The sequence below is a fragment of the Pyxicephalus adspersus genome, chromosome 11 (assembly GCF_032062135.1).
Source record: "Pyxicephalus adspersus chromosome 11, UCB_Pads_2.0, whole genome shotgun sequence".
Classification (NCBI taxonomy): domain Eukaryota; kingdom Metazoa; phylum Chordata; class Amphibia; order Anura; family Pyxicephalidae; genus Pyxicephalus; species Pyxicephalus adspersus.
In genome coordinates, this window is record NC_092868.1 from 37,318,225 (window position 1) to 37,462,403 (window position 144,179).

Genomic DNA, 144,179 nt, shown 5'->3' on the forward strand with positions numbered 1-144,179 from the left:
TTGCCTAGCTCAATGTGTTCGTAAAGTAGAAATATAACTGGTAACTGAGCATCTCACTGTTTATAACAAACATATCTGTTTAGTACACATTCGGGGGCAAGGATCACATTGCCTGCAGGACGTTATTGGGAAGTAAAATTACTTTTATATATAAATATATATATATATATATATATATTCACATTGGAACGCTCAAACATGTAAGAATAGAGAGAAGAGGTTAACAGAGTAAACAATAACATTTTATGTGTACTAGGTGTTTACAGTGTGGCATCTATCTTTTTTGCACATGTGGATGTAGAAGCTATAAGGAACTGGCTAAGGGTATCACCTCTTCCTGCACTCTGGGTTTGTTCTGCACATGGAGAAAGTCTGGAATGAAGCATTTCTTATAGTTAGCATGAATGGTGTGGAGTCTCCAAATCTGCATGTTTCATTATAATAATATATGGTGACTCTGCCATGAAGGTCTTTCTGCTTTAGAGTGACAGGGCTCTGTTCTTGCTGTCTTGTTGAGTTGCATTGTGACATGCGCATCTGAGAGTGACTGCAAATGGTTGGGATAACTCAGATTGGGCCTGATTCATTAACATTCCTCAAGATTGGAGAAGACAGACTATCATGGAAAAACCTGGGTAAACCTCGAATGGATTTTTTAAAACATATTTGCTATTAGCTGGCAAATGTTTCCAGTATTAAATCAGATCTAATCCAGGTCCTCTCATGATTGTCTGTCTTCTATAAATTTTGGAGAACTTTAATAAATCAGACCCATTGTGCAATCATGGCAATCATGGTTTAATTTTAAAAATTAGTCTGCTCACAGATCAGCTATAGAGGTGAATTATCACAAAGACTAAATCACTTAGTTTAGTGAATGTGAGAATAGTTTACTTATAATAATATAAAATACAAATAATACTCAATAGGGGCAAAGATATCTGAAAATCAGGATTTTCTATGCAACTGATTAGATGATTGAAGTCAGCAGAGCTTCATCTCAATAATTACCTAAGTGAAAAAACCCACAAGGTAATAATTCACTTTGCTATGTGAACAACCTACATTTCTTTAATGAATGAACTCCTATGGGTAAACTGGTGTAAAGCAAATATGTGTAACAAGCACTGGCTATTTATGTAGACAAGAAGTGGTAACAAGGCTTGAAGATCAGTAAAAACATTAGCATCCAAAAAAACAATTAAATAAGGTTTAAAACAGTTATTTGAGGATAAAAAATACAACAGGAACAATGATTTATTATCCACATTTTTACCAAGGTCATCTAACTTGAATTTTTAATACAGTTTTACCTCTATATATTGCTACACATTCTTCTAATTTCCCCTTTATTTATTAGATTGTATTCTTTTTATTTTTTTATTTTTTATTTTTTTTCAATCTTTACCTAGCCATATTGTAAAACATACTCTGCTTCCCTCAAGACCCCTTTCACACCATTCTTTCTCACTTCTTTCTTTTGCCTGATCAAGGTCACATGTGTAAAAAAGTATCCATCCACAAAGCAGTGGGTACATACAAGCATAGGTAGAATAAAAAATAAATAAAATGGGTAATGTAAGGTAGTTCTTTAAACCCTAAAGGTGGGGTCATTACCATAATAAACCTGTTTCTGTCGAACTGCAATGCTCACTGGATACTAGACACATTTCAAAGCAGATCCAAAGTTCCAAAAATACAATAAAAAACTTTACTGCCTGTCCACAAATTTTAAATCACACCAATCCAGCCTTAGTCATTGGTGCTGTCATCTTCATTTGGTCTGCTTCCCTTTTGATTCAGCTATTTTGATTGGCCAGGCAGGAATGTCAACCCAGGCAGTAACTCCTGCCCATGTGTGAAAGGATTTATTAATTCCCAGCAGCCAGGAGCATTCCAGGATACCCAGAAAAGATTGCAGGCAGGTAAGCATGTGTTATTGGGGAGGAGTAACACCTGTCCATTCCACAATAAACAACCTGTCTGCTCACAATTGTTCTATTTTAGGTTCAGTTTGACTCGAAAAACTTCTGCTGGATTACTCGGGAGATCTCTATGCCCTTCAACTTTCCAATAGGCTCTTATGACTCAATAATAGTTTTGAGTGTGGTAAAGTTCAGGTCTGGTGTCATTAGGAACATTTTATTGCATGCTGACCTTGTTCATATTTTATCCTTGACATATTCCACCCCCAATTTACACTTGAAATAAACTGTTTTAATGGATACACTATGCCAGTGATACATTTTGCTGAACTACACTTTCTGTTTCTCTATGAACCAGCTTAGCATCTAATAGCCTAAAGAGATTTTATCCATATTTCATCTATAGATGACATTGAAAACATGTTCCTGTAAACAGCACCTATCCAAAGGGTCACCATAGAGTACAATTTGAAACTTTGCTTCAGCTTTTGACTACTCTTGTCAGGTATGTACTATAAGGACACATTTAAATAATCCACATCATTTGTACTCAATGTAGACAATACTTGCACTCCATAGTAAATACTACAGATTGTACAATCACATTCTATAGTGTTTGGTCAGTTTTTTTACACTTAACCTAAATGTACATGTCATTTGAGAAAAAAACATTGATATGGACATGAGAAACGGAAAATAAATTTTACATCTACAAGTTACAGCATCTTAAAATGTTGAACTGATGTCTTACTTTATTTTTATGGTTTCATCGCTGAGAAAAAAATTGCCTTTTTTAAATTGGTAAAAATATTCCATCCTATCTTCCATTCATGACCTGTAGTGGAGGCCACAAGGCATCAGGTCTACTTTCCATTGCCAAGCAGTTGTCGAGAATTCCAGGAAATTCTTAAATCATCTAATTGATATAACCCCTCTGGCATGTTCGGGGCCCCCCTGGGGTAGCCTAACAATTGAACATATAAATGTCAAATTTATAGGTGGCAAGACACTTCTCTTGAATTCATTTCAAAATTTAAGACATCTCCTAAACTCCTGAATATTACGTGTTTTAACACCCGAGAAATCTAATAAACTATTACTGAAAGCTAAACTGTAGACGGGTATAACTTAGCACAATGAAGGAATTTCAGATTTCAAATTAAAATAAGCAAATGCACATTAAAGTTGTTTGCCATCAGTCCCCTGTGAACTAATAAAGAGCAGTATTCAAACTAAAGATGGATGGTCAGCACACAGTACTTTGAACAGCGTTGTTTGTGCACAAATTTTAATCCAGTACAGTAGAACAGAAGTATAAACTCACTGGTGTGCTGGTTCTTGATTAACCACCTGAGCGTTTCACTGATGTCTAGATTTCTGTACCAAAAGCGGTACACTGTTTTTCATGAAAATTTTTTTTTAAATTGTAGACCTGTAACTTACAGAAATATGTCCGAACAAGGGTCTAGTAGATATCATGAATATAAAAAAAGTTTGAAACACACAATCATGTTAAAAAAAAAATACTTTTAATAAAAATTAATAAAAAACACAAAAATCAGCTTAAACAAGAATACATAAATAAATCAAAAATACTGAAAATGCAATAATTCGGTATACTATATAGTAATATATTTTTCTAAAACACCTCCCTAGTGTGGTATGTGAGTCCAACGTCACATACCTATAGACAAAACCACATAAATATATTTTAGTATTATTTTGTATTGGGTTGGATACAGGACTTTGTATTGAATCCAATAAAAAATATTTGAATTTCCCACTACGACCCCCATCGACGGGCGCATGCACTGACATCATCAGGAATCGCTGAGGGACGCGTACACGAACGCTGGGTGCTCTAATTCTTTCCAAACTTCCATGCAAAAAGTGTTAAATCTTTTGCATGGAAATTTATTTTAGATTGTAGGCTATAATTCACCGAATTACTCAATAATTGCTTATAATTCAGAGAATTACCGCATAACTCACCGAAATATGTCCAAAATTTTATAAATGTACCGTATTTTTTGCCATATAAGACGCACTTTTTCTTCCCCAAAACTGGGGGGGAAAAGTTAGTGCGTCCTATACGACAAATGTGTTAAAAAAAATAATTAAAATATTATACTCACCCGATACCCGATCCTGCGTGTGTCTCTGCAGCAGCGTGTCTCTCTTCTCTCCTCTGCCAGCATCGTGTTTTCTCCTGTCTGTAAAGCAAAGCGAAAGAAGCCGGCACAGCGCCACCTGCTGTTCCCTGTCCTAACTGCCGTACAATAGAAAAAAAGCACAGAGTGATCAGAAGGGGAATTTGAATGACAGAGTGATCAGAAGGGGAGTTTGAATGACAGAGTGATCAGAAAGGGAATTTGAATGGCACATGAGTGATCAGAAGGGGAATACCGGTATGAATGGCACATGAGTGATCAGAAGGGGAATAATCTTTCAGAATCTTTTTTTCTAGATTTTCCTCCTTTAAAATTGGGTGCGTCTTATATTCCGGAGCGTCTTATACGGCGAAAAATACGGTAACAATAAAAATTTTTTTTATAAAACATCAAAGAAAATCTTTTAAAAAAAAATAGTGTATAATGTAATGTAATTGTACAATAGCTTATATAATACAATATATATATATTATATAAAGATTTCTTTGTATTGGACTCAATACAGCTTTTTTGTATTGAGTTCAATACAAAGTTATTTAAATTTCCCGCCCCGCCTCCGGCCCGCACAGACGCATGCAGTGATGTCACTGCACACTGAAACCCCGGAGATCGTCACTGCACACGCCGGGAGAAGACTGAAGAGGACAGACGTGTCCGGAGGAGCTGCGGGGACAGGGTAAGTATTTTTTTCAGTTGTAATCCGATTCTCATACAATGTTGTATGACAATCAGACTGCAATATCACGCTTGTTTACATTTTTAGCCACCTTGACTTTAGTTCGGGGTAAACGATGGTAGCAAGTTCGCTTACCCCGAACCAAGGTCGGGTTGACAACCCAGGTGGTTAAGGGAGACCAGATGCCCAGCTCCAATTGCTAGCTGACCAGCCACCCTCATTATCACCACCCTTACCATCCCGCAGCCCCAATAATGAACACAGACCCATTGCCGCTTTATTAGGTGTACAATTAATATATATACATACATATAAATATATATATATATATATATATATGCATAACCCTCAACAACCACAACATCTTTTCATGTAAACATACATTTTTTCACAAAAGTATCTCCAAAAACTTCTAACAGTCTTTACCTAAATCCAAAAGAACCCCAGTACCCTACAACCATCCTAACCCCTAGGTTCTCAAGGGGTCTATTATTACCATGTTACCATGTTACCATCTATTACCATGTTCAAATGGGGTCTGCCAATTCCTAGTTCTTATGTCCCCACCCGTTCCACACTGACCTAGGGATGCTACCCACCACAATGCAGCCCCTTCACCAGCATCAATACTGTAGGTACACCTTCGTGTAATGACTCAAACTTCCGAGGACCCCACACCTAAGGTGGTTCCCCACCACCCAGGGAATGCTCGGATACCACCCTCGAGGACCTGCCAACTGCCCCTACAAAAAGAAACACCCTCTAACCCCAGCCATCCACTCCTGGGAACTTTTGCTGAGCTGCACATTTGGCTTCTTCTGCACATAATGGGAATGAATAAACTTCTGTGCACCTGCACTGGGGTTCCGTTACCCCGGCAAAACCAAGATGGCCAAAGATTGTAAGGGGGGTGAAAGAAAGGAAGGTAGATGGCAGCACCCTGAGATGGGAAGGGGATAGGTGAGTAGAGTGGATTTAATTCCACTTTAAGTTTTCTTTTGCCAGTGAGGACTAGTCCCGGACTCCACTTATGATTTGCCTCTTACCAGTCTTCTCACCATACCTATTATCAAAACCTTCATATTCAGTTCAGGGTCATCAGACACTACATTGCCAAAGTGTCTACATGCTGACACTGAAGAAAGGACTAGTTTGCTATATTGGTGGTTGTTGCTTCCTTGTATATACCTAATTACAAGCAATACATAGAGGAAAGTTTTTAAAGGATGCAAAAGAAGAAAATACCAACCACATACCTGACTTCAGTGGAGGCACTGGTGATGTCACTAGCCGGGTGTTCTAAAATGGTGGTCGCCAACCTTTTCAGACCCACGGACCACTAAATTTACCATCCCTGAACGGCACATGTGCAGGGTGCCAGGTTTTACTCAAAGGGAAAGAAACTTCCCCCATACTGACGTCATAATGCCAGAAACTGCCACCCCGAACCACCAGTTGATGACCACTGCTCTAAAACCTACCAGAATGTACTTCTGCACTGTTCTGGTTTTGTGATTATGGTCCTTTTTGCTGGAAAACAGACAGTTTTGGGACATCTCTGTAGATTTTAATGTGGCTAAACTTGAAGGCCAATCCTAGTCTGTGAGTAGCTAATAAATGAAACATTCTACCAGGTCAATGTGTTTTAATGGTGGTAATTTATTCTCCATCAGGGAATGTTTTAGTGAATATCAGATTCACTGCCTTGTAAATAGGCTCCATTTACCTGCAAAACATCTGCTATTGCTGCAAATACTATATTGCTGTATTTCTTTCAGTATTTCTCTAAATTGTGCAATATTTTAGCACATGTTAACATAAAAATGTAAAGGTCAGTTCATAAAGATTCCATGCAGATTATCCCCTGTCCTTCGATAATTCGAAGATCCTTTTGATGTCTATTAAACAGAGCTATCAGAAGTTGAATATGCATTTCATGTGAAAACACACACTTATAGGATATGTATATTTATGAACAAAAATTATCATAAACTTAAATAAACCTTTTAGGTAAACTCATTCATCAAAGTAAACTGACTCCTAAGTCTGCCTGTATAAATTTTCAGTTTTCCAATAAACTGGAAAATCTCTTTACTATAATGAGCTTTACCTTTGGTTCACTAGGGAACTGCAGCATAGCACAGTCATTGACTGATCATTATAAGCAATACTTGAATGCATCATCTAAAGTCCCACTAAACCCAACATCTATGGCAATCTCTAATAGCAATCAGATTATTAAATTACCAAAAAATAAAAGAAATTGTGCTTAAAAACAACCAAAGTGGGTTTATTAGTCCCACAACATAACAAGGTAAATAAAGTAGCGCTAAAATGAAACAATCTAAAACTAGTCCAATAATGCTTAAAGTCCATAACTCAGAAAAATAAAATGAAAAACTTTATGGGCAATTATCTTGTAGAATATTAGCTTCATCCCTAATGAAACCACTTGTGGTGAAATGCGTAGGCTCAAGCTTAACTTGCTAACATCACAAGTGGATTGCAACTTTTATTGGATGTTTTTGGTGCATGCTGTGTTTTTGTTTTTGTAGTAGTATTGTTTTTGAACCTCTATGGTATTTAAAAATACTTACCAGTCTTTACTATCACTGGGTATTTCCCTTTTTTGGAGGAACATATTGATTTTTCATCCTTGGGAGTAACAGCAATCATTGTAATGACTCACTGAGGTATAAGCACAGGAGATCTGGAGTAGATTGAATGGAGCAAGATTATTCGGTGTTCCAGGAGAAGGGGCTATACGTAGGTGAGCACATTAGAATGTTGGATAAAGATTACTGTGTAAAAAGATTATATATTGTAAAGAAAGATATTTGTTGAAAAACTATTATTTATTTATTCATTTAACTGTTTTGGACTTCTTTAGTTTGTTAATAAACAGATTAATAAATAGATACACATTGTGTATAGATGCAAGTGGGCCAGTTGTACCTGAACACTGCGCTACAACTATTGCCTATCATCTCTGAATTCAGCAAAAGGTCAATCAACATGGTTGGTTTAGGGCTTTGCCATGTTTAATTCAGTCTTTGGTTGAACTTTAAACATTTATTGAGGCATAGGAACACCTCAAACAATCCATTTCAAACAATCCAGGTACAGAGTCAGGAACAGTGCATGATTATTCAAATACACAGAATTAAATTATCCAGAAATGTCATATTTATATTATGCTACTAATGTTTCAATTCAAGAAACAGTGACACATTTTTAATGCAGACTTATTACTTTATTCATACAGGTGAATGGAATTTTCTTCCAAGGTTTTCACATGCTCGTTGTCTAAACTGACATAAGACAGAAGCTTCCTAAAAGTTTCCAACTTTACAGAAGTAGCAACAATTAAATGTGTCCATGTGAGGGTAATCTATTTTCTGAACAGTTAAACATTTCAGGTTTTTAATTTATTACTGTAACTGACCTAACCTGTTTAAATCTGAACTCTACCCATCTATTAACTACACTGATTACTGTAGCCCTGGAACTATTATCCAATTTTAAAAGTGAACGGAATGTATTGCAGAAGGCACATGTGATATCCCTTCTGCAAATAATCTTACCTGCCTGTTCACAATCTTTTCTTCAATGCATACTGATCTGTGCATGCGTAGCTCAGTGTACGATGCTGGGTATCCTAGCATAACCCTGACATGATACAAAGAAGTTGAGGTCTGCAGTTTATTGTGCTGTCAGCAGAGAACTGATAGCAAAGGTTAGTAAAAAAAACAGTTTGAGAAAGGAGCTCACAAGAGATGGAGATATTTAGTAGGTTTAGGTTTGCCCAAAGTTTAGTGTTAAAGCAAAACTTTTAGTACACTGGGTGCAATCATCTTCTTCCTTTTCTTCTGGGTTGCTCCTCTTACATCACCTGATTTTGCACTGTGTACATGCGAGATTAGGTGACACGTCTTCTTGTAAATGTAAAAACAAATGTGTCAATCTCAGGCATGCGCAGATGGAACAACTCACAGCCTCCTGGAATATGTGATGTATGCATCTCAGGAGGTTGCGGGTTTTCCATTCAGTCTTTACCGCTGAGACAATAAAGGCAGGAGAGTAGGGGCCCTGCCCTTCAAATTAATAAAACCATAGTATTAAAAAATCATTAAATAAAAGGGTTAGCCACCCTTTTATATAGTGTAAAAAATGTGGTTATAGGTCCTCTTTAACAAAGGAGTTGTTCTGATTTAAGTAAATAAACGAGATAAACATATAAATGTTTATAATGTACAGCATGCCTGCGGAGTGAGAACCATATATGGCACTATAGACGAGCAGGGTGACTGCAGACCCTGTTTTCCCTGCACTGTCATACAACTTAAGGTGCGTACACACTTCCAATTTTTATCGTTCAAAACGAACGATGAACGATCGATTGGGCAAAAAATCGTTCGTAAAAAAGTAACCAACGACGCCGACGAACGAGGAAAGTCGTTGGAAACGAACGACCGGAGCGGCGGATCGGATTGGACGACGATCGTTGAACATCGTTCGTGTGTACGGTCGTTCGTTGATCGTCCATGGTCTGAGCATGCGTAATGAACGAACGTTCGTTCACTTTCCTGTCGTGCACATACTTCCTCTATCGCTCAAACGATCGTATCTATTGTGTGTACAATATCTACGAACGATCGTGTCGTTATCTCTATGTGCAGGATCGGTGCTATACGATCGTTCGTAGATATCGTGCAGGATCGTTCGTCGTTCGTTTTCCAACGATAATAATTGGAAGTGTGTACGTAGCTTAACTCATATTGGTTACTGGTCACAGAGACTGGCAGAAACTGTGGACTCCTCCCCCTGGCTGGCTCCCAATTTTACAGCCCCTGTAATTATGTCAAAGGGGAAATGAATAGGGATTACACAATATAGGGTTAGGGTAATTAAAAAAGGACTATTGTATTTTGAATCTAATTAGGCAAGCTACAGTATTTTCCATATTCCATCCAAGAATCACAAGGAAGACAGCAATGTTGACTGAAATATAACAAATAGGTATTGTGCTCAGGTTTTGGTTTAGTTTCAGCTTTAGTTTAAAAGACAACATGACTGTGATAATAAAGTACAGTATATGCAACAGTTCATTGCCATTGTTTATGTCTCAGTATGCATTTACCAAAGTATTTGGAAATACAGTGAGCTTTTCATTCATTGTAATTCACTTTATAGGCAGATTAAGGGCAATGTGACTTGAAAGACAACCTTCTGTCCCAGCTATACTTACCTTTACAGTCCCCAGCTGCTCATTTATTCCATATGATTTTTTGTGAAATACCCAGTGTTTCTATGCATGAACAGGAAGCAGTGTTCATTCTAGTTCAGATTTCGCAGCTGTATAGGCCTTATGTAACAAAGAAATTCTTACATTTCTGCTTAGAAAAACAATAAACAAAAGGAATTATTCACTTTGGTAACTGATATGAAAAAAAAGTGTTAATGTGAAAAAAAAATTAGGTGTTGCTGATTAGATTTATACTTATTATAAACTCTTTCTGAATTTCCCACGTTCAGTTTGGTCCTAATAAAATAGAACAAATCTGTTGTTCACGTTACCTGAAGTTAGCTTGTTCAGTGTGCACAGGGGTCACCCACTGTATACATTAATACATTGCCCAGGCTTAAAGTTGTATACTTGCATTGATTACAAGTTTGTAACTAATGGAAATATCAGGCTTGCAAACTTGTTCTCAAGGTAAATAGTGGTAAATGCTGTCATTTACCGATGGTTGTATAATAGTTTTGTATGTATAGTGTCCCTATTCTGGATTATGTGACATAGAACCTTTATTAGAACAGTAGTAGTTATGTGTAACCTTGAAACTACCAATAGCTATAAGAACATTGGGGGTTAATGGCCAAGCATATCATTTTGTTCTCAGATTGATGGTTACAGAGCAGCCTGCTAGTTTGCCAGGGTAGGTGGCCTGATACACCGTTATCTACAGATCAGCAGTTCCCACTAAAATAACTGCCTTTTCAAAATGGGAAATTGGCATCTTCCCGAGTTTGAAATAGATTTCGTCTCTGAACAGCTTTAGGTTTGAATGAATCAAGCTTTTTATAACTTCTGATTTTCAGTTCTTTATGTCAAGGCCAATTCCAAGTCAATTTATGCTGCTACCAAGAATTGATTTCACAAATATACTAGTTCTAAGGTATTACAGTTATGGAAGATTTGAATTAAGTATTAACATAATTAGTAATTATGCTTTTCTTACATCTATACATCTATTACTACATATTTTATCTAGGTGTCCTTGATTTTGTAAGAATGAGTATGAATAACTATTTTAAAAAAGTATTAATGGTCTGTTTTTTGTGACCACATGTTGTGATTGTTCCAGGCCAAATTTACAAATACAGTGCAAACTTCAGAAGCACAAAATATTATCTCCTCCAAGGTATTTAACACATTGAATGTTTGGTCTAGGAGTTACCAAAATCTACTCTAATTAAATTGCCACGTAAATTTATATTTTTTTTTTTCAGAAATCAAGCAGAAATACTGCTTGAAAGGCAAAATAGCTGGGCACTGCAATGGAGAACATGTGCCAAAGAAAACTTTTCTCAAAGAATATAATTTAGTCTTTTCATGTGGCTTCTACAATAACATTGGTAAAAAACATTCTTGGGGGATGTCCTAAAGTTGTACATGATGGTAATTTTCTTTTCTTTACAGGTTCCCCTTAAATTTTATTAAGACCCTTAAATAACATATACCATGTGCTGGAATAATAGTATGAAACAGGGTTCCGAGAAAACAAGGTCATTGCATTGCTCAGGATTCCCTGAACTTTTATTGCAGTGAAGGTGGATCGGTTATTTAGTGATGGGAATGTGGCAGGTTAACTTTGCTGGTTGTTGAGTCATTGTGATTAATGCACGTCTTAAGACATGTGTTGTGACTTACAACAATACAACCTATCAAGTGAATGACCATGATGGTGCAAGATGAAATTCAATATAATGATGTTTCCAGGTCACAGCATGCAAGTGTACATTAAAATAGTGAAAGGAGATGCAGACTAATGAGCACTGCAACACAACTGAAGGGCTGCTTGTGATGTATCTATCCCTCCGAGTCTGAGGTGTGCTGTACAGAGTAATAAAAGAGACTGATATCAGGTCAAGTTTGGGTACCTACACTCCAACTACCAATATTAAGAAATTAATTGATTGATTATAGAGCTGCATTAATTTGGGTATTTTGTTTCTGAGTTCAGATTTATTATTCTTTTAAATTTCAAAAGAAATGGGCACCCATGGCCATCGTAGCCAACAGTGGGCCCCTGTGCAAAACTAACTTCAGGCCCCCCTGCCAAACTGACTGGAGTCCTGTGGGGTCCCGTGTTGCCTGAAGTTGGCAGTGGCACATTTTACACCTCCCTATGTCCGCCCCCGAGGACCACAAACAGTTTCATACAAACAACAGCTTTGTAAAACAGTTGCTTGATTTTAGAATCTTTCCCATGTTGTTACAGTTCATTTTCAATTTTTCTAAAATGCTCTCCTGCACTGTACTTTCCTCCCTATTGCTAGTACACATGGCTCTACATGAGGTCTCAGAGAAAGGCAGCACACAAGTGAGAACCTAATGGTCTGTCTTATTAAACCACTGGCGTTAAAGAGTTTGTGCAATTTGCATATGATTTGAATAAAAGTCAAAATTTCTGCATTTCATTGACCATCTCTACAGACCAATAAAATGATCATTAAATACTGTGCCATTGTAGCATGCAGTTTTATTTTTTCAGAGCCATTCATTGTGACTCAGACAGCAACATTCTAGTTTGTACTGTGCTGTGCTTAAAAAAAATGCTGAGATCTGGTCTAGCCATTACCGAGATCTCCAACTTATTTATAACTAAGATTACGTAACCAAAGCACTTTTCCAATGGATGAACAGTGTCTGTATACCTGACCGTCATCTGAAGTTTAAAGCCATCCATGGGCACAGCTAATGGATTCATAGAATTTATGCAGAAAAACAAACAGAAAAAAGTTATCTTAAAAGCAATATGTACGCATTAAAATCACATTATATACTATACATGGGTTTAAGCAAGGGGCAAAGCCGAGTGATGTGTGTTTAATGATGAGAAATTATGTACAGTCTAATGATCCAATTCCAAGGTCTTTGCGGTCACCCTCGCTTTTCTTACACCATCATTAGCTATATATGTGATGTTGGTTTTAGTTAGATGGATACAACGGAAACAATTTGCATAACAAGATAAAAACGGTAAAGCCTCTAAATATGTATCAACTAATGTTATTCCATACAAATAGTGCAGAGTTTACAGAATCAGACAAGAACTGGCTATTTAAATTTCATATAATTAACTAATTTTCACACTAATTAAGAAAATTTGCTGAGTTACAGTTTATGAATACAATTTTCTGTTGGCTGGAAGTCAGCATTTTATTTGCGTGTTGTCTGATACATAAAAAAATGAAAAAAGAGAGCTACAGCCAGTGTAAAATCCAAAATAAAATGATACATTACACCGTGGATTTTTTTATTCTTTTGCTGAGCTTGTGAACCTGCATTGAAGATTAGAAATCACTTTCTAAACTACGGGAATGGAAATATGGTTATGGTTATTCTGTTATGAACCTAAAAACCTAAATGGTATTTTTTTAAACAGGACATCCAAAAACAGATGTAGGCATTGGGCCTGACTTAATAAACCTCCTTAAGTAGATAGACTATCATGGGAGAATCCAGGTGATCCAGCAAACCTGGAAGAGAGTTTTTAAAAATCAATTGCTATGTTTTCAATCCTGGTCCACATCTATTCCAGGTTTGGTGGATGAGCCAAGTTGAACCATGATAGTCTTTCCTCTAGGAGAGTCTTGGAGAGCTTTGATAAATTGGGCCCAATGTGTTTTATTACTTTACATAGAATAGGAGTATTACAAGACTCCTATTCCTGGACTTGGTAGGCTCAGTCAGCTCTATAATAGTAAAGTAGTGTAATGAAATGCCATCCATACACTTGCTGCACTTTGCCCCATTTACTGCACTGTCATCAACAACGGACCACTAAAGAAAGTATTGCTTCTTTGCTGGTTTTAAAATGCGCATACATATCAGAAAGATTATCTTAAAAGCCTCTGTTTTGCATTGATTGTGTTCTTGCTTTGTCTGTGGAATATTTGCCTGTAACTGCAACAATTCAAAAACATGCTAATATGTTTTTTTTCTTTCACTCCATTTGGTCTATGTATATAGTGGGGACATTATATGATAGAGAAAAAACACAATGAGAATGTGTACATAATAGAAATAAGGGGTTAATTCACAGAACAATACATAATAGAGCCAGAGCATTTACCTGCCAGTCAGCAGAAGAACAAAGGCAAAACTTTGTCAATGGAGATTCTATTGCATACATTTGTGTTTATTTGTGATTACCACCTTGCATTTCAAAGAAATGCAAAGGCACCAATGAATAAGGCTATGTACACACGTACAATCATTGTCGTTGGAAAGGATCTTTCACAATCCTTTCCAAAGACTAACAACTGCACGATGCATGAACGAGTGCTGTACATACAGCACCGTTCTGCTCTATGGAGAGGGGAGGAGGAGAATGATGGAGCGGCACCCCGCTGCGCTCTCTCTCCTTCACTTTCATTACAATCGTTGGTCATCCAGCGTCTGTGGATCCGACAAGACAGTTGTTCGGATGATGGACAACGATCGCTGTACACACACAAGATTCTTGTCCGATATCGGCCCTGAGACGATTATCAGACAAGAACTATTGCACGTGTGTACCCAGCCCAAATTGAGGTTGGTATAACTTAAAGTAGAACTAAACTTTGGAAATAAAAAAAATGTGGCCAAGGAGGTCCCCTATTGCAAAAATCCCCTACCTGCCTGATTACATTTTTTTAAAATAAACCCACCTGTTACAGCAAAATTAAAGGAAGATACTGTCCAGTACCATTTCTATACCATTATGCAACATCACAGAAGAAATAAATATCAATTTTGCTATTCATACAGAGAAAATTGGGACTTTTATCACCCTACTCATATTGTCTATTGTGTATCTGTAGCCATACATATCAACTACCCATCCACCAAAACGTAAATCTGCTCAAAATAAAACACCCACCTGTTCCTTTTCCATCATGGCCACCGCCATCTTCTTTCTTCTCCACTTCCTGATTTCAATATTCTACCATCTTTATTGGCCAGGCTGGGATGACATAACTCCCATGCAGGCGAGTGAGAGTTCATTTAGTCCCAGCAGCCCCAGGGATGATGGGATGCACCAGGTTTCAAAAATGTTCAAAGCTAAACTTTAGATGGCCAGTTAACAACCACTTAGATAACCACTTCCGAGCAATCACAGGTATGTAGTCAGGAGCAGTAAGTGGTAGTGTAGTATTGACATGAGTGTTAAAACACTCTAGAATGGAGTTGCAGTACAGTTGTTGTTCTCTTGGCGCATGTGTCAAAGGATCGCGGGTCATCTGCTATTCTTTATAATATTTCAACCTTGCAACTGTTTGCAAATGTGTTCAAAAGCATTACCATTCAAATGTATAGATGCCGTTGAGATGCAAAAGTTGCATTAATCTTCTCAAAAAACACACACCACCACCTTCAAACACCTCCAAAAAAGTGTTTTAAGCTGCATGATCATTGGGTCTTTAGGGTTACTAAGTACTGGTAGAAATGTTATTGTACCAATTTACATAACTGCCTTTCCTAATCCAAGCACAGCTCAGAATTCCAGCACATGAAGACATCTAAAGTCAATTTGCAAAAATACAACCCAAACAAAAATGTCACACATGCCCAGGTCATTCTATACTTAGTGTACAGTATGTAGGGTAAGCATGGACACATAGCAATGCAAATAACAATTGGTGACCACACTTGACAGTCAGAAACATTTTTTAAAAATAGCTTAGACTTTGTTTTTCTGTTTTGTTCAATTTAAGATTTCAACATGGAAAGGAATGATGGGAATTTCTTGATAATCTATACATACTTAAAAGTCCAACTTTGTCAGCACTATATAATTAGAAAGAGAGACATAAAAATTGGAACAGTCAAAAGAAAAGCAGTACACTGCCTGTCTTTTGTTCCTGTTCTTGCCTTATTCTCCCATTTTATAAACAGCACCTTTTGCTGCTTCTCACTTATCCTTCCTAAGATTTGTTGCACAGTGGACTGTAAAAGCTATTACAAAGTCAAATTGAAGTACTTGAGTTACTGCATGCATTGCTATAAAATATAATAACTTATTAATGAATGCAAAACTGCTTTATTTTTTGTATGTTAGATTTGCTTGCACTTTTCGTTAGCCCGTTACTAGCAACAAGCAAATGAGTTTGCAATATGATTGGTTGGGGCCCCAAGGTAAAGAGGTTATAAGAATACCCTGTCCTTAATTGACATATAGAACATTTTAAACAAGAGAAATTCAAACACAGTAGGACTTTGAGGGGCAGAGTTTGCAATATGAAACTTAATTTGTCTAAATATATACCTGAAAATTAATTCAGTTTGTTTATAATCATAGTGGATAATGATTATTGCTTATTTCCTGAATATTAAAATCCTCCGGAGGTTTGCCAGATCTGCAAGCAAACCAAAATCTAGCGAATCAGTTCACCTCCTAATCGGATCATCGCTGATAGTAGCTGGTAAAGATTTAATCACCTGTGAAGTGACATGGAATGTGTACTCATGGAGGACTTTTATCATCTCTGCCTTACTGCAAGGCAGACTCAGACAGGTTTGACAGATTATGATACAGATATACAAGTTCAGCTCCATTCCTAAATTCCTCCTTCTGCTGGTTTAATTAGCACTGTGACCAAATAAAACTGGCCTCTAAAATTTGCTTAAAGCAGCCCTGAGCAAGATGAAAATACTTCTTCTGGAGGATTTGCCTTCTTCTGGACCAACTGTGCATAACTGCTTTTAGCTGAAATATTCAGGTTTTCTAGTTTGTTAATTTCCCCAGTGGTTGCACTTGATGGACTAGATGTGTCTTTTTCAACCCATCTAACTTTGTAACTATGTGACTTGACAGCTTAGTGTTCTGATTCTCTGACTCTAAATCTGGACATCAGTCTTTTCCACACTTGTAGATGGTCCTGTGCTGATTAGTCACATTTCCCTGAATTCTGTGACTTCCACATGACAAACATTAGAAGCTGCAGCAGGTATCATGAACCCACCTCATTTCTTTACAAATACCAACCAGCCCACTCCTTACTATCTGTACTGTTCTGGTTCTCTGCTTCCACTGCACTTTGTTCTCTAACCTGACAGTCATTTATGCTTAGCTTCATGTCTGAATATTTCCTAGGTTGATCTGCCGTGTTCATGCAAAGGCACAACTCCTATGTCTAAAAGCCTTAAAGAGGACCCTTAACTGAAGGATTACGTAAATTGTCCTACAGACCTGAGTTTAAACAACACAGCTTGCCTGGTTGGTGTTCTCGTTTGCTGCTTTTAACATTTTCAGAATCACTGACCCAGAAATACACATCTCACGTGTTCAGTTACTGGCACACAACTTGGCACAGTCATCTGGCTGATTGCTTCGGAGGTGTGACTGATGACACATCTATTTTTGGAGACATAATTAAACTTTATTTATAAACAATGTTAAGTATGTGTTTTAATTTACAGTTCAACCCTTTATGGAAATGGGTAAGGGGCACTTAACTCATTCTCATGGGACACCTAAGCTAACAAACATGTACATCATTTTTGGGGACCAGGTGTAGAGAAAAAGTTTTGCCCCACCAACATTTCCAGGTCCTGTCACTTTCACCTGCACAACATTTCCAAAATACACCTTTAACCAGAGACCACCAAACTCCTTGTACATGCCCCTATTATCTCTCATCTGGACTACTGTAACCTCCTCTCTGGTATTTCACTAACCCGACTCTCTCCTCTACAATGTATTATGAATTCTGCATGGATATGTAGATGTAATAGTGGAATGGTGTTCAAATACTAAGAAATAAAATTCCCTCACAGGAGATATTGCCAACCCCAGATACACATAAATAGCAAAAAAACAGAACAGCAGGGTTTTTTGGCAAACATTCAACTATATTCAGTGATTTTATCTCATGGAATACAAAGTACATCAACACATGATACAAATCTTTCGATTGATCTAGTTATCGACCAGTCAGATTGGCACTGGACATACATTAAACCTACTTAGTACACACACAATGTAGGTGTGTATATACTGCAGGTCAAGTAGTGGTCACAGTGCCCTCCGAGCAGCTTGTGACTTCGACGCGTTTCGCCCAGTAGGGGCTTCCTCAGGGATTACTGCACAATAGGATATTTTATGTATTTTAAGTGCTGGATGTGGTCTAGATATTTATAAAACATAAATCAGCAGTTACATAGAACATAAATCAACAATTATACATAAATAAATAATAAATACATAATAAATCATTTTGAGTGAAAAACACAATTTTCTTCTATAGTAATTATAAAGGTATTGGCTGTTACCAAACCATAACTGTTAAAATTATGCACTGGTACTATTGAGATCTATATATAGTGAATTATTACAGAATTGAGTAGAATAATACCAATATTTGTATTGCAATTCTAATATATATTACATGCGAAAATAAATTCAATTGTAACAAAATTAATACCACTAAAGAATAAATGTTGATAAAACTGCCAATATGTAGACATTATTTATTTGATTACATCTGAGGAAGATCCTATGTAGGTAAAACAAAAAGAACATTTAGGCAAATGAAATATCAACATATATATTCAATCAACAATGGCAAAAGGGTCACGCCCATCAGTTTCCAGGTGGGCAACGAACATAATTTTTTTTTTTAAAAATTAAATTTGAAGACTTAGAAAAAAACTCCCCCAGCCCCAGAGGAGGAGACTTTGATAAAAAAAAATACTCCAGTGTGCAATGAAATGGATATTTCTACTCAAAGCTAACCATCACCCAGGGCTGAATGAAGTTTTCAGCTTCAAATCCTTGTAATCCCATACGGGCACCATTTTACCCATCATACAGACTTGTATGACAAATATGGTAACCATAAGTACAGTTACTATATGGTAATCTGCCTGCATACCCATCAATAAATATTGGTACCAACAGATGAGAGCACCATCATCAATAATATTCCTAGTCGCTTTATTAGGAATACTTTACATGTGTATGTTCTGTATGTGATTTATGTGTACATACGTGTATATGTGTGCATTTATATGTGCATATGTACATATGTGTGCATATGGCTGTATAACATTATTTGCATAAATTATCACTCTGTATGTCCATATATGCATTCATACAATGAAATATATGTATCATTACTATACTGTTTGTTTAGTGTAATTATTGTCAAAATTACAGTTACATTGTTGCATTAATCACATTTATACTGTTGTAATAATCATCACTATCAGTATACTGGGGGGCAATTATTGGCAAATTTTGGCCACAATATAGTAGTATGTAACTTTGTAACTTTGTAACTAAACTGCTGCACTAACAATGGTTAAATTGCAAAGGATAAGGGTAATCTGCCCTTGGTATTGTTTTATTTGATATTGTTGATAGTGATAGTGTGATATGTCACACTTTTTGACCATTCATTCCCTTTCCGTCCACCCCCCAGCTCCCCCCGCCCCCACTCTTTGTTCTTCCCCACCGGTCGGCTTACGGGGAAAGGAGCATCGGAGCTATTGCTCCAATGCAGCTTGAACTGATCAATAGATCCCTGTTCTCCCATTCTCCATAGGTGAGGCATCCACCGATGCTCCCACACTGCCTTCTTTGACATCATCTCAGGGGATGCCATGGATCAGCAGTCCAGCAGATCCAGTGAGAGGACACATCAGTTAGCCACAAGAGCCAGGGGGTGTGACTTACACGCCCCCGGGCTGACGAGGGCCACTCCCACGGTGACGTTCGGTAACGCGTGACGTTGATGTACTTTGTATTCTTTGGGATAATATCACTGAATACAGTTAAATGTTTGCCAGAAAACCCTGATGTTCTTTGTTTTTCCTATTTATGAATGCTGCAGCCAGACTCATCCATCCTTCCCTCCGCTCCTCTTCCGCTACATCTCTTTGTAGTTCTCTTCATTGGCTTCCATTTCACCTTAGAATCAAATTTAAGCTCCTGTGCTTTGCCTTCAAATCCCTCCACAGTTCTTGTCCCATTACCGTTCTGACCTGGTAAAAAAAATACTCCCCTAGCCACTCCCTTTTCTCCTCCAATCACTTGTGACTTCCTTTCTTATAACCTCATCAAATGCCGACTCTCTGGAATGGTCTTCCTTGTCCTTTTGGCTTGCTCCTACTTTCTGCACATTTAAAAGTGCACTCAACACTCAACTTTTGAAACTTCCCTACCCGTCTTCTTTTGTCACTTAAACCCTTACCTATTACCTGCCAATCCATACCCTCGCCCATTGTGTGCTACTTCCACCTCCTCTTATATTGTAGGATCCTCAGGGCAGGGTCCTCTCCTCCTCTGTGGCTGTCATTTGTTACCCTTCACCAGAGCACACAGTAAGGGATAATGAGCCAGCAACCCTAGTGGCCTCTGGACTACTTTGCTACAAGGATGTCACTAGGTCGCCCACAGTATTTCCTCACCAGTAGCGATCAGACAGTGTAGTAATGGCCAATTGGGCAGATCAGAAAGACTGGGACCATGGCTTGCAGGAGGGGTGGTCGTAAATAGGCAAAAATCGGGACAGACTGCAAACAGGAAGCAGATTCAAGGTTAGGTAAGGTCAGAATCCAGGAAATCAGACAGTAAGTAGTAACATCTGCCGAAATTTAGTAACTGTTGAGATTTAGTATCTGTTGAGATTTAGTAACATCTGCTGAAACTGAGGAAACTCAAAAAGCCCTCCTAATTCAGTACCCTGCCCATCAAATAAGCACACATTTGGTGCATGTGTACACGTGTTCAAGTGCATGGCCATGCGCATACTCTTTCGCGCATGTACATATGACAGCCTATTTACATAAAGTCTTGTACATGTTCATGTGCACACGTACCGAAACATTCTTGTGAGTAACAGCACAGGGGGGTGCATAGTGGCCAAGGAGGGGGAGTCGTGAGCAGAATGGTAACAAGCATGTGGTGAAATAAAAGGCACTGAAGTTCTGTATAGATTAAAATATTTTACTTTCTGCTGCAGAAATGTGCTGCTCATTTCTGCCCATACTGCTAATATGCTTAATAAATGTCCTTCAGAAAGCCTTGTGAATTGATGTACAAGAAAAGTGTAAGATATTCCTTGCACAATACATAATAATGTAGCTGAGTGAATAATGTCAAGCAAAGGAAGTTTGGAAAAACAGGATGTTTGTGTGTACATAATTCAAAGATTCACTCATTTATTAAAACTGGTTAATTCTAGTTAACATTCATTTGACAAAGCAGACATTTTTTATCTTAATAGTTCATTGACAAAAAAATGCATAATTTACTATATTTTGTGTACATTGTATTTTATATACAGGTACAGGTAGTCCCTGGGTTAACTTTTCTAAAGTTAAGAGTGTTTATGGTGCATATCTTGTTTTCCGGCTCTGGACAACAAAGAAGGTACAGTCCCAAAGAGATAAGTATCCTTGAGACATTCCACACGAGCAATGTCAAGTCTTCTCCTATACTATACCATTTAGGAACCAGTTTTAAAGGAACGAGAACTGTTATCAAACTATACTAATGAATTGTTCTCTACCAACACCACTTAATTAACATTTGCTGGACTATGGATCGACTTTGGATTATGATTGGGGAATCCCTTTGTAAAGGAGAGGAAGCTTGGTGCATTCAGGGAAATCCATCAACCTATATTAGATACATGTATGATGTTAGTTAGAAAGAGCTAGCTGTATACTACTACCTTTGTATACTACTATCCCAGGGCCGCAATATATGTAACTTAACTTGGAAAACAACCTTATAGCTGTTGGTCATTCTTGAGATTCCTGAACCTATTCATACATATATGACATTGATTTGGAACCATATTGTGTATGTGCCTGCAATCGGTTACATTTGCTAAGTTCCTGGACACAACATGTTGCCTCTGGCCGCTTTGAGCTGCCAGCAGCTTCCATTGACTTGAATAGGGATACATCACAACTGTGGTGAACTGTTGCATACCATTGTTGCATTGTGGTTATTTCTAGAGGGCTGGAAATGGCCCATAATACCTTGCAACACAATACAGTAAATCACATTTGCACTCAGATGTACAACACAGCATACGTCAAATATTGCAGTTAACTCTAAAAACTGCTAACTGTGGCTAAAAGCGGCTAACCATGCAACAAATGTCTGAAACTTTTTGTTGAGTCTTAGGGTCCTACACACCTTTCTTTGTGTGTTGGCACTCCAGATCATTTATATTACAAGCATGCAATGCCATTTTTTAAGACTCAGCAAGATAACATTATCATAATTTAGCAAAGATGAAAAAGACATCTGGCAGTAAATGTACACTCTAAAGAACTTGTGTTATCTCCTAACTCACAGGCACTCTCATTAATTTATAATAAATGGTTTCCATTACCATGCCTAATTTAAATAACAAAAATAAGAAATATTAAAATTAAAGTAACTAGATCTAAAATAGGACTTCGTTAAAAATATCGAACAGAGTCACAATAAAAAACAAAAAAAAAACATGAAGGTTATTTATTGTGCACAATTTAAGAGGTGTTAAGAGGGATGTGTCAATGACGTATGTGTACCAAGGAAAGTGAAATGTGTGTGTCATTCTAATAGCGGGTCTCTGTGTTAAAGGTAAAGAATTCTAATAGCAGGTCTGAGTGTTAAAGAAAAAGCAAGTTCATCGAGTTTATATATCAGGAGCAGAGGACATATGTCATTCATAACACGCAACCCTTACAAGAAGTTTGAAGCATGCAACCTATGACAAATTAATTATTATTGGAAAGCGCGTCTAATAGCATATTGCATGAAATGGTGATACAAATTATTAACCATCACAATAATTGAGGAGCCCAGCAATCTGCACAGCTATGGGGGCTCTGTGTAACATCTGTGCCATCTACTGGTAGGAAATCATGACCAATCATGTATTTCAGCATCAGCACTTTATTCTTAGGTTTTACTTTATGTGCTGCAGTTTGTGAATTGTTTGAAATACAGTTCAGTATCTGTCTAGTGAAAAAAATGTCTCAAAACCTAGACAGGCATTTTAATAAACCTGCGTCACAAAGCTATATCCCAATTGAAGTGACGATGATCATTACTTAAGAGAAGAACAGAGAAGGTGGGGAAATAAACCTTGGTCTATTTATCCTTGGGACAATCAAAGGTTAACCTAATGCTCAGATCAATAATAATTGTAGAAAGAGTATAAATACTCTATAGTAGCCTTAAAGTGGACTAAAGTGAAAACACGAAAAAGCCACTTACCTTTACCTCTGTTGATCCCTCAATTCCTGTGGAGCTATCTTCTATACGGTCCTGCGTTGTCCTGGTTTCTTGCTCTGTCGCGGTGCGGATGAAGTGCTAGGCACCACCATCTTTTTCCTTCTTCTACTGTCTCCTGGCTATGTCACCCAATCTGCACAGATATACCATTGCATGCTGCTACTCACATGCATGAGATTGGCACCTTTTATTTTCAATGGCTGAAAAGCTCCTTCTGCGTATGATCTGTCTTTGAGCATGCTCAGAAGAAGCAGTCGGAAGCTTTCTGGGATTCGTAACGTATGTATCCCAGGAGGCTCTGAGTTCTCATTCAGTCTCCCATCAAGGCATTTAATGAAAAAAAAAATAATTTTTACAATATATAGATAATTTATCTACCTTTCTATATAACGTAAGAATTGTGGTGATAGGTCCACTTCAAGCAGCGATGTCCCTTCTGCAATAAAATCTACTTGCCATGTCAGGATATGCAAGGTATCTCAGCATTCCCTGCTGCTGCCAGAACTAAATAAAGTCACACCATTCTGACCCGTCCAATCAGGTTGGCTGCAGGAAAACCAGGAAAAGGAGATAAAAGAAGATGGCGGCATCCACAATGGAAATAGTAGTCAAATATTAGCAAATAATAGTCAAGTACAGGGTATCCCAGTGTGATTTATCAAACATTGGTAATTCAAATCATAAGGACCACCTTGGGCTGCAGTTATATTACTGCAAGTATCATTGAATAGTACACTGGATGAATAAAAAATGGATGAATATATCATTCATCAGAAAACTCCAGCACGTTGTTGTTTACACAAACTGCATTCAGATCCTTGGATATAAATCTGCAAATTGACTTCAGATATAAATGTAGATGCCGCTTCCAATATGCATTGATTCAAGTGTAAGGAATATTGTATCACGCATTCCAGTTGTAGTCTCCTCGGTTTTTTACATCGGCCCTGTTTTCAATTTACAACTCCTATCCGCATGAGTAGTGGAGTCATTTATCGCGTTTGGAACAAGATATGTACAGCTTTTTGCAAGCACAATATGGAGACTGAACTGTGGTGAACAATACAAGAAGGCATCTGTGTGTACCCACAGAGAGTTAAGCAGAAATTACATTTAGGAAAAGGGATGAACAGCATGTCTCTGCTGCCAGTCAAAATATTTCTGGATAAATCCCAGCAAATCCTCGAATGGTGAATAGCCAATTGTATCTGCTGTACAGCTCTTAATAAAAGGAGCAATATAAAAGTTACCATATCTCTTTTTTACACCAAATACAAAAATGCTTATTGATTATAAAAACTGATCTGGGATAGCAAATGGCTAAATATCAACTAATAATGAGAAAGAACAGGCAGTGAACTGGAACTTTTGTGACTTTTATTAAGAATCACATTGCCAGCCTGGTGTGCATACACCTTTAAGTGAAACTACAGTTCCATTTTTAAACATTGTGGATCAGACAGAGCATTATTGCAGGGGACAAGTGTTCTATAAAGTATTCTTACCTGCCTGTTCACTCCGGTGAATGTCAAAAACGCTGAACTGAGCACTATAGTTACAGATTGCAACTTATATAAGATTTTTTACCTTTCCAGGATCAGTCCTGTTGGTGTTGGTGGACTTCTGCCGTATTATGCATAGCATACTTATTGATTATGGCACACACCTGCATGGCGTATGAATCGTGTAAGAACAAAGCCAACAAGAAAGACTTGGGATCTGTCTTAAGTAAATATTTAAAAGGAATTAAACCCCTGAGTGGTAATCCCGAGTGTGTCTTGGGGTAAAAAAAACATGCTGAAAGCGGTAACCCCAAGCTAAAAACATAAATATAATGTAGCTAAAAACATAAAAAATAAACACTTACATGGTCCCGTCGGCGTCCTCTTGTGTCCTGGCCATCTGATCCCATCCTCTGGCCATGTCCTCTTCCTCCGATCAGTGCCCGGTGGGTGCGCTGACGTTCACCAGGAGTTCCCGGTGACGTTGGTGCGTGCGCCCGTGCTTGCGAGGGAGCGTAGTGGGTATTTCAAATTATTTTGTATTGGATTCAATACAAAATAACTATATTTAATCCAATACAAAGTAATCATTATATTATATTATATGTTACAGGTTTCAGTATTTTTGATTCATTTATGCACCTTCTCCAAGTTTATTATTACATTTATTAAATATTGGACATATTTCGGTGAGTTATGCCTAAGAATTACAAGCCTACAATGTAAAATAAATTTTCATGAAAACAATTTACCACTTTTATACATATAAATCCAGACAGAAATGAACCGCCAACAAGGTTAAAGAACATTCATCAAGCAGGAGGGGGTTCTAAAACTTTGAAAGTTTTGCCTTGTACTGAGTTGCTGGCATTCACAAAGCAGTGGCCATTTAAGTTCTTATTATCGCTTTGTTCATTTTTATTGAATCTGGGGGATTATGTTAAAACAGACTAAATTAAATATTTTGTGAGGAAGAAACAGCATTTACTGAAAGTATGAGTAAGGATGTTCAGAGAGCAAGAAGAAGAATTGCACATAAATCAGCTAGGCTGAGTAATTCTTATTGAAGTTATGTAAAACTATGACTATATAAAACTATAACTACGTTCACAATAGGAATTAGTATGTGCAGCGATGCAGCAGGGTTTCCACCCTTCAGAAAGTGGTCGGCAAAGTAAATAACCAGCTGGGAGACAGTTGTTACCTTGGCAACCACTTTAAAGTTAAGTACTTAGTGAATGGCAAACACCTAAGGATTGTATTAAACTCAAGTTGCTTCAAACATAAACCTCATCCCTATATAATACCTGAATTTCTTTTTAGTTATTATGGCCCATCAATGCTTCTATATATCCTCCTCATTTTACTACTCAATAGATGTGCAAGAAGTTAACCCATGCAGTGTAGAAATAACCCACATCACAGGAATGGTTGTAAGGAAGGGATAGCCCCATTGCAAGGGTAGGCGTGGTGTTGGATAGCCCCCATTGCAAGGGTAGTTGTAGTGTAGGGACAAAAACCCCATTGCTAGGGTAGTTGAATTGTGGGAATAGCCCCACTGCAAGGGTGGATGTAGTGTGGGGATAGCCCTATTGCAAGGGTAGTTGTAGTGTAGGGATAAACCCCATTGCTAAGGTAGTTGAATTGCGGGAATAGCCCCACTGCTAGGGTAGTTGTAATGTGGGGATATCTCTATTGCTATGATAGTTGTAGTGTAGGAATAGCCCCATTGCAAGGGTAGTTGTATGGTAGGGATAAGCCCCACTGCTAGGGTATTTGTGGTGTGGGAATAGCCCCATTGCAGAGGTAGTTGTAGTGTGGGGACAGCCCCCATACACCAACACAAATGCATATGCACCTCTAGATTTTCTTTAGACAGAAATTACATCATCTGTGCCATCAGTTCAATTGCTTAAGACAAACCTATCAGGAAATTCTCTACATCAGTGTTTATCAACCAGTGTTTCTTCAGAGGTTGCTATGGGTTCCTCAATCAATTTGTGTCTCTCACGTCAGTTTACTGACGCCAATGATCTTTTTGGCCATCTGTAAAGGAGTAGTAGAAAGGTAAAAAGGGGTCTACTTATCCTCTAATATTGTGACACGTCATAGTTAGCCAACCCCACTAGCAGGAATACTTGAAAATAAAGATGAAGAAAAGATTGGGGTTTTTTTTGCCAAACAAAGGTAAGTTGTATTCAACATCATATAAAGCACATTAGTTTGTTCATATTACAAGTGAACAACTTAAGTAAATCTGTATCTGTAAGGGTGACATTCTTCCCACTAACCATCAAATGTAAGATGCATTCCTCCCACTGACCACCACACTTATGTACTGTCAGTTGTGTATATAGTTATTATAGCAGGAGTTTTCTGAAGACCTGAAACTTATTTGAAGGATTCCTCCATGTTAAAAAGGTTGAGAAACACTGCTCTATATCTTTAACAATTCTATACCTTTTTATATATTCTCACATAAAAACTTTTCCAATTATAACACAGAAGTTCAGTTCACTTTTTGGACAGAAAAATGCAAACTTTTCCTTCCTTTTTGTACAATCGCATTTTCTCAGCTGAGCATTTTCCATATATATTACATGCTCACTGGTTTGAATTATCCAAAATGCACATTTGATTGAATGCGAAAATCCCTGCACACAGATCTCTTTAAGCGGAAGTTCTTGAATCTTGAATCCTAGGTGTAATAGCTGTGTATTGTTGGTTGTGTGTCGTGCCCCGAATGGTAATATACTGATGTATTATGTTACAGTGCTCAAAACTACTGAAACATGATTATGATAAAGGAAGGAATGCAAAGATCTATTATAATAATTCCACGAGAACAAAGGTTGCATGGCAACAATACAGAAGCCCTCAAAGAAGAGAATTATCTGATAAGAAGCCAGTGTGGAAAATAACACAAAAAAAAAGCAAGACAAAAAAACACGAGTGTTATCTCATAAAATGTGAGCCATCCTACAGTCAATTTTTTACTGAAATATAATAAGGAATAATATTCAAAGTGGTTTGAGACTAATAAGCTGGACATTTTTTCTATATTAGGAATTAGCATTGGATTCTTAGCAGCTTTTAGTCAAAAGAAAATGCCACAACTATTGTTCCACAACTATTCGAAACATTTGTCAAAGTACGATCTCTGTAACTTTACACAAGGAGAGCACTGCATATTGTGTTTAGGCTGTACTGCAGGGATGCTTAAAAAAAAGCAATGTTTTCCATTTGTTATTGTCAACCAATGACATATTCATTAAATCATGTTTTTTAACAGATAGATCCATTTGAGAGGGAACATTATCAAAACATTGGATTACCCTAAAGAAAATGAACTAAATGGTAGAAATAAATACACTAGAGAAAATTAGATTTTATTGGGAGGTACACAAAATAACCAAACATGATATGTTGTGTTGTACACACTTTATTATTGAAAATATAAAAAGCTCATAAGCAACTGGACTGATTTATAATACTGAAATTATTTACTGGGTGTAATAAAAAACTGATACCATTTAGATATAATAATTACCAAGCTTTTATTATATACCCTATGTCTGATATAAGGGGCCTGATTTTTTAAAGCTACAAGGCTGAAGAGGATACACTTTCATCAGTGAATCTGGGTTCTCCAGCAAATCTGGAATAGATTTTATCAAAGTAATTTGCTATTTACTAGCAAATGTTTTGAATCCTGGACCAGATCCATTCCGGTTTTGCTGGATCACCCAGCTTCACTGGATGAAAGTATATCCTCTCCAGCCTTGGAGAGCTTTAATACATCAGGCACAAGGTCTTATATAAGGAGTATATCAGCTTTTATAATTTCTCAATTAATTTATGTTCAATACATTAATTGTATCAGACAACAGCAGTCCTTAACAGTGGCATACTGATATCTAAAGGTTGCAGTGGCTGTTTGCAAGTTGAAATAGTTTTTTTGCGAAGGAAGACTTTAGATTGTATATGACCAATCATAGCTGATGTAGAAATCCTATGATCCCGAACTGCTCTATCCTAATCATTAGTGGGGAACACAGGTTTCAATAAAATCTTTAGATCATAGTCAAATATTTTTATTTTATTTATTTAACTGTTTGGCATATTATATTTGATATTCCAGAATAACACCACTTTGATGGTTTACGTTCTATTAATACACATATACTAAAAGTTCCTCAATACCATGGTATGGGTAGAAAACAAAGAATGAGTCTGCCTAAGGTAAAAGACCACAGACATTTTTTTTTATCACATAGTCTATTATTTTTTGAAGTCTGTAGAAATAACTCCGTAGTATAGAACATTGCTTACACCATGTACTTTACAGGGAAAAAAAATTCATATAAACCACAAGAGAGGGCGGCTGTCCACATTTTTATTTTCGTACTTTATAAAAAATGTACTGCTGGCCTTACAGATGGTAAATTGCCACCGCCCTGCATTCCCTGTTGCACAGCTTGTCTTGCTGTTGGAATGATTAAACCGATGTTCTAAATTCAGAGGACTAATTTACGGAATTCTATAAGTCCTGCAGAACTTTTAATGTACTGTTGTTTTACTTATTCCCCCTGAGTGTTTTTCTTTCTAGGCATATTCCCAGGTAGAATTTTTTATTTTGATGCCCTGGCATACATAATAAAGGTAACCTATGACTTATTTGTATCCCGTTCACAAAATACAGCCTAGATGTATCACATTCCAGGGTAGCAAATGATTCTGTAAGAAACTGAAAAAAAGAGAATGGAATATTGTGCTAGCTGCTTCTCCTGTACAAAATATTTCCTTTTATGATGATAGTGATATGTTAGGGTAGATTGGAGGGTATTTGGGTTGTGGTAAATCAGGACCACTTGATTGACTATCCTAGTAAAATATTATTGGTCATCCTGAGAAGAGCACTGCAAAGGAGAAGAGTAAATTGACTGGAGCAGACTGGTGAGGAGGGGGGTTGTTGGGAAATGGAGCTATGGCAGTGAGTGAATGATCAGAGAAAGGAAGCAATATCAATAGGCATACAGGTTCTTCGTATGAGAAAGAAGACACATTTCAGATGAAGGTGTAGGAGTAGAAAATCCCACTGCCCAATTTAGTGTGTCTGATTTATTAAAGCTATCCAAGGCTGGAGAGGATATACTTTTATTAGTGAAGCTGAGTGATTCAGCAAACCTGAAATGAATCTGGCCCAGGATTGAAAACATTTGCTGGCAAAAAGCAAGTGACTTTTAAGAAATCCATTCCAGTTTTGCTGAATCACCCAGCTTCACTGATAAAAGTGTATACTTTCCTGCTTTGGAGAGCTTAAATAAATCAAGCACAATGGGCCTGATTTATAAAAGCTCGTCAAGGCTGGAGAGGATTCACTTTTGTCAGTGAAGTTAAATTATCCAGCAAACCTGGAATGGATCTAGTCAGGATTAAAACATTTACTAACAAATACAGTAGCAACTGCCTTTTAGGAAATCAAGCCTACCTGTGGAAAGTGTATCCTCTCCGGCTTTGGAGAGCTTTAACAAATCAGGCACAATGTGTTTTTATTGTCAGTATGCTGTATTCTGGTGTGGTTATTATCCTTCCTTTGCTGTTTTATAGTTGTTTTATATTAATGTTTCTTTGTTTTAATACATTTTATCACAGTGAAAGTTGGTTCATCACAGTGCCAAAATGAAAGCAAGACGGTAAATGCCTGATTGTTTGGACCTAGTTGAGTAATAAAAACGTGTACAGATTTAGTTTGGTAATTATAATGTTGGTCTCTTATTGCTGCTGTGCAAACAAAATTGTCATACAAAAAAAATGTGAAACATTTGCAAGTGTAAACAGGTAAGACTGCCATAATCATCAAGTATGTTGTGCATATGTGCCAATTATGGCAAAAGTCACCCTCCACTGAGTGCAGTTTCACTTCAATATGTTAAATTTAAACATCCAAACAACTTTGCCATCAGGAACTGTAAAAAATATTTTGGCTATATATTTTGTTTAAATATTATTGGAAGTCTAATGTTACTGGCTATGTAAAACAAAAAAAAAAAAATCAGAAAACACCTGCCTTGTTCTCTAGATTATACTACAAAACTAGAAGCACACCACTCGTATTTAAAGACAATAGTGGGCATCCTTTATACCAGCGGTCGCCAACGGGTGGTCCGCGGCTCTGGCCGGTGCACCCTCGAGCAGGGTCAGAAGTACCCCGCTGGCAGGGCATACGGGTCAGAGCCGCAGACCACGTCCCTGTACAAATCCCAGGGTCAGGGTAGTGGGCCATTTGTGTCCCTGGACACAACCAGCCCACTCTTCCATCGCAGGCTCAGATCTTCGATCGGAGAGTGGGCGGGGTTATGACATCATGATGTCACTATGAGGGAGGTTTCTCCCCTTTGAGTGACAACCGAATCTCCGCTCATGCGCCGTCAGGAGTCGGTAATTTTAGTGGTCCACGGGACCGAAAAGGTTGGCGATCACTGCTTTATACCACTGACCCCATTGGCCCCATAACAGTTGTATTCACTAAAGATGCAACACAATGCAACACGCAACAAAAAAAAACTTGCAAAAATATACTTTATTTGTACATATTTTTGTACAGGCTTTAACATATTTTATCATATTAGCATAGTAAATATTGTAGATAACATCTACTGAAAAAAAAATTCTGCAAACCCTGGAAAATTAAATAATAAATACTGAAAACTGATATCTACTACAAGAGAGACATTAACAACTCAGCCAAGTTTTCAATTTTACGATATAAGGTTTTAAGGTAAAAGAGCCTGTCTACTAATACTTTCTAGGTATCTGGTACAGAAGTTTAATCATTTTATGTATTTCATACAAGAGTTGAGAATTTCAATTCCATGAAGTTCGCGAAGTTGTATCATGAACCTAAAAAAAATAAGAAAACTATTACTAAAATGCTTTTTCTGATTCATATTAGCCATATTTTAGCTTGAAGCATACTAGACTGGTCCCATATAAAAAAATCTATACAAAAAATTTATAGTAAAAGACACAAAATGTGCAATTTCAGAATTACATCATTTGCCCTTGAAAATTGTTGCTGTGTGGTTTGTTAAAGGTACATATTTGAGTCTTAAAATAAAGTATTAAAATACTGATAGTCAACTGAGCACATGTAGAGGTGAACTATCAGACATTTTGTGTGTTTAAAGCTATTGCCTCAACTGTACTTTATATGCATTTGTTGATTTTAAGCAAAACCACAGGTATTCAGTGACAAAGAAGGATCCAAACGCTGTTGTACAATCACAAGCGTTTTATTTCTTGCTTTAGGACTGTGAAGAATGGGCCTGATTTTTTAAAGCTCTCCAAGGCTGGAGAGGATGCACTTTCATCAGTGAAGCTGGGTGATCCAGCAAACTTGGAAAGGATCTGGTTCAGAATTGAAAACATTTGCTCACAAATAGCAAATGACTTTTAAGAAATTCATTCCAGATTTGCTGCATCACTCAGCTTCACTGATGAAAGTGCATCCTCCCCAGTCTTAAAGAGTTTTATTTAGTCAGGCCCATTGAGTTTGACCTGGAAACCATCTATCCAGCTGTAGCAGACTTGATTGTACAAACATATGGTATCATCATTTAGATATCTGTCCAATGACATGTATGACTCAGTGGCTACCACTCTGTCCTCTGCAGGGCTGGATCCTTGGTTTGAATCCTAACCAGGACGCTATCCCAGTCCAATCACTTAAAAGTTATGCCATGCATGGAGGGACAGAGCCTCTAGGGGGGAATATTGCTTGCACAATAGTGGTGTGAGCCCCAAGAAAGGCTAAGGTGCAAAATCTAAGCACCAGGCTTCTCTTCTCTAGTGTCTTTAGTGGTGAGAATGTTGAGCTGAAGGCTGCTGCCCTTAGGCACACCAAGGTTGGCAGAACAAAGTGTGATACAGAATCACTAGGCAGGAGATTAGTCAAGGAAGGCCGGAGTTGAGGCAAGCATCAAGCAAGAGAGGTCAGGAACCAAGCCAGGGGTCAGGAACCAGATAACCAAAAAAAAGACACTGGTGACGCAGGGTCACGGCAAACACGGGAACACAGGAGACACAGGAAGCGACAGGAGCCACAGGTGACACAAGAGTCACCAGAGACACAGAGGAACACATGAGACAAAAGAGGCATTGGAGACGAGGGTTCACTTAAGACATGGGAACATTTGAACAGCATAAGGGAACAGGCAGGAAAACAAAAGACTGGGAGACAATGAGTAGCAAAGGAGCTGAACTAGGGGAATCGGCACTAGTGGAGACAAATTGCACGAATGCTGAGTGCTGTATGAGAGCCAGCTAAGCCGCTAAGGGCAATTTATAGGCTATTTCCTGATTGGCCGGCGGGTGGGGATTTAATTTGGTAAAGCTCTAGAAAGGAAGCAGTAGGTGTGACAACCCATTGGCACATCAGTTATCTGGTATTTACCCATATGACCCATATCTGCATTTTGGACCCTTTGTATGTGGAATTGTTATACAATAACCACTACCCAGATCATGTTTAATACTTTGACATCCCTAAATATTAAAGCAAATATATAAGGAATGAAATTACAGTGTAATAATACCCTGATAAACCCTCCTGTTTGCTACATTAGTTTGGTTTACAAAACAGAAGAGTTCATTAAACACAAGCAGGCATATCCTTATCCAGACATGCAGCCTAGATGACTAGAAAATGAAGGGCAGCAGAAGTACAGTGTTCCTTGTTGTACCACATCAGACCACATAATGTTCAACATTTAACTTGAGAAACAGCCCATAATAGTCTATGGGGCTGCATGGAGAGAAAACCCGCACCAGCGGAAACAAATGCAGGAGTGTGGCTCTTTGAAAAGCAGTAAGTAAGTAACTGTGGAGGGAGAGTTAGGTTTGGTCAGTTTGGAGTGTGGGGGGGGGGGGATAAATAAAAGTGCATTTATTCTTTAAATCAAATACATGATTGCTCTTAAATCTGTATGAGCCCCCACTGCAAGGCTTTTTTTTTTTGCATGTCCCTGCATGACAGTGCCCAACTCCACATACCCTGTTCAACAATAGCTTGCCTATTGTTATTAACCTTGAACACTGTCAAAATTTTGTATCCAGATTCAGACTTCTAGACTTTGGGCTTGACAAACATCTGAACAATTTGACAAACTTCACTTAAACTGAATTGTAGCAGCTTTGCTTTTCATCACTAGCCAGGGCCAAACATGAAACCATTTATTTCAAGTGTTCAAATAAAGAGAAGCTGATACTCCAGTGTCAAAAATCAGTGCTGTAAAGTAATTAGTGTATAGTGTGTACAGAACACTTTGCACCTCACTGTTGCATTGTTTTACTTACATTTTTACAAAGTTTTACATTTTACCTGAAGATCAAAAGTAAGCGTTTTACAGTTCTTTTTATTCGAATAAACTAACCTGAAACAACCTGTCATTGTAATTCAACTAAACTAAAAAAAACGCTGTGTTCTGTGCTTTAGGAACTATTAAACCAGCTGTGGAATTATTCATTTTCTTTTCTGCTAGATAATACAAGCATCTGTTACCTTGGCTCCGCAGAGCACAGCTTCCCCAGTGCTATGGCTGCATTTTGCTGCACAGAGGACCTCTTGGCATCACCACCAGCATGGGTCAGCAGTAGCTTAAAGATATTCGTCTGGAGGAGGGATGAAGCTGCTCCTGGTACAGAAAAACAACATCCCAAGCAAAGAGCTGTATTCCCAACAATGATCTCATCTTCAGATTGTAATAGGTTTACCAAAGTGCTAAATTCTTAAAAAAAAAAGAAATCAATTTATTTACTTTTGTTGAATAACAAGTCAAAACACACACACATACACACACATATATATATATATATATATATATATATATATATATATATATATATATAAAGCATGTGTACAATTTAAAAAAAAAGAGGTGTAAGCCAGAGACACGAAAAATAACTTAGAATCCACCTCTAAGATAACATCAAGATGAAATCTATTAAAGTCTATAGCCAACTTTAAAAGTGAATATGTGGGTTCACTTTATTACAGAAGTATTCTTGGTCCTCCACCAGTCTGTTCAGCCACGGAAAAAGAAATGAAAGCCCTGTCTAAAATATGCCTCTCCATAGAGCAGAACGGTGTTGTATGTACAGCACTCGTTCATGCACCTTTCGGTCTTTTGTCGTTGGAAAGGATCATGAAGGATCCTTTAAAACGACAAAAGTGTTACGTGTGTACACAGCCTAAGACAGTACATGTAATAATACCACATATAATAATAATAATATTAATAATATTATTTGTTGTAAAAAATGAGAACTTTTGCATTATGTACCCATTTGTGTATGGTTGGGTCTCATTCACAATCTGTTGGCTCAAGACATAGTTATATTTTTATATATATCAAAATGTCATCTTACTGATATGTGCAAAAATAAATACATTTATTTATACTGTATACAACACTGCGGAAAATGACACCTTTAGTACTTTTTTAATAAAGCCTATGCAGCAATAGATTATAAAAAGTTTCCATTCTATCACAGGAGATTTGTTTCTTGGTTTATACCTTGTCATCTAACACCCATTATGATGAGTATATACACAAATATACACAAATACTAAAACACACAGTTTGAGAATGCTAATATTTATGTACGAAATAACCTTCTAATAATATATTAATATGAAATAAAACTTAGTTATGTTCTGAAAATACAAATTTTATTTATCATTATTAGACTTCATGCAGATCCTAATAATCCCATGGAGAATCTCAACTGTTTTCCCCCCTGCAGCAAAGTTCTTGTGATCAAATGTCTAGAAATGTAATAATAAAGTTAGCAGCTACAAGGTTCCATTTAAAAGGTTTCTGCTACAGAAGTATCTCATGGCATTTTTGAATATAAGTTGAGGTAGCAGGATTGGGGGGCAGTATGGCTGCTCTAATGCAAAATGCAGCAGAAATGGCAACAGCTGCATTTTAAAAATTGAGTCAGAGTGGGAACAGACCCCAAGGAAAAATAGGAAATTTCTGCAAAGGGAGTATAATACGAATCACTGACACATTGTCCACTGTTGGCTGGTTATCTCCCCTGTCTTGTCTTGTGTCTCTAAATTTTTGGCTTTCCAATAATTTTCTGTCTTGGCGACAATGATGGGCATATGCGCCAGCCACTATATCCAAATTTATTAAAAAAAAAAAAAAATCTCTCTACACATACCTAAAGTTAGTTAATAACTTAGTTATTGCTGTTGTTTTGAAATTAGTTGCCCAATATTAGATTTCTTTAAGGGAAGTATTACTTATGCCTCTATAGTAAATAATAAAGTGAAGAAAATATTTGAAGCTTTGATGTTTTTACAAAAAAAGTTTTTTATTTCACTCCTTCAAGAAGATAACTAGTGCAATAGCTGTGATCGCTCGTACCGTAGCGAATGGACAAGCAAGCTGTTCTCCCCCAGTATCTATTCAGCACTGTCAGACAAAACATGCTGGGAAGATGCTATGACAGCTGAGTGGGTTAGCAAAGCATGTGGGCAAACATAATTTAAAACCAGTTGGAGAGACATAGGCTGCGTATCCATATGATGGGATCATGCCAGTAACTACAACAACACACGCTATAATTATGAAACTCCTTTGTGGATCATGTCTTCCAAATTCTATTTTTCACAGTCTGTTTCAAATATCCCAGTACTGCTCATTGCAGTCTTTTTACTAACATCCTGCACAAGGTTAAATGTAAAAAATAAAAACTGAAGATAAGTCATGTTGTTTAATATGCAATCCCATTGTTATCTGACACAAAATGATGGAGATTAGCAGGGTCAGAAAGTCAAACTGATCTGTTCAATAATTAATTAGAAATTCTGCAATTACTTGATTTATTTGAAATCTTACTTTGCTAATGAACATTAAATGCTGTGTAGTAAAGTTGAATGGAAAATAATGACTATATCCACATTTAGATCGTTTCATTGTCCCCACTTTTAACCCTAAACAAACCAGTGTATAATGCACTTGGCACCTTGGCAACTGTGTTGCCTGGATCTGATGTGGCAACCATAACATATATTTAAAGCAACTCTGTCATTAGGGCAGCATTGTGGCTCAGATGATAGCACTCTGACATTTGCAGCACTAGGTCCCAAGTTGCAGGTTCTCATGTTAATGTGGGTTTTCCCAGAGTACTCCGGTTTCCTCCCACATTCCAAAAACATGCAGTTAGGGTACTTTGCTTCCCCACAAATGGCTTTAGGCTGTATTAAAGACATACAGTATGACTATGATAGGGACTTTAGATTGTGAGCCCCTTTGAGGGACAGCTAGTGACATGACTATGGACTTTGTAAAGTGCTACGTAATATGTCTGCACGATATGCAATACAGGTTATTCATAATAGGCTGCCACTCCAAGCAGTAGCACCATATACATATTAGTTAAATACATCTCTGTCTGGCATGCACCCTCTGACACTCCCAGATGTGTTAGACAGTATGTCCTTTTACTGGTTTCTCCTACCACCTACTATGTCACTACAGAACCAAATGGTGATGTAAGGGCTGATGAGAGGAACCAAAGAGCCCAGCAGGGGACAAACTATTCAACAGAGCTGGTTGCATCAGATCGCAAAAATGCTCATAGCTCTGCAAAAGAGCAGTGAATGATAATTCATTGATATAAGATGGGTGTGTTCTGGAAGATTACTAAAGGCCAATATGGGCCAATACAGTGCAAGGGTACTTTTTAAATATTTCTGGATGTCAGTGTGATTGTAGTATGAAATAGGTCTCAATTTTTAGCCAAAACTGGATGGTAAAGCACAAGTTTGCCAGTGGATCTGATGTGTACATTATGCCTAACTGTGTAGCTTGTTGTTGGTTGTTATATCTCAATTTATAAAACTATGATTACACCAATAAATCTCTTTCTAGTTCTCCTTATTGGCTTCCATGCCATCTGGGAATCATATTCAAGCTCATGTGTTTTGCCTTTAAATCCCTCCACAAATCTTGTCCAACGTACCTTTCAGGCTTGGTAGAAAAATACTCCCCCAGCTGCTCTCTCCGCTCCTCCAATGACCTACTAATGACTTCCTCACTCATAACCTCCTCAACCACTCGACCCTCTGGAATGGTCTTCCTTGTCCTATTCGGCTTGCTCCTACCTTCTGCTCATTTAAAAGAGCATTCAAAACCCATTTCTTCAATCTTGCCTACCCGTCTGCTCCCATCTCTTAAACCCTCACTACTTCCCATCACTTCATATCTCCCCTCCTATTGTGTGAGACTTCCCCCACCTCCTAGATTGTAAGCTCCTCGGGGCAGGGTATTCTTCTCCTGTGTCACTGTCTGTATTCGTCTGTCATTTGCAACCCATATTTATTGTACAGGACTGCGACAGACGCTTTATAAATCTTAATATTATTATTATTATTATTATTATTATTATTAATATTAATAATGATAATAACAATATTATTAATAGTAATAATATTAATAAAACAATACAAGGTAAGCCCTAACCCTTCCCTTGGGGTTGGACACCACTTAAGAGTACTCTCATTGTTTACAATAAAGGTCTTTAATGTACTGACTGATATTTATTTAAGAATGTCAGTCATCCTTTCACCTACCTGTATGTCAGATGTAGATGTGTACTGTACTAAGAGCTGGTATTCTCATGTATCACATATTTTCTTGCATTCTTTGATAACTGAATAAACATGTTACAAAAGAAATCTAACAAGTTTTAGTTTATGAGTTCTCCAAGGTAACAATACCCATAAATACAACTTACTTTTGTCACACTTGATGACATCTTTACATGCCTGGGTGTCTTCTTTGGCACACACAGCAAGCACTTTGACAGCATACATTGATGTCTTCTGTCCACCTGCCTGTGTGTAACAGAAAGAACATTATTACACAGCAAAATGTTAAACCAAAGACGCAGTCAATGGCTAAAGCTGCGTACACACTTCCAATTTTTATCGTTGGAAATGAACGACGAACGAACGACGAACGATCGATTGGTCAAAAATTGTTCGTAAAAAAAGTAACCAACGACGCCGGCGAACGAGAATAGTCGCTGGAAATGAACGACCGGACCGGCGGATCGGATTGGACGACGATCGTTTACCATCTATCGTGTGTACGGTCGTTCATTGATCGTCCATGGTCTGAGCATGCGTGATGAACGAACGTTCGTTCACTTCCTGTGGTGCACGTCACTTCCTGTATCGTTCAAACGATCGCATCTATCGTGTGTACAATATCTGCGAACGATCGTGTTGTTATCTGCATGTACAGGATCGGTGCTATACGATCGTTCGCCGATATCGTGCAGGATCGTTCGTCGTTCGTTTACCAACGATAATTATTGGAAGTGTGTACGTAGCTTTAGACAGATAATACGATTGAAACACATATTAAAAATGATGATGACTATGCAGACACACAATCAGCAAGGGAAAGCATCTCCAAAACCAAGAACAAAATCATAATATATTGTGGAATACTAGTCCTTAGATGTGGCGGCTGCATTAATTTCCTTTGTCATTTTTATAAATATGTTTTCACTCATTTTTTTCATTTATTGATCCTAAAAGTAACACATGGCTTGTCCCTAGAAGTCAAGCCTCAGGCACCATTCTGCACCTATGAAGAAGCACTTGGCTGCTCTCCTGATATGACTACTATTCCCCTTTCCTCAAACTTATAACATAAAGCAGTTTACAAAAGTTGGATATTAATTAAAAGTTGAGTACACAGTTAAGTACACATGAATTACAGGGTATGGACACTGGATTTCAGCAGCCACCATCTAAAGCTGAAATGTGTATTTAAATACATCTCAACTGTTACAATGTTTCTCCATCAATAATAACACTAATATAAAACATACTGGGGAACAGTTAAATATTCCATTGCACATTGAGACAGATTTACTATAGTTACATTGTGAAACAAGAAATTGTATAGTAAGATTTCCCACTACGGTAATACTGATTGCCAAGTCCCCAAGGTTGTATTAGGCAAAAAAGAATGGCAGTTGCACAGTGATATCTACTTATAGATTACTCCGTAATTGGAGTTGTTACTTTTGGCCTATGTATAGGCCAAAAGTAACAATTGAGGAAACGGTTTACAATAGTTCGAGCATACAGCAGCGCACTTGTCGTCTAATCAACAATTCAAGTACATTGTATATAAAAAAAAACTAAATACTCAATCACATTTCAGTATCACTACCTAAACTTAGTGGAAAAATGATCATCTTGATCAACAAATAATTTAATATGTGTTTTAATTAATCTATGTCCTTTATGTAATTATAAACTGCGTATGAGATTAATTAGTTTTTAGCTGATTTGTCATATTTATTATGTAACACCAATTTTGCACATTTAAATTTGAAAAAAAAATCTCCTTTGGTATTTTTTCTGTATTTATCAGTATAAGTCTCTGTTCTCCCCTGATGAAGACTTATTGACAAAACATGTCAGCACAAGTGTGCTGCTCTATGCTGTAAATCATTTCCTCAATGAATTGTTACTTTTCACCTATATTTATAGATTAGGTGAACTCTGTTTAGATAGCAGTCACCATACATTGGCCCTGATTTATTAAAGTTCTCCAAGGCTGGAGAGAATACACTTTCATCAGTGAAGCTAGGTAACCAGCAAACCTGGAACGGATTTCCTAAAAGTCAGGTTATTTGTTAGCAAATGTTTTCAATCCTGGAGCAAATCCATTCCAGGTTTGCTGGTTCACCCAGCCCCACTGTTGAAAGTGTATTCTCTCTAGCCTTGGAGAACTTTAATAAATCAGGGCCATTGTGTCCAACTCTGAGTAATCTATTGGTAAATATCACTGTATGACTGCCAAAAAAAAAACTCTTCCTTCTTTTTCTTTCTTTTTGGCTATAATTTAATTTTTTAATTTTTTTAGTAATAAATTCCTTCACTTTTGCTCTAAAGTAGCACTGTACCACAGAGAATACTCTGCTTCTGATCACTTCTTAACTGTGCATCTCTTTTGAATGACATTCTCTCTTATCGTCTGTAGTAAATCTGTTGCAGACCTGTACAAATCAGTTGCAGCCTGCTGCGCCACATTAAAGAAGCAGGAGTTATAAATACACGGAATCATTATTAAAATCAACAGGATTTATATAGCGCCAACATATTATGCAGCGCTGTACATTGAACAGGGGTTGCAAATTACAGATATACACAGGAGGAGGAGAGGACCCTGTCCCAAAGAGCTTACAATCTAGTAGGTGGGGGAAGTAACACACACTAGGGGGGAGATATGTAGCAGAAGAATATGGGTAGGCAGGTTTGAAAAAATGGGTTTTGAGTGCTATTTTAAATGAGCAGAAAGCCGAATAGGACGAGAAAAACCATTCCAGAGAGTCAGGGAAGATCTAGAAAAGTCTTGGAGCCATGCGAGTGATGAGGTTATGAGTGAGGAAGCCAAGAAAAATTCTTGCAATAGTTCTACTACCTGATAAGTCAGTGTTGGCGGGGAATTATAAGTCTATTCTTTTCTATCGCTAAATCTGAACTTTTTACAGCTAAAAATACCAATGTGTGCAATGTTCATTAAACAAAAACACATGCATTTTTTTAAGCAGCTACTATAATAAGTTTGATCTGGTATAATCCATATAGGACCAACTGCTAGTCTGGGTCTGGTTGTTACAAGTTTTGCATGAACCTTTAAACAACTTATGGTGAAAAAAATGTCTTTTTTCCAATATGTTTATTCAGCAATAACTTTGTCATCACTTAAGATAAAGTATCCCCATATCTAATATGTATATGGTATGTATATGATAAAGTATCCAACATATATCAGTGAAACTTTGTTTTTACAGGCTTTTATGTATACGTTTTCCATACTGATTTCCATTTTACATTCATGTTGCTAAGGCCTAAATGATGCCTCAGGTCACATAAATATATTGTAGGTGAAAAAACGAACAGTTAAAGATCCACTATGGCAGTCTTGCTGTATGTTTAAATGTATTACATAAGGGATAGTTAAGTTATTTCTAAACTAATCAAGCTACCTTGTGATGCACAAACCTTATAAAATAAACATAGATTTTTCTTTCAACAATAGTTGAATTCTCCATTCCGTGTGTCTCAAACCACCGAGACACTGCAGTTCACAGTGGGAGGCTTTCAGGAGCAGAAGCAGTTCTGTCAATCTATAAAGCAGGGCAAAGTTTGACCTGGTGCTGAATAATAAACTACAGGCCTGTCAATCAGCAGTGACAAAGTTGATAACCAGGCCACTTACAAAAATTTTCACCCTGCTGTAGTGCAGCAGACACAGACTACAAGAAAGGGGCAAGTCTGCCCTGAATTCAAGAGCAGAACACAATTGTTGCAAACAACACTACCACAGAAAGCTACATTAGGTGGGCATTTCTGGAGGAATCAACAAGTATTTGTATTGCTTTAAATGAAGACTAAGACAAAAATGTAAATACAGATACTCCTATAATTGGGTTCTGCAGGACAAACATTATTTTCTTAGAACTATAGTACTACATCTACAGCTAGAACTGATAGGGATAAATGTTACTACAGAGTGTCATTGACATTGTCCTATTACTGTTCAATTATTCCATAGCAGAGTAAAGTGCCAGGAGCTGTTTTGGGGGCTGTTTTATTTTAATTGCAAAATGTGTGGTTTTGTATTATAGAATGTGAATTAACTTTGTAAGTCGAGATGATATAAGGGCTAGTTCTATTTTATATTGCAGTCTGCTGTATGCACCGATCTCTTTCTGTATAACTGGTTAACAAATCAACAATATATATACTTATAATATTATATACAAAATTATACAAGATATAGCATAAAAAACATTTTGCAAAGGACCTTCTTTACAGTACATACATTCTATCTCAGAGATAAGCATCCACCATGATTCAGAATTCACTCTTAGCGGTATTTGTAATTAATTCATTATTTATGTAATCTCATTGAATTGTTTTCCAGAGCTGATTAAAGTAATTCACATAAAACACTATGTATAGCATCACTGTACGCTATGAAACCCAGGAGGCTATTTCCCACTGATGGATATCTAACAAGGCTAAAGTCATCTCATTTGAGATTTGATACATATTTCATCAATATTACTTACAATTAAAAGTATGATAAGTTTCAATATTTTATTTCTTGTGACTTTTGTAATGTACTTTTACCTTCAGCATCTTGATGAGTTTTTTTACAATTCCGTGCTGCACAGAAAGGCCCACTGCTGCAGTGCATTGTGGGAGAACTCTACTAAGAATGCCCACTGATCTCTGCACAAAAACAAAAAAAGATCATTATTTTCTCATGTAAATGTAGACTTTTACCAACAACCAACACATAGATATATAAAACAGAGAATCAGGCATTCCCTCAAACATTCTCATGTGGTAATCATCCAGGTCCATGTCTTTTAATGGCAGTAAAAGATTCCCATCAGTGAATGTTCGAATGAATGTCAGATTCCCTGTATTATAAACAGAGCCATTAAAATAACCAATATAAAAGTGCAGGGATTTTAAACCCCTGAAGACAATAACAGCTACACTGAATTCTACTCTAAAGTTACCTATTAGTGGCTCACTTGGCATTAGCAAACAATGGATCTGTCACATTTTTTGTTTTTATCAAACCACATAGAATTCCAAATTAAGTAAATAACTAAACTCAAAGGGTTCTATTTATAAAACAGGGAATCTGACATTCCATCCAATATTCTCTGGTAGAAGTCAATCACTTCCATTAAAAAATATAGACCTGAAATTTTTGCATGAGATAATGTTTGAAGGAAGGTCAGATTCCCAGTTTTATAAAAAAGAGCCCAAAATCTCCTCCTGGCAACACATTACCAATTTTGTCATCTTTTATGATGTGCCCTCTATCTTCCTGTCACCCTTTGATGATTGTAGAAGTTCCTTTGTTTTTTTTGTGTAGCAGTTTGTTTCTGGAATATATTAAATGATCTGTTGATCCAGCCTTAGGGCTAACACAATTCTTTCCACTAGATATAGTGCATTAAGGAGTACCTTACAGACAATTATATAAACAACCATAAACAAATCAGTTCAGATTAGGTTTGGTTATTTATTTATTTATTGACCAGAAAGAAGCTCACTTTCCTATGAAAAGACAAAAAACTTTTCCAAAGTATAAATATGACATAAAGTAACTTACAGTGAGAATAATCCCATCTTTACAGCAAAGCAAAGACAAACATTGTGTGCTGATAACAATGCCTCGCTCCTAAAAATATAACAAAATATATATATATAAGTAAACAATAAAACAAAGAAATGAGAGGATGAAAGGATTGTTTTATATAATGGCATTAGAGGAATTTTCAATGAGTTGCTAATACATTTCAAAGGAATAAAAAAAAAATATTTAACTCAGATAACAAGAAAGTGGTAATGGGGTTGCAGAGGATGAGATGAGATTGAAGTCTGACCAGTTTTCCTGAGTTGTAAATGGGCTGGCAGTGGACCAAAATATTGAAGAAGACATTATTGCAGCTTTTTTTGATGCAGTGCATTGTGGAGTATTACAACGAATTTGCATTGGAGCTGTGTGACTTTAGAGCTTGAGATACAATTTAAAATGAATGGAACTACAGCACACTAACAAAACTAGTGTGCATTAATGTGTGATACAGTACCATCAGTGGGGACATTTATTTTGTTTTTCTCAGCTACCCATATCTCATCTAATACATTTTTATTGTTAACACCAAAGCTCTTACTACTCTTTTGATGCTGTTCATAAATGTATATTTATTATTTTATATAGACAAGAATCACTACTTTGATATCCTTTATAGATTGTAACGTCTCTTTTTCTATCACAAAATAATAACGAAAAACAATTTGTCACTTTTATCTGCAGGTGTGTTCTCAAACATATAGTCTGGTGAGCTTTGCTGAATCTAATTCCATTCGCTTGAGAGTATGAGGTGCTGTAAAACTGATTATAGTCATTATGATAATGTTTGAATTGCTTTGCTAGTGTTCACATTTATGTTACTTAGTCCAGGAAGAAGCCTAAAGAAAGGCCTGAAGTTGTCAAGGGGAAGAGTAAAAAGGGGAGGGCAGCCATGACCAAGATTTTAGGGGATAAAGAGGTATGGTGAGGTTACAGGGTCAGAGTTAGGATAAGAAGGGAGAGTGGAGTGGTTTAAAAGGAAGGGGGGTAGCAGGTCAGCTGAGGTGGCAGTTGGAGTCTTCAGAGGGCATCTTTAAAGGTGTGTGTGGTGGAAAGGAGAACCATCTCGAGTGTGGGATCTCCAGTGGTTTGCATAATTTTGGGACACCTTTATAGTGGCAGTAAAAAAAGGGGGGCTGTACATTGGGTAGTCGTTCTTGATCTGGTGGTGTTGCGGCTTGGAACATAAGTGTTGGTTGGGGCAGCTCTCCCAGATAGCATGGTAGTAAGCAGTGTCTCTGAGAATTGTAATAGTTATTGTTACTGGGATTGTTATTGATATGGTTTATCATAACATCATAACATATCGTTATGTTATTTAAATGTAATGATGTATAAGTATATTTCCCCGGCAAGATACCGGTATTTACATTGCTAATGTGGTGCTGATAAGATGGCCATCAAGGCCATTTCCCACAAGAGTGAGTTTGTGTCTTGGTTTGGTGGTGGGTGGGAAATGGTTGGAGGTGAAGAAAGAAAAGAGGGAGAAGAAAGGAGAGTGGTGAGAGGGGTCGAAGGAGAAGTAGGGTGACAATCCTAGCTCCTTTGGTCAAGCGTAAGTAAACAACAAATTTATGTCTGAAAAGTTTCTAGTGTTTTGTAAAATAAATGTTTTTCTGGTAAACTACTGCAAAATTTCTTACCCAGATTCTATGCTGGCACAAAAATACCCTGCTGTTGGAGGCTGGGAACCACTGTCTTCCAATTAACAGCGGCTTTGTTAGTTTACTATGTATGCTCCTTATGTAAAACTTGATGATAATCACCAGAGACAAATGGTCATGCTGGTACACATCTGACATGTGTACAGTGGTGCCCTGACATTGTTCATCAAGCACCCCCCCTGTGGATTTATGAACGAGTAATTAGTAATGACCGCTGTTCACTCTCATAAAGGAGAGCACAATAGGGTTCCGTTCACTCAGTCACTAGAAATGTCCTCTGACTCCCATCAGATGTTTGTACAAGGCTTTAGATGTCAGACTGCTTTTCTGATGGACCTAAGTGACACTTTAAAAGCCGATTCAAAAAGCAAACAGCAGACTGGCAATTCTATTCCTAATTGTGCAGAAGTAGAATGACATTTTTAGTTTGCAAAGGAAATGCTGCTACTAGAAAAAAAACTTAACAGATTCTCCTAAAATTATTTTCTTAGGAAACTGTAGACAGTGAGACATACCAAACATATTGGTATTTCCTACTCTTAAAGTGGAACTAAAATTCCACTTATAAAATTTAGAATCAGGACAGGCGATGACTTTGTTGTGATTTTTTTCAAGATAAACTGCAGTGCAATGCTTTTAGGGTCACATAGGTTTTAATTCTGACAACCAAAGCTTCAGTCCTTTCTGATTACACATATCATTATATTCAGAAAAAAGGTTCTATCTCACCTTAATTGCGGGGTTCACTTCCAAGGACAAGTTAAACATAAGACCAAGAACTGCAATTAAAATGTTCTTGTGTTGTTCTCCACCAGCTGAAGAGCTGCACTCATCCTAAAAGACAACATAGGTATTTTCTATTAACAATCTTTAAAGCTTACCATTTCTAAAACGTGATCTGGTCTGACAGACACACTGTCTATAATGTAGCTCTTTCTTATCATTATTCACCAACCTTTCTCCATATTTATCACCACAGAATATTAAATACTGGCTGTAGGTACTTTGCACCCCTAGTTAATAAACAAATTGTTACAGAGAAATCGACATCTTCCATGGTCTATATTGTTGCTATGGGAAAACATCAATTCAAATTAAGTTTTCCATTGAGCTGTCTGTGCAAGGCAGCTTTCATTAACTCTTCTGGTTAAGCAGCGTGCAAGACTATTTATAGGAATGCCTTGACTACAGTAATATATGCACATACCCAATGTTGGTCATGGGTTTTACTTCTATTGTACTTTTCCTTTTTATTTGAATGTATGTAGAAGTTCGCCATTGTGATTAATATTTAAAACTAAGAAAAATACCATTTGATTTCTTAGAAGTGGGGACAGAAAGCACTCCAATTGAAATCCAAACAACCTATAAACATCCACCCAATATGGATAGATAAGTGATAGATTTCCAAAATGTTTTAAAGTTGAATTGTAAGGACTACAATCATAGTTGTGAGCTTATAACCCAGACACCTTGGTGTCCTCCATCACTATAATATAGCTGTTCTCATGGCTTCCTGATGTTCCCGGTACATATATTAGTATTTTCCTTCACTTTACATGTCTCATGTCTCCAGTGCAGAAAAGGGGACATATTTTTTTTTAAATCTTCTAACAATTCCCCACAAAATAAATAGAGAAAGAGTTACACTTTCTTTTAAAATGTTGACAGGTGAAATTAATACCATTCATTACTTTGTTACAATGTCACCTGTCAACCTAAATTTTTTTTTATTAAGCATTGGAAAGTTGCCTACCACTGCCATCACACAGGAATCCCAGCATGCCAGTGAACTAGCAAAATGACTCCTTATAACACCGTCCTCAGTAAGGTTCCCTATGATTCCAATGCAGCGTGGAAACACTTCTGTATTTACAGTATTCAGTTTCCTCTGAAACAAAAAACAAAAAGTAGGTCAAACCTTTCCTCCTCTTAAGAAATACATTCTACCTGTGCCTATTTTATGTCTTTGATTATGCGTGGCATTAAGAACAAGAGAATGCTCTTTATTCTCAACACTACACCTGCCTGCAGTGCTGTCAGAACATTCCGAAATGCCAGAAGTACACAACTGGCTCTTAGTATTGATCTGTAATAGGAGCAATTTAGCGCTCATTTTTTATTGTCTGTGCCAGCATTTTCTTCCAGTCAGAGGAAACAACATCAGACATTTTAGTTCTAGGTAGATGCCAGAAAGCCACCTTGCTCTATATAAAACAAATGAATGAAAGTTAAAAAATAAAAAAAAAAACAACTAGACAAAAACATTTAGGCACCATTTATTCATAGCAAAAGTATGCTATTTGAGTACTGAAGGATTCAGGGAGACCAAAACAATATCTAAGGCCGGGTTCACATTTGTAGAGTCTTATAAAACTTTCTGGCACACTCTATTGCAGAGGAGACAGGCTATGTCTCTTTCAAAATTAAACAAATTTACCTGTCTGGCATACTTTAGCACTAGAATGAATGAGCGTGTGCATCAACACACTTAATCTCAGCATAATTGGCACGTGGCTCTTTTTCAGGGACAAAAACAACATCAACATACTAATGTATGTTGCAGGGTGCTGCAGGAAATTAGGAGATTAAAGACTCACAGGACACCCAATTGTACCAATTTTTTAAAGGGAATGATGATGGATGAAAAATGGAGGTGCAAAAGATAGGTCGATCTGGAGAACTGGGGACACTGTGGCTGAAATGGTTTGGAGGAGAGAGGACACAGTAGCGAAATGGGTCTGGAAGAAAAGAGACACAGGATCTAGGTAGGACAGATGAGAAAAGCAAATAAACACAACTCAGGTACCTCAGAGGGCTGCAATCACCCTTTAACTAACCTTTTTTTATCTGTCAGCTAGACCCACTCCCCTTTTACTTCCCCATATTTAATCATGTATTGCCTACGGGTCAAATGGTCAAACAATCATTTATTTACAATTAACATTTTAAATTAAAACAATTTAAAATATAACACATAACAAATGTTCAAATTAACACAATAACAAAACACTCCGGATAACACCAGACTTCCCTTTCTGGTTGTAGGTCCTCGAAGACCCCCCCGTTCAGCCTACCACTACACCCAGGGTTGATCCCCTCCACAATCTATGCTCTTTGCCATACTACATCGGCTCAGGAACATTATCCAATACATACAGACCAACTTGCAATCAACCCTCCATATTAAGGGAAACATTGTACCTTCCTCACCATTACTGGTGTCCCCACACCTACAATGACCTCTCACCTATTAATGGCACCACCAAGTTATCCTCCTCCCTTTGAGGAAACTAGCATTTTCACACAGCCCTCCTAACTGCAGCCAAGGGCAGGTGGGTTCCTGACCACTAAAACGTGAACCCTCGCCTACCCCACAAAACTCTCTTTAACTTGTGCTCTCTCTACCCCATTCTCACTTTGGCCAATTGCCCGCACTGACATCTCCTTGATCTCCTCCCCTCACTTTTAACCCTTAGTGTGCTGAAAAATTGGGTAAACATGCCCAAGTTCCATTCTTAAAAGGTTCAGTAAGCATTCTTTAAAGATTCCCGAAGCAGATCTTTAAGTTAAACCCTATTCAAAACTATGGGAAACAAATGTTTTACTTAAATGATCTAATGTTCTTGGATCTTGAATATTTTTTTTTCCGAATATTCTTAGGATTAAATAGAGTATTTTCTTTTCTGTGCATTGGTTTCTTTTTTTTGTCATTTTGTTTTTCAATATTTAAGAAAGACTAGATGCAGTATTTCCTAAGAACATTCACTCAGAAAGGAAAATACTCCAAAAACTTTGATCCTAAGATACCTAAAGCTTTGCTGTCTGTATGCATTTAAAGACATTTCATTTATGACTGCGCGTTATCTACTGCCTTTAAATTAAAATATTATTCTTACCAGAAGTGAGGTAAATGAGTAAAGTAATTCTGATGAAAATGTCCTGAAACAGAAAATCAGCCTGTGGATGAATAAAACAGCAAGTCAGGCAATGAAACCACTATAAAAGAGAAAATGAACTGAGACAAGAAACAATTCTGACATATAACTTGCAGGAAAATATTTATCCAGTGGCCCGTTTAATATGAAACATAGGATACATTTGTTCTCTGTCTCTCTAAGTTCACAACACTGTAGGTTCATTGGGCCTGATTTATTAAAGCTCTACAAGGCTGGAAAGGATACACTTTCAACAGTGAAACTGGGTGATTCAGAAAACCTAGAATAGATCTGGTCTGAGTTTCAAAACATTGCTAACAAATAGCAAATTACTTTTAAGAAATCCAATAAAAAATCTTTGCAACTGATGTCTAGCTTTTATTGACTTTAAATTTCCTTATACCCCTAGTTCTTGGGGTAGGACTATAACACAAATGCAGTTTAAGAATTAAAAAAAATCAGTTTTATGTATTGTAAGATATGTGAAGGTTAAATTATAAGTTCATTGTATATAACTAAACTAATATTTAAAGAAGACCTATCACTAATTATTTAAAGGGGGGGTAACACTTTTTATTTATTTTTTTATACTTGGAATAGGAAACCTCTTACATATGCCACGTATCCCAGTCTTCAAGCTGTTCCTTTTGCACAAGACATCCGCTTTATATACTTGGGCTTAATTGAGGAGTGTAGGGAATAACTAAAAGTGACCCTGTCCTTTAATACTTTGTAGAACTATGTTTAGGTGCAATAACAGCTGTAAAGTTTATATCAGGTTTTTGCTTTCCAGAATTCTTCTTCAAACATTTTTATTGCTTTAGCTCTGTCAGGGAAGATGGCGATTATTGCAAATGACAATTTTTATGTCTTATACCTGACTGTCAATTTGATTGAGGTTTATTCTCTGTTTGAACTATTTAAGATATTTGGGTTCTTGGTTTAAAACATTCCAGCGTAACTCTACCTGTGTAATTGGAATTGTTATACTGCTTGAACCTAAACCAAGAGGTTGTATTTAGGACCTATCTCGGTACTTTACTTCAACTTACAGTTCCAGTTTCTCACCCCAATTTAGAAACGTCCTGGTAACATGATGTACCACCACCACGCTTTTTGGTGTCCTCAGAGTGATAACCTAATTGCCTTTCTAGCACACATTGGGTCTATTTATAAAGCAGTGAATATGGCAATTATTGAAATATTCTCCACTATAGATTCACCCTACCTATTTTTCCCATTGTCATCATAATAGAAAATGATGGAAAATTAAACATTTTACAGTTGTTGTCAGGGCAGAGTATCATTAGAAATCTTCTAGTGTGGACAACAGTCTATAGGGGATTTTTCCTAATCACCCTCCTGTGTAAGAAAGGGAGCCAAATTTATTTATTCTCCATAAAATCTAAAACTAAAACAAGTGATATTTTTATACATACACCTAGAAAAAGCTTTTATATAAAGCTGAAGTTGAGGGAAACAGATATCAATTTGGAGCTTTACAGAAACCAGTTATGTTTTCCCATACCTTATATTTGCTACAAATAAAAAATAATAGAAACAGGATTTGAGTTCTTACCGCAGACTGATTTTTCTCTCAGGATAACAGAGAGACTTGTTTATCTAAATTTCCTGTAATGTTCCACAAACACTAGCGTTCCCGGTAAAAGCAATCTTTTAGCAGTGTATGACAAAAAGCCAAACTACACAAAAACATTACCTTTGCTCCTGTGTCAGGCTGTACAGTATGTCCATGGCGTCGCCTGCTCTCCTATCCATTAGTGTCACATATTCCAAAAGACATTTCAGCAGCCTAGAAAATACAAGAAAATATCATCAAGTAATTGAGACCATTATTATTTTTAGATAAAGGGGAATAAAGAAACAGGACTCTTGAGTCCCATACATACGTCAGATAGGTGTCAGATATGCTAAATATAAATATAAAATATAATATATATATTATATAATATATAATAAATATATATATATATATATATATATATATATATATATATATATATATAATAAATATATAATAAAATATAAATAGGTGTCAGTTGCTAAATATGATCTTTTGTGATCATTTTCAGAGACAGATGAACAAATGAGCGCTATACAGACAGTGCCATTTTGTTCAGTTAAGAGGGGGGGGAGATGAGTTGGTTCCACCCCACTATGTTCTCCTCCATAACAATGCATAGCAGGCATTACCTGTTATCTGATGTGTATACGTGACTTTAAAATAATGTATTAATAATAAAGTATTTCCTGTCCAGATTGTACATTGAAACCATAAATAATGACTGTATATAACAAATGTATGTATTCTGCTAAACCACATAATAAACCCTCTTATATGCTGAATTGGGAGAGTGAAATGTATCCATCGATGATGATACTTGGTAGGATATATGGACAAACACTGCTAACTCTTTTATCAATACTACAATATACTGCAAAATTCATACAAAATCTTATATCGATCTTATCTTACTCCATCTCGAATAGCTAAATTTGCTCCTGACTATTCTAAATGTTTGCAAAAATGTATTGAAGAAGGTACTATTAATATTTTTATTATTAAACAGGATTTATAAAGCGCCAACATATGACCCACATTTGGTGGTCTTGTTCAAGAGTAACAAAAGAGAGTCTATAACCTCGTCCATACTATATTAAAAATTAATCTTGAACCAAATCCACTTGAAGCATTATTAAATAATATTTAATAATATATAATATTATATATAATATTATAATATTATTTTGTGCTACAAAAAAGACTATTGCAAGCTCCTGGAAAACATCCTCTCTCAATTATAAAGTAATAATTCAGAAAATGTATACTAATATGATAAATGAGAAACTTAAGCTAGGTACACACATCGAACAACTAACGATTATGCACGATTATTTTGAACAATCTTATTGTGCACAATTCTGTACATGTTGTAACAATACGATCGTTCAAATATAATCGATGCAGGAAGTGACATGTAAAAGTGTACTGCAGAACCATCCACGATCACTGAACGACTGTACACACAATAGATAGTGAACGATCGTCGCTCAATCAGATCCACCGGGACGGTCGTTCGTTTCCAGCAACAATCCCCGTTCGTTTGCGTCGTTGTGCACTTTTTTGTTAATGACTATCGGACGATCAGTCATTAGACGTTCGTTTCCAATGATAATTATTTCAAGGGTGTACGCAGCTTAACTTCTATTACACAAAATACACATGATAACATTCTAAAGATCTGGGACCCATGGATAAACTATCCTAAAATAAATATAGATACCCCTTTATATAATACAGTTATATATATCTCCCCTTAAAGAATATTTTATTTTATTTTCCTCTTCTGTTTTACTTATTTCTTTAAATATCTCTTTCTTATAAGTTATCTTTATTACATTATATGCATTTATTTTTCTTTTACGTTATAACTTAAATTATATCATTTCATGTTACTTCATTTTTATTGTACATTGTATCATTTTATTGTTATACCTTGTAACCTTGTAAAACTCAATAAAAAACAATTTGTAACAGAAAAAACAACAAAAGCAGCCTGATTTCATGTGAGCCCAGAGGACCCCTGAACCCGGGAAAATGCTTTCTGTTCAATTTACCTTCCCCCTTTCTTCCTTTGGGAGCTGTGACAATCCATGTTTAGAAATCACTAGGGACCCACTTACTGCACACATCTATCCCCAACCCTATATCTATGGTTTAATAAAACGTGTTGTATTTTAACACATATTTTTATTTCTTTGTTTACAGGTGTCACTAATAATTGCTTAGGAATTATTAGGGTGTAGAATTAGGCTAAATCTTTGAACTGACTTACATGCCCAGATAATCCTTACAACACACCATGATCAATAAAGTTATAGTGAGCTGCAAAAAATACCAATACCTTCCATGATTTTAGTTTAATCTCACCTTCATGGAGTTTGTACCATAGCAATTCAATGTGTACATTACTATTCATGCTTCTCCTGCAGATCAATATACCATAGTATACTTCGTGACCTATGTTTTCTTTTGAAGCCATAAAAATAAGGCATCGCTCCTTCCAAAAAAATCTCTCTCATCCAAAAACCGAAAGAAGAAAAATTAGGAAAAAAAATCACTTACCTTTATAGGTGTCAAGCTGTCGATCCCTCCGCCATTCTAGTATAGTTGGTCCTGCGCCGTCCTGTCTTCCTTTTTCTTCCTGGGGCATAATGGACCCCAGGCGCAGCCATCTTCTATCCTTCTTCTTCTTACATTAACCGAATCAAGTGACGTGCAATCCAGAAAATGAAAAAAAAAGTGCCGATCTCACATGCGCATGCATGAGATTGGAACTTTGTTTTTTTTTTTACATTTCAGGAAAGCCCCATCTGTGCATGCCCAATCTTCCGCAGCCCTCAGCCTCCTGGGATAGATGTCTCAGTAACTCATTCACATATACCGTATTTTTCGGCGTATAAGACGCTCCGCCCTATAAGACGCACCCAATTTTAAACGAGAAAAACCTAGAAAAAAAAGATTCTGAACAAAATACTAAAACATCACTCTGTGTCAATGTATCGCCTGAGGAGGAGACACGCGCTGCAGCCGGGAGGAGAGCGAGGAGAAGAAGCACGCAGCATCGCGGGATCGCGGTATCGGATGAGTATGATTTTTTTTTATTATATTTAACATGTATTCGGTGTATAAGACGCACCCACTTTTCCCACCCAGTTTTGGGGAAGAAAAAGTGCGTCTTATACGCCGAAAAATACGGTACATTTTATATTTCCTTTAGTAGTAATGGTCTGCATCATCTCAAGTTTATAGGAACAAATATAACCCAAACTTACTGTTCAGGCTTAGCAGGGAGCATTTGTTATCAGTTTAAAATTGTTCCTCCTCCAATTTCAATACCAGAAAAGAATATATACCATTGTATAGCTTGTACATGTATACATTGCTGTCCACAAAACAGCAAATTACAGTATATCACTGCTGGATGCTTCTTCTATGGATCAACAGCAATCACTGAAAATAGACTTGAAAAAGAATTGAAGATAGGCTTGCCATATAATTTGTCTGCTCCCAGCTTGTTATGAATAATGAATATAAGAGAAGAAAATATCTGGGTGTTTTAGCAGCACAGCATAATAATGCAGATGAAAGGGTAAATTTTCACTATTCTGAAAATACTAAAAAAGACTGCACAGAAGAATGATTGCATGAAGAATTAAGACCAAGGAACGTGCAGTTGGAAGAGAAGAGCCAATTAAATATAATTCCTTTTTTTTATTTTATAAAAATTAAAGCTGAAGTCTCCACCTGAGAATGTATCCATGCATCTTTTTACCCCTTCTAATAGAAACTTTTTACCTTTTACTTTTGAAACATATTCTTGGTTGTTGTGAAGTCCTGCATTGTATTAGTAATGATGTCACTAAATAGTTTATATTCTTTAGAATTCCCTTTATGTGTGGGTGGAAATGAACAGCAGCATATGGAATTTATGGTGGATGTATCCCATGGAATTATCAGTCCATAAGGAGGAGTGGGAATTAAAGGACAGACAGTATTAAAATGCAGACATGCCAAACGCATGTTATGTAGTCAATCATCCTGGAAATGAGGTGGGTCACAAGCTGAATTAGGAAATGTCTAACTGTTGTAAATCAGAATTCACAACATGTTAGAGAAGTACACCAACATACACCAACATATTTTAGGACAGAAGAAGACAATATGAACAGCCTAAAAACTAGGTTAAATTGAAGTTTAGCTTCAAGACCATTGGTCTATAACCTACCCTTACCAATAAAAAAGGCAAAGGGGACAGCAAGTGCAGACCAAGTGCCAGGTTCTGCAATAGGAAAGCCCAGCCTGCACGTGGAAACATGGAAACAATACATTCTGTATTAAAAATGTAATTGCCTATTTTTTGCAGTTTAAGTATTTTATGAAATTATATATACTCACTTAAGTTTAAAATCCAGGTCCCTTCCCAATCCAGAGCTGGAAATGTGCCCACGCTGGATGGTTCCCAACAGTTCTTTCAACCTGACATCAGGTTGCAGACTCCTAAGAAGGTAGTGCAGCTAGACAGCCACTAGGAAGCCATTATTTCATACAGACTTGGGACTAGAGCATCACATGAGTGCATATTCAGACAAGCAAAGTAGACATTTAGATTTTTTTTTAATGCCAGCAAATACAGGGGGATGAGGTGTAGGCGAATTTTGCAGATCTGCTATAACCAAAACTCACATTGACCTTTAACTGAAAAGGCCAAAATCTTTTTTTTCCACATCACATACTTTGCTGAAAAAACATCTCCACTATTTCATGTTGAGCTTTTGATAAGACAGCCTGCAAACCATGATTAAAGTGAATCAAAATTGTGTTTTTTTGTTTTAACCATAAAAAAAACTCCTACTACATACTTTGAAGGGTCTATGTGTTTGATCAGTAGGAGTCTTCCGTTTGCTGTTGAAGAACAAATCTTTATAAGAGCCAGTGTCATTCTCTGCACATCAGGAGCCTCTGATGACAGCAAGGCAAGGATCTGTTGGCTTATATTACTTTGGGTGAAAAACAAGTGTTGGTTCTCTTCTGCAGATAAAAAATAAACATTAAAAAATGATTTTGCTTTGAGCATATTTAAAACACCAAAAACACCAAATCTGTTTATACAAAATATAACTTAATAGAGGTTTGTGGCCAGAGAAGCGCTAAGACCCCAGATATAAATTAATAAATATATTTTAACTGGGCATGGAAAGTTGGGATTTAATATGTTAGAAATATTTTGAACCGATCTTCTGCATTTCAGAAAGGATAGACAAATTGCTAATAATTATATAGTATATCAGAAATTGTAAGCGTTTACACAAGCATAATAATGAAGTCATTGGAGGGATAGCACTGTTATATCATTATAAAATTACCATTTCCATTGCAGACTGCATGCCATAATCTGAGAACTGAAATACAAAGATCTAAATCCATGGGGTCTGTTTTTCTGTTGGTAAGGCTCCTGAAAAAAAAAGGATCACTGTATACACAATTACCAAAAAAGCAACAAGTTACTAAAACAACTACATGTAAAAATAAATATACTACAATACAGTTCACATTTACCTTCAAACTTGTTCTAAGCACAGTATGCATATAGAAAAACTTGATGTAAGTCTACATTAGGGCAGTGTTGATCTGATGATTTATAGTAGACTTTAGACTTGCAGCTGACCGCAGCAATCTACCGCATACTCATTTTTTTCACTGTGTGGGTACTGGAAGTGACAAAATGCTTCTGGCCATGTGGTTGCTTTTCTTACTCTGGAGGAAGAACTGTAACCACAACCATGCAAAAAAGCAGTTGACACTAAAAAAATACATAGTAGTTGAATAGGGGCACCTGAGCGTGGCTAAGTAAAAAATTCAGAAAGAGGCCTTACAATTTGGGTGAAACATTCTTACAGGTGTATGTTAGATTCTTGCTCAAAATTCTATCTGCACCTCTTACCTAATAATAACTGGGTTTTCTCCAATGATGGTAAATCCATTACTAGTTCTGAATAGAGTTTGTGTTGTACCTGTATACAAAACAGATCAAATTTAAATATATCAAAAATATAGTAACATATGGAAGAGATAAAATTATGCATTTTCACAATAAGGCATGGGTAAATGTTCTTTAACATTTAACATACAAGTACTGAATACGCTAAGGCTCCTAATATGTATCAGGATATATACTACTACTACTAGGTGCAAGCATAATATAATGCAAAAAATTGTAGCCATGGTGGTTCCATTGTTGTTATGTTGCATATTATACTAAAAAGTAGGCACACCATAAAAGGAGTGTTAAAGCATAAATATAGTATAAAAAAAAACTATTAAAAGTATTTTCGTTTCCACCATTAGTCTCTGGAGTTGAATAATGGACAGCACTTATCTTAAAGTGGACCTAAACTCAACATTTTAACTTTACATAAAAGGGTGGACAACCCATTAATGTATAGTAAAAATTGTATTTATTTTTTTAAGTGCAACACCCTATTACAAAAAAGGGATGCAGCACCTCCCCTTTAAGTCTTGATTGCCAAGGCTATCAAGACTTAATGGCAGTGCAGAGCCTCCCTGGATACCTACGTCATGCATCCCAGGAGGCTCTGAGATCAGGCATACGCAGAAGGGGCATTTTTCCCACTTGGTTTCAATTTTTTTCCAAGGGAAAAAACATGTCAATCTCAAGCATGCACAGTTAGATTTGTTCTCTTTTTTTCCCCCTTTACAGCGAGCTACGTCACCCAATCTTGCACCTGTGCAATGCGAGATCTGGTGACGTAGCAAAAAGACCAGAAGAGAAGACCGAAGATGGCAGCGCCCAGTGCTTCCCCAGTACCGGACGTAGAATTCCAGGACGGCATGGGACTGGATCAAGGGAAGGCGCAGCTCTATTGAGGGATTTGCAGGGTTAAATGTATGTGTGCTTATTTTATTTTCATTTTAGTTCCGCTTTATTCTTGATTGTTATGGGCCTAATCCCACCCTTTTACTTGCCAATTACTTTGCTTTGTCATGCTATCAGCTCCATTTTAGTACAGGAAATTCTTACATCTTTAAACTGCTTTTTCCTGTCTGAGCTGCTGTGCAGAGACTTTGAGAATCTGATACCAGGTTAAAATCTGGTACTCATTATGTTTGCATTTCATTATGTATTAATGAATACAGATATACAACAATTTGCTTCTTTTATATCTTATTTTTATATTTTAATTGTAATGATCCTTTAGGTATTGCATTAACTGTATAATAGTTTGGTACCACCTATTTTAAAATTCTTTTATGTAATGTAACTGTTCAGAAGGTTGTGTTCGCATTCCAATGAAATTCATACAAAACACAAATATTAGAATGGGTTTCAGTGCAGCACAATTAAAAAAAACACATTCCAGTATCTAATTACAGGCTGTAAAATAGTAATGTAAAGTTGAATTAAAACTAGTTACTGTCTAGAACCATCCTATAAATTGCTGAAACAATCTTTGTTAGGTGGAAATGGCTTAGGTAAGAAATAAATACACAAGTGGAAATGTAACTCACAGTCTTTTACAACATCAGCCAAAAGCTGGATTCCTCCTGAGTAAAAGAGTGGAATTTGATTTTCTTTAGAGAGTTTTTGAAGTAGTTCTATCACAGATTTAGCATTTTCGGCTCCAGCCTCTAGATCGTGTAAGGCCTCCTGCTCCTGCTTGTCTTTTCTCTCCTGGAAGTCCACCTCATTCAAGTACCCTGTCAGAGGAAAAGTATTCATCTGTTAAACTTCCCTGGAACCTCCAATGGAATTTTATATATCTAAACGTATTTAGTATTCACTCATTATGTTTAGCTGTTGCATTATCACACTTTTTGAAAATTCACAATTTGGCAAGGCAACCTATCATGGACATCGCACTAAGCCTTTAAAGTCCAGCCTCATTTAGAGAATACACACATTCAGCATTAAGATAATACAATGAGCCTGATTTATTAAAGCTCACCAAAATTAAAGAAGATAGATTATCATGGGAGAACCTGGATGATCCAGCAAACCTGGAATGAATTTCTTAAATGTCATTTGGTATTAGGTGGCAAATTAAATCTTGGAACAGAACCACTCTGTTCTCCCATGACAGTCTAGTCCCCAGTCTTGAAGAGCTTTAATAAATGAGGCCTAAATTGTCTACATGATAATAAGCACAGTGAGGGTGGTCAGTCAAAAGGGAAATACTGTATTATTTAACAAAACAAACCCATGATCCTGAAATAAATATATTAGAATTTTCTTTTTAACCTACAAATTATTTATGTTGATGTCCACTCAGTCCAGAGATTTACATAACTCTGACATACATTTTGGATCTGCCTGGCAGTGAAGAAGACCTGACTTGCAGTTTAATTTCCACTTTCTAGTCTCTTCCTCACGCCCACCTGCTGACTGGTTAGTAAGGGAGAAGCAGCTCATCATTATGTCACCTTACATAGCACCGTTCTGTTCAATGGGGAGGGGAGAAGATGAGTAAATGGCACCCCATTGTGCCATAGGACTACACAGTGGTTGTTCAGGTAGGGATAAGCGAGAATGCCTCTGGCATTCTCACAAAAATTTCCTCAAACTTCAGATGGTTCTGCGAAATTTCGGCGAACCGATTTCGAAAAACCATCAGAAGATCGAGGAAATCATAACAGAAGGATACACAGGGGATTCACAGGATTCCCTGGGAATCCTTCTGTTTGGGATCCTCGGGGCACTAGAGGTTAAGTAACCACAGCCGCTTTCATTGATAAGATCCCCAGCACTAGAGGTTAATTAACCTCTAGTGCCCCGGATCACATTTTTGCCTAAGCCACTTTCATGGGTGAAACTCGGTGATCCAGCAAACCTGAAATGGATCTCGTCCAGGATAAAAACATTTGACAACAAATAGCAAATTACTTTTATGAAATCCATTCGAGGTGTGCTGGATTACCTAGGTTTACCCATAAAAATCTATCTTCCCTAGTCTTTGAAATTAATAATTATTCAGGCCCAGTGTCTATAGGCAACGTAATGCATAAAATTTGTGCTTTATGGACCAGATATGCGTACTACATCTCATTTTCTCTCACATCATTTTCTCTTTGCAGCCACTAAAGTAGATGGTGAGCAATTGTAAAACCAAAATCTGTTAAAAGAAAACTAAAGGAGCTACAGCTACAAACAGCCACAAATACAAAATGAGTTTTGAATTTCTGATAATTTACACTAATCAACATGATTGCTTTGAGAAATTGCTTTGCTTGATTTGGCTTCAGATGGGCTTGAAGACTGATGTCTACGGCTCTGTCTTAAGAAAACATACATCTAAATGGGTCAGCACAAGAAACTACAATATTTTCTAAGTGTCTTTAAATCAAGTTGAAACAAAGCAAAATTCTTCTATACAGAACTGAAACTATAAACCCTCATTAATATTTAATTATGCTAGTGCTCTGCAAATTTTGCATTATTCCTCATGCACAATTTAGATTATATAATGTTCTCATGCTGGTAAAATATTATTGTTGCTTTAGAACAAATGATGTCACTATTAATCTTTTATAATCCCAGACAGGACATAGCTCGCCAGGCAGTAAGCAGCACAATAAATTAAAAATAAAATATGGGTGGGATGCCAACTCTGCATTATGCATTATTCTTTGTTCTGCCCAGGCTGTCAGGTACCTACACATGAATGGGCATTTATTCTAGGAATAGATACCAAGCCAGAAAGCTCACGTTATCTTAGTGCACTGTGGTATGCAACAAATTGTTTGACTTTTATAGGGTAGAATGGTTTAAGTAGCCTCAAACAACCCAGCTGCACAAATCTCATCATATGAAGGGTGACATAATATTTTATAATTGTCCTGTTAATTAGTAACTTCACATAAAAGTTCATTGTCCAGGCTAGTTCTGAATGCCAAATATCTATACTATCTGTCTTTCACCAATCAGTGGTATCCAAAACTTGACACATCTAATTTACAATGCTTTGCAACAAAAAAGTAAAATGATGACATTCATCACTGGGGCTTTGGTAAGTAGACGTTTTTTCTGGATAATATTTTTCAAAGTTAACTATCAACCCTAGAATATGTTGATAGGAATACATATCTATGTGCAAGGCTACAGAGGCTTTACCTCTACTAAAAAAACACGTGCAGGCCACACCACCGACACAAGAAGCCTAATCACAGCACACCACCATTATATTTTATTGTTACGAGGTGATTTAAGGAGAGCCTTGTTGCTGGTACAGAGCCTATTTAACAGTACTCGTGGAATCCTATAGGAGTGACTAAAGTTCTTAGTACTTACTGATTTATACATTTTAAAGTACATCTAACCAACACTAAGCTTTTAGTAGAGTGCATAAGTACCAAATATAATTCATTTCTTTATTCTTTGCACCTTTGTGTTATTTTGTATTAGACATAAATCCATTTCTTTTATATTCTCTTTGGGACAAACATAACTGTGGTAGATTCCTGTGAGCCTAGTCATTTGGATTGGATGGTATCACACCACTTTTCAGCCCTGAAGAAATACCTGCTGTCACCAGGTAACAAGGGGAACCTCAACTAACATCACCAGACCTACACTAAAAAAAAGATAAGGAAGAAGGAAGGAGGAAGGAGGAAGGAGGAAGAAGGTGAGCAGTGGGAAGAAAGCTGAAGTTCCACTCTATGAGGTATGTTTTTCCACTAAAAAGATTAACCCTCGCTATTCTCTACTGTTTTCTAAACTAAAAATGAAAAGCATTTGGCCTCCATTACTGCAAGATAATAAACTGTAGACAAAGGAGGGAAAAACTAGTGCTTCGATTCAACTATATGGGAGTCAAAGGGAAGTTTTGTGCAAGCATTTCCACACGGCTCCATAGAAGTTGCAGCATGGCTCCTGAAAGCAACATGTTGCTTTGCGGTTGCTTATCCTTCTTTGGAGGAAGAACCACACTCAACCACACAACAAAACGTTTGTCAAATGCTAAGGTTGGCTTTAAGAACTTCTCCCAGGCACATAAAGGAGGAACCAAGGAGTAGTTAACAAGGCAGTTTTCGATCACAAATCTGAAAGGGGCAGTTGTATGGCAGTTGAATGCCATTAGATTAAAATTTAAAAACTGTAACTTATTAATGATTTAATTTATGATTTATTTAAACAAAATAAATGACCAGTATTTTAAAAAAGAAAACATAGAAGCAACCCTTTTAAACGTTAAATCTTTTTGTAATGACCGTTAGGTGACCTTTAAGAAACCAAGCACTACTGGCAGTGAGACAGTTAATACAAACACATCACAAAATGAATCACTAGAATATGCTTCAACCTATATCTATTTTTCATTACTGTGAAATTGACCTTATTTCTTCCTCCTTGGGATATTAACTGACCAAGCTTGTACTGGCTCACACATAAGGATGGACAGTATGGAACTGCCTCGGGCTTAGCTTTGCATGTGCTACAAATGGATATCTCTCAGGCTTCTCTCAAGAAACAACATTGTGTCAGAAAAGATTAGGGATTTTAATGCTGTATGTTCACTGTGCATTAAATAAGATAAACCTTGCCTGAAATGGATATTTATATGGAACTAGACATAGATATAGCTATATAGAAATGTCTGAGATGCCCTGACATTTACAGACATTAATGCTGCAACAATACTTTACAAAACAATACAACAAAACAGTACATTTATATCCAGTACTATAAAATGCTAAAACTGTTACTGTCTAATATTAAGATTAATTTTTAAATTTAACTACGTTCTTTTTCTTCTAATCTTTCAGTGAGTATGTGTTAAGATTCACACCAATGACCATTTATAATTGCACCAAATTATGCCCATGTTCTCTTGTTCACAGCTAGAGAACATAGCTATCAGCAGTACCCGTACAAACCTTTACTTATGTCTATAACTAATGAATCTGCTTGTACCTTAGGAAGGAAGTGTTTGAGCTGAAAAATCCAAAGGAAACGTATCTTTTAATATTTAATGCCCACTGCTTTTATTAAAGCTTCCCTTTTGTTACAGGCAGGGGTGTTTCTTGATTTTACAAAACTATCTGCAAACCACAATAGTTAACATTCCTATAGCAGACACAACAAATGAGAATAAACACATGCCATAAATTATAAGTGTTTTTTACAGATTTCTTTTAGAAAGAAAAGGGGATTATAGTATATTAAAATTATAAGTAATTTGGATGCATGATTATTAGAGATCACCTAACCTATTGGGCCTGATTTATTAAAGCTCTCCAAGGCTGGAGAGGATACACTTTCATCATAGAAGCTAAGTGTTCCAGCAAACCTGAAATAGATTTTTTTCAAAATTTGTTAGCAAATGTTTTCAATCCTGAACCAGATCTTTTACATGTTTGCTGGATCATCCAGCTTCACTGATGAAAGTGTATCCTCTCCAGCCTTGGAGAAATTTAATTAATCAAACACATTGAGTTACGTAAAGTGGATCTAAAGTTCCACATTTAAATATTGTGATCAGACAGGGCTGTATTGCAGAAAGGGACAGAGGATGTTCTTTCTGAAATAGGCATTCTTGCCAGCCTGTTTGCCTACTTACATAGTAGGTCAGGTTGAAAAGAGGCATAAGTCCATCAAGTTCAACCACAAGAGAAAAAAACATATCCTTGATTGAAAAGCCTATGGATATAGTTGGTCCAGAGGAAGGCAAAAAAAAAACATGGTACAATTTGCTTAAAGCAATGGTACTTAAAGAAATCTTTAGTAGTTGCTGAAACTACTTCCCGAGGGAGCCTATTCCAGACCTTACAGTGAGCTGTCAAAATAATTGGCTACCAGAATCCCCTGCACATCCCAGCTTTCCCTGCACCTGTGCAGAACTTACATCATGATGGGGTCAATCACAGTGGGGCTCACAATTAAATGTCCCTGCCCAAGTCATATAAAATATATAACATATAACCTGAAATTGTTTCTGACCAATTACTCAGTATGATGCACAACAATTAGGTGCTCCACACCTGAGGTTTTCAAGAGACAGAAAATGGGAACTTGTGACCACAGATGACATTTTGGGCTTAGTGATACTTCAGGGAGTGGTGGGCAAACCACTGCAGAAGTGGTATTGGTCTAAGAATAAAATGGTTGCCACTCCATTCTTTGCCACAGTCATGCCAGAGTACAGAGTTTCCCTGATCATGAAATTTTTACACTTTGCCAACAATGAAGAGTTTGATGAAACTACCAATCCTGCACCAAAACTCAAAAAAATTTGGGAAGTTTCTCAGATGATTCTAAAAAAATTTCAGCAGACCTATGTGCCAAAAAGAGACATCAGCATAGATGAAAGTCTAATGGCCTACAAGGGGAGGCTCAGCTGGGTGCAGTACATTGCGTCAAAGAGGGCACGATTTGGCGTGAAATCCTACATGCTGTGCGAATCCTCAACTGGCTACACATGGAATTCCATACCATGGGAAAGGGACACAAATCAACCCAAGATACAGCAACTATGGATTGGCAACATCTTCAGTACTATCACTCATTGAGCAATTGCTAAATAAGGGCTATTGAATCACAACCAACAAATTTTACACATCCCCTGAACTTCATGAGTTTCTTCTGCAACACAAAACAGATGCGTATGGAACCGTTAGGGCTAACCTGAGCAACCTGCCATCACAGTTTGCAAAAGGGAAGCTGAAGACAAGAGAAATTGTTGCATGGCAGCAAGGAAAAATGATGGCCCTGAGATGGCGTGACAAAGAAGATGTGTGCCTAATGAGTACTGTCCGTAATGCCTCCACTGTTATGTTTTTTACAAAAGGTGGGAAAGAAATGATATAGCCATAGGTGGTGATTGACTACAACAACATCATGGGCAGCTTACGGAATGCATACATTCTGTACAAAAAAAAGAGTGAGAGGCCTGTGAGTCATTCTGACTTTATTTGGAAAGTTTCCGAATCCATTGTCAAGGACTTTGTGCTGTTGCCGTTGTCAACCTAGAACGCCTGACTGGTCATCACTTCACAGAATACATCCCACCAACCCAGAGAAAGGTGGCACCTACAAGGATGAGTGTTGTTTGCTGCTCAAAGAGTGATGACAGTGGAAGGAAGATCCGTAAGGAAACCAGGTTCTACTCTCATGATTGTGATGTTGGACTTTGTGCAGCACCCTGCTTCAAAATGTATCATACCCGGGATGTCTACTAGGCATTTCTTTTTTCCAAAATCTACACTTAATTTAGAATATTATTTATCGATATTATAGCTCCCTTGTTTGGACGGTTTTCAATAAAAAAAATTTTGATAAAATGTTTAAATTACATTTATTGTTGTTATATTATTTCACATATATATATATATATATATATATATAATTATAATTTATACTTTTTTAATATATTATAATTTAAGATTATATTATAATAAATAAATATAATTATTATACCTAGGCATTATTACTAAGAATTACAGGCCCACAATATTAAACAACAAATTTCAATGCAAAAAATTGCATATGCAAAATTTTGCATAGAAATACTGACATAATTAGAACGCTAGGGGAGTTAATACAGTTTAGGTACAATTTTTTGAGAGAAAGCCAAGTAACCTAACTGTATGTTTATGGAATGTGGGAGGAAACTCACACAAACACAGGAAGAACATACGTATTCTGAAAGTGCTAGAGGTTTAACTACTTACTGTAACTTCTCCTTTAAGGCTAAAGTTATATAAAAGATTTTAGTCATGCTTCCAAAATCACTACAAATAACACCTATGGAACAAATTGTGCAATGTGAAGAAGAGTATTTTCAGGATCAAACACATGCTTCATAATAATATGCGGCAATATGTGAAAATTCTATTTAGTGGACATACATCAAACAGTTGGCAGAGCAGAATATAAATTAGCCCTTTTGTGTTGCATCATGTTGTAGCCCTGATTCTCACCAGAGCTGTATCTGCATTGATTTACTTCAAAGCTATATTGTTAGCTGACTTCTAATAAAAGTCATTTCTGAATATGTGTATCTTGGTGTGTCTATGCATATATGAGAACTGTAAGTACATTTTAAATATTGTTAGTACACAGAATAAAAAAAAGCTGTAAATGTTGTATGGGTGACTTGGAGTTACTTACTGGTGACAAAATATTAGCTTGGCATCCACAGACTGACCTGTAATAGAGATGATCCACATTTCACAGAAACTGGTATACCCAGTAAACTGCTAATGGGCCAGTTACTGTTTTAGTGTACAGTGAGACACCTTAAAAAGCAACCTGACATTTAAATAATGCCATCTTTACCAGTGAAGAAGGGTTTTATAGATGATAATCTCCATATTCCATAATATCATTGACCACTACCCTCTAACAAATGATTATTATATACCTTTCACAAGTTTTGTTTTGCTGGGATCAGTATCCAAGATCTTCTGATACCAAGTTCTTGCCTAAGGAAGAGAATTATATTAGTAAAATTTAAATCTTTAAGTGCATGCTTTTTAATGCTGTTTGTCATTTTTCAAAAACATATTTTTGTTGGAAAGTATTCCCTTTAAATTGTACTGTTTTGTAAAAAAGCACAGTAAAATCTTAAAACAGATGTTTTTTACAGGGCTTACTTCCATAAGATGTCTGCTTGTTCTGCTGTGCTAGTCTAAAAGTTCTACCCTGTAGAAGCATAGTTTTCTTACACTTTACTAATTGCTCAGAACAGTGGGTCCTATTGAGCTTTATTATTATAAGCCGCTGTAACATTACAATGGAGGCAATACTATTGAAAAGTAAGATGCTATCTGTCAGTCTATTGGACTGATAATACAATATACTTCTATTCTTCACTTAGGCTTTATTAAAAAAATGTATAAACTATCCTTCTAAATATGTATGTCAGCTTTCAATATGATAATTTACTTTAATATGAATCCTCCCCTGCTTGAATATAATGTATCTATAAGATTGTTGTTTTACATGGTAAGTATGCATTTAACACATACAACATGTATAGGCTTTATGGGACAGGTGTGGTTTCTTTTTTCGTTATATGATTGGTTAATTTGTTTCTAGATTAATATTATTATTATTATTATTATTATTAATAAACAGGATTTAAATAGCGCCAACATATTACGCAGTGCTGTACATTAAATAGGGGTTTCAAATGACAAATGACAGAAGAGCTTACAATCTAGGAGATATATTGTTATGAAACTTTATATAGCTGTATGTGTATTGCTGTGTGTATTACTCATCCCCCCCCACATCTTTCCTTCTTTCTATTCTGTCATTACTCCTCCCTTCTAAAAAAATCTTAATAAAAATTGATTATACATAAATATGTATGTCAGTAGAAAAATGAAGAATGTGTAGTTCTCTCCTTACTGATAATATAGATATGGGTTGAGCCACCTCTTCAAATTAAATGAATGAAATGAAATGTTATAAAAAAGAAAAGAGGTTTTGCAGCTATGTATGTCAGTACAATCTGACACTGCTTATGTATTTCTAAATACATTTTAGAGACTATTGTTTCAAGTTAAAAATCCATCAGTGAAATTATTGCAATGCAGCTTACTACTCAGTATGGCATGTATTAATTTAGTAAACATGCTCTAAAATCCATATATCATAAATACGAATGCGATGTGTTATTATTTATATCCCCTTCAATATGTTAAGTATTACAAATATATTTTATCTTTTTTTATTAACTAAATTTACCATTTTGCATAAATATATTGTATACTTATTGCACCCAGCCACCAGGTAGGAAATCTATGCACTTTAACTGCATCTGATACTTTTGATGAATTCTGATGCTGTTATGCTAGGTAAATTGCTCAAGAGGAACAGTGCCTCCGCTTCATCCAGAAGTGGAAACATTCTAGTTACAGTAGTCACAGACATCTGCTGCAAATTGCCATTAGACAGTCCAACATCATTTGCATACTGAGAAATAAGGATGCATAATGTGTTAAAAATATTTATTTTCAAATAACTAAAGATGACATATACACTCTGTTTAAAGTCCAATTGTACTGAAACACTGCATTAAAGAGATTTAAATAATTAGAGTTTTGAGATTAAATTAAAAAAATAGTCTGCTGTTTAGAGTGCATTTAAAAGCTATACTTTGGGACAACTATGTATAGGAGAATTTAATAAAAAGTTCTTTATTTAATTTTTCTTTTTCAATTTAATTAAAAAGAAATATTTTGTGATTAAAAAGTTAGGGATGTTTCATTAAATATGCATTGTCTTGTAATGCCAAGCAAATGTTTTATGGTGATAATTTGTCCCACAACTTTCCCTTTGATATCTTTTTTTTACATGATTGTGTTTGATCTAAGCTCCAAAGAGTAAAATAAAGCTGTTCTGAATCATATTAATCACTTCATATTTACAGACAAATGTAATTTGCGCTGCATAGTAATTAGAAATAAATAACTGAAATTGATAAAAAATGTTGGTAATAATTTAATTAATTCTATTTGTATATATGTATTACTTTTGCTTGTTTAATTATTTATTTTGCAGAGTGGGGAATTTTTGACATGCTGTAAACTATATTTTATTTCTGACAGCTTAGTTTTGTTAGGACTTACCTCATCATATTTTTTAAGTCCAAGATAGGCTTTAGCCATATGAACATAAGCCTTCAGACACTTTCCATCGCACTGAAATAAACATAGGAAACCTATTTATTTTAATTATATTTTGTAACATGCGTTATGCACAGCACTGAAGACATTGGACAGCCAATAAAACAGCTGAAAATAAATCAAAACCCACATGTACTTTTCTAAAACAGCAAGAAATACATTTCCATACAATATATTCAACTTGCATAACGATGTTCCATTCTACAGGAAACCCTGCAATACATTTACCTGTTTTCTCTATTTAAGAGTGTGCATTTGTCCAATAAAATGTAATAATGCTTGCAGCAGAGTTATCACCAGAAGGTCCTAAATACTCAGATCATATTTTGGAAGCTAGTATTATCTTGAAATAATCTAATAGATAGAGCTGAAAATAATTTGACCAGTGGGGCCAGAAAAAAAATGATTTATAACTCCTATTTTATTGCAAAAGATATTAAAAATGTGATATTGTAACAGTTATTTTACCTTGTAACAGATGTGTATAAAAAGTGGAGATTTAAACTCTTATGCAGATCAGTATTATAATTACCAATACATGTAAATTAGATGTATGTCTGCTTAAACCAATAAAATTGTACATTTAGGGCAAAATTTCTGAGTAATAAACATATGGGAATATAGAGAATAACACTGCTGTAAGACCGACCGGATACCTAGGGATATGATAGCATATGCGTTAAATGCGTTTTTCTTTTAGTTTTTCTATTACAGAACTTTAGCTGAAACATTTAGGAATGACAAGTTTTTCACAGAATGTTCTGGGGACATAATTTGCTGTACTTTTCCGGATCCGGTTGACTGGTATTTAAGGCTGAACTCTTCAATATTCAACTCCATCAATGTGCAATCTGCAAACTCTTTCACTGATGCTGACCTCTTTTTCCCATATTTCCTTATGTTCATAGGCTTTGGCAATCTTGACTGTCAGGATTATGTAACTCAAGTCCAAGCCCACTGCCCTGAAGCCAAAGCTTCCCCTATAGACTGTTCCATAAGTCAACTTTTTTTTTTGCCAGAATCTTGCGTAAAGCTGGACTGGAGCCAACTAGAGCGCAGGGACACATGACAGGGTGAGGAGGGATACTTATGTTTTATAGATATTGTGAAATAAGAATAAAGGGGCTGCTATGGCCAATTGCTATCCAACAAAAATTCTTTGTCTAGAGTCATTATTTAAGGTGGGTAAGTTGGAAGGGCAAGGGGCAATTGGGTGAGTGTTTGCAGCTCTTAAGGATCACTCTACTCTACCCTAGTCATGTGATCCACTACACAAAAACCTAGTGCTTGAAAAAAATGGGTAAGTGCAAACACACCACACAAAAAACATGCACTGGGGTACTATTTGTGATCCCTCCTCTAAAGAGGAAGAGCCACCCAATTTCCCCAGACCCCCCCCCCCCCAAGCAAGGCTTCTGACAAGGCCTGGATACTAATTCCACCCAGCCAAAGCTGAAGTAGACTTACTAGTCAGACGGGGTCCTTTTCACTATGAGACTCCCATTAAGGCCAAAGTACTCCCCAAGACGTCAGGGCTAGCCCATAAGGGAATTGCACCCTCCATCAAAAAAGTGGCACACAATTACCACACCAGTGACAGTGACGACAGAAAAATACATAAAAAAAAGTGCACAGTGCATAACACAGTAAAAAAATAGCCCATCTACACTAGCCGCAGCTAATGCAGAATGAAGGTGATGTGCTAAATCAGCATGTGATGTGCCGCACGTACGCATAAAATCAAAGTGGGTTCCCACGCCCAAAGTGATTTTAGGGTACCCCCAGTTCGCCACTCCAGGGGGACGACACTCAGCGAGATTCGGCTTGCTCTCAAGACCTGATAGCCACACCAAGGGTCCCCCGCTCCAACCAGCGGGACAGTCCACTATTTGGGAGCTCCTTATCAGGGCAGGCCCCATGCCTCTCTCTGGTGGATGCAGGCCAGAGGAATTAGCATAGGGCAGCCCCTTACAGAGATACACTATTAAGCAGGCCGTCCTAACAGAGGTACTAGTGCACTGCATTCTTGCCAGGAATACAGCACCGTTCCACCCTGAACACTGGAAGGATTAGGTACTACACTTGATCTTAGCCAAAAGGCATAAGTCAACTGGGACTGCAGTGGCAGCCCATAACATCATTTACCACCAACAGTCCTGCATTGTACAAAGAGGAAACCAATGCCCACCTTCACCCCCAGATTGTGGAGACTGGCTGTCAGGAGAGCAACTGCCTAGCTTAGTAAAATTACAATTTACATTACTCATAATGTAACATAAATGAGCAGCTAGTTTTACAGGAAAAATGCTGATATATGTTTAAGCAAAAAATAAATAAGCATCTAACTCTTGCAGTATAAAACTAGTCCCATTGAATAAGGAAGTATTCAAATGCTAATTAAATTCAGCCTATTTGATGGTGTTATACAAATGTCACTGCAGATGATTGATGTAAGTGCAGTTTTAAATCCTTGTAAAAACAGGAATGGTGTCTTTAATTTTTAGAATGGCAGTACTTTACATACTCTTTTCCTGTTTAAGCAGCTAAAACATTAGAACACTATATAACTGCACGAAGCAAATGTGGATTGTTCTGTGGCTTAAAATCAAATCTTAGACACTATAATTAACTTATTTTAAATTATATAGGGTTTATCTAACTCAAGAGTGTGTAAAAAATATTTAAAAAGAAAATATTCATATTGGTAGCTGTTGATGTAGGTAAAATGTCTCTTTTTAACATTTACATTGGCTGTAGGGGACATGCAATTTAATTGTGTGGCACTTCAATTACATTTTGTTACAGCTCAAGGTGTGTGTAGAATTCGGAAGAGGGAATTCACTACAAACACTTGCTTTTTTATAATTCAGCCTCTGAATGTACTAATCCTTTTATTGGTGGATTTAAAATCACCGCTGCAGTTCATTTAACTTCCTTTATATATTTATAAATGGCAGTACACTGAATGTACACACACTTTGTTTTGATTATTAAAGATATAAAGTCAATTATGTGTTATTTTGTGAACATATTTTTATAATATTCTATTTTCTTCTCTTTCTATACTCAAAAATATGTATTATCTAAAAGTTGGTATTGAAAAATCTTTGAAGGGAAGTAACTATCTTGGTCAAAAAACAAAATATATTCTATTAGAACACTTTTTTCAATAGTATAAAAGTAAATATTATGATCTCAAAAGTTATCCAGTTTGGTAAGGATAACATTTCAAAAGTTAAAAATCTTTTTTCAGACAGAGAAGGTGCCTATTATTATTTTATTAGAGAGAAGACCCTTCTCTGTGCAGTGCATTGATACTAGGTGCACTCAGTTATTATCACTTCTTCATCAAATGTTGGGCCAAGTCCTAACTAACCAAACAACTAAGGTGCTCCTTATGGTATGGTATGGGTGGCTCTAAATCAAGAGTTGAACTCTGCCTCAATCTTAAGTTTATCCTACATTAAACTGGTATGAAAATAGGGCAGTCGTTTGGAGGAACTTTTAGTTTCCAAGGTTTAGAAGCTGGCAGATTTACTATAGGACCAGGTTACGACCTGACATGGTATCAACCAAAAGCTGGCACCCTGACGATTGGTCATTCACACATTAAGAATCATCTGCACATTTGACAGCTGGCGACAGTGAGCGGTACTGTAATAACTACTGCCATCCTATTCATTCTTTTTATGTATAGCTCCTCCCCTAAGGGAGTGGTTCACTGGCATGAGGAAACGGTTAACACGCCGCAACCTCATTACCAGTCTGAACACTGCCTACAGGAAGTCTGCACTGCTCATACTACTGACCTCTAATTCTAAATTTCTGTTCCCATGGCTGCCACCTTGACACAATGGCTTCAGTACTTCGAATCGGTAGAAAAAGCATGACTGCCTGCTTGGTTCATGTCAGTATCTCAAAGTAAAGCCAGAGACAGCTAGGCAACTAGCATCTTCAGAAGGAGGTCAGGTATGTGTCATTTCTATATTTTATAAATAGGAAATGTAAGTACAGTGCTCATTATTAGTTCCACAGTTGCAATAAACTGTTGCAAATTGATTTTTAATAATCATCCTATGTAACGTTTTCAGATGTGTCAGATGGTTGGACTGCATGTTGTTGATCCACCACCACCACCACATGCACACAAAAATATTTTAGAGGGGAAAGGAGGATAAGTCTAAAGATCATCTATAAGAAATGTCCTTAAGTTTGAAATCAAGCTATAAAATATCTGGATCCTCTTTAACTAGAAACAATATTTCTATATAAAGCTGTCAGTAGAAGGCGTGACATGTTTAAGATAACAACTCTACATGTGTGTTTATTGTCACAGACATATTTCATGAATACTTACAGTGAAAAAAGTGACTGAGATATAAAGACAACATATTAAAGCAGTGACAGCTCTAATGCAGTACAAAAGGAATAATGAATTCTTTACATGTGTAATGACAGGCTGTGTCTCTTTATCTGCGTCATTTCCTCCTCCACAATAATATAATCAGCCTTCTAGTCACGCAGCGTGACAAGAAGGAAACCGATTTACTAAACCCCTCTTAAAGCAACACGCATAATCAATAATGCTCCTTGACATTTTATGGTCTTTTTGGTTAGTAGCAAGGTCCAAAGAACAGCATAACAGCCCATATTAACACTATAGTTTTGGTATGTGAGGCAAAAAAAAGTTTTCCTTGCAAATAAATTAACTAGGCCCAACACCGCCAAAAGGTCATATACTAATTTATTCTCTGCTATATTGTAGAAAATAATCCTGTGCTTGTGATGGCCCCTCATAGCTGCTAAACCATATGATGCTGTTGAAGATGGTGTCAAATGGACTTGGTCATCCTCAACTCATCCTCAACTCTTCCAATAGCTCCTTTTTTGTACAGGATAGGGAGGGTTAAAATCTCTGTCCACTTATTGACCCTGATTTATTAAAGTTCTCCAAAGCTGGAGAGAATACACTTTCATCAGTGAAGCTGGGTGATCCAGCAAACCTAGGATGAATCTGGTCCAGGACTGAAAACGTTTGCTAACAAATAGCTAATGACTTTAACCACCTAAGCGTTACACTGAGGTCTAGATTTCTGTACCAAAAGTGATCCACTGTTTTTCATGAAATTTTTTTTTAAATTGTAGACCTGTAACTTACAGAAATATGTCCGAACAGGGGTTCTAGTAGATAATATGAATATAAAAAATGTTTGAAACACACAATCATGTAAAAAAAAAAAAAATTACTTTTAATAAAATTAAAGGAAAAACACAAAAATCAGCAATGTAAACAAATCATAAATACTGAAAAAGCAGTAACTCTGTATATTGTAAAGTACTATATTATTCTAAAACACCTCCCTAGTGTAGTAAATTTTTAAAACTTTGATTCTGTATTTATTGGAGTTTGTTTTGAATTATTTTGTATTGGATTGGATGCTGGAGTTTGTATCCAATCCAATACAAAATGACAGTTTGAATTTACCAGGTATATACTTTGTAATTATTTGAATTATTTTGTATTGGATTGGATACGCAAGTTTGTATCCAATCAAATACAAAATATAAATTTGAATTTCCAAGTTATTTACTTTTATTTTATTTTTTTTTTATTTTCTTGTATTGGATTGGATGCTGGAGTTTGTATCCAATCCAATACAAAATGACAGTTTGAATTTACCAATTATATACTTTGTATTTATTTGAATCATTTTGTATTGGATTCAATACAGGAGTTTGTATTGAATCCAATACAAAATGAATGAATGAGTTTCAGTTTGAATTTCCCGCACACGCGCCGACGTCATCACGCACGCAGGGAGGAGCCGTCCGGTTTTTTTTTCTCCGCCGGACGGCTTCTCCCTGCAGAGATCATCCGGCGCTGGAACGAGGAGGACGTGGGACGATCAGCGGGTCCAGGTAAGATGCCGGCCGGCATCTTACCGGTCCTGCTGTCACCCGACGAAGGCACCCGACGCTGGAGAGATCGGCGGACGATGATCGATGGAGGACGACGCTGGATGAGCACAGGGGGACCAGGTAAGTACGGATGTACAAAATCTCGGGCTTAACCATCCTTGCAGTTTTTTTTTGCCCGAGCGAAGGTCGGGCTTAACTGCAAGGAGGTTAAGAAATCCATTCCAGGTTTCCTGGATCACCCAGCTTCACTGATGAAAGTGTATTCTCTCCAGCCTTGGGGAACTTTAGTAAATCAGGGTCTCTGTATCCTTTCTCAGAGATGTAACAGAAAGTAAGTGAAAATTTCTACAAAATAGTAATTAATTAGAAGATGTCTTCTCGTTTCTAGTTCCGGTGACTGCAGTAAACATTTAAATTATTAAATTAAATATGGTCTAAAAGGTGTATGATATCAGTAGTTGTATTACTTGGGTATTTTAGAATCAAGAGCAAGGTTTCAATTTTTGTGTCAAGGATATCTCCTTTTAATGATATCAATACAGGTACAGTTCAAATGTACTTGGAACACACAAAATCTGACTTGGATTGAATCTGTTTTTCATATTTATTAATTAGCAGGACTGCAGTTGATAAAGGTGTACTATACCTATCAAAGTGAGGTAACGTAGAGCTCAACCAATCTGGCCAGTGGCCATCATTCAGCATCATCATTCAGCATCCTACAATACCTGAGCTCTATTATTTATACCTGTCAATGACAGCTGTCATCATCGGCAGCATACCATACCCATCAATAACAGATATAGTAATTGGAACTGGGATTTTTCAAATTCAGATCTGAGTTTAGAATAGCTCCAATCTAAGTCGGTATTGACTCTGATTTGAAAAGATATTGACTCTAGGTATTGACTCTGATTTGGGCAGCACGGTGGCTCAGGGGTTAGCACTCCAGCCTTTACAGCACTAGGTCCTAGGTTCAATCCCCAGCCAGGACATTATCTGCATGGAGTTTGCAGGTTCTCCCCGTGTCTGCGTGGGTTTCCTCCGGGTACTCCAGTTTACTACCACATCCCAAAAACATGCAGTTAGGTTAATTGGCTTCTCCCTAACAATTGACCTTAGACTACATTAATGACATATGACTATGGTAGGGACATTAGATTGTGAGCTCCTTTGAGGGACAGTTAGTGACACAACTATGGACTATGTACAGCGCTGCGTAATATGATGGTGCTATATAAATACTGTATAATAATAATAAAAAGAACCTACGTTGACCAACCTACTAGTAAGTCACAATATTTGCAGGTAATACCATTGAGTAGGAATAAAAAGTTCATTGCTGAAAAAAAGGTAGCCTGCTGTAATGTTGGTACCCAAATATATGGTATCAAAGGTGCCCATCTGAAGGGAAAGGTCAGTGTCATTGTTTGTTTAAACATCCTCGGAAACTTAGGGAAGGCAGTTAAGATTTACCTGGTATTCCTATATGCAGCAACTTGATACTCTGTCTTACCTACCTTGACTTCTCTAAAGACTTTGGGATTGTTAAATGCCTGAACGAATGAAGTGAATAAATATAACAGTAGCCCTATCTTGTCTAGTTAGTGATAAACAGTTCTGAAATACTCTGGACATGAGTTTAGTATATAGGCTAAAGATCCATGTCCTTATATTCAATATATGACCTAACTCGTAATTGTAACTAGTATTGCCACCACGAAATTCCAGGCTACACCCTCCCTATCTCCCTATCCATGGACCTTTAATTTCGTCATATATTTAAAGGTAGTTAACATTTCTTTATGGTAGCATTTTCGAAGTGATGTCAGCTCAGTCAAGGCTAAATAGAGTAAGCTTGTATTGCAATTGTCTTTGTGTCATCATTGGACAGAAGTTTTTCCTTTGTCTCGAGATCACTGTCTCCTGAGCATCAATTGTTTACACTATGGAAATGAATGCTGTTATGAAGTTAGAGGAAAGGGAATTAGTAAAAATGTTGCAATGATCTGCAATTATATCAGTCAGGAGCTGGGTTTTTACTTAGATTTGTCTAAATTGCTGTTTTTGAGCATTTTAATTAGTGTCACACATCCTTGGCTTGTATCTAATGAGTGCCTATTTTGTGACATGTTGTAAAGTTAAGAGTGTTTCTGAATAGTTGTGTAATCTTTGAATTCATGTGGGGTTCACCCCGAGGGTCTTTTATATTGTAGATATCAGAGTGCAACAATGTGTTTTTTTCAAGGTCAGTGTTAAATATTTATTGCCATGCTTCTAGAACATTAGATTATCATTTTTGTGGTTAATAATGTGTCAAATGTTGTATAAAGATAGAAGTTAGTCTCTTACCTTCAATGCCCACTCACAGTCTGTTATTGCATTCTCGTATCTTTGCAGTTTTATATAAGCCTATAAAAAAAATGTATTAGAAAGCTAGCTGCAACCATGCTAGTACAACTGTATATGCTGTTGTCACTATCAAGAAATCTATTTTAAGAAATGCCACGCAACCATCACCAGAGTGACTATAAACAGAAAGTTTAGTACATAGTGGTTATGTGATGTCGCCATAGACTTTGGTGGTGTTAGGTCTGTGGTTGCTCAAATCCTAAAGGGTCTTTGAAGTGGATCCCTACATCTATGTGAAAATTGTGGAGGTGGGTGAGGAGCACTATAAGTAAATAGAAAGTCTTGGAAATCCATCTAGTTTAAGGGCTCCCCTCATTAGGGTTTGGTAGTGATAGATTCTGTGCACTGCATTCTGTGTTCTAGCAGGAGTAGACACTCCTAAAGACGTCTCATATTATGATAGAGACTGCAGTGCCAATGACCAACATATCTAACACTATCAAAAGTGCTGAAAAAGGGGGAGCCCTAATCCCTGAAAACATATGGGTTAGGTTTTTTTAGTCATACACATATAAATTAATCATTCTTTTTCTACAGGATAGACTTGACTTTATATATTTACAAAGAATCACTCCTAAACCACCACCAGGGTATAGACAGAAAATAAGTGCAAGGAGGCTCCAGGAGATCAGAGGCACCAATTAGCACAAAACATGGAAAAACAGGTGAAAACGGGTTGAAATAAACAACATTTTAACAAACTAAAGTGACAGTAAATTTTTAGCAGAATCTACTGCCAGAAATGAATGTGCTGTGTAAATCCCAGGACTAAATAAGGGAAATCCTTTGGCCAGAAAAGCAGATCCCATAAATGTGCTGCACCTATGTATTTAGATGCTTGCCCAGAGTTTAGGGTTATTGTAAAACTTGCACTTGTTAACAGGTTCTGTGTACACTACAAGTTAATCTATCCATTTAGCCGAATCTGTTTATGAAAGAGCCACATATAGATAGTTCAAGAACAATCTAGTCATAGCTGAAATGGGTTATGTGAAGACAGATTTAAAGCAGATATGCCACAAAAAATTTAGTTTGCATTGTATCTGATGTGACATTGTTTGTACCGCTAGAAAGTAACGCTGTGAGGTTACAATAAAATGATAGCACTAAACTTTATCTAATATCATCTTACGTTATCATCACCATGTCCTTTTAAAAATATATTTATCATTACCACCACCCTAGAACTAAAAACAGACCATCTTGTAGTTTTAGCCACCATGCAGTGCCAAGTGCTCCACTTAGTGTTCACAAGCTTTAGTAAAGACACTGAATCTGCGTTCCTACAATAAAACCCCAGCTAAAACTGTCTAGTTAGCTTTACGCAGAGGTGGTAAGGTTTGGAATTTATGTGACATTTTTAGTTCTGTCTGTATCCTCATCAAGAGACTTTCCTTTGTTTCCTGTTCCAAAGACATGGACTAAAATCTTCCCAAAGAAAGGAAAATTATCTGCTGTCACTATATCTGGCAATCTCATTAAAGGCTTGACCCATCTCTTGTTCTGATGAGATGTATAATATGTTGGATTTCCCCTTACACTGGGCACCAGTACATATTAAAGTTTTAACCTTCCCCCCGCACTATCAAATACAACATATTAGGCCTGGAGGTTTATTTGAATTATGATCCATGTTACATGGCAATTATATTTAGCATGTAATACCTTAGCTAAAATGTTTAAAGTTTAGTTTACACACTCAAAAAACCTATTATGACCAAATGCTTTGTAATTAGGAGGTAATGTGAATAAAAAGCCAAGGCTTTTTCCTTACAATACTGGATAAAGATTAGCATTCATGTTCTATTCTGTTATTGTGTGTAAAAAAAATTGGGAGAAATGTAAGCTGGAACAGAACAGAAGTAAAAGGTAAATCTTCCAACTGAATAGAATTTCTCCTACATTTGAGAGTTTCTTTCTCATTCTGCTGTGTTTTGGGGACAGGAAGAGAGGTAAGATACTATTATTAGGACAATGATTTCTAACCCATCCTTAAAGCTTCACAGAGTAAAAAAGTTGGGAAACAGTTTCCAAATAATCAACTTAACAAAAATCAGGTATAAGCACAGAAAAATAAAATACCTACATATGATAAAAACATATTTACAGTGTTTTTTCTTTAACCACCTGAGCGTTACACTGAGGTCTAGATTTCTGTACCAAAAGCGGTACACTGTTTTTCATGAAATTTTTTTTTTAAATTGTAGACCTGTAACTTACAGAAATATGTCCGAACAAGGGTTCTAGTAGATATTATGAATATAAAAAATGTATTTACTTTTATTTTTTTTTATTTTTTTGTATTGGATTGGATACCGGAGTTTGTATTCAATCCAATACAAAATGAGCGTTTGAATTTACCAGTTATGTACTTTGTATTAATTTTATATTATTTTGGATTGGATTGGATACGCAAGTTTGTATCCAATCAAATACAAAATATAAATTTGAATTTCCAAGTTATTTACTTTTTTTTTATTTTTTGTATTGGATTGGATACGCAAGTTTGTATCCAATCAAATACAAAATATAAATTTGAATTTCCAAGTTATTTACTTTTATTTTATTTTTTTTTATTTTTTGTATTGGATTGGATACGCAAGTTTGTATCCAATCAAATACAAAATATAAATTTGAATTTCCAAGTTATTTACTTTTATTTTATTTTTTTTTATTTTTTGTATTGGATTGGATACAGGAGTTTGTATTCAATCCAATACAAAATGACAGTTTGAATTTACCAATTACAAACTTTGTATTTATTTGAATTATTTTGTATTGGATTGGATACAGGAGTTTGTATTGAATCCAATACAAAATGAATGAATGAGTTTCTATTTGAATTTCCCGCACACGCGCCGACGTCATCACGCACGCAGGGAGAAGCCGTCCGGTTTTTTTTCTCCGCCGGATGGCTTCTCCCTGCAGAGATCATCCGGCGCTGGACGAACACGGACGTGGACCATCAGCGGGACCAGGTAAGATGCCGGCCGGTATCTTGTGTTCGGCATCTTACCGGTCCCGCTGGCACCCGACGCTGGAGATCGACGGACGACGATGGACGGAGGACGACGCTGGAATGGGAAAACGATGCTGGAATCCTTACCTCCATGGTCCCGCTGGATGTGCACAGCGGGACCATGGAGGTAAGGATGTGACAAAATTACGGGGTTAACCATCCTAGCCATTTTTTTTTGCCCGTACGAAGGTCGGGCATACCGGCTAGGTGGTTAAATTACAAATATTTTATTTACTTTCAATAGACTGTAATAGAGAATTCAGCCATGCCAAGTAATTCCAACTTCTTCCTTACACGTCCTTACATAAAGTCCTCTCCTCTGAAAATGTCTTAAAGCACAGCTAACCCTGCTATACTCACCTGTCCCTGTTCCGATGAAGGGCACCACCACCCTCTTCTTTCTTCTGCTCTTTCAACATGTGATCTTCCGTCATTCTGGTTGGCTAGGCCAGGATGACATAACTAGGCATGAGGGAGTTCATTTAGTGCTTTCACACGCAGGGGAAGGCAAGATTGAAGTGATCCTGGCAACCAACAATTGTTCCACCCAACAGTTTCACAGAGTGATCAAATACTTAAGAATGCTTCTTGCACATGGGACATCCCCTGTTCCTTTCTACAATAAAGCCCTGTCTGAGCACACAGTTTTAAAGTAGAACTTTAGTTTGCTTTAAGTACTGTTCATGCTAGTCCATATATGTAAAAAAACTCTTGAAGAAAACATGGTTCAATTTACTCAAATAGGGGTAAAAAGTTTCTTCCTAATTTCTTGAACTAATCAAATGTTCCCTGGAACAACAGTCTCTGTTGTCTTTACTTTAATCTTTATTAACCAATTATATTTTGTGCTTCTAGAAAAGCATCTAACTTTTTCTTAAAAAAAAAAAACTCTATTCAATGTGCTAAAGCTACTTCCTGAGGGAGGCTATTGCACATTTCACCACCAGATGCAAAAAGTGTCCCCTTGTCCTGTGCAATAAATACATTTGAAGCAGGGTGACTATATGGACCATTTAAATATTTTTAAAAGGTGATCATATCCCCCCTTAAACGTCTCTTCTCAACGGAGAAAAGATTCAGTTCAGCTAATCTCGCCTCATAGCGAAATTCCTTTTATAGTTTAGTCAACATCCTCTGCATTCTCTTCACTTACGCAATGTCCTTTTTGTAAACTGGTTTCAGGTGAGGTCTGATCAATGCTTTGTACAGGGGCAGGATTATGTCTCAATCTCTGCAGTCTATTTTTCTTTTAATACAAGAAAGTACTTTGCTATTGGGGTCCAGCAACAATCTCAGGTCTTTGGAATGTCTACCCAATGTAGGTTTTTTACAGGTAAATTCTATGTATTCCAGGTAATGTTATGGGAGGATTTTTGTTGAAATGAACAGTCTGCCAGCTGGACCTCTTTATGCATACTTTAAATCAGCATGTACAGAAAAGAGTTCTACCAAAGAAGTTATTTCAGGTCCTGACAAAATTGATATAAATGTGTCTATTAAAGACCTTCAGCCATTATACTCACCGGAAAGGTAACTTTGAAGGATGATCTCCCTCATTATAGATGACCCTTGAAAGCTTTATCATTTTCAGACACATCATTTTAGCACTTTTCCAAAATAACTCAGAGGCAGTTCATTCTATTATAATTTATGCCAATTTTTACAAAGCATTTTTAGGTAATCAAAAACTGCAGTTGATCACCAAGAGTAATTTACATTATTCACTCCAGTCACCTCCACTGACACTTTTCTCTGCAGTAAGCTTAAACCGGAGATGACAGGCATAAAAAATATTATCTCGTAACTCTAAATGAAAGGGAAAAAAACACCCTAAAGATGAAACTTCAATTCCCACAATTGGTTATACAAGTGAAATCAATTAGAGAGACACTAAAATGTGATTAAAATATATAATACTTTAAATATAGTTATAAATTCCATCATTCCTTTTTTAATTTGCAGCTGCTGTGATTTTATAAAACTATTAAAGAAAAAATTTCAATTGATATTTCTTGCCAACCCTTAGGCAGTACTCCGGTATTTATAAGACATTTTTATTTCTCAGACCTACTAAACGCAACAAACCTGTAAAGAACTTGATATCAAATTAGAATCATCCACTGCAGATAGTTTCACATATACTCTTAGCATGCCTAAAAGATGCAAGTGCTGCAGCTATTTACGTTGCGGAGAGTGTGTGATTATATTAAAGGTGTAGGTTCACACGTAGGAATTAGAATGACCTACATTCATATCTATGTATTAAAAGCAAGTGTGACTCTGTCATAGAGTTTGCCAAAATTACAAAATAATTTTGCAGTTTTTCACACTTGCATATTTTATCATGATGGGGAACACTGCGCACTGACCACTGGACTCAGGGAGTAGAAAAAGAGCTGCCAGCTGACGCCTTTAAGGTGCCTGGATAGGGAACAGAATTCATGTGACAAGGGGAAGGGTGACTTAATGGAGGTGTTCAGAGTTGGGTAAAAGTTGGTGTAAACCTTAAAAGTCAGTTCATGCCCCATTAATGGAAATGGAGAAAGTGGAGAAATACACAGAGGAGAAGGAAGAACACTAGCAAGGATGAGAAAGAACTGGGGAGCAGACAGGGGTCTAATACTAAAGGGGTAAACATTTGGTGTAATAATAGGGAGGCTAGGGGGTGTAACAGCACACAGAATACCCTGGGGGTGAAATAGTAAACAGGGGATATACTAGATGGTAACAGCAAAGGGGGGGTATACCAGGAGGTTTAAATAGTAAAGTGAAATAGTAATTAGGAAATTGTAATACAAAAGGAAGTGAGACTGAGGGGGGGTAGTAGCAAAGGGAGAATATAGTAAGGAGTTGGTATTGTAACAAAAGGGATAGACTCAGGGTTTCATTGTAATGGGGAATATATTAGGGAGTGTAATAGTATAGAGAGAATGGACTATATGGAATGGAAATTTGATAGACTAGCTGGTGTAATAGTAAAAGAGGAATAGACTGGATAGATTGAATAGTAAATGGAGGATAGACTATAAGTATCCACTTCCGGTGCAGGGATTCAAATCCTTTCCACAACCTCCCACACTCTTCTACATGGGCAGAGAGGGAGGTTGGACACGAGAGGAGGATAATGCCAAAAAGGAAAGCTCCAGACAGCCAGCAGATACCCCCTGTACTGTCTGGTATGGCATAATAAATACATAAAGCTAAAAAAGGGAGTTTGAAGAGAGGCAAGTGCATGTTGTGTGTCAGAGCCAAATAAAGTGATTTTCCCAGGCGATCACAAGCCAGCTTGCCTGGGGGGAAAATATAAATCCAGCCCAATGTAAGCAAAGAACAAACAAATAAAATGAGGGTTTGGTATTTGACTTTCAACAACACTGCTTAGCTTTCTTAAGCTGGCAATACACTGGACAGTTTGTGCATGATCAAGTCAATGCTCTCAATGCCTCCCCTGTATTGAATTATTACCTGGCATCTAATTAAATACCAACCAGATCAAGGGTACATGCACAGGTTCTCAAAATTCATGTTTACACTAGTATAAAGAATTCCTGCTATATATCTAACATAGTTCTGTCAGTTCTAAAGGAATACATTGAGGAGTAAGTCTGGTCGATGGCAGAAGCAGCTTTCCAATGACAACCACCAGCCAAAAAACAAACAAGTTTTCTCAATTTATTAATATTTCTACTAATTTATCAATTAGTGACATAGTTTTTGATTGTGTTTTATTAGATTCAATGTTTTATCAAATCTAGTATCTAATCTATTAAATATATATAGACCAGTGTATGGCCATCTTTAGATTGCATATTTTAGAGAAAAAAAGGCAAGCACTAGAAAAAAATCAATGAATTTTGACGTTACTGCTATGTTGACATGCTTGAAGAATTAAAAGATTCAGCTTTATTCCGAAAAGAGAACTATAAGCAAATGCACAAGACACATAAAAGAGAGAAAATCACTCCCTTTATAGACTACCAATCGGCAAAAGAAAATAGCAGTCTAAATGTCAGAATACCCCGCTGAGCTGGTAATTTGACCACCTAGTGGAAGAAATTATGATTCCCAAGAAATATTTCTTCCCATGCATAATCCTGCAGGACCTGTGAGAAACTCTTAGTAATTTTAAATAAAGATGTTTTTGTTTTATAATTAAAGAAGATGACTGCAGTGGAGTCTACAGAGGACAACTGTGTAGATTAAACTCATTTCCATTTAACTGTTTTGATAACAGTTTTTTCAATAGTTTATTGTTATATTTGTCAGTAAATCTCCAGTTTGAAGGTTGCAGAGTTCACCCAGATGTTACATATTCCTCTGATATTACCTACATATTACATGCTGGAAAAAAACTGCTCTTATGTTGACTCAAAAGTGTAAAAATAGATTGTAAAATAGATTGCAAAGTGACTCCGTTATTCCCTTTTTTGAGCCTTCATTTCCCCTATTTACCCTATTCTCTACTTTTTGATACATATTAGTACTATAAAATGTTTCTGGTACAATAGATTTTTCAAAATGACAGCAAGATACTTAAGGTAAGTTCAGACTAGCACCAGGAACAATCATTTGCGTGTGGCTCCCAGCAGCTGGCATCTTACCAACCACACGGCAACCAGCACTGCAGCTCTTTTTCTTAAAGATTTATCAAATGTACTAAACCACTCATGGCCACCCCCAGTAATTCTCTATAGTGGACGCTACATGTAGCATCTCCACCAGCCAGGCAGCAGTTCAGTAGCGTTAGAAAGCGGTAACAGCACCTCAACCTCACAGCCATTTATGAACTACAAGTTTTTTCACATCGCCTTGGGTGCCCCTTTAAGATATGAATATTACCATGGAACATATAATAATATTATTTTTCAACTGTATTTATAAAGCACCAGCATATTACTCAGCACTCTACGATAAATAATGTAGGGGTTGCAAATGACAGACAGATACAAACAATGACACATGAAAAGAAATGGAGCCTGCCCAAAAGAATTTGGAATTATTAATATTTTAGTAGGCCACTAAGTAACTTGGAAACAGAATCTACTTTTAAAGCTTCTGTAATATAAAACATTTTCAGAAATCATCAAATCACATTTGGTTTATACACTTTAATGGAACAAAAAATTAAGAATAAAATATGCCTGTGGTGACACTTCAAGGACAACACATAAATAATAGAAGTGGATGCTAAAAGCCAGATATTATCAAATATATAACATTAACTATGGATTTCAGAGAGAAAAGTAACATGATAACACATGGGATGGATGTCTGCAGATACAAAAGGAACAACATCTATATGTGATGCAGAAGCATTAAAGCCCAGTGCACATTTTGTATTAGTGTCTAAGGAATTCTGGTGGAATGAATTCATGGATGATGGATTTTCAAAGCCTGATATTCTGTAGATAAGATAATGTGCATGCTTTGTGGAGTGTGTCTGTTAAACAGTCTCTACATATCAGAACTGACACAAGAGAAATCTATTAGCATTTTACTCCTGCAATCTCCAGTAGTCCCAGATCCTATTTACAGACGTTAATGGCTTTGAAATCCTGATGAGCAACTGCAGATTTGACCTTCTTTACTGCTGTTTAGTAGAAAAAATGACTAGAATCCAAACAAATGACACACCACCATTTCCATTTAGTATTTTTGTACTTCACCAGTTAGGACACAGAACTTAAAATTAAGGGTGATCATGAACATAATGCAGTCTTAACTGTGAGGGTAATGTAAACACAATGGGTATTTTAGCAGTGTGTGTACTAATTATTAAAACTGGACTCCCGGCATTTATACAGTATATATTGCTTCAAAAAATACGTTACGGCATTTACAGCTCAGTCCACCACCCTAGCCATTTGAAGTTTCAATTGCTAATGGATTTTTTTTCTAAAATGCTTACTTGTGTGGCTGATGTGTTCATTTCATTACTTTCCAAGTCACACATTTGGAACTTGGATGCAGCTAATGAAATCAAAGCAAAGTCAGAATGACCTAGTTGCATAGTTGTTATAGCATAGAAGTATAGAAGCCATTAGATCAGCATGGCACCAGGCTAATCAGCATGTGCAGTAGCAAAGGGCCAGATTGGCCACCTTCCTATTTCCCTCAAACCAGATTACTTGCCACCCATGCTGAATATTAGGAACCTTACGTCCCAGGTTCCCAGTTAGTGAACCTAATGGGCCTGATTTATTAAAGCTCTGCAAAGCTGACAAGGATACATTTTCATCAGTGAAACTGAATCACCCAGCTTCACTGATGAAAGTGTATCCTTTCCAGGACCTGGAATAGATTTCTTCAAAGTAATTTGCTATTTGCTAGCAAATTATTTGAGTCATGGACCAGATCCATTCCAGGTTTGCAGCTTCACTGATAAAAGTGTATCTTCTCCAGCCTTTGAGAGCTTTAGTAAATAAGGCCCTATGTCTCTGTATTACTTTAAGCCCCTGTGTGCATGGTAAAGTATATTGTAGAGGTGTACTACAATAACCTAAACAACCAAAAAAAAAGTTGGTATGACATCAGTAAACTATATTGGAGATTAATTAGCTTAAAATAATACACGGGTTAAATTAGAAGTAGGAAGGTTTACAGAAATTAAGCATTTACAACCTCAGTACATGAGACATACACAATGCACATATCATTATTTACCATGATGCATTTGATGGCCTTTACCATGTTACATTCAGCCTACCCAAGTTTCTATAGCCTCATAAAGATTTCATCAGTGATATTTTCAAATTGTACTAAGGAAGACAGTGAATCTAAAGTTAAGATGAGTATTTATCAGGGGTTGGGATGTGAGAGTTATTTTTTCAGGGGCTCCTATATTATAACATGCACTTTTTTAACGTAAACCTGAAGTCTGCATGTCTGTCTCCCTCACAGGAGCCAGCTGTGACTCTGCCCCTCTCCTTCTTGTTTAATTAGGTAGACTGTCAATCACTCCCTGCCAAATCAAGACATCACAGAGCCTTCCTGGTAGTCAAACATAAACTATACTAATAACTATATGCTACTTACAGGAGCTATCATCTTTTGCAAAAGCTGACAGTTCTTGCTCATATTTTATTAATTCTTCAATTTTTAATGTTTGGCTCCTTGTCCGCTCTAAATGGTGAGAGAATGAGTTTATGTAATTATCTAGAAAAAAGGGGACAGGTTCAACACCATGTACTGTAAGAGAATGGAGAGGCTGAAAGTGAGATTGTCTGATGAATGCGACTACTGAGAGAAAACTAAAGAGGAGAACATACATACCTACATTTTTTAAAGGGACATCCTCACTTCAGGTACACTTTAAAACCCAACTCCACCAACAAGGAACAAAGACCAAATGGACAGCTGTACTATCGGACCTGGTTTATTGAAGCTCTCCAAACCTGGAGAAGATACACCTTAATCAGTGAAACTAGGTGATCCAGCAAACCTTGAATGGATCAGGGTTAGGATTAAAAACTTTTGCTAACAAATAGCAAATTACTTTTGAGAAAAACATTACAGGTTTGGTAAATCACCCAGGTTCACCAATAAAAGTGTATCATCTCCAGGCTTGGAGAGCTTTAATAAATCGGACCCATAGTTACAGTCACACAGTACACGATACAGGGATAGACTCTGTTATCAGTAGAATGACTACAAGGTCTATATTAACAGTAGTAATAAAAAAAGGTATTTCTCTTCACTATGCCTATTCAGACATTGTTCCAAAGTATACAAAATTTAGAAGGTTAAACCATTTAGCATTCATTGTTAATAAATGTAATTATCTGCAAAGGCCACATACCTGTGCTCTGTTAGTATATAGGACCTGCATGTCTTTAAGCTTTTCCAAACCTTCACTGTACCGTTGAATTGCAGTTTCATAATCGCCTTTTGCATATGCTTCATTTCCCAGATCCTTTAGGGCTGTAAAATGTATATAAATGTATATTTAAAAAACAAAAACTTTTCAATGAAAACTACAAATTTGAACCTGAACACAACATGGAACCACAAATGGTTACAAAGGGCAGATCCTACTGTTGTAAAGAAAACCAGTTTGGTCAAAGAGAGAATTCAGTTGAAAAGAGAACCAGTTACAAGGGAGGTTATAAAAGAAAAAAGAATATTACATTTTATAACTTTGTAACCATGTGGCCTAATGTAATGATTTAAATATGCCAATTTATTTAGCTTTATTTGATAGATTGCTTCACTCATCTGAAGTCTGACAGTTGCTATCCCTATTAACTGCCACCACCCTTTATGTTGTTGTACATACTCCAAGTATGTATGCCAGTTTCATAGTAATATGAACAACACTGTTGACTCAAAAGCCAAAGACAAGTGACAAGTAAGTGAGGCTTGGCAACTGACACATCAGGAACTGTTGGACTGACGGGTGACCTCCCACTTCCAGATAGTTAAAATGAGGATTATATAACATAAGCAAAATAAAAGTATGCATATAAATGTGCACCAGTACAGTGGATGGTTCTGGATCCTTTTAACCCATGAATACTTTAAATATTATAATTTATTATGACTGTATATTCACATTCTCGCATATAGCTAGCTGGTGTTCCCCAAGAATCATAGTAAGTAAAAAGATCTAGACCTCCACAGACTACGGGTCAGAACTAGAACCCTTTGATGTTTGCAGTTATAGGTCTGACTGTTGGACTTATCCAGATAGATCACTGCTCCCACACAAAAAGCAAGGGACCACTATGCTCGTGGGATACAGACTTTTCAACTAAGGCTATGACTACTTTCTAAAGAAAACAAACTGTGAGACTTATTTGGTTTTAACCTAAAGATCAGTCGGGCTATGAAAGGAAAATCCAATTTTAAACGAAACTGGAAGTGGAAAGATCAGTTGCTTGGTAAACTTTATACACCTTAGTGTTCCTTATTGTTCTGCTGCTTGTATGCTTCATTTCTGGGACCTATCATCTCCGGTATTTACCAATATATCAGAACTTCAGAAACATTGGTTTAATAACATTGGAGTTGCACGCCACGCTTACCAGTGTATGATTTCTTGCTTTTTATATTGCCTTTTAAAACCTATACTACTTTTTATATAAATATGTTTGTACAGATAAATTGCCTTTAAGTTCTTAGTTGTTCTTTGGACTTTATTATCAATTACCATTTGCGAGTGCTTTGTTTTCCCTCCGTTTTTCAGAACGTTCCCTGGCATCTTTCTCCAAGTAGGAAAGGAAAATTTCTATTAGTAGAAAATGAAATAAATGCTGTTGATGTTGATTCATTTTATAACTCTGAACAATGACAGACAAAATGACATGGTATATCATATAAAGGAATGTTTCTGTACCTTTTTAACATAGAGGAACCCCTTGAAATAAATTTCAGGTCTTGACATCCCAGACCTGGTTAATGGCAGAGAGATATCCGTAACCTTGACCACAACTTTTTCTCAAACTGCCTTGCATCCCTAACCACTGCCCTCTCCAAAAACACTTCCCCAGATGATGCTGCCACCATGTTAAACCACTCTCTTTTCCTGGCTTTGGATAAAGTAGCCCCTGCCACCTTCTGCTACCCCCGCCCTGCCAACCCCCGACCCTGGCACAACACTCACACCAAACAGCTACAAAAGACTATTCATTCAGCTGAGCGCAAGTGGAGAAAATCTGGCATCAGCGCTGATTTCATGGACTACAAAGCCAATCTACAAAGCTTTAACAAAGAGCTCACTGTCACCAAGCAAAATTATTTCTCCGCAGTCATTTCCTCTCAAGCTTCCAAGCTACGCAACCTCTTCTCAACAATTGTCTCCCTCCTAAACCCCACACCTTCTCCCCCCACAACATCCTTCTCTGCCCAAGACATTGCCACCTCCTTTAGAGATAAAATAGACAAAGTGTCTCTGCTCACCGAGCCACTCCAATTATACCCACCCCTTCCACCTGTTTTCTACAAAAGACTCACCGATTACCTGAGCACCAACTCTCTCCTTGACCCCCTCCTGTCTGGTTTTAGAGCTGCCCACTCCACTGAAACAGCCCTTACTAAAGTGGCCAATGACCTCATCAGAGCTAAGTCTCAAGGCAACTTTTCCCTGCTCCTTCTCCTTGATCTTTCCTCTGCTTTTGACACTGTTGATCACCCCCTTCTAATACAAATAATGCGCTCCATTGGTATCAGTGACGCTGCTCTCCCTTGGTTTGCTTCCCATCTGTCTGATCGCTCCTTTCAAGTTTCTTTCAATGGTAACTCCTCCCCGCCCACTCTCCTCCCTGTTGGTGTTCCCCAAGGGTCAGTCCTTGGACCGGTTTTCTTTTCTCTGTACACCTCCTCTTTTGGTAGTCTCATATCCTCCTTTGGCTTACAGTACCATCTGTATGCTGATGACACTCAAATCCATCCGTCCACCCCTGACCTGTCTCCCTCAGTCCTGGATAAGGTCTCATGCTGCCTGTCAGCCATCTCATCATGGATGTCTGACCGATTTTTGAAGCTCAACCTGGATAAAATAGAACTCATCATCAACCCCCCCTCAAATTCCAAATCTCCCCCTGACATATATCTAACTGTTAACAACACTGTTATTTGTCCCTCCCCTCAGGCACGTTGTCTTGGTGTCACCTTTGACTCTGCCCTCCCATTTACCCCCCATATTCAGAACATTTCCAGGTCCTGTCACTTTCATCTACGCATCTTTTCCAAAATTCGCCAATGAAGATAACTACAAAAAGATGCAGCAGAAAAAGAGCAGTGTGAAGGATGGATGAGTCTGGTTGCAGCATTCATAATAGATTGTTGAGGGGAGAGTTGGGTTAGTGGAATACCAGAGAGAAGGATGTTACAGTAGTCCAGACGAAAGTTGATAAGAGCATGTACAAGGAGTTTGGTGGTCTCGGGGGACTTTCGCGCAGGTGAAAGTGACAGGACCTGGAAATGTTCTGAATATGGGGGTAAATGAGAGGGCAGAGTTGCAAAAACTGCTCATCAGAGATAAAAATAAATATGGCAATGATTACCTATACTTATAAAGTAAACCTGCTTGCATATTTTTATCATTATCTTGCATTGATTTGTTCTCCATTTAGGCCATAATAGCAGTTCAATAATATTTAAAATTACAGGTAGTTGTTATAACAATACAATTTAAATATTTCCCATCTTTTTCTCATTTTATATTATGCTATCAGGACATTTTGTATAATTCAGATTTTTTTCCATTTCCATTATTAAATGTTCTTACCTTGGCTCATTTCAGATATCTGAAAAATAAATACAAAAAAACACATTTTAGAAGAACACATTCTATTAATTAAAAAATACATTTATATTGAATATTGAATGCAGATATTGTTTTCAACATCAATTCTTGGAGCTGGATAATTTTACCAGGAGACCTGAGTATTTGTTATGAGTGTTCCTGATTCAAGTTACGGAAAGTATAAAGGAAACACTGTGGTTTTGTGTTAGGGATTACTTTATCACTTTTACATTTTAGCTTCAGGGGTGGAGGTTAAGGAGCTTGGAATTTTAGAGTTTAGGTTATTGTTAGGATCAGGTATTACAGGATTGAGAACTTCATTCAGTGATGATATTTCTAAATGTTAGGATCCTGGGTTGGGGAGCTTTGTTTGGATTTTATGTTTGGCAGGTATCAGGGTCAAGGATTATAGGTTAGGTATCTTAGTTTAGAGTTTACATCAGCTAAGTACTAGAATGAGAGGTTTGGGAGCTTAGCCTAAAGCTCATGGTAGGTAAATGTTAGGGTTGACTGTTAGAGGTTAGTTTATGTTAGGTAAGTGTTGGGGTCTGGGGATATGGTAGCTGGAATTAAAGGGTGGGATAAGAGGATAAGGAGCTTATTTTTGAGTTTATGGTAGTTTAGTGATAAGGCTCAGAGTTTATGAGCATTATACAGTTTAGTGTTTTTTTCTTTTTTTTTATTTGCAAGAGTGGGGAAAGCTTTAAAACCCCATCAGGTTTTTATCTGGGGTAGGGTTAAATGTCAGGAGTTTTACTGTTTTAGTTAAGAAGCCTTTATTATTTTTAACAATAAAAGTCGTCACACCAAAAACACAAATGCATGACACATTTTACACTTTCATCAGGATACTTAGACAAAAGTAAGGGATCAGATAAAGTGTAACTAAAGTCTCACTATGAAAACTGACCATCAGGCAGGTGTTTATAGCAGAAACAGGTGGATCTTTATAGCAGAAGATTTGACTGAGAAAGTAAAGAAGATGGCAACACCCACAACAGAGTAGGGGCAGGTGAGTATCAATGGTCTAGTTACGCTTTTAACAAAAGGTCAGACTCCTGAAGGGCAGCTGACTGTCGTGACTGCAACATTTACTGTGTTTATACAAAAGCTTGCCTGCTAATATTTAGTAAACCGAATAGGCTAAGCCTTAAAGAAGAGTTGGGTTGCAAACCCATAGTTAAGGGCAAATACAACTAAGTAAATAGATAAGATTCACATCTTCCAGCATGAGCTTATGATGAGATATCTGAGTATTTTGCACATGACATCTTCAATCCAGAAAGGGAATCATTACTGGAAAACTTCTTTTAGCTAAGCACTGTGACTGCTGGTCTAAACAGCAAGTAGAAAGCTATATAAACGCCCACTATAGTGAAGTATGTCTACAATGCATAATGACATTACATATGGCCAGTTATTTTATTTCAGGCAACATTATTAAGGGAGTAAAACAACAGAAATCTGAAATTGTGGACAGAACTTACTTGCTCTGTATTTGAGCTACTTGGAGACTTGTTAATAAGCGTTCTATCACTTTTGGTTCGAATTCCATTTACATCTTCAATCTCCTTCAACAAAGCAAGCTTTTGATCTGCTCTAAAGATGGCAATTTCTTGAGAAGATGCATCTGTAGAGTTTAAGTCTTGGAGAATTTCAGCTGTAAAATGAGAACGTGTTGAAAAACACAGAGACCACCACAATAAAAATAAGAATTCTTTTAGTTCTATTTGGTGGTGACCTGGGGAATAGGAACTTAAAATGTTTTTTCCCCAACATTATATAGGCTTGTCTTCCTTTCCATAATAACATAACAAAACTAATATTGCATTGTTTTATCTTAGTAGGCCAATCAGACACACATAGTACAGATATACAGATATTTTATATTTACAGATATTTTACATAGTGATGTATAGCTAAAATGCTTGTTTTATCTTGTGTACGTGTGTCTCAAGATGGGTAAATGTGTTTAAAATTGACTAGAGATGGGTGACTGTACTTTATATACCTAAAATGTATCAGGATAGACATGGGCAAATGTACCCAAACATCTGTTTTAATAAAGGTGTCACTCCCAATTCTAGCACTAGGTGGTGATGTGTTCAATTTCACAATCAACACAAGGGAATTTTTTTGTTAATAAATATCAACACAACACCACCTAGTGATTGATTTGAGAATTACATCCATTATTCAATCAATATATACGTATGCCCACAATTGCCTACTAAATACTTTTCAAGTACATTAAAATATATCTGTCAGGTTAACTTCTAAGTATACTAGCCCATCTCAATGGGTTCCCACAGAATAAAAAAACAGGCACTTTCCTATGTCTGACCTAATCTAAGAAGGTCATTGTTACTTAGCTGAAAGTAGATTGCACAAAAGGAGAGCTGATGTATGCTCTATGCTCTATGAATGATATACAGCTGTTTGAATCAAGTTTACTAAGAACAAAAGTTTAAAAATGTTACACGGAAAGGCATATAGGAATAATACTGTAATTATTATCTTGAATATGGGTGTGCAAGGGGATGAATCAGCACATAGTATCATGTCTACATGAGTCCTAAAAGCTAATTGTTACTATGTGACAAAATTAACAATGAAAGGTTATATTCCTCCCTAAATATGCTAGCCCAATAACATTCAATGTCAAATATCATGGATGATCTTTGTATGGTATATGTCTTTAGTCCAGGGTCTGAAAGTATTGATACAGGAATGACACAAAGGTGAAAGGTTGTATAAAGAAGGCATCATTAGAGGCACTAAAAGAACACTATTGACAAGTGTAAGCAAGCTCTTAGAAGGATTTACATATAAATAGATCCAAGGGCAAATCCAATCAGCATGTGTTCACATGTAGATTGAGGGGATAAGAACACACAACACTGTTGTTTGCTGCCACAAAGAGAAACAGTTATACTCCCTTTGTATATCAAATGAATAGATATTTTTTGTTTTTTCAAGCCTTAAATAAAAAAAAAAAAAAATAAATATATATATATATATATATATATATATGTACCTCATGTAGTGAGAATTTTAGTGATTAGGGTTAAATCTGCCTTATTATGTCTTTTTAATAAGTTAGTTTGCAGGAGAAAAATGTACATCCTGGCAGTAATGTTCAGAGATAGTGTGAACTTTTTGACAATGCATTACTTGCTCTTTAAAGAAAAGTAATTGCCAAATACTTACATATTTCATCCACATCTTTCAAAAACTTCTCCAGCTTCTGATCTACAGACATTTCTGAAGAATTCTGAAATGAACAAATCTGGTATGTGAAAAGCCGAGCAGTAACACCACACTTATTCAAGCATATACAGTATCTATGATAAAGGGTTTCTGCTGTAAACTGGAACATAACCGCTGCCTATTAGACTTTCCACAAGCTTTAGGAAATGGACTTTTCAAATAGCAGCAGTTATCTAGACAGTGGGAGTTCAATCACTGAGGATTTGCTTGAGACCAGTTGATATTACTTATGTCCCATTTCAGATAGTTTTAATTCTAAAAATGTACTGACAAATAGGGGGACAACAGGGGATTGAATATACTGTAGATTAATTTCCCTGTGAGGATAAAATGTTAGAACTGCCATTGGCAGCTTGGGTTTTAAACATGCATGTTCTAGAGCTGATATATCTATTAGCGAGTGGATCATCAAATGCAGATTGGAAGTTGCTAGCTGATTTCTGATAAGCAACTTTTAATACACAGAAAGGAGCATATAGGGAGAAGAATATGGAAGCTACCCTACATGCAGATGATTGGCTATATGTATATTTGTAACACTGGCTACATGTAACTTCATGGCTGTTTGTCTTGCTCAGTCTTCACTATGTGCTTGTTGGAGTGTCTAGGCAGGATGAGGTTCTGTTCTATCTTGTTCATTTTCTCGGCTAGATGAGAAAGGGGGTATGTCTCCCTTTTGAGTCATTCAGGTCTATTCTCATATAACAGATGCACAAAGAGCCTAAAGGCTTGATTTTGCATGGATTGTGTCACTTGGTGGTAATAGTATAATATACACATATGCAGTATTTCTTATCCATTAGAATATTATGCTGCATGACTCCAGCATTTGAGGATTCAGTATGTCACCACAGTTGTGATTTCTCGGAATCCTAATGTCTTCCCCTTTCTAATTTAGAATGCAGAAAAGAGTTGAATTTGTAGCTAAGCATAAGAACGGACTCAACACAGTCATAAACATATCATGGCCACTTCTTCTGGGATTCACTAAACAACATATATTTTGCTTTTGTGCTTACAACAGAAATACAGAATAAATCTTGTTCATGTTGTTATTCTGGAGAATGATCTAAAGAGCTTTTTAACAAATACTATTACAATCAGATTTTTGTTCTAAATAAGTGTTAGTTAAATGGTAACATCAATATTTCTTGAGTGTGCTAATTGAACTCTATGTCCTATGGTGAAGAATTGGCTTAAAAAAAGTCATTTAACATTTTCTATATTATGGGCTCAACTTGTGCAGTATTTTAAAACCCTAAACCATTTAAGAAGAAATAAAAAATCAATTGCATCCATCTGGTTTGTCAATAATAGTTCTAAAAGGGTTATGTAAAAAAAAAGCCTTATACCTATTTCACTGATGGATTATTTTGCCTTTTATACACACCTGATAGTCCACCAATACCCAGTCCAATAGAACTTTGTCCGGAGGAACTTTTTCACTCAAGGCTGTATTGGCTTACTTCTTGTCAAGTGTTAAACTGGGCCTGTATTCAATCAAAAAGTTAAATCAACAGTCTGATAAATAATAAATAATAGGATGAAGGCTTTTTTTGGCTCTCTTCCTTGCTATCCATACTTGTATAAGCCTAGGCATTAGGTCATGTGATCAACCAATTCTCTATCAATTACAGATGACATGATAAAATGCCTAAACATTGTTCCAGCTAAGATTGGCTGAAAAAAGAAAATTCCAATAATTGTAGGAGACTGCTAGGCTGCAGAAAGGCTGCCTGGGAAATGTTATGAGAAACCTTTGTGCTAGGAGAGCCAAGGAGGTCTCCTAAAGTTTAGGTCTGCTGGAAAGTGCCACAGAGACAAGGGAGACTAAAATTTTAATATTTTTATAGGTTGGTAATGACACTGATTCCCTTGCAAGTTAAACCCTAAAATTGTAATTGGAGCTGGCAATACTTCTGTGCAAGCAGTGTGCTTGGTGCTAATCCCTCAAAGGGCCTGGATAGGGCAGAAAGTAAGGCTACATACACACGTCAGATGATTCTTGTCTGAAAATGAGTCCTGAGGCTGACATGTGTACAGCGGCCATCAAACATCGTTTATGGATCCCTCCTGGCGGATCCATGAATTGCAAAAGACAAATAACCAATATGGAAGTGAAGGAAAGAGAGCGCAGCGGGGTGCCGCACGCTCGTTCTCCGCCCTTCTTTTTTAATAGAACAGAACAACACTGGTATATTGAAGGTATATTGAAGCTGTTAGTAACGCAAAAAAACATTTAACAGACATATGTCTCATGATAATATTAATTATGCATATGGATCACTGCCTATGCCCTGAGCTCTTTGAAGGTCTGCCAACCACTGATTGCTCATATTTTTTAATGATGAGCTATAGAACTGACACAGTGGCAAAACAGTGATTGAGAAATCACCTTCTATATGAGATGTACATTATGTTAAAGGTGTTCAGGATAAAGATAAAATAGAACTATTGCCATCTCCCTCTCTTTTAATCCCCCCCCCAATTTAGAGTTAAATGCTGCACTTTCATTTTAGAAAAAAATAGGGCTTCGCATGTGCTCTATGTATTTCAGAATAAGAATTAGATTTTTTTTTCTTATGCTGTATTTTTGTCCTTAAAGTAAAATGCCTAACAATGTTTTTCTTGTTTGATACATAGACTAGAAAGGTTAGCAGGTATCAGTTTTTACTACTGTCTGTCCACAGAAAATAAAGGGAAATTAATTTTTGATAGAAGCAGACAGTTTAAACTAGACATTTCCTAATAAAGCAGTAGTAATTGGAATTTTTATTGATTTCTAGACCAAGTAACAGTAAGCAAAGTGAAATCTCATTGAGGTCACAGACTTCTTTAAAACAAACAAACGAAATTTAACCCAGGGTTTAAAAAAAGTTTCAATTTAAAAGGAAACAAAGAATTTTCAGTATGCATATGCTGGGCTCAGTTCACAAGAGTAGTATTTCATAATTGTGTGCAGTTTTTCTTTAATGATCAAAGACTGTTTATGATGTATTATATGTCTGGTGATTATTACCTGTTGGCTCAAAGAACACTTGTAACTCCCTGAGCATTATACGGGGAATCAATGCTGCCAAGTGCAGTCTGCTGTGGATTTATAGTGATTAGCTCTTACACATTTCATTCCAGCACATTGCTGGAGAGTGCAATTGCAGATAAACACCATATCCTTTTTAAAGGGTATGCAGTACATTTAGTCCTATTGTAACAATTCATTGTAATAAATGGATTGTCAAATGATAATAAGTGCATTGGTGTCAGATAAACTATAAGTGATGGACAAGCAGCATTTTTCTATGCAGAAACATTTAGGTTGATTGACCACAGGGATAATTAGTGATTAGGGATGGTGAAATGTAATTAGAACAGTTATGGTTGTTTCATGGAAACAATATGTTTTTAATATAGTCTAGGGTCAATTTTGGGGGGAAGCCAGTTAACCTAACTGCATGCTTTTTTGGATGTGGGAGGAAACCAGAGTACCCGGAAAAAACCCACGCAAACACTGGGAGAACCTTCAAACTCCATGCAGATAGTGTCCTGGTTGAGATTTGAACCTGGGACTGCTAAAAAGGCCAGAGCGCTAACCACTGAGCCACCATGCTGCCTATAAGCACAGACCTACTATGCCTGATAGACAATCTTTTGTTATAGACATTGAAAATCTACATATTGTAGAGGAAATGATCTTAGCATGCAAAGCACTCCTTTCACTGAGGAGTTCTGGACTGCAAATAGAATTTAAGCACACTTTGCCACTTGTATTCACCCCATAATATGAACAGTGAATATTCATTGCAGGGGATCAATGTCATCAAAGAAAAGATCATCAGAAAAAAAACATAAATTAAAATGTAGCCTACTGGCTTTCCCTAATATACTTCCTCCATAGCACATGGTCCAAACCTTTTGGGAGACTTTCTTGGCCCTTCCTGGATACAAGCTACACAAGGCCTTACCCCCAAAGCCACCTGGTCTTAGACTACAACTTCACCACTGACTCAAATGCATAATTCCTTTCTAGTCACCCTCTTATTCTGGCCTGGAAAAGGGATAAGGTGCCTGGCCCACTCAATTTTTCCAAGAGACTCCGAGCCCGGATCCCAAATAAAAGCTGCAAATGTGGAGCACAATTACTCATGGTTTTACCCTATCCCTTTACTTTCCTTACCAGATGAGATTGAGTGAGATGTTGCCAAATGTCTCCTGGATTTGGCATTGTTTTTCCAACTATGCTAATTAATGCATGTTAGTTTTATTAACTGGCCAATAACTGGTGAAAAAATTGAGTGGACCTGGATTGCAGTAAAACCTGAGGGGGAAGGGGGATTCTCACAAGTATTATAGCCAAATATACCTACCAAACTATGAGGTTTATATTTAATTAATACCTCCACATCCTGTCTCTTTCATTTTTTTCAAAAATGACTTGTATTTTTTATGTTATCCAGTCACAAAAACAGTACCATGTTTTACTCTTTTGTCTTTCCATGTGCATACAGATAATGCCAAAATATCATCTGCTGGTTGGCACTGCCTTCTTTTAAGGACAGCCAGACAACTAGATATTAAAGTAGCCTAACATCTAAAACACTTGCTGAAAAAAACATTAGAAGTGATGAGTGCACTGTAAGATCAATAGCTATGTCCTTGATTATGCCAATGGGAGGGTCCAAATGTTCCTGCCACAGTTACTTAGGCTTCAGAGATAGTCGTTAGAAACATTCTAATTTTCATTAGTGAAAAACCATATAAACTACAATTACTGACTTTTCCTTTGTTCATTAAAAAAGCCTTCCCAACAGCTATAGGGGATATTTTTTTAAAGTGAGATCTGAGAATATATAAATGATACAAAATAATGCAGCTCTGCAATTTTTAATAAATCATTAAACATGATTTCAAAATGAAAGCTGTGCAAATACCTGCATCTCACATGATATTAGTTTCTTACACTCCATGTATAGTTGGAATATGAAAGAAAGAAGCAGAACAAGAATGAATTAGCTTGTTTACTGATAGGAAAAATGTTGATAGGATGTGAAAACTGAATGTCATGTGTAACATCAAGTGTGACAAAATGACCTGTTTATTCCTATGCACTACACAACTGCCTCCAGCTACACCAGAATCATAAGCATATTGAGCATATTATGTCTCATTAGTGATCAGGGTTAATATACCCCATCCAATCCCCCAGCCCTTAAACTGTGAATTTTTCCCTGATACATGTACAATAGGTGAATAAAAATGGACACTTCCCAATGTTAAGCTGTTTCCCCTAAGTGGCTTCTCTAGCAGCTCTATATCAAATACCTAGTCCTTTGCAATCTTTAGATATAGCTGTGCCATGATGTGGCTTTTCCTGTTCTTCTAATTGAAAGAGGAAGCTTCAATATTTCTTGTAATGAAGTTTAAAACCTCACTGGAGAGGTGGATATAAAGTAACATGGTTAATTAGCTCCCAAGGCTATTTGCAATCAATGAGCTGCAACTGATTAATGTAGCATTGGGTTATGTCATGTAACCTCATTTGTCACTGTACTATAACATTTGTGTAAAAGTAGTACCATTGTGAAAGATTTAATAAAATAATGCTCAGCTTTTAGTTGGGGTTCCCTACCTATGCATCAATTGTGTTTCCTGAGTTTTGCTATTATGAAAGTGGTCACATTGGTCCTAATTTGATACACCTCTCCAAGACTGGAGAGAATAGACTATCATGGGACCATAAAAACCTGAGTGATCCAACAAACCTAAAACAAATCATTTGCTATTAGTTGGCAAATGTTTTCAAATAATTCCAGGTTTACCCAGGCTCTCCCTGATAGTCTTCTTCAATCTTGGAGAGTTTTATTAAATCAGGCCCATTTTGTGAAACAGCAGATAAATCCATTACTTAGCCAGTGGAAAATGTTGTACTTTCACTGGATATTGCAGTGGTGAACACACACTGTATTCAGATATTATGCTTTATTTATAACTATAGTTTGTGGTGTGGAGCCTGGAATGTCCTGGAATGTTCTTTGTATAACACGTCAGAGAACATTTCATTATAGGAATGGCCATTGATCACATGATTTTGGCAGGTCACCGGCCTCTTTTTGTCCCACGCCTTTTTGTTTGGGGAGGGGTTGCCTTCTTTAAAGTTAATGGCATGCTAAGCATATTTGCAACACACACATTTCCACAACAGGCCCACAACTCATTTTTTCTGGCAACAAAACTGCTAAAGATAATGGTGCTGTAGCTCGTATAATTTTTGACGTGGGAATAAATCCTAAGCCTGGATTTTTGCACAACAAGGGTTTATTCTTCATAATTGCCCAAGCCCACCAAACGACAAATTAGTCTGCTAGTTAGAACTCAGTAAATACCCCAGCTCAGAAGCAGCCCTCAAGCTTACACTTAAATACTCCTAATGGCCAAAGCTTTTCTTAGCCTGGAAATTGTGTATGTACAAACAATTCTGTCCCTTACATGACTCAGTGCTAAATTGGGTTCCAAGTAGTTAACTGCATTCTGGGATTGTACAGCAGACAACCTCAGTTTATGAGTATTAAATGCCAAAACGGTCATGTTGTAAAAAAGCTATATGCATGTCAATGGATCTAAAATAATAAGTGCGTCCAGTCTGAACTTGACACTATCACAATAAAAAATGTTTAGGTTGTAACATCCATTTGTATTCAAGCAACTTACCGTATCTATATATGTGACTGCATGCATTAGGCCTGTGCCAAATGCAAGGAGAATGTGGAATTTCAAATCCAAGTTACAGATTGCTGTTTTAGAAGGATGCTTGAAGTGTAATATACTTCTATTGAGAAAGTCAATTTTCTTCTCAGGTCATTGCTGTCATGTAGTAGATGTACAGCCCAGCTACATATCTTTACTCAAGTTGGCATCAGGCACACAAAAGCCTTTAAAGATTTTAACTCCTCACTTACAAATGCTTTTATATTGAAGGAGTTATGATGATTAAACAATGGATGCCTGGCAATCACAAGACATTAAGTACCGTAAATTAAATTACACTAGTTGGGCTCTCACTATAATATTCAGGTATGCACTACACCACTCCACCTGCCTTGAACCATCTTCCCTTCTTTTTCTTGGAAACTTTTAAGCAATTGCATGGCCACTGATTCTGTGCACAGAAGTTGGGCAAAGGTTTTTTACCATAAAGACTTTGGTACTGACTTATTAAAGCAGTGATTTTCAACCACTGTTCCGTGGCACACTAGTGTGCTGTGAGAGATCTTTAGGTGTACCGTGGGAAATTATCCAATTACCACTGTCGAGTGCCTGTGTTGTAGTGACTGGCAGAGTAATGTAATACTCTTCCATGTCAGTAGGTGGCAGTAGGTAGCTCAAGCGCCTTGTTTATTTTTAGAGGCGAGAATTAGCTACAAAGTGTAATTTTGTAACACTTTTGATTTGTGGTGTGCCGCAGGATTTTTTTTATGTAAAAAATGTGCCGTGGCTCAAAAATGGTTGAAAAACATTGTATTAAAGCACTCCAAGGTTGTAAGGGATACACTTTCATCAGTGAATCTGGGTGATGCAGCAAACCTGGAACAAATGCAGTAAATTAATTTGCTATTTATTAGGAAATGTTTTCAATCCTGGACCAAGTCCATTCCAGACATTTTGGATCACTCAGGTTCAATGATAAAGGTGTATTCTCTAGAGTCTAGGAGAGATTAATGAATGAACGCCCTTTGTGTGTGTACTTTGTCAAAACCTCTTAGGTCCCAATTAGATCTGATACATCTCCCACCCTTAGTGTTAGATTGTAAGCTCTTCTGGGCAAGGTCCTCTCTTTCTCCTGTGTCACTGTTTGTATCTGGCTGTCATTTGTAGCCCCTATTTAATCTACAGTGCAGTGTAATATGTTGGTGCAATTAAAATACTTTAATGAAAAAGATAATAATGTGGTACATTAATACATGTTGGAGTTATTTTATTTGTTGTTGTTTTTTAATGGGAATGGGCGGACTTTACACCCTAAGGTCCTAAATGCACCACATGTTTTGCCATACATTGAACCATACTACAATGCAGGTGAGCTGCTTTAGTTCATTTGGGTGCCATTAAAAATGAATATTTTGTGCATTTCTTGTGCAGATGACCATAATGGTCCACAAAGAGATTTTACTACTACTTTAAAGTAATAAGAGAGCAGCTATTACTGATGTGTCTTTCCATAAATGTAAAAAAAGTGCCAATCTTACTGCGCAACCTTGGGATCAAACACTTTTATTTTTACATTAAAGCCCCTTGATGAAGCATGCCCGATCTTGAGCATGTGCAGAAGAAGTTACCCACAAAAAATGTGATGCAAGCAAAATACTAATATTAATAACATATTACGCAGCACTGTACATTAAATAGGTAAAAAAGTAAATAGAAGGAGAACGGACATACCCCCAAAAATTTCTATTATATAAAAGGGATAGACACCCTTTTATTTCATTTAAAAATGTGAGGATAAGTCTGCTTTAATTTGCACCCTTACTAATAAATACAAAGGCGTACAACTATTCACAGATGTGAATGCTCTGAATTGTGTTGTAAACAAAAAAAAGGTCATAGTCTATGTTGTTTTATGCAGTTATTCTGATTGACAAAAAATTGCATGCCCCAACACCTTAGACTACATAAATACTGCACACACTGGATTATAAATATAGCTGCACAAGTGATCTGAAATGCATTATATAGACAAATTGGAGTCAGCAGAGAAATATTATCTTTACAATTCCTAGGAAATAATAAAATAAATAATAAAACTGTAAAATAAAATAACCCTTATTAGAAAAGTCACAGTGTAAAATTTAAAATAAATACAATCCACATACCTGATCTTGCTGTAGCAGTCTTCTCTTCCTGTACACAAACTCATTGCATGCTGCAAGCCCAGGCCTAGGAGGCTGCCATTGCTTAGCAACATGTAAACAGAGGCCTGGTGCTGTATTACAATGCCCTGCCCTCCCTCCATTGTAACTGCATTCACTTTCCAGACACACCTTCCTCTCAGTACATTCATAAAGACAGCTATGCAAACTAGAGTATGAAGTAACATAGTTGTATTGTGGTCAGGTTGGCTGCATCTTTACAGATAAATCAGTGCAGCAGGAGCAATAGGAGGCAGTGAGAGATTACAACACAAAGCAGCATAACTTCATATCCTGTTTTTAAATGTTTTCACAACTTTCACCCAAGACATTTTGTATGCTTTTGTTTATGCACTCTACAATTTTAAGGTACATTTAGGGTGCCAGTAACAATGAATAGCAACTTAGCACCCTAACACCCATTGGGTTCACCCATGATAAGGTGGCAGCATTTTGGCTCAGAGATTAGCACTCTGGCCTTTGCAGCGCTAGGCCCCAGGTTCAAATCTCGACCAGGACACTATCTGCATGGAGTTTTGCAGGTTCTCCCTGTGTTTACGTGGGTTTCCTCCGGTACTCCTGTTTCATCCCACATCCCAAAAATATGCAGCTAAGTTAATTGGCTACCCCCCAAAATTGACCATAGACTGTATTAAAAAGATATATGACTAAGGCAGGCACATTAGATTGTGAGCTCCTTTGAGAGACAGCTAGTGACATGACTATAGACTTTGTGCATCGCTGTGTAGTATGATGGTGCTTTATAAATACTGCATAATAATGATAGTCTATGTTCTCCAGTTATATCTATTACACAGTATTTATATAGTGCCGACATATTACGTAGCACTTTACAAAGTCCATAGTCCGGTCATTAACTGTCCCTCAATAGGGCTCCCAATCTAATGTCCCCACAATAGTTTTATGTCTTTAATACAGTATAAAGTCGATTTTTAGAGGGAAGCAAATTAACCTAACAGAATGTTTTTGAAATGTGGGAAAAAACCCACACAAATACGAGGAGAACCTGCAAACTCCATGCATATAGTGCCCTGGCCAATATTCAAACCTGTGATCTAATGCTGCAAAACATGCTAACATCTGAACTCGGATAGCTTAATTAAATCAGTCCAGTTGTGTTAACATGTGTTTCTATGCAGTATAAAGCACCCTATAATGCAGGATATGTGTGTTGGTGTGCTGCTGTGCCATTTATGCTGAATGGCACCCCAGTGTACCTTGAGCGTTGTAGCTCAGCACAACGTGCATTGTGGAGCAGTGCTTTGGCAAAAATGATCCATGCATTTTTATATGTGTTTTGATGCACAAATTAAGCAGAAAAATTTACTACCTTAATGCAACTTACAACACTGTGTGTTAAACACTCAAACAACTCTCCTTTCTCTATGGGGACCTGTATATTTGGGGAAAGTATAATTTGTGATATATTATTGTAAATAATTAATAAAAATATATGTATAATATTGTAGTTAGTGAGTATCATTTACCATTTCTTTTAAAAGACTACATACTAAGTTATGTTAGTATATGTGGTGTTTGGTGGGCTAATTCAGCATTTGGCTTGGAACTTCAAATTCCATGGATCCTCTCCACCTGTGAGTTAAAATTTAACAAACGACCCCTCATAATGGATATATTAGGTATGCAGACACAGAAACTAAAGCACATAGAATATTTTATTGAGCTATGAAATATGTAAAGTTTCCTAATACTGCAATATCTTATTAAAAAAAAAAAGAAATGACACATTTTGGGCAGAATGTCATTTGAGATTTCACTAAATGACAAAAAATAGGAACATGGTTTTTAATAGGTGCAGTTCATGAGAGAGCATGAGCCTGTGTGCTTTCCCAATAGGACCCATTCCAGCACTGAAAGGTGAATAGGAGCGTTCACAAAGCCAATTAGTGTGTAGTTTGCAAATGTTATTAAATAACCACGACTGTAGCACTGCAGAGTACTCGCATCCAGCTTTCCACACCCTTATTTATCCCCCTTACAATTACACAAAACACCGTTAATGGTAATGACCCAAAGGACTTTTATTACAAATGAAATAACTGTTATATATAAATACCAATAATAATGATAAATACCCATATTAACAATCATAACATCAATTAACAGTAACAAACCTATAACCTAACATCCTTGAGAGCCTCCTCCCACTATCTGTGTCAGCACATGTTGGATGAAAAAAAGCATTCAACAGACAAATATTAAATAATGGAGACTCTGTTTAAGGTTTTAGAGCTAAAACACAGTGATGGTAGGAGAGATGAGTATTACAGCTAGAATGGAAATCACCTTTTTAAAAGTAAGTGCCTGGACAATTTTAAAGGAGTGAGTCTGTACCTGGAGGGGGTTTAGCTTAGAAAGGATTGGAGGGCTACAAGAGGGATGCAAGGGGAAGTTATTCTAAAGTGGGACTGCCCTTCAAATAATCCTTACCCCAAGATAAATAAAATGAAAATGAAATTACATAATACATAAAATGACAACGATGTTACATTATTCAAAACAACTGTCATCTCAGTTACATATTATAAATAAGTGCCCTCCCTATTTTAGATGTTCATAAGCAGTGATCATTAAATATTAAATATTGTTCATACTTAGTTATACAATAAATTTAACACCAAGCCAATACTTTACATCACACACTTGAGCTAAATAGACCTCTGTAAATTTAGGTGATCCAATGTTTTGCTTGCTTGAAAAGAACAGAATATCTAAAGGTTTAGAGACAAACATGTGACCATGGGACAGCTGTGGTACCAGGTGATGAGACACTCATGCAGTCTGAGCAGTGGGGTAGTGATGGGAGAGTGGACAGAGGATGGCACCACAAGTAATCCTGCCCCATAGTAAGGTAAAAGCTGTGGCAACCACTGCTATCTGACACTTTCAGGAGCTTTGAATAGTGTGTTTCCTGCTTGACAATATGTTCCTGATGTTAGAGTGTACCTAAACTCAGAAATTTCACTTTACATAACCCTTTTATGTGAAGTAAAATTATGTTTAAAAAAAAAAAAAGAATGCAGCAACTCCTAATTCTCGATCCCTAGGCGAAAGGGAGCACAAAGACTCCTGGGATACCTACGTCAGGCATCCCAGGAGGCTCTTGGGTGATTCTTCTGTGCATGTCAGAGCATCTCAGAAGGAGCCTTTTCGTGGGAAAAAAGTTTGCCGATCTCACGCATGAGTAGTGAGCTTTTGGCTTTAGTTCCTCTTTAAGGGCTATTTCAAATCATTGGTAAACCCTGTTGCAGGATTCTGCCACAAGCTCACGTGGGAGTTCCAATATTTTCTATTCAAGTGATTAGGAGCATTGGGAACCTATTTATATATGCCACTACAATTAAAAACTTATTGCAGTTCCTGAAATTAACAAATTGCCTTTGGCTATTGTTGTTGACAGAACTAAGTGCAAATGCGGTTACCTGAAGTGTGGTTTGTTGTTCCTGGGCACACAGCGGCAGCTTTCTATGCACCCAGGAGCAACCAACTGTGCGGTTTTCTACTGAAGTGATTTTATTAAAAGATTACTCAGATCATGCTGAGCAACACTGCCTTTACTATTAGAATTCTGATAAAGATTATTATACTTACTATTGTAATAGAATTTTAGTCTGCTCTCTTTTTCCGTAGCATTATAGAAATCATAGCTTATCTCCAAGCCTGCTAGGCTGAAAAACAAACACTGATCACACCAAAACTGAATGTCTAGCAAGTCCTTGAAGTATTTCACAGTGACATTTCATCTCCTCCAGAGATATGCATATGAAATCATCAGATTGTGTACAGACAACAGATTGTATTCTGCTTAACCTGCATCTTGATTGATGGCTCATAACACTGGCAGACTATAAAGATGTTGGTTTGATTTCAAATACAGGTGCCATGCTTATTTTACTGAATACCTAGAGTGCCGACAGGTGTTGTCCTCGAGAGTGAAAGATTTCCTCGACTTAGCAGGAAATTATTAAAACAAAATGTTGACATGCTCAGCAGCTTTGTGATTTAAATGAATACAGACACAACGTACAATGTAGTGCAACATTCAGCAATCTGCGAGCCAGACAGAACTTCAGAAATGTGTAATGCTACCACTACTACAAAAAAATGTATAGTTAGATAAATTGAAAAATGACAAAAGTTTGTATTGCACACTGATATATGATATTAATACCTATATTCTTCCTTATCTTCTACTCTTTATGGTGAATGTATTTTTTTTATTCTACTTCCTCCAGTATGTTTAAATAAACAATAAAAGAAAGTAACATTTCGTGAACAAATTCTTCTGGGCTTCTGAGGAAGCAGCTACTCTCACAAGCAGAGTGCAGTGAATCCAAAGCTGCTCTACTTCACTTATCAGCACAACCATGGATCAAGCACTTAAATATTAATAAATAGACGTTTAGTCCCTTCTGCTACGTAAGATATAAAGAAATAACTACAACAAGCTCTTGGAGGAAGTTACAAATGATCTCAGAAATATCCTGCAGACTGTTAGCATGTGTTTATACAGACACATGTGCAACAACCAAGCTAATATATTATACTTTCTTTAGTAGATAAGCTTTTCTGGGCAGAGTCCTCACACAGAAGTGCCCCTAGCAGCTAGCCCTGGTCCCAGGTGCATGTGCCATAGAATGTACACAAAAAACACAAAAAAAGAATTGGGCAAAGGTTTTTGACAGGAGAGACTTTGCATGACTATTTTGCCAAAACCTCTTAAGGCCCAAATAGATCTATTACAACTTCTACCTCTTAGATTGTAAGTTCTTCAGGGCAGGGTCATCTCCTCCTTTTTTGTCATTCTTTGTATCTGTCTGTCATTTGCTATCCCTATTTAATTTACAGTGCTGCGTAATGTTGGCGCTATCTAAATACTGTATAATAAATTATATAAATATATTAATAAATAATATTAATATATTTGACACTAGGTAGTGGTGTTATGTTTATTGCTTGAAAAATTTCATGATTCGAAAGTATTTTTTTGCCCTGGTTTTTCTGTTGATTCCCAGTAAAAAACAAAGATATGTGTTCAATAGGGGTGAGCAAGCGAGTTTTTAAAACTCTATCTTGCAGCAAATTCGGCTGTTCTCGCTTACCAAAATTTTAAGGGAGAACAACCGGTGTAAATTCGCCTATCAAGGTCGAATTTTAAATTTAAAAAAAAATCTCTCTGATTTTTAGAATAGTGTGCGATCTGCAGCACTAGAGGTTAATTAACCTCTAGTGCCGGGGACCTTCTCAATAAATGTGGCCGTGGCTGCGTTCATTGTGAATAGTGTGCGAACCTCTAGTGCCCCGGGGATCACTAACTGAAGGATTCCCAGGGAATCATGGGAATCCCCTGTGATTCCTCCTGTTATAATTTCCTTGATCTTCCGAAATTTCGCTGAACCATCGGTAGTTTGAGGAAATTTTCATCCCTAGTGTCCAGCAACATCTTAAGTTGTAAGAGTCATATCAGGTTAATATACTGAAACAAACAAATATGTGGCCAGAGTAAACAGGAGTCTGTCTGCACTGTAAAATTTTATGTCTGCTTTCTACAGTGACTGCAAGCAAAATGAAAGTGACCTTTACACTAGTGTGAGCTTGTGATGATGGTTCTTGAAGCACAGGAAAAGACAAAGCAATGGTAATACGTTAAATCAGCACACTTACTGATATACCTGTAAATAATAAACCAATGTAATTTAAAATTGCAGGTAAGTGTACCATGGATCCACACACATATTTTACTGATACCGTGCACACCAATGCATATTAAATAATAGTTATTCAATTGCAAATTGAATTTTAGTCTTCCTTTCAAATATAACTGACAATCAATATTTTATTACACATGAATGAAAATGAGACTTGTGAGATAAAATCATTGGCACATTATTACATTTATGAAGATCCATCCGTTCAGTGTATTAGCTTGGACAATTGCTCTGTTGATGTACAATATGAATTATTCAGGTAGGCACACCAGGGATCACTACAAACCCATTCTACATCAGGCGGCTGAGTCTAATATTAGGAATATATTGACACACTATTAAATCAGAAGTTTATGAAGTCTCATATGCAATATGCCTGCAACTTGGGCCAATTATAAACGTTCATGTACATTCTGATTTGAACTGAAGGCATTCTCTGCATTTCAAAGTACCCTTCTAAAAGTAAAACAATGGGAGTATTATAACACATATTTTACCTTTAATAAAGTGGAAAAATCAATAAAAAAAATTTAATTTTAAATGAACATTGGGGATTTATGTCAGCATTGCATGACCAGGCCAGCTTAAAGGTCCCTATATATGTCCTTTACTATTGCTAAGCCATTCCCCACCCCCTTGGTTAAACCTAAATAAGAACTAGAATCACAGGTTGAAATTGAAAATGGCTGTATGCAGTAATTTATCATAACAACATAAAACAAATAAATATATGAGTGTATACAGTATAAATATGCATAAAACATCATAAAACTTATACAATAATGTTCATAAAAACAGCATTACAGCAAACTATAAAACAGCATATAATAACAAATTATCCTTAAAGTCAGGTCCCATAAGACATAAACTCCATATCCAGTGAAGGCCTATTAAAAAAAATGATTAATCACTGCACAACCTCAGGACAAATACCTATACCTCCAGACCATCGCATGGCATAACCAACCTGTTGACCATTTGACCTAAAGGACACTACACTGAAGGTGGGTTACCCAGCCACCAAAAAAACATTGACATTGACAAGAACCTCACCCCTACACCAGTATCTGAATTCAGTCTTTCACCTGTTAAAACATCTCATAAAAGAGGGTGAATGGAAAACTTTCCCTATAGCCAGATTTCTAATACTTTATTTTCTTTCTCTGCTTTCTCAAAATCCCAGTCCCAACCCCCACCAGCTGTCTTGCTGACCTAACCCAATCATTTTCCTTTACCTTCCCTATCTGTCCACTGTTCAAACTCATGTAGCCCCGTTGTCTATGTCCTCTCTTGTGATTCTGGGTATACCTAAAATGCTTAAAAAATAAACAATATCAGTAGGATAAGCATTTACCATGGAATACAAGAATGTAAAGTACAACTTTCACCAACATAGGAGTTCTAAACTGGCTTTCGTGCTTTAAAATACAACTACCAATATTAGTTATATGGAGATACAGCAAGGAGTTATATTGCATGGGTGTGCAGTATTTTGTTGTCAGAGAGTTCTGCCAAAAAGGTTTTGAATAGATTGCCAGTGACAACAAGATACCCCAGGTAATTAAAAAAGTAGTGAAACTGTTAACAGTAGAACAACTAGTTATCAGTGAGTTGTTATGGACAGATAGTGGAGTTAAAAAAGATTTTTGTGTGTACAGATGCACCTCAATCCAAAGAACTGACAAATAGTTTGTAACATAGATGTAAACCCAACCACCAATATCTCATATAAACTTTAATCACATTGTCACATCTCACGGGAAAGTATAGGGTTTTATAAATGTTTTCATCCAAGATTCACCCAACTTTTAATCAACATTTAAACATTTTTCATATTGGATTCACTTTGGAAAATGTGTAAAATGACCCTTATCCATGATTCATACATTTCCTAATTAAATCAAGTAAAATAAAATAATGAATATTGGATAAAATCTTCATAAATAGATGACATTCAGACCAGCCAGTCCCTATAAATCTTACACCAATCACTTCCTGAGACTGTCAGCAGCACTCCCAATGCTTTCTCTATCACACATACAACACATTATCAGAATGGCTGACATACTGTAATGCGCCTGGGCACACAAACCACTACCGACTCCAGATATCCTTGAATCAGGTTTATTCAGAATGGTACAGCACAGCAAGGGTTAAGTCCAATCAAGCAAGGTACAGAAGGATAAGGCAAAAGCAGGTCAGTAACAATCCGAGGTCAGGGCAGGCAGCAGGCAGAATGGTCAATAACAATCCGAGGTCAGGGCTGGCAGAGTTCAATCAGAGTTAGGTTCAGACCGGGTCACTGAGGAGATGACAAGCAGAAGTTTTAAACACACAAAGACACACCCAAGCACACTGTGGTAACAGAGGCTATAGCGGGCAATGGGGTGATGGACAGGCTCTCCTTAAATAGCCAGGATGACCAATCACCTTGCGCCACCTGGCACTGTCTGATGGGAGACTGAGTAAATCCCCTGCAGCTGATTGGCCGCAGGGAATTCAAACTAACTATGTCCCGCCCTGGGGCGAAGCAGCCGAGTGCCACGCCCTCGGGGGGTACAAGAGGGACGCATGGTAACACGCGCACCTCTTCCCACAGTACCCCTAGGACGTGCACTACTTTGCACTTGCACAGTGCTGGGAGCAGGAACCACATTCAAAGGGATGCAAGGGCTGCTGCCTGGCTGATCAGTAATTAGTCCAGGGCGGATCCCTCCGCCTGCAGAGACAGACAAGCTGTGAGCAGAGGAGCAGCCTTGGTTATGCTGCTTGCTACTGAGGGGTCTCCCTCTGTGGCTGGGAACCCCAGGGACACCGCAGGCTCGCAGGGCGGGTAAGTTCCTTACACATACCCTATCCATTTTTAGTGAGGGGACTGGCTTTTCCGAATTGCTCCCATTTGGCTTTTCTAAGCCAGCTGATACAGATTTAAAGACAATCCGATACATTATGGTTACACAGAATTGGTCTGGCAGATTTACACATTAAATATGCCAGGGCCACACATTTTGGATCCACCAAAAACCCATGGCAAAGCCCAGTCCTCATCCTTAACTGCCATATGTATTAATTTTCCATAAAAATAAATAGACAATGATTCACATGCCCAATTTAGAATTACCATCCCTATTCTAAACTAGAAACTAAAATGTTCTAAACTTAAAAAAAAAGTTTTAATGTTTATGCTGGAATCAGAAACTTTTTAATGTAGCTTACATCAGTGAACATGGTGTAGGGGAATGGTTGACCAATACAAGATAGATTTTTGGCACTCTTTGAAAAAAGACAATTATAATCAATATTTTAGTATATGTTACATGAAGACTGGGCTACTAAGATGACATCAAATCTCTGGGTGCATTGCATCATTTATGAAGAGCAATTAGCTAGACAATTGCCCTATTGATGTAGAATATAAATTATTCAGGCAGACACAACGGGGATCGCTAAGCATTGTTCATCACAAAGTTGTTACCATTGCTTGAATCTTTTAACTTACCATTAATTCAAAGTTTTATGAACGTGCTGATATGTGTGTCTTTAGGTGACAAAAACATATAATCTTGTACCTACACCTACTATGATTTTCATATACTCTTTGCAGACTTTTTTTTTTGTGTTATCAATTTTAACAATGATGTGAAGAATGTGAACAGTGGAATGGAAAGTGGTCATAGGACATCTAATCCAGTGTATACCCTTCTTTAAGCTAGTTTTTGTGGATGTGTGGTCAGGGCTAAAATTACTATTAACTGTGACAATTGTGTGGGAGAAGAGAGGCCTGCTTTTTCAGATGACCACAAATTGATGAAGAATTAAAGTCAAGTAAGAATGTATGCGCTGAGGAGATTAACTACTGGTCGGCAGCTCAGCAGAACTTGAATAATTCCTCAGTGATTCTGTTTCCCTTTAAAAATCTGGTCAGTAACATGCATCGCACCTGCAAAAAGAAACACAGGGGCAGCATTATCAGGCACAAACAAAGAACTTCTGAAAATACTTTTTTTTGGTATAAAATACAAAATGGGGTGGGATGGGTTGGGAGGCCCCTTAGTAGCCAGAGCATTGGACACTACAGTTCTCTTAGGAGTAGAGTTTACTTGGACACAGCTAATTCCTTCAGAAATATGGGGTGTCCCCACAGTCACTTCAGAACTGCCATAATTCTTGGCCCAACGTGGGTTAAGAAAATATCCCCTACACCATTATACCACCAATACCAGCCTGAACTGGTAATACAAGGCAGAATGGATCCATGCTTTAAAATGCAATTTGACCCTAAGATCTGAATGTCACAGCAGACCAGACAACATTTTCCAAATATTCTTCTGTCCAATTTCGGTAAGCCCATGCAAATGGTAGCCAAAGATGCCTATTCTTGGCTGACAGGAGTGGTTCCTGGGGTGGTCACTGCTGTAGCTCATCTACTTCAAGGTTCAACATGTTTTGTGTTTAGAAATGCTCTTCTGCATACCTTAGTTTTATCGAGTGGTTATTTGCATTGCTGTTGTCCCTATATTAGCTTGAACCAGTATGTTGATTCACTTCTCACCTCTGGAAAAAAAAGGCTTTTTTGGCTCAGAGAACTACAACTCATTGGATATTTTCACTTTTCAGGCCATTCTCCATAAACCTTAGAGTGAAAATCCCAGCAGATCAGCAGTTTCCAACCCACCTGGCACACAAAACAATGCCAGATTCAAAGTCACTAATAACTTTCTTCCCAATTCTGTTGCTCAGTTTGAACATTAGCAGGCCATCTTGACAATGTGTACATGCCCAGATGTATTGAGTTGCTGCCATGTGATCACTGGGGCTGATTACCTATCTGAAACACTGTATAACACCAAATCAGTTAAACTTCTGAGATATCAATTTGTCCAATTAGGAAGTAATTGTGGATTAATTTTACCAGCTTTGGTGCAAATGAAAGCAACAACAGAACGGAACAGCAAGTCAACCTCCAAAGAAGAAATGGTTTTCCTACAGACCATTTCTTTCTCCTTATTTTTCTATATTTATTTTTAATGTATTATTTATGGCAAACACAATTTCCAAAAAGTTAAGTATATTCATTCTATAAAAAAAGCAGAGCTATGCAGACCATACCATGATGCTGCACAAATGCAATGAACAAGAATTTCTAATATACCCAGTGGAGCTGCACAGTAGATGTAACCCGTCGGCTCTGAATTTCTGCTTCCTGTTCTGGACTTTTTTATTTTTATATCTTAATGTTATGTAGGGCGGTCATGCAAAATCCTAATTATAATTTTAATTCCACTTGTTACAGAGTTGTTCACAGGAACTGTCAGAATTATTTAAAACAGCAGTTACTCTTCCGAAGCTTTGACCTAAGCAAAGTTATTAGTGAGAGATTATGTCCTTAATGAATTCTGCAATTATTATCGGTGAGATGCTCTAGTTTACATCATTTAAATTAAATATATGTTGATCTGCAGGAAAATTTGCTGAGACATTTTATGTCTATCACACATTAAAAAAACAAGTAGTTATGATCGCTATGTTCATGAGCTGTTGGGGGGGGGGGGGGGGCTTTGTTTGTCCTTTTTTTTTTTTGACCCCCAGAAAAGTTTTCCTAATTTCGCAAAATAAAAGTACATATGGTTGATTCAAATCTACGGGGGGGGGGGGGGGAGTCTATGGCAGCAGAAAATAAAAATAAATCAAGTTTGATTAGTAAATAATAACTTCTTATTATTGAAAAAAATGCTATGTCTTTTCTGCAATAAAATATATTTAGCTGCCGGTCCCAATCTTCTATTGATTGTGCATTGAGCCACGCATGTGCATCTCAGTGTACATTCTTAGCATACCTTCTTATATCATTCTGTACTGGTCAATCAAAACAGCCAAAGATCACAAATCCAGAGAAGTACTGGTTAAAGATATCCTTGCTGCCAAGGTCCATAAAGGTTTTGGGCTCTGTAATAAAAGCGGTTTAGGTAGCTAATATGTTACCACATACAAGGCCTATCAGCCCCCTAGAACAAAAAAAAAAATAAAATGTAAAGATTATGTAAAGTATAAAATGAAGGAAAAAAAGTAAAAACAAAATGTGTTTTGGCTGTGCATAGGAAGGACAATTGTGCCACATTAGGTATTATTATGAACACCATACAGAAAACAGTAATACAAAGGAGTTCATTCACTGCTATGTCTAAATTGATCTGTACTGACTTATAAAATGTCACCTATGGGCAGTTTTGGTTACTGAATCAGAAATGTGCATCATAAAGAATGCAGAGGTTATGGTTATAGCATACTATGTACATTATATATTTCAGGATAGTGAAGGTGGAATGCACCTGGTTTCCATTTACTATAGATTCGGCGAATGTTTCTGGAACTTTCCTAAACCAGTTGAAAGGCAAACTCATTAAAGGAACCTTGGAACACATTCCACTAGGAGCCTGTTGCAAAGGTAAATAATATGAAGCATCTCAATAAACAGACCACTATTTATTTTATAAACTTGCTCCAAGCCACATTGCTCCAAGCCACAGGGTGTAAAGTTCCCCGAAGGTTATATATTACATATTTATGTAAAGTGCTCTGTATGTTACATGCCTGCAGCACTCTGTATGCTTGTTTATCCATGGCATATTTCTTCCTGGCTGATGTACATCATATACATTCATGACTCTCACAGTGTATTTGATACATTGGTATTACATACTTCTGTCCACAGTGTTCATTATCTCAACAGTTGTTTGTTGCTAGGAATTCCCTGATTATTTTATTGATGTACTTCTTTAAGACTCAAACAATGGGCCTGATTCATTAAAGTTTGGAGAAGATTTGAAAAAGTTATTTTAATCATGGACCAGATACATTCTAGGTTTGCCGTATCACCCAGGTTCACTGATGAAAGTGTATCTTCTCCAACCATGCAGAACTTTAATGAATCAAGCTGAAAAGGTCCACATGTGGCTTTAAAAAGAGTATTCCTTGCCGAAGTTTAACTTCATTTCACTAAATAGCCACATGCCTTTCAAAATGAGATGTAGTCTCAAAGATACCCTTGCCTTGCTTTAATAAATCAGGAAAATTATCTGAGTCTACCTTAAAGAAGTACAGTTTACTCGGGATGAAGCATTTCGAAGCAAATTCATCCATTCTCGCTTACCGAAATTTTAAGCTAGAACGGCCGGATAAAATCGCCGATCGAGGCCAAATCTTAAGATTAAAAAAAAAAATTCTCTGATTTTTAGAACAGTGTGCGATCCCCTGCGCTTAATTAACCTCCAGTGCTGGGGATGGCACACTGTTCTCAATGAATGCAGCCATTGCTGCATTCATTGAGAAGATCCCCGACACTAGGTATTAATTAACCTCTAGTGCCTCAGATCGCTTACTGTCTTCAATGAATGCAGCCTCGGCTGCAATCATTGAGAAGATCCCCGGCACTGGAGGTTAATTAGCCACGGCTGCATTCATTGAGAACAGTGTGCTATCCGCGACACTAGTGTTAATCACAAACAGGAGAATTCCCAGGGAATCCTGTGCATCCCATGTGAATCCTCTTGTTATAATTTCATTGATCTTCCAATGGTTTTGCGAAATCAATTCGCAAAAGTTTTGCGGAACTATCGGAAGTTCAAGGAAATTTTTGCGAGAATGCCAGAGGCACAGGCTACAGTTTACTTTATTACAATACATTCCACTGCCAGTCTGTTGCAAAGTTAATCAGGCAGGACCTAATATTAGTTGCATTTTTATTTCTAAAACATTTTATTTGAGTTTATTTTTGTTTTAAATAAGCTTTTACTGAGCGACTCAGGTTTCCAGGGCTTATCCTTTTATGAAGATGCTAGATTATTACACTGACAAGCTTGGTTCATTTGGGTTTGGCTCTCTGACTTGGTCCAAGTATACATATCTGTAAATCAATCAGTAGTATTACATACTCATATTATTCTGTGACTTGTTGCAGTGTTATGAAAGCCCTTTGAGGTTATTTGCAAACACAATGAGGAAGTCTAAATGGACACTAGCCTGCAGCAACCAAGCAGTAATTACCTTCGATTGATCCAGAGCAGTCAGGCAGTTAAATTAAATGTCTCTCAGTAATTAATCCAACTGACTGTGTCAACAGGGAGTCCTGCATATAGACTTCTTTATCATTTCTGAAAGCTATGAATGCTTTAGACTTTTTTTAATTAGCTCACATTAGACTGCTATTTTAGATGCTTCCACATTCTTTGCAGCATGGCATTTTTACATCCAATACTGCTGAAAAAAAAAAAAGAAAAGTTAAAGATATCACACATTGCTGAGTCTTTAATTATTGAATGAATTGCTGGTACTGTACATTTTTTAGTCCCCATTGACTAAAAGATCTTTTTGTTGAATTTACAGACACCCGCCTGGCAAATTATTCATCCGATCCTCCCATGGAAATGTGTCCTCCATAGCCAAGTGCAGACTGTGCAGTTTCAATGTTTGAATTTCTATGGCTCCTGTAAGACAATGTCACTTGTAAATCCTCAGGATAAATTATGTCTGTATGGTATATTCTCTGTATAAATTTATCATTAGTTAGAAAAACTCTATCTACCTCAACGTGATAAAAAGTGTTTTCATTATCAAATCAGAACTCTGACATTTGGGAATTTTTTGTTGGGAAATATTCAGGGTTATCAGCGAAATAAAACTTCATAAATCTGAAGGGTCCGTAGGTTGTGTTTTTCATCATCCTTATGAAAATAAGTCAAACCAAAACACTCCCAGTCCTTCTAGTTAGCCCAAAGGATTACCCAAAGTTGGCACAGCAATCTAGCATTCTTTTGGTCAAAATAAAAATGTAACAAAGATGTATTTTTTCTTTTTCACTTTGCTACACTTCTTTTTTTTTAACTGTCAGTTGTGAGAAAAACGGTTAATTTAGAAACATTTAATGCTCTTACATTAGAAATAATTTTCACACAGACTAAAAAACATTTTTAGAGTGAAGAAAGGTTAGAACTTTTAATAATTATTTTACTGGTGTATCCGCCTTCCTGCCCTATGTTGTCCACCGTGCAAGGACAGGGTCGCCATTAGAAATTTCTGGGCACTGTACCAAGTAAACTTTGTTGGCCCCTCCAATGCAAAAGTAGAGGCTCTAGGCTAACCAGCAAGGGAGCCAGGTTCAAGTGTTTGGTTTGGGCAAACTATCAAGGAAGGTACTTACAAGGGAGGTAGGTACAATTGAACTTGGCTCACTTGCTGATTAGTCACCCATCACTTGCAGTTCGTGAAATAGCAATTTAGCTCAGACCCTCCACTTTTCCCTGGTTAGCCAGATGCAAATGGAGGGTATGATCTAAACTCTAGGAGCCCACTCTGCTCAGTGGAGAGCCCTCATTTGTACTGGAGCACTAGACTCCCACAAGTGGCCACTGGATGAAATTGTGCTTGGACTTCAAAATCTGGTGCAGTACCAGTTGGAAAAATTTGGCAAGTAGGGCCAGGCCTTGATGAAAAGGCTTTTTAGATCCGGGTCTGGCGAGAACCTTGATGGCAGCTCTGTTTAAGGATTTTGAGAGATTGCACAACAGAAAGAGTCTACTTTGAAGCAGGAGTTTTGTGATTGAAACTTCAGACAGAGGTGTCTGATAAAGTAGAAATCATTTCTATGGCTCACTTTGCATGTTTACATTTAAATTCTGAAAACATCCCATTAACAACAAGCTTTAAAGAGAAAGAATAAAATGGTGCAACCTATAATCATGTTTAGGAGTGTAACTATTAAAGGAGACCCACAGCCAATAATAGTTTCCTTTTGTCCCACTTTCCCGAAGCAAACAAGCACTGGTTAGTGGTTAGATTTAAAAGTCCACTGGGGCAACTCAACTACTGGGAGGTTTCCTTAGCCATGCCATTCAACCAATTGCAGAAGTAAGAGAAAACCTCTTTTGACACATGCCATTTACAAAAAATTAGCCAGCCTAATGTATTTATCATCTGTTAAGTGACATTCACCACTATCACATCTGCCATTTTATGAGCAAAGTTGTCCATCAGTTACACAAAATGTGCTTTGGTACTTAGGCGTTTCACTATTGAAGTTTCCTAAAGTGGGAGAAGAGGAAATAAAAAGATGTAATGTTCATCATGGTCACTTTCTATATGTATTTAATGTAGACCATTCATATAACCCCCACCGCCACAATAGGAATGTCCTATTATCAGTATTTTTTTGGAGTACTGGGGATTAGATACTTCAGCTATGCAAATACTGACTTTGAGAAAGCAGCACATTGAAAAGCCAGTCAGCGCTATAAATTTAAAATCAGGCACCGTATGGTGTCTGCTGTACAGTATTTGTGTTACTTTCCTGGCTTCTATTGCCCTTTAAATGATGCCTCAGGGAATAAATGTTTTATGTGATACAGTTCTTATCATCAATTTAAAGATATGGAAAAAATATACAAAGCATAAATAGTGTAATATATTTTCTCTCTGACATTTAATTTTAAAACCCATTTAGGTTAGTTATAAAAACAGTGATCTTGAAGTCTTGTGATTCATTTCTTCGTCTCTCTTCTCTATTTTTTTTTTTAATGCTTTAAATGTATGAAATGCCAAACTTCCAACACTAAAAAGAGGATCTAACTTAGGTATTGATTTGAATAATTTAAATCTAGTGAAATATACATCAAAAAATGCCGGGAAAAAATCCCTAAAATTTTATATTTTTATAACACTTTTCTACTCTAAGCCGACGGATCTCACTGCTGTGTGAGAAATGGAGACAACAAGAAAATAGGCAACACAAACTCAAGCTGACAACACATCTGAACGTGAGCTGATTCTATACTCTAATACATAGGTAGCTGCCACTCAAAGCAAAAAAGAAGTGACTCATTAGCTAGTACATGAGCTGGATTTGTGTCACGATTAAGGTAAATTTGATGTCCACAGGGGATTAACCGAATTATTAGTAATTTACATAAGGCGGAAATATTGGAAGAGGCGAATAAATCTAAAGGAGCTAAAATTTGTGTGGTAGTTTATTAATTCTGTGATCCTGTTCCCTACTGTGAAAATCAAATGTATGTTGCTGGGATTACTGAAGAACAAGATTTGCTGCATAGTAAATCATTTTTTGTGTAATAATTAAAAAAGACTCCCCTAAATATGCTAATGTTGAATGAAGATGTTTTTCATTTTTCTTTGTCTGATTTTAATTCCTAATTATTGCATGCAATCTGGAAGAACACCCGTGCAGGGTAAAACAATATATTAGCTATAATGGCACCTCTCTAGCGGCACATTAGCTTCCCTTTCTTCCTCTGCCAATCCCACTCTGTTCAAGAGCACAAAAATGTAGTCCAGTGTAACCTCATGGTCCATCTTGCTAGCCCTTACACAGAGCTAAGTATTATCCTCCTGCACCATGTAACAGTGTTATTTGTGCAGGAAGGGGAGTGGGTTATATGCTCCCCATTTCTTGGAAGTACTTTCTATGCTTACAGTTGCTGGAGAAGAAAAAGTAAGTATTTGCTGTTGTACGTGTATAGATGGTGTTGCATTATAGAAGCACATTGAGCCAATGGCCACTTGTGCAATTAAAGGGCAAATTTAAATGATAAAAATGTAATGTTATGAACCTATGCATTAAGTAAACAGTAAAATAGAAAAGTAAATAGAGTTCAAATAGGTGAATATCAGATTATCAGATATCAGATGTTTTTTGAGATTTCCCTGCACATGACTGGGTATGCCTTGCAACATGAATTTTTACCACAACCACTTAGCTAAGTGAAATATTTTCTGCACGGGGTAATTCATTTTACTAAGTAAAATTCTAAGCTATTTTAGTATATCAATTCGAGATGTCCTAAAGGCAAGTAATACGTGTAAGTATCTTTCAATAAACACAAAACCAGAATAAAGATTTGGCCTATGAACCTTTTTAACTCAAGGACTACTAAAAGTAAAAGGGGATATAGTCTGTTTGGGAAACTGCGTCATCAGGAGAAGAAGTGTAGGACAATTTTAGAATGTAAGAATAAAGTGTAGGAAAATCTCATTGAAATCTCAGTGATATATTAATAGAAACATTTTCGTTAAGTATCACGGCAACTTCATTAACTGTATCTGTAACCTGTAAAAATGTTCCACTTTTATTAGTATGTTATGATGAGAAGAATTTTTTTAGGTTACAGAACTTTCTTCTGTATGATTATTCTTTTCCTGTATAAAGTTATTTCTGAATTTTTTGTATCGTTTTTTTTTATTCTTCCATCATTATAATGAGCACTTGGTGTGGTGTTTTTCTTCTATATGCATTGAGTGAATGCTGTGTTAATGAAGGTTATCATTACAGTTATAAGTGATAATTCTAGAATATATCATATTAAATCATAACCCTTTACCCCTTTTATAGCAATTTTAGGGAAATAGGCTCACCTAATGTCCGCAGCGGTAACCATGTATGATACAGAGTCACCCAAGAACAATCCAAATAGATTTGTCTCGCACCTTTATTCAGCAAGGCAATAATCGTCCACAGTTCAGTACAGAAGGGTGTGTACAGCATGCCCATAGCATAAAAAAATCGCAACAACTGCTCATTCAAGCCACTAACTAAACCTATGTGAGGTCCCCTAATTGGTTCTCCAAAACAAACAGAATTCTGTTGGCCTTTCACACTGCAGCATGATCCTACACATCTCCTTACATCTGTTAAGGCCTGTACACAGTTGACCAATTCGTGTGGTCTGGCTAACAAGTAAAACATGGACCGAAACTAAAGGCTTTACACCAACCGCAAATGTACAAAAACGTCTGCTCTCCAGAACCCCAATCAGAACTTAGGATCTGATAAACTAAAACTAAAGTTTTTTTTGTTATAACTTTTACAATTCCTGGCATCCTTCACCATACGTGCAAAGAACCTAAATGACATATATACACCATGCACAATCCTGTCCGCCAGGGCCTCACATATTCCAAACTGTAGACCCTCATGGGTAACATATTCTTTGTACACAGTAAGTATTGGTTCTTTTCTTACAATAATATTTGAAGAAAGAATAATCTGTCATATCAGCTAGTACAAAAAAGTGTCAGAAAACAATAACAACAGGGATTATTATAAAGACAAAATGATTGAATATGTCTAGACAATGATTTCAGATCACAAGCTGTTTTGAGAAATGTTTAGTTCTATTCTTTGTTCAGGATTATCTACTAAAATGTAATTGTAAGACTTAATGTGCAGAATGTACTACATTAGCTATGTAGGGTTTCTCTTGTTTAAATTAAAATAATGTATTGATAACCCCTGTAATAAATTGTAAGAAACTTTTTTTATTTATACTAAATTGAAATCCCTATTGGCAATTGATAAAAATGGTTAGATTGTGTGTATATAAATATCAGTGTTACTCAACCTTTTCTATATCATGTCCTTTGCTTGTCATTAGTCTTCAAACACAATCATCAGTTTTGCAATGGACCCTTTGACTTCTTTCAGTAGTGTATTACAAATATCCCAATCTAGAAACTTATTGTTGGTATGCAAGTAAAAAAGCCAATCTCCATAACACAAAACAAGACTTTATCTCAAAGTTCGGTCTTAGTTTTGGAATGGGGGTTAAGTGGTTAAAAGCTGGAACCTCTGTAAGAGTTTTTTGCTGTTCGTATTAATGGCAAACATTTTCAACACCACTTCTTGTCCTGCTGTCTTGACACAATAGCACAATACATACTAAATAAACCTTTCCTACTAGTAAAGAAAGTTCCACCCTTTACATTAAATCAAAATATAACATATTGTGTATAGATATAATATGGCCTTTAATCCGGGCAGTGGTATAACTAATTTGATAACTGGCATGGAGCGTTAAGTTCCCTTTCATATGCTTTCTTCTGAGTCCCTACTGCCTGCTGTGAAAGAAAGTTTGTATCTATGGAGCTCAATAGCTCAAACTGAAACTATAAAAGTACATAATGTGAATATACAAATGAATGAGTGGGAGAATTGCATTGTACTTTGTCAAAAAACCCAGAAAATTCCAAACCATCATTTTAGCTTCAAAACACACTGGAAAAAGTTTGGTTTTGAACAACGCCTTCAAAACTAAAGGAATAAATATAGCTGCATTCACAAATTCTTCCTTCCTATACACTTGGGCTGATGGATTGAAGCTCAAGGACGTGTCACATGCGATACTTATCCACAAGGACAATTTATTCAATTATCTGTTAATACCATGGTGCACAGATAAAATTAATGTGTGAATACTTTTTATTATAAAAGAAAGATATGGAATGAGCATTCAGAAGCAATACAATACTTTGTTAGACTCTATCCCATCTTTAATACAAAATCCTATTAGAGGCTGTAGCTATTTCACACATGCAACATTTTCAAGGTAGTTCCATCTTTCATAGTGCAGTGATGTTATGTCAGAACTCTTAGATAGTTCAACATAGTTCAAAGATAACATCCAAATATAAAAACAAAGATAAAATAGAACTCCTACACGCTCCAGGTCGGTAAATTGTAGCTGTTATAAATAACAAAGAGAAATTGTAAAGCCTTGGTTTGTCATTTGCATCGGGATCCAGAAGAACATCATCGTAATTCAACTGTATGCAATATTCAGAAGGCTTTTCTTATTCCATTTTACAGCCTTAAAGTGAAGGATTGCCTGTTACAGACTTAAATTGACTTAAATTGTGTATATAGTTTAATCACCTTAGCATATATAGTACCTTTTATGGGATTTGTTCTAAATGATTTGAGTTGCACACTTGACTGATTTTCATGAAACCAGTGCAATGATTGCAATGAATTGTTGTAGAAATTCATCTTTCTTCTTTGCTGATGATGACAGAGATAAGAATATCTGCAAATACTTATGGAGCTTCTTTACCAAATATGTTTAAGCAAGATACATTCTTAGGATGTGAATAAAGCATTCACCTAATAACATGCTGCTGATGACTCATTGTTTGTGAGTATTTTTCAGTTTGTTGGGACTAAGTAAGGCCCAATTTGCCTTAACAGTGGGGCTTGTTTTGTTTCCGCAGTGGCAGAAGGATAGCTTACCTACGTCTGACAATGTGTATACAAAATTCTCATTGCCTGAATCAACTTAAAAATAATATATATTTGGTCAATTCAATATTAAAACAGGAAGGGGTCCCACCAGGAGAATCAGCAGTAACATGACCAGGGTAGCGCGTAGCTTGCCCAGAAGATCTCTTCCCCCCCAACCCCATACATACCTCTCCCTTGCCAGCCCACCCCCGCCCTCAACAAACCCTTAGCTTAAATAAAAACTCCACACTTGAATGCGTTTAAAATGGCTGGCAGGCAGCCGTTTATTAAATTAACATCTCTATTACTATTCATAAATTAACAAATAAATACTTCCGCATAATTAACAAAATTAACCCACAAACAAATAAATAACATTTGCATAACATTTAAATAACAATATATGACACCATTACCCGGAAACTCAACCTTCAACCTTAAAAAATCCAGCCTCACATCCCGAACCAAACCTTTCATGGCTCTCTTCCCCAGGTCGTTCCCTCCTGCGTGCATCACCACGACGTCCGGCGCTCTATCCAGCGCTGCACACCTCCGAATCTCCGGGACCATCCGGCTCCACAGCATACCCCCTACTCCAATCCAGCGAACCAAGACTTCTGCCCGAGAAAACCCCAACTGCCGCCCATCTGGTCGGACCTCTGCCCTCTTGGCTCCCCACCAGACGTAGGAATGCCCGACAATCCACACCAAGCAGCGTTGAGAACCTAAAAAACAAACAATTAAAAAACAACCATTGCCATGCCCCACACTCTATCATCCACCAAACACCCCCCCCCCCCGGCACATGCCCCACTGTACCACCATTCCGCTCACAACAAATGAGGCCTAACATACAACCTAAACCTATTGGACTCCCACCTCCCAATCCGCTTAATGACCTCATCCCCCAAACCCCATCTAGCCGCCTCTGTAGCAGCCCCAATCCTAAAAGAATGAGAAGAAAAAACTTCCCCATCCTCCCCCAGCAACCGCAAACAACTCTTAAAAACCGCAATAAACTGAAACCGGGACAAGAATGTCCCATCCTCATGCATCAACAAAGGACCGCCTTGACAACCCCTGACCCTCAGCAACTCTTCCACCACCGCCACTGGGCAAACCCCTGACCTTCCCCCCAACCTGAACACCCGCACCAACAAACCCCTACCCTTCTGGTCCGTCTTTGAACGTCTGATCCACATACTCACCTCCTCCCTGGAACACACCACATCATTGACTAAAATCCCACCCGGTCGAATCCTCGACGGGCTGACCAACTCACTGATCCGCATAGCTCCAAAAAATGCCAACACAAACGCCCCTTTAAACAATACCCGCTCATACTCTCTTGTACACACTAACCCCAGCTGACCCACCAACCTTTGCAACAAACCAAAGGAAACCGGCCTCCTCTTATCCTGCACCTTGCAACCCCTCCTATACCCCTTTAACGCTTGCCGCACAATGAATTCCTTGGTCACATCCCGCCACCCTTGCCATTTAAACCAAAAGGCCATCCCCGCCATTAACCTATTAATTACCGACACTGACACACCCTTAGAAAACTCCCGAACCAACCAATATAACAACACATGCACTGCATCACCCTCATTGTCACCAACCCCCAAGAGCCCACACAAACCTGTCCATTCCGCCCACACTGCCGAATAAGCCCTCCAAGTGCCCTCACTCACCAACCGCTGCAGCCAACCTCTTACCATCCCAGCGCAATCCCCCACAAATGGCCCGGACAAGGGCAACCGCACTGCTACGCCTCTGGCACCACAAGGCATCAGCAATAACATTACACACCCCCGGAATGTGCCGTGCAAACACAAAAATGTTAAATTGCATACATCTTAGCACTAGATGCCTCATCAAACGCCCCGCAGGCAACGAAGACACCGAGAACTTATTCAGCGCTTGCACAACCCCCAAATTATCACAATGAAACCGGACTTTTTTATTGGCCAACTCCGCCCCCCACAACTCAATCGCCACCACTATAGGAAACAATTCCAGCACCACAAGATCCTTCACTAAACCCCCTTTTATCCAGGATTCCGGCCAAACCCCTGCACACCATCTACCCCCAAAATAGGCCCCAAAACCCACAGCACCCGCTGCGTCAGTGAACAGCTCCATGTCCACCGCCCCCACCGGCCCATGTAACCACAACGCTCTCCAATTGAATGTTTCCAAAAATCTTTTCCAAACCCCTAAGTCCCCCCCCACCTCCCTGGTTAATCTCACAAAATGGGACGGCACTCTCACCCCCGCAGTAGCTGCCGCTAGGCGCCTGCAAAAAATCCTTCCCATTGGAATCACCCTGCACGCAAAATTGAGCTTTCCCAGTAGGGATTGCACCTCCTGCAGCTGCATCTTCCGCCGCCCACACGCCTTTTCCACCTCCCCAAGGAGATCAACCAACTTTTCCCGCGGCAACCGACTTTCCATGGCCACCGTGTCCAACTCAATCCCCAAAAAAGTTAACACTGTCCTCGGCCCTTCTGTTTTATCCCTTGCCAACGGAATCCCAAACTTGTCCGCCATATGCTCTAACGTGGCTAGCAACACCCGACACACCGAACTCCCTGCTGGACCAATCATCAAGAAATCATCCAAATAATGGATGATTGAATCCACCTCAGCCACCGACCGCACCACCCATTCCAAAAAAATGCTAAATTTCTCAAACAACGCACAAGAAATGGAACATCCCATTGGCAAACATCTATCAACAAAATAAGCCCCCTCCCATTTACATCCCAGCAGACGGAAGCACTGCGGGTGTACCGGCAACAAACGAAAAGCCGCCTCAATATCCGCCTTAGCCAACAACGCGCCCTGCCCATACCTCCTCACCCATGCAGTTGCTGCGTCAATGGAAGTATACACCACCGAGCAAGCTTCTGGCTGTATCCCATCATTTACCGATTCCCCCGGCGGAAAAGACAAATGATGTATCAGGCGAAACTTACCTGGCTCCTTTTTAGGCACCAAACCCAGCGGTGACACAATCAAACCTTCCAGCGGCGGCTCCCAGAATGGACCACTCATCCTCCCCAGCCTCACCTCCTTTTCTAATTTGTCCGCCACTACATCCGCATGCCGCAACGCGGACTGCAAATTCCTTGCCTCTTTAGCAACCCCCCCACCTCACTTGGGATCCAAAACCCTTCCACAAACCCCGCCTCTAGCACCTTAGCCGCCTCCCTAGCCGCCGTTTGTTTGCTGGCCGCCGGCCCCCCCTGGAAAAAACTGCGTCCCCCCACCCCCACTCCTAGGGCCGGACATCAGCTTCATCCAAAGCCCAATGTCCTTGTGAACCCAGCGCAAAGACTGCCTGACAGCCTTCCGCTGACGGAACTGCTCGTCATAGCGCAGCCATGCCAACCCTCCAAACATCTTATGCGCTTCCCTAATTGTGTCCAAGTAACAAAACAGGGAGGCGCACAATTCAGGTTGCTTCTCCCCCAACACACTCGCCAAGATACTGAAAGCCTGCATCCAGTTAAAAAACGTTCGCGGTATCAGTCTATGCCTACGTGCCTCATTCTCCTACTTGCGCCCTTCCCCCCCCCCCCACGCTCCTATCCAAGTTAAACCTTTCTAAAGGGAGCAAAGTAAAAATGTCCACATACTCACCCTTGAGGATCCTGTCCCTGACGTCCTCCTTCAAATGCGCTCCTAAAGGGCCCTCGAAGCATACATATACTTCCCCTTTCGCCGCATCCCCCACCCCTTGTTGTGTCCCTACCCCCCCTGCATCTGAACCCCCCGGACCCCCACCCACTGCACTGCCCCCACTGGTTCCTTCCCCCCCTCCACCCGGGTCCACAGATCCTGCCTCGGCACTCGTTGGGCCCCGCACCGCCTCCAGCACCTGGCCTGCTTCATCCTCCCCCTCCGTTGTGGAGAGCTCCCCCTCCGATCAGGGAGCCTCCGGCTCCTCTTCACTTCCTGGTTCCTCAAATGACGCGACGCGACATCCCGCGTCATATCCTGGCGACGCTTCTTCTTCGCGGCCACCATTTTGGACACGCGGCCCGGCTCCTTCACACCGGCTGGACGCCGGGCCCGCACCGCCCTCGCACCACCTCGTGCCTCCCGGACCATCCAGGCTGCGCCCCCGAGGGGCCAGCCACATTCGCCATCCACGGGGACCCCCGTTGCACTCAAGGCCCCGGTTTCAGGTAAGGCCTGGACGCAGGCCTCGTGCGCCCTAACAGAACGGGGGCTGCGCTCCCTGCCAGCCGCAGCCCTCCTCTTCTCTGGCACCTTCTTAAGGGGTCCAGCCCTAAGAACCCCAGTACTCACTGAGGTCCCCCCCTGGACCCCTGCACGTTGCCCCTGCCAGCCACAGCCCCCCTATCAGGCGACCTCCTCCTCTTCCCTGCAGGACGCAGGCGGACATTTGCAGGAGAGGCCTCCCCTCTCAAGGCCTCTCCTGGATCAGAAAGGGGGCTACGCCCCCTGCCAGCCGCAGCCCCCTTACCAGAACTCCGCCGGCGACGGGGATTCCTCCCTAGACCAGTGGCAGACCTGGGCAGGCGGCGCCCCACTGCCCTGCTAGAAGGGTCCCTAATGGGGCTCCCAGCGTGGCGCTGAGTTCTGCCAAAAGGTTCTGGGCTCAGGCGCACCGGAGCCCTAACTCCCCGAGGCCGCAGCCCCTCTGCACCAACTGACTGATTCTCCCTACTAACCCCCCCAACAGCCTCAGCTACCCTATCCCGCAGCCAAGCCTCACCTTGTGAGGCAGCCGCAGCCCTAAGCTGCTGCATTAATGCGTCTACTGGCTCCATAATGCCTACCAAATTTCTTCTTCTCAAAAAATATGCTGTCTGCTCTGTGTCCTCTCTTTTTATCTATTTCACCCCTCCCCTTAAACTTCTGACCTTACCCTCTCAATCCCTCTATCTGTTTATTGTAATTCAATCCTAACATCCCCCCCTTCTTCTCTTCTCCGGCAGCACGCGCACCTCTGTCATGCCATCCCTCCGCCTACCCTGCTGCGGGCCTCTCTTTCCACATTCATTAACATCCCGCATTGATTGCTTATTTTGTCTAGGAAAACTTGAAAAAAATACATAATGCTTCCCTATTATTCAATCTCTTAGTTCTGACAGTCTTCTTTACTCTCTGACTTTGCCGTTATGTAGGGCCTTTGGTAGTCAGTTGTACAAAGGGGTGGAAGCCTGCAGGAGCACGGAATAACCTGCTTGAAACATAACACAGTATATAAACAAGCTAGAATAATTGTAAGTGTTTCTGCACCCTTTCAAGGTTCACAGCCTGAAAGACTTCCAATTATTCTAAAATATCAGTCCGTGAACACTACATAGCATCCCTAATGACATGAAAACTTTGTGCCCTCTCCAATAGGACACGTATTTTAATGTACAGATAGGGACATGGAGAGCTGTAATACATGTGCAACAGCAACAAAATACCGTATTTTCCGGCGTACAAGACAACTTTTTAACCCCGAAAAATCTATGACAAAGTCAGGGGTCGTCTTGTACGCCGGGTACCAGTACTTACCTGCAGCGCCCGGTGTCCCCGCGAGTCCCCTCTCTGGTTTGGCGTCCCTGCGAGTCCTCCTGTGCCTCCTTCTGTCTTCCTGCTTTTCAGCTTACACGAGTCCTCCTGGGCAGGCTCGCGTTGCTTCACAGCAGTACTCGTGTAAGCTGAAAAGCAGGACGTGAGCCTGGATTGGCTCTCCAGTGGAGAGCCTGGATTGGCTCTTCACTGGAACACGCCCATTCATTAAAGGAACGTGCCCATTCATTACTTAGAACTAGTAGTGTACAGTTCTTTCTGCCTCTCAGTTCTCTCACAATAGTGAGATCTGACAGGCAGAAGGAACAGTACAATACTGGGCATATAACACGACCCCCAAATGATTGGTTAGAGTGGGGGGTCGTCTTATATGCCCAGTCGCCTTATACACCGGAAAATACGGTATGTTTAATTGTGTTATGTGTATAATTAAACCCACATTAATCGTCAGTAACAATAAAACAGAAATAGAAGCACACAGGTAAATTGACAGTTTCCAATGCTGTAAAGTTGGATGCCACAAAAGCAATAACAGACAGCTTTAAAAGAAGTAAAAGAAAATAGAAGAAAAAATACGAAACTAAATATAGATTTGCAATCTTTCCTTGGAAGCTATAGAAATTATTATGGGCACACCATATGTAAGCACCAATTGTTCATGAATATTATCAGAAAGTTGTATACATCACATAGCAAAATAAAGCAAGCAGTCAACGGAAAAATGAATACAACTATCTGATTTCAAACAAAAGACGTGACAGCTGCTCAGTTTAAACAGGGAAAATAAAAATTCCAAACATCATTGTGTTAAGGAAACCAATGTGAAACAAAGAATAATAAATCCAATAACATCTGCTTACGCTGTTCACAAAGACGTGGGGGGATAATGAACAATTTAAACCTCTGGGCTAGACTTTGTATATAGATCCAGATTGCATCCGGAAAGCATATTAAAATCTAATCATGATTAGCACTTGTTGCTGTTACTCTACTCTGGTCAGCGATCATACTTTTAGGTTTTCTACAAAGAATGCATGACCAATGGTTAGTCATCTTAAAACGGGCAAAGCTGAATATCTTATTGTAAAGACTGAATGGGAAGCCCAGAGCCTCTTGGGATACCTATGTCAGAAGGGTCTTTTAATCTCACAAATTCCTAAATTTACAAGAGAAAACATTCTCTTACCTGCACAGTGTGAAATCGGGTGACATAGGCAGAAGTTGGAAAACGATGGAAGAAGAGGGAAGATAAATCCAGAAAGACGCGGGACCTAACTGAATCTAAATGTGGAGGAATTGAGGGCTCTGAAAAAGTAAAGGTATTTGTCATTTTGTTATTTTAATGAATGTTCCTCTTTAACTGTTGCCTGTTAATAAAGTACTTCATGCAAGGCCTGCTATTTACCTCCTACATGCTGAAAAACTGTAAATCCACTGGACCTTCTACACACTTTAGATCACAGTACAAATAATGTAACCCCTCTCGGTATTACCTGAGGAAGCCATAAGGCGAAACGCACGGGAAAAGAGGTGTTTCACGGTTATCTTACTGTTCATTCAACATTGGCTATGGTGACTTTAACCAGCCACTCCATATACAGAATATCTCTGTATAGAATACATAGGTCAAATATACCCTGATGGCCTAATCAGGGAATGACCAAAATATTGTTTACTGTGCTAAATTCATTATGGTTTGAAACTTGCCGTTTTGATATTTTTTGTTTATTGTATTAATGTGAATATATAAACCACAATTGCCAACCAAAACACACCGTGACCTAGGTATGCTATACATAAGTTGGTGGAAAAGGTAGTATATTCCACCAATTTATGTACCATAAGTTATGGATAAGGTTATTTTTTCCACCATTAACTTTTTATTTAATCCAATATGCGAGTGTTTTTTAGGCTTTATCCTGTGTTTTGGCAAGGGAGGAGGAGCCACATTCAAAAATAAGACCCCGATTTTAAAGTGCAAGGACTTTACTATAATTTTCATCTTTATTGTATGAAACATTATTTTTTACAAATTTCCATGTAAGGCCTTATTATTGTAAGCCACTTTTATACCAGTCTGTCAGACCAAAGCCTTCATATAAAACAGGTGTTTTGGAATTTCTTTCTTGTCTCCGTGCTTCTACATCAGCACTGTCCAACTCCCCAAATCTTTTAAATAAATCAGTTTAAATTCATAATCAATTTAGAAACAAAATATTTGGCATCATATCACAGTTTGTTAAAACAGACTGGTGCAATGATGGAGCTACAATTGTGCATATTATTCATTACTTTGTATGCTCATGACAGCCAAATGATTTGAAAATTCTGTGTAATTGTTAATTCTATTCTTTGCTTTACAGTGAAAACTTGCTACATTTGTTGAAATGAAATTCCTAATAATTACACACAATGGGAAAACATGTTATGTTTTCGAATAGGGTGTTTAAATCAGTTTTTTTAATTAATATTAATTTAAAGCTAAAGCTCAAGAATTAATTTAAGTTTTGCAAAATAGTATTGGCTACTCCTATATACTGAAATTGTGTCATCTAATTTTACTGCACACTGCTTCCTATATTGTGCATTAGAAGACAGAGTCCATTTCATTTCCTGAATAGAGGAAATCCAATATCATTTGGCCATTTCATATCCAGCCTTACTGTCCCCAATCTGTCCCGTTCATTAATTGGAGTCCACAGAAAAACAAGGAGGCCCAGGACTCAATCATGACTTTATGATGGTCTGCACACAAATACCATCTGGCTAGTAATACCACTTCTACAGGATGACATCCACCCATTACATATTATAGAGAGCTGCATTGACATCATTTCTGATTATCCATAAAAGTTGTAGCCAGCGTGGCTTGTCTTGGCATGATCACCGCTGTGTCCACAATAGCTAGCATGTGTGATATACAAACTCAGCACTTGATCTCTCTCTGAGTTGCAGTCCAAGGGCAGAATAGCTCCCATCTGATATGAAATCCACTCAGAACTATCAGAACTAATCAGAACTATCCAACCACCATTCGTTATAAAAAGATATTGGGAGGTAAGCAAATGTCATACAATTAGAAATATTTTACCAGTGGTTTTTATTTTTGTTGTTTTAATTTTTTTTCTTTTACATTTTTCTAATGTGATAAATTCAGTATAATTAGATCTGCTATTGTGGACCAACCAAGCTGAAATCCACTGAGTGAATCACTTTTATTGACATTGTTTTTCTAGCCAACTACTGATATGAATTTTGTATTGTTGTTCAAAGCCCTCAATTATAAGCAGGAGGAAGGCACAGACACATTGTAGCTCGTTTCCAGCTGATATCTGTTTGATCTGCACCAAAGCCACTATTTCCTATTCATTTTTCTTTGCATGCATACATTAATAAATCTCATTATATCTCCCTTCTCTCTCATTTTTTTCTCTGTCTTATCCTCCCTACGTGTCTTTCTTTTTTATCAATTCTATCTCTTTAAAGCTGAACTCCAGGCTAAATACACAGATAAAATACATACAGTCATGTGAAAAAAGTATGCACAACCCAAGGAAATTATTGACATATTTAAAAAGGCAAATATTAGTCCTTTATTTAAACAGTGCATATGGATAAAGGTGATATACTTGAATGAAACCAGGAAAATATTCTTGTTCAAGACTTCAATTCATTCAACAAACATTTTCAAAGGCATATGTGCCATACCCGTGGTGGAACCAGGCAGTTCCATGCGGCTTTTTGCTGTATAATGTGCAGTGTTTGCACAGAACATAGCAGACAGCAGCAAGCAATACTGAACTGCTCACTACAACACCATCCGGAATCCCTAGTGGACACCAGAATACTTTGCTGCAGGATGTCAGCAGGTTAACGCCTTAAAGGTTTCCCCACTATAAGGGGGGGAGGTGTCGGGGCAGGAAGAGGTGACAGGTCAGATACGAGGCAGACTGAGGTTTTAGCAGGCAAGAATCGTAGTCATGGACAAGCCAAGGTCAGGCAGGCAGAAGACAGGAAGTGAAATTGTAAATAAGCTCATGTCAAAGCCCAGAAAGTCAGGCTAAATGAACGCTGGTCAGAATGGCGGGTGACTTAAATAACTCTCCCGTCCATTTATGTAGGAATGCACTTGGCGAAATTCTGTACAGTGGAAAGACTAAATACACATACAATCTGGCATGTGCTTCTGGGTTTCCATTCACAAACTGCCCATTTTAAATCTTCTTCAAAACTTTAAATTAAATTCAAGGCTTTGACTAGGCCAGTCCATAACTCGCAATTTCCTCTTGGTGGATTTGCTATTGTACTTAGGACCATTTTTTGTGTTGCAAAATCCATTTCACCTTAAACTTCAACTTTTGTACAGAAGTTCTTACATTCTCATCAAGAACACATTGATATAGTGTGGATTTCATAGATAACTTGATCATCATGTAAAATGCCAGAACCCTGAAGCAGCAAAGCAACCCTGAACCATACCATTTCCATCACCATGCTTTACAGTTGGTATGAGGTTTCCTGCTAAAATACTGTCTTTTGTTTGTGCAAAATATGTCAGCTGTTCATATGGACACGCAACTGTCATCATCCCACAACGAGTTGTATCAGAAGGCATAGCCTTTGCCAGTACGTTATATAGAAAACTATAGTCCTTCTCAAAAGTTTTAAAAGCAAATGCCCTCCCACGTCTTTCATGTTAGTCTTAAATGGCACAAGCTAAATCCTCTAATTGTAAATGCATGCACTTTGATTGTTGAAAAAGCTATTAGGAATATCCACAAATATTATTTAGGAAATTTTAGAGACTTTGTTGAACATTAGTCAGTTCTGGGCCTGAATTTGCTGGGACAACTAGTCTAGGACAAAATAACAGTCATTAGCAACTAATTCCTTTTATTTAATGTTCTCCTTACAACAAAATAAGTTTAAGAGTTTATTTAATTTGGGTATTTTGTTTACATCTCTTGTCAGACTCATAGGCATTCACAACCTTCTTTCTGAGGAAAAGGGAACTTTTGACTAGATATTGTCATCATATTACAGGAAGTGCTCACAAGGACCTTAAAAGCTGGATAACCAAGTATATCTAAGTATTATCTAAAAATATTGAAAATAACTTTTGAAAACTACATTAACATGTCAAGGCCTATATTCGATTTAAGTGACTGGGTTTATATATATATATATATATATATATATATTTATTTCTATATTAAAGCTTGTAATTTCAGTTGCTAGGAGGATCATCAAGGATCATCAACATGAATGCTAACATTCCAAAAATATCAAAGCCAAGCCAAAGAAAGGGCAATCAATTTACTTTCAATTTCACTTGGATTTATGTTGATGGGCATTCTTGTCAAACTCAGCTTTTTCAATCAGACACAAAACTGTCATTTAAAGTCATGTATTGAAGTCTTCAGATATCCGAGACCTACATTTAACATGCATGACAAATGCAAAAAAACTGCCCCACTATCCATAAACCCTTACTTAACTGACAGAATAAAAAGAAAAGAACACCTCATTAATAAATAAGACCTAAATGTTCAGTGACTACACATTGCAAGATATTACTGCTTTTGCTTTTTTGTATTGGTCCTGAATCAGAGCACCTCTCTATTCAGTGGTATTATTAGAGCCTATTGAAGAATGTTTTTTTTAAAAATAATTGAACACACTAAAAATATAATAATATTGTGAACAGAATCATGAGATTATATTAATTACTCCCTATCATAATTCATTAATATTGTCTCCAGGAAATAAAAGTACCCAGCTGTATAGAATAATATTCCTTCAATACAGATTCTGTATGAAGATAATCCAATATACACTTTGTACACAAATCCTATGACATATTTAATAGTTCACCAGGGGGTTAGGCATTTATGAGACTTTCTAAGTTTTTTTTTAAATAGAATAATGTCCTGTATTCTTCACACTGCCCTTTTGAAATGTAATGTAATTTACTCATGGGAATAGGGCTTAGAACCATGTAACATGTAGAAGTAATGCATGGTATTCACATGTTTAATGTTTTTTTGGATGCATTGATTGCTCATGTGAATGCTGCATGGTTGTTTAACGTCTGATGTCATAGACAATAGGGAAACATAATAACATGTGCCTAAACCAATTCCATTTGATCAGCATCAAGACATTTCTTCCCATTTCTTTCTTTTATGCACATGTTGTGAAACAGTAGGTCTCTTTGTTGAACTCTACTTTGACTTGAAGCGGGCTATATTCTTAATATATTTACATTTATTTACTATAGGAGGCTTACGCCAGATATTTTCAAACCTTAAAAAGGATCTGTTTGAGTTGTCAATGAGATCCAATGAGATAAAACAACCAATAAGATTCAGGAGGCATCCTAATAATGGTTAGCAGGCAGGTCTTTATTGCAGAAAGGGACATACGGTATCCGATCCGCAATGAAAAATAATTACCTGTCTGTTCCCAGAATCCCCGGGGCTGAATGACTGAACGAACATGAGTATGTGCATGGGAGGTACATCATCCTGGCCCTGAATACCCAACTCCAGCAGGAAGATCAGGCAAAAATGGCAGTGCCAAAATTGGGATCAGCTAGATAAGATTTTTTGTGCAAAGGACCTGGCTGGTTGCAATTTTTTAGTTTCTAGAAACAGTTCTGCTTTAGGAATCCAACTGGTTACTTTGTGACAATAGAAACAGATCAGATATTGGACATTTAAAAAGGCTACTTCACTTTTAATTGCTTTCAAGTTACTATCTAACCCCCCCCCCCCCCCAAAAAAAAAAAACATAGTGTATTCTGCATGAGTATGGACCAAAGTCTAAGGAGATTGCAATGGTAATTATTGAACCCTAAAGGCTACATGTCTTCTTTTGAACTGCCCTTTAAAGTTAACCCATTCTATGGAGTCTATGGAGCCTACCTATGTGAAAGCATTAGTATTTTGTATTTGTATTGGTGCTGTCACAAGGTCTTATTCCCTCATATTTGGAAGTACCAAATACCCCAAAGGTTGGGGTAGTATTTGCAACTGGGGAGGGGAATAAGGTATACTTGTTGCTTAGTCCAGAATAGATGATGTGAAGGTTTGCCTGCTTACAGAAAAAAAAAGAAGACTTTTTAATATTCCTTCCGTCTTGTATGTCTTCTGCTTAAACTGTACCTTGGCTGCTCTGGCTGTAACACAGAAGTCAATGAATATTCATGAGAAGTGAATAATAGTTTTATTTATGTGACACAAATTATCCTGACGGTTTACTTGTTTTATGCAATTACTAATTTCATTTGCATTATGAATGTGAAGAACTTTCTGCAGTTTGCGTGTGAAGCATGTAACAGTAACTGATTACTGCCAATGATAACTGAAGGGAAATTACTAGGAGAGAAAGATTTCACCTTGAAATCAAAATACCAATATGTACAGTAACAGCAAAAAGACATTGAAAAGGAAGGCAATGATCCTAAACATACCAACACTCAAATAATCTAATGACAGTACTAAAATCCAAGTACAATAATAAAATCCATAGGACATACCTAACAGATCAACACAAAGGGCAATTTTAGTGTGCATCAAATGTCCCCTTTGAAAGATTTTGAACGTGTGGGCCCTCAGTGGCAGTACACTGGAGTGATTTTGGTTGAAAACCGGGGTAAAAGGTAGGATGGGGGAATGGTCTACGAATTTTCACACAGAATAGGAACATTAAATATTAGATCATATTTAGAATAAGATAGAGTCAACCCTTTTCTAAGCAAAGTAAAATATTCTTCAAAAGAGGATAATTCACAATGTGAACAGCATATATTCATTTATTAAATAAACCCTTTTATGTGTATTGCATGTGTAAAACCCATTATTATTTTAGACACCCTGTACCTCTTGTTATTGGCATATATTGTATTTAATTCTAGGTTTGATTTATATGTGAGCCTTGCTAGCCCATTGCCCACTGGGCTTTATCCATTCTTTGTGGCCATAAATATATGTGGTGGAAATCTAAATTTTTATCATGCAATAATATATATATATATAAAATGTGTTTAATGTTTGTTCATACTGTAGAATGCACATGTATTCCTTGTATATATCCATATATAAACCTCAAATTGTTTACACTGGGAAAACTACACAATCTTACTTGTATAATCAACAATACAAGGAGCCATTTAGAAAACATTTTTATTTAATTAAGAAAAGGCAATTTGCAAATTAAATAATTCTGCCACATATAGCTTCATGCTAAGATCATTATCGGTCATATATATTAGATGTGCTTTCACACATCATTACAACACTCAGGAGCCAATTCTCTTTTCTGTTATGCTAAACAAATAATTTGTTTGGACTTGGTTCAAATAAATAGTTTTTATTTGTATGTTTTTATTATTAATATTATTTATATATTATTAGCAGAATTAGTATTTTTCATTTGCTCATAAATGTTGGATGTATTTGATGATCTCTTTTCAGTCTTTCACATGTATTTCTAAGTTAATAAAGGGTTTCTAATGCATCGCTTACAAAAAAACCATCATCCCAGATTCTCCTGCCATGGGAGAATGTACATTAAAAAGCCTAATAGCATAAATGAACAGTGCACTACTACCACCTAGTGTTGTTTATAACAAATATATAAAATCACCTAAAAATTCACTGTGGCCAAAAGAGAACTGTCACAATAGAGCTAATGAAATAGAAAATGGAGCTAAAGTAGTTATAGACATAAACTAAACTAATAAATCTATAATAATGAATCTGACCAAAAACTTTTTCTAGTGATCCAGAAAACCTGAAATGCATTTCTTTAAAGTCATTTACTATTTGTTAACAAATGTTTTCAATCCTGGACCCGATCCATTCCAGGTTTGCTGGATCACCCAGCTTCACTGATAAAAGTGTATCCTCTCAAGCCTTGAAGAGCTTTAATAAATCAGGCCCAATATGCTAGTAGGTGAGAATGGATTTGTTCTTCTTCCCCAGCCAGTTTTAATGTCAGATATAATATCCACATGTCATCCCAAGGTTGGGGTTAGGAATGCTTAAAAGACAGTTTAGTTTCTATTAGTTAGTATGTAATTTTTTAAATCAAACAGGAGAAGTATTGTAAAGAAAACTGAAATTAGTAAACTATATTTACAGTCTGAAACTTTTTTAATATATCTAGGAATGTATTAGTGACAGTAACATGATGTGTCAGTAGCTGTTTATTGCCCTTAAGACCTTTCTAGATTTGGATTATGAGAAGAAAATAGAATACACAATGTGTACTAATAAAGAACACACAAAGAACACATTCTTATCAGGTAGAATCTGTGCTTGCACCATTATTTAAACCCTATAAGTCAAGTGTGCTACATTGTTACATAGAATAATGTTCCAATGACCACAGTAAGGACTTTTTGACATTTTTTTCCCTGCAAATGTCATGGCCAACACAGTTTTTTTAAACACATCTAATAAATTCAGCCATTGCTTGACTCTTTTTGCTATCAAAGAACCTACAAATATATGATTACATACTAAACATATAGGAATTTATAAACTTGAACTTTGTTATGACATATGCAAAATATATGCACTTTTTTCTGTTTAATTAAAAAGCTATTAAAGTGTTTGTTTCTGGCAAACATGAAAAGGTGCTGAATATTTTATGCAGTCAATTTTGATGCAAATATTGGTTAAAGTAATTCTTATTCAATCTATCATGCGTGACGCAAGATTATGGTTTGGTGAAGCAGACAGGAACAGCACAGACATTTCTTTTAAAGATTACATGTATGCATTTTTAGACAAGTAATCAGTGGTAGGAAATTATCATTTTTATGCCTTCTTTTTTAACCACCTGAGCGTTACTCTGAGGTCTAGATTTCTGTACCAAAAGTGATCCACTGTTTTTCATGAAAATTTTTCATTTTTTTTAAATGGTAGACCTGTAACTTACAGAAATATGTACGAACAAGGGTTCTAGTAGATATTATGAATATAAAAAATGTTTGAAACACACAATCATGTAAAAAAAAATACTTTTAATAAAATTAAAGGAAATTAGGCGAAGATCAGCACGGACGACGATTGACGGAGGACGACGCTGGAACACGAACCCGACGCTGGATGAGCACAGGGGGACCGAGATTTTCCCTACATTAAAATCCCCACTTACCTGGGTAAGTGGGGATTTTAATGTAGGGAAAATCTCGGGCATAACGAAAAGAGCAACTTGTTTGAGCCCGTACGAAGGTCGGGCTTAACGGCAAGGAGATTAAATGATAAATCCTAATAATTAAAGCGGAACATAAATCCAGAGACTGACAGACTCAGTAAATAATGTTACCTGTAATAGGAAAACCAATACAGATTTTGTTCTGCTGAAAGTAAATGTATGGTTTGCAGATGGCCGCCAGAGAAGTAACTGCTTAGCTGATGATGAGAGATGATTTGGGGATGCTGTAAGAATCTAAGAGTTCTGAAAGTTCTCCGGGCTCTGATCATATCCCCCAAGGACCTCCAGTGATCATTGAAGCTTCTAGTTAGTGGGACTAATTAAATAAAAGCGCAACTACAGGACCCATAAGTTTTTGCCATATTGTGGAGGTATGCCCAGCAACATCCACATTCACCCACTACCATCCTATCTTGGGTCTGGAATCATCAGTCTTCAGCCAGTCTTCTCCAATGGATGATGTATGTCCCAAATTGGTGCATAGGACTTATTTTGTTCTGGAACCTGGCATCAATTAGTGTACAACTAGAATACATTTGACTTAAATGTTTTTTAACATAATCTAACAGTCTATAATTTATTTTTACATAATCGACTCGAATCGAATTTTATTTAAAATAAAGTTTCATTCTGCTTTTAACAACAAGGAATGCATCAATAGGCTAAATATAGCAATATTGCTGTTGAAATGCTGAAATTGTTTAATCTCTTGATGTATTGTTGTTTTGCATGTGTAACTTGTAACAATTTCTAAACATGCAGATGATCGAGTTTACATTGTTTCTAAGGAAATCTGAGGAATGAGAAGTGAAGTGGGCAGTGGCTGAAAATGGGGCTCTACTTGCAGTATATTGAAGCTCTATACATGTAGCCCACACAAAAAAAGGATAAGTGTCTCCTTGGACATTGGAAAGAATTAGAAAGAATAGGACATTTAGAGATGCATGTGAGGCTCCCTGGACTGAGCTGTAAGACTGAGAAGAAGATTTAGCCTATGTATACACGTCATCAGGGCTAGTATCGGATGAGAATCTGGCGGGTGTACAGCGCTCGTAGTTTGCTGTTCATGGATCTGTCCTGGCAGATCCACGAACAACGAACAATCATTATAGTAATGAAAGGGAGAGAGCACAGCGGGGTGCCGCTATGTTGCTCCCCCCCTTCCCCTCTCCATAGAGCAGAACGGCGCTGTATGTACAGCACTCGCTCACGCATTATTCAGTCTTTTGTCGTTGGTAAGGATCATGAAAGATCCTTTCCAATGACAAGTATTGAACATGTGTACACAGTGTTATATAATAAGATCCAAAACGTTGGATCAGTAGCCTTAAGCTTTGAAAACCCAATCGATGAGTGTTGGGAGACATTACTTGCTTAGTGTGAAGCTTTAGAAACTCCCTGCATTATGACTGTGATCTTTGTCTTTGTGATGTTTCATTCTTTATGTCATGAATAGGCAACTGAACTCAACATGGATATTCTATCACAGTGTTTTTCAACCATTTTTGAGCCACGGCACATTTTTTACATTAAAAAAATCCTGCGGCACACCACAAATCAAAAGTGTTACAAAATTACACTTTGTAGCTAATTCTCGCCTCTAAAAATAAACAAGGCGCTTGAGCTACCTACTGCCACCCACTGACATGGAAGAGTATTACATTACTCTGCCAGTCACTACAGCACAGGCACTCGACAATGGTAATTGGATAATTTACCACGGTACACCTGAAGATCTCTCACGGCACACTAGTGTGCCACGGAACAGTGGTTGAAAATCACTGTTCTATCACATAGACTGGGACAGTGGGGTTGATTTACTAAACAAAAAAAATTGCAAAGGAGATTTTCCCCAAGTATAGTGAATGAGAAGAAAGTTCTGCTGATTTCAGCTAGGGATGTACAAGAATGACTCTGGCATTCATCGCAAATATCCTCAAAGTTCCAATGAATCCGCGAAATTTCATCAAAATTTCGCCAAACCATCGGAATCCAGGAAATGCCTATAGGAGTGCATGCCCTCATTCTGACCTGTAGTGCCCGGGATCTCTCACTGAGGGGAGGATTGTCACGGCTCCATTCATAAATGCAGAAGCGATACTCAGGTCAGAGGATTTTTCCCACGCTGCACTTATTCATGAACAGCCAGCGAGACTCACACTGTGTTCCTGGATAGCGAAACTCTATCCAGGAACACATACTACAGGGCTACAACAGCAATCAGGGGAGCGGAGCTAACAGCCTATGTGTTTGGTAAGCAAGAACGTCCCAATTCGCCACAAGACCGAAGTGAATAAATTTGCTCGCTTATCCCTAATTTCAACTACGTGCAAATGTTTAATATTTCTTTGTATGTGATTGGCTATCCTTACTTATCCTTACTAACTTAGCAAAAGGACAATTCCCTCAGAAGGGAATACCTCCATCCATGATTTACTGATTAAGTAAATCAACCTCATTGCAATGTAGTGAATCTGAACCTAGATGAGGGGAAATATTATTCACAGGTGTCCTCCAAACTGGAGATTGGCTTTATTAGAAACCATCATATTCTCAAAAAGGTAGAGGCTCCGTTTAAGTTCAAACTTACTAAACCTGTCAGATTACAAGGGCCTGTAAATACTATTACTATGATAACCATGTAAAGAGAGGCTTTTCCTTTTTATTAGGCCAGTGGCACACGCAGCCTACAAATCTGAACAATGACCATTGTAAATATGTGCGGCCTGGGCCCTGTAATGAGCCCTTTAGGCATGTCTTTCTTACACATGTCTGCACTGTTATCTCTTTCCAAACAGAAGCACGGGTTTGTTTGGCTCATAATTGTTTACTATTATCTCTCGTTGACTTTGTTGAATCAGCTGAAGGCTATAATCTCCATCACTTAAATCTCACCAGACAGATGGTTTTCTTACATATCAGTTTAATAACAGTTTCACAAATATTGTCCTTTAAGAGGCTTTCCGCCATGTCAGCACACATTTCATGATGACTACGACCCAGGACTGCAATAAAAAAATTCTGTTATCTGTTACTGCTTACCACCATGAGCCTTTCTTGTATATATATTGAAGGAGACAATTATGTGTTGCCTGAATCGTTAGTTATGTGAAATATATTGCAATGTATTGTATATTGTACTCAATATAAGTGATACAACTGGCATTAAGGGACAAGAATACCCAATCTACCAATATATTCCTATACAGAGACAAATCCATTCTTCCAGAAGCTTTCTCAAACGGCTATATTAATTTAATCATTTTTACAGTAGTCACTATCATCAGAATTGCCATTTGAGTTTAAATTCTATTGAAATAGGTCAAAGTTGAAATCCAGGCAAAAGCTAAATATACAGAAACTTATATGTATGGGAGCTGGTTTATATACAAAATGATTTGTTTCTCTGGTTACCCTGTCCTGAGATATACACAGCCATGTTAAATAGCGGAGCTAGGTTAGTCTGCTGTTCCTGTGATGTTCTGCTACACCCGTATGACCCTTTGAGGCAGCCTCTCTCTCCGCAATTCCAAGTAAACTATTCCTACTCCTGAGGTCCCCCTTCTTTTTTGTGGAATTTCTCCTCCTTATGCACCACACTTCTAATGAGGCAAGCTCCAATATAATATAACTACGCCGAAACGCGTTGGGTTACAAGACAATACACAGTATACTTTAAGCTAGATGATTACTGTATATTATTATTATTATTATTAAACAGGATTTATATAGCGCCAACATATTACGCAGCGCTGTACATTAAATAGGATAGCAGAAAAGTCCATGCCAAAGTCATGATGGACTCTGGAAAAAAGTTAATAATTTTGTTCACTATGCACTACTATCTAAAATATACAATATACAATTTGGATATACATGAATGATATAAAAACGGTATAAACAATACTTTTTGGAGATGATGAG

General features: G+C 37.4%; 1 protein-coding gene across 1 annotated transcript; it reads right to left on the minus strand.

Annotated features, from left to right (window-relative positions):
- Positions 1–31,357: 31,357 nt before the first annotated feature.
- Positions 31,358–96,245, minus strand: TTC12 (tetratricopeptide repeat domain 12). The gene is made up of 22 exons (XM_072426477.1): positions 96,143–96,245; positions 94,693–94,756; positions 92,970–93,142; positions 91,465–91,483; positions 89,386–89,463; positions 88,036–88,157; positions 77,159–77,218; positions 68,831–68,902; positions 66,616–66,676; positions 58,769–58,957; positions 57,183–57,252; positions 56,605–56,693; positions 56,101–56,269; positions 51,377–51,469; positions 49,618–49,678; positions 47,475–47,609; positions 46,448–46,552; positions 44,031–44,099; positions 43,028–43,129; positions 38,599–38,698; positions 34,349–34,574; positions 31,358–31,689 (listed from the first exon to the last, which is right to left on the minus strand). The coding sequence occupies exons 2-22, from the start codon at positions 94,742–94,744 to the stop codon at positions 31,620–31,622; spliced, it is 2,115 nt and encodes a 704-aa protein (XP_072282578.1). The 5' UTR covers positions 94,745–94,756; positions 96,143–96,245; the 3' UTR covers positions 31,358–31,619.
- Positions 96,246–144,179: the final 47,934 nt, after the last annotated feature.

Bases quoted from the DNA above. Each gene is read 5' to 3' on its own strand.
- TTC12 (XM_072426477.1), bottom strand. From the start codon at position 94,744: ATGTCTGTAGATCAGAAGCTGGAGAAGTTTTTGAAAGATGTGGATGAA. The intron at 51,470-56,100 runs GTATGTAGTAGG...TGTATTTTCTAG, and splicing joins AAACACATAGACCCTTCAAA to GCTGCTGAAATGTCTTTTGG. The intron at 47,610-49,617 runs GTAAGAATAATA...TTTTTGTTTCAG, and splicing joins ACTCATTTACCTCACTTCTG to AGGAAACTGAATACTGTAAA.